The sequence below is a fragment of the Cornus florida genome, unplaced genomic scaffold (assembly GCF_030987335.1).
Source record: "Cornus florida cultivar Cherokee Brave unplaced genomic scaffold, ASM3098733v1 CherokeeBrave_3.0.0_Hap2_Chr06, whole genome shotgun sequence".
NCBI classification, from domain to species: Eukaryota; Viridiplantae; Streptophyta; class Magnoliopsida; order Cornales; family Cornaceae; genus Cornus; species Cornus florida.
In genome coordinates this window covers 76,483,545-76,627,723 of record NW_026775576.1, presented here as the reverse complement: position 1 = coordinate 76,627,723, position 144,179 = coordinate 76,483,545, and the positions used below count along the sequence as shown (strand labels likewise).

Sequence of the window (144,179 nt, the reverse complement as noted above, 5' to 3'; positions counted from 1 at the left end):
CTTCACTTTTCTTCCGACACACCAAAAACAGGACAAGAAAGTTTAATGGTTAGAAGGACATTTTATTGCAAGACTATGATAAGTGACCTAGCGGTACTAAGCCCCTACTTCTCAAAGTGAGGTCTTCATGGTAGACTGTGGACTTGCTTTTTTTAAGGTGAATTGTTATTGTGAAACATGCAACAAGGAAACAAATAAAATTGGAGGAAGGTAATTTGAAAAAAAAAAAAAATTTAAATCTAATTCCTTAAATAGTAATTCTTCAAGCTGGATATTTATTAATTTTGGACTTATTTTATTTGTTTTTCTTTGGATAGCAGGAGAATTATATATTTTGAAATTATTATGCATGTTGAGACAAAATTAGACAAACAAGTTACTTTCTTCATTATACAAGAGTTATCATGAGAGTATTCTCACGTGAATTTGATATATAACAATGATAATGATATAAATGGCCTCCATGTTGTATATGTTCAACCCTAGATTCTGTGTTGATGTTATTAGATTCATTCAAACAGCATTTTCAATGTAAGGTCATACACCCTATGTAAATGTATATTTGCTTGCGTATCTCTCTCCAACCTAAAGAAGTGATTTTGACTTAGTTGAATCATATAGATGATGCCAAATATTTAACATCATGCACCTGTTGCAAAACAATTTAACAGTGTAGATGGATCAGAATGTTTTTGTTTTTTCGCAGCCGATGTCTATGTCACAAAGCATAAGCTGCAGTTGAGTTCCTTCATAGTCACAATGGTGATCGGCAAATAATTGATTCAGTAGATGTTACATGCGACATAAGCCTGGGAGAATATATTGCTCTTTTGTTGGATAGCTGAAAATTTTGAACACACACACATATATATATGTATATTTGTGAAATTTTGCAGTTGAACATGTACTGTTTGTTGATCTGGATGGCTTGAACACTTCTTGTATGTTGATGTTGGCAGGGTCATTTTTTGGATTTGGATGGGAAACAGTTGGTTAAGTTGGTTTTTAAGTTACAGTCATTGGAATGCTCTTTTAAATGACTAATTGATTATTTAGGTTCTGTGAATGTCTTTTATATGTGAATATGTTGCATTAAATTTACAGGTGTAACAAGCTTACAAAAGCAATATTTTCATTACATTGCAGTACAAAACAACATTGAGCAAGCAAATCACAAGTTCAACAAAATAAACTTCACTAAATTAGACATCACCGCCTACCAATAAAGAGAGGGAGAGAAGGGGAGTTTTTTTTTTCCTCCTGGGAGAGGAGAGGAGTGCACGACAGAATAAACACAGTAAAACGAGAGGGGGAGGGAGATGCAGAAAGTAGGTAAAAATTTTCAATATTTAGGTAATAACATGTGATGTGCATAAAAGTCTTTTTAAAGGGTAAAAGTGTACTTGAAATAATAGAGGGTAATTTTATTTTATCAATTTACAATTTTACAATATAACCCCTATAAATTTATAGCAATAAATTAATTAGAGGTTTCTAATGCGTCTTCTAAAATACTTTTTGAAACGGGTGGTTTTATAGTTTTTCTTTTAGGCTATGTTTGGTACGGTGGGTTTGAAGGGGGAGGATAATATTAGTTATGAGGGAAAGGGAAAGGGAAGGGAAGAATAATTTTAACCCCTTATCGTGTTTGGTTGGTTAATGAAAGAAAAGAAATGAAAGAATAATGATCATGTTTGGGAAAAGAAAGGAAAGGGAAGTATTTTAGTAAATTTACTATTATACTCTTTTATTTTTAAAAGAAAAATTTATAAATTTAAGTATGTAATATTTGCCAAAAAAAAAAAACAAAAAAAAAAACCCTATAACAAAACGTATGTAATATATATATAATATTTTTAGGACAAATCATTTTAGCCTCCCTACCTTTGTCTCTATTCTCGTCCTAACTCCGAACTTGCCCTTTCTCTCTCTCACTCTCTCTATCTGCAACTGCAAATACAAGAATCAGAAGTTCAAAACCCATTTCTTTTAGTTTATATATTTGTCTGCAAGAATCAAAACTACAAAACCCATATCGGCATCATTTCAGATTGTTCAAAAAATCAAAACCCAATTTCAACCATATCGATCCTTCAGTTTCCATCGCCCTTCCAATTCGGGTTCGCCGTTCGCAAGCTTCAGCCAGCCTTTTTTCTCTCAACTCTCAAGCTTGCCCCCCTCTCTCTCTGCAACTGCTAACTTGTACGTATGGGTTTTGTGTGCAATCAAAGGCAAATTTGGCATAAGAAAGCACTCACCAAACCTCTCCTTCCATTTTCTTCCATTTCCGTCCATTTTTGGAAGGTTAAAAAATATCCTGTAGAAACCTTGTCGCCCTCCAAACCCTTCCCTCTCCTTTCCTTTCCTTCCACCAATTTTACCCAAACATAATTTTTTAATCACCCTCTATCACCTTCCCTTTCCTCCCATTTCCACTCTACCAAACTGAGTCTTAAGGAATTGACCTGGTACATTTTAAACCTTTGATCTATTAAAGATTACACTTGTCATAATTGGGTGAATTCAACTTAAGATAATTTAGAAGCATTTTAACCTCTATAAATTTATAGTGTTTGTGACCACATTTCACTTTTTGCCCACACATCTAGGCTCGTACTCCTCCCCTCTTTTGTGATGATGTGAGATCATACTACAGGGTTAGATACCTTTGGTTGAAAAGTTATTGTTTATTTAGTACGCAATGCACCATATATACATATATATATATACGTGTGTATATATATATATATATATATATATATATATATATATATATATATTCTCAACACGGATGTTGGGAAGAGTTATAATATTATTATATTGTCGAACAAACTTAAAATTTGTTCTGAATAGAATCATGTGCAACCTGAAACCCCTCGGTTACTTGATGGGGTTTTTTTGACAAAAAAAAAATAAATAAAATAAATAAAATTAAAAAAAAAATAAGAAGAAGAAGAAGAAAAGAAAGAGAGAGAGAGATTTATTACAAAACACTTGAAGTCAAGGGAGTTGATGAAATTTATTCTTTATAATATTCAAGCTCTAAGAAAGTCTAGAATTGAACTTCTAACATTTTCTACCTTACAGAAATAATCTTTTTATAAAGTTGTATTGAAAAGACTGTTAAAATATATATATATATATATATATATATATATATATATAAAAGAGAGTTTGAGTTTTGATAAAGGACAATATTGTAAGTATTTACGCATTCATCTCAACTTTTACAAATCTCATGTCTTATCCTTTTTGCCTTGTTAATTTCACTATTCTTCACTTTTAAGGCCCAAGTAGTTGCAACACAAGCCCATTACCATAGGTTGGTAAATCATATTCCACCAACACCATCAATCTGATGGATTTACCACTGAAAGCCCATATATCAAAACTAGTCGTCCTTCAAACCCAAGATCAGATAACAACCGTCTGATCCTCTTCACTCTCTTCTATAAATTCAACAAAGCAGCATTTTCTCCGTCTACCTGCAACTCGGGTTTTCTCTCATTCAAACAGAGCCGAAATTTAGTCAGTAGAAGCTCTATATGAAACTCTAGTCATCTGAATCAATGGCACCTAAAGCATCAAAGGCAAGAAGATCGCGTACGATCAGAAGCTGTGCCAGATTCTAGATGAGTTCAACCAGATCCTGGTATCAGCTGCTGACAACGTTGGGTCGAACCAGTTGCAGAAGATGCGTCAGGGTCTTCGTGGTGACTCTGTGGTTCTGATGGGTAAGAACACCGTGATGAAGAGGTCCATCAAGATTCATGCTGAGAACACTGGCAACAAGGCATTTCTCAATATGACACCTCTACTTGTTGTAAGTTCCCTATTTCTTCATTTCTTTGAGCTTATATTTTCATTTTCCATTTGTTTGTTTGCTTTTCGAGAAAATAACTTTTTGTTTGAGAAGCATTGTATTTTCTTTTTGGTTGGAGTCCTGAATTTTATTGATTTGGAAATTAGGGTAATGTTGTGTTGATCTTTACCAAGGGTGATTTGAAAGAATTGAGCGAAGTGGTCAAAAATATTTGTCGTTTTGCAAGGATAGATCGATCTGAGTTCCATTCAGATCGATCTATGTTCGATCGACACCAAGTACAAGGTGAAGTGGTAAAAATATATATATATATATATTTTTTGTTGTTTTTGCTTGGTAAATAATAATGGTGAAGGAGGAGTCTTTTCTGAATTTTGATTTTTAAAAACTTTTCGACTTGTCAGCCTAATTAATGTGTAAGTAACTTGAGTACAAATTATGAAACCTTATTGCAACTAATTGATGTGTATGCAACATCAGTACAAATTATTTAAAATTGAATGAAGAAGGAAATGTGAATGAAGAAGGAAATGTGAATGTAAATGCAAGAAAATCTCCCTATTGATTTTGACAGGTTTTTGTTACATTTCCAAAAATAATCTCCCCTTTTTCCTTCTATTCTACCTCTATTTATAGGCAATTACAAGGGTTGTAACTAATTTCTTATGTTGGGCTATTAGCTTCGGGCCTACTTCCTTTTGGGCCTGACTTTGCTTGGTAAATCTCAGATGTTGGGCCCATTCTATTACTTTTTGGCTTGGGCTTGGATCTACTACTCAACCTGATGCTCCCCTCGCGGGTCAGATCCGGCCCACTCTATCTTCGGCATCCTCAACTATCCCCATAATTACTCCCTAATAAATTAGGGGGTAATTATTAACTACTGCTAATCATGACTTGACGGCTCAAGAAGATCTTATGGGAAAACGGATGGTTGGACCTTGAACCGATGCTTTGAGATACAAAAACGTCTCGTTTTCCTGACGCTTCGGCCTTCGGGCCCACTTTGTCTTTATAAGTCTCAAAGATGTTCCCTCAATCCTCTTTACCGTCTCTATCTTGCCTCGTTGTTAGTCAAATCCTTGCTTGTCCTTTTCGAATCAAATCAAATCTCCTCCGGCGAACTCTTGCAAAAGCTTCTTTCCCAGCAATCTTGCAGTGCTCTTTGCAGTTTCCAATCTTTGAGGTTAGTTTTGCTTCTATTTCTTCTTCTAGGGATTTGTTTTACTTCCCCATAATTTCTATTCACTTTCATCATGTCAATCAACCTAGACATTCTTCCTTTGAAACTTCAACTTTCTAGTGATGTACAAATCAGGGCATGTCTTAGAGACGTAAATATTAGAACTGGGGATGGCCTTCTTCCTGGCGAGGTTCTGTTTTCCCATCTTCAGCTGAACATCATTAGGTTCCCTCTGTACCGGTTCCCTCTGTACCCCTTCTTTAGTTATGTTTTTAATAGATTAGGGCTTTCCCCTCTGCAGGTAAACCCAAATTTCCTTAGAGTTTTATCCGTTCGGTTGCTCTTGATCCGTGACAGAGGTCTGGATCTTGACATCATAGATCTTCTCCTCTATTACAAGGTTAGTAAAATCTGGCTTGATGAACCATACTACCACTTCTACCTAATTGAAAAGAGATCCATATGTAAGGACAAACTCAATTTTGAGAAGGGTTGGAGAAAAAAATAATAGGGGTTAGGGGGCCTGGTCCTCTCCGGCTGCAAAGGATTATCCTATCCCGAGTGCTCTGTCTCTTCGTATAAAAAATTCAAAACACATAAAAATGATTGTCCCTGTGAAACTTGTATTCCTTGCTTTTGCACTTTCTTGTGCCGTTCCCTGGGCATTCCTTGTAATGACTTGAGTTACGGTGTTTGTAGGGATGGGGTTAATTACCTGAAGAAGTACGTTCTGAACAACATTCCTTCATGCTCAGATCTCCTTACTTCAGAAAACCTTTTTGCCCTTTCAGCCCTTGGCAGGACAATGAATCAACTCAAGATCCCTTCCTTCAGTAGGAAAAATGATCCCCCGAGGACCAATGCTGCTCCTGCGGCAACCTCCTCTCCAGCCTCAGCATCTTCTTCTGCCACCATCTCCGACACCACTCCTTCCATCAATCCGACTGTGGTTATTGCCAGCCCAGTCGCCAGCGTTCCGTCTACCAATCCAAACGCAACTTCTCCAGTCAGCAACCTTCATGCCTCCACCACTGTTGCTGCTCAAGAAAAAGAAAGAGGCAAAAGGATTCAACCTGACAGTGCATCCAGCCCAGACGACATCCCTCTGGCAAAAAGGATGCGGCCCTCTGGGCCAAGTGTGCCCGTGCCTCCGCCAACTAGACCTCCTGCCCCCTCTGGGTCTGCCTCAGCCACTGCTTCTGCCTCCGCAGTGGTGCCATGGACCCCTCGGGTTATCCGAACGGATGGCTCGACTGTAAAGCCGGATGAGACCATGTTCAGGGATGGTCCGACTGCTATGGCATATTACAGAAACATGTGAACTCCCAAAGATATTGAAGCGGCCAAAGGTCTGTCTCAAAAGGAGGTGTTTAGCCGCTTCCCCTTATCTGCCATGGAGGTAATGATGAGCACTGAAAAGTGCGTATTTAAACTGTTAAGCTTAGGTATACTAGTACATTTATCTATCTTACTTTATCGTTTTAGACTAATTTCGTGTTATTTACATTTTCAGGCACTTATCCCGAAAATACGCTAACTCAGCCAAATAAGAGCTTAAATGAAACAATTCTAGGATTGAACAAAGAAATGAGCAAAGTGGAGAAAGAAAGAAGCTAAAGGAGCAAATGGGTGAAATTCAGATTTTCGATCGATCCAAGATGAAGGTTCGATCGATCCAACATGGATCGATCTCAGCATTTCAAGATAGATCAAAACCTTGAACCCAAATCAGAAAGCCCAAAGTTCGATCGATCTAACACTATACTTCGATCGATCGAACACCTTTGTCTTTATTTAAATGATTGATCTTATCCACAACTGTACCACCTAACAACCACTTTTGTCCTTTTCCCCAAAATATCTCCAAAAATATCTAGGATTTGTTTTTTCCGAAAAAGCTCAACCAGTTGGATCGATCCAGCCTTAGTTCGATAGATTTCAGCCAAGTTCGATCGATCGAACTTTCCTCCAGTGCGAAAAAGTTAAAAAGTCAGCCCATTCAAGTTATCTTGTATCCAATCATTGGGGAATGTGTGTGCACGACCTCAGCTCATTTTGAGTGTCACTTGACCTACCCATAAATAGAATATGATACACTTTTTGAGGAAAAAAAGAAAAGGAGAGGAGAGATTAGCAATTGGGTAGAGGCAACTTTAGAGGCTATTCTTAATGTAGAAGAAAAGGAGGAGGAAACGAGAGACACCATTGGAGGCCTTTCATCTTCCAAGAAGCAGATTTCTTCCATAGAGCTTGCCCTTGAGGGTTGGAGGAGCATCACCATGAGTGGCTAGACATCCCCTTGGGACTAAAGTTAGCCCCAAGCATGCTTTCTATATCTGAATCTTGTGTATTATTGAGGGATTAGTGTTGTAATACATGTTTTGACAGTTTGATAAATATAGATCTTGTTTATTCAATGATTTGTATGGTTTAATGCTTTCAATTGATCGTTTCATTCTATCCATATGTCTATGTATGCTAGAATAGATGTTCATGTGCTTGTCTCTAGATTTTGTGTTGTTGATACATGTCTATGTGTATTGATGCTATAGATTTAGAGATTGTCAAAACATAGTGCTTAATGGAATGCTCTTATGATTTTCTTGATGGTTCATACTTATTTCTTGGTGGATTGTGCCTCTCCCTTAGTCTAAATCCATACTAGTAGTGTAGATGTAGTGTAGTTGTAGTGTAGTGTTAAATTGGAGGACAATCCATGCTCGTTGTTTGATGTTCCATGCTTTAGAATGCAAGTAGCATATTTCTCTAAACTTGGGGTGTATTAGGATTGTGAGCTTAATGAAAGGATTAATGACTTGTTTTGATCTATTGCGCCTTTCACATGTTGTTTAGACAATATATGTTTTATTGCTTGATATATTGTGCCTTTCACATGATGTTTAGATAATACTTGCTTAATTGGTCATCCTTGCTAATTGAACCAACTAATTACACACACACACCAATATTGCAACACACCTTACCCTTATTTAGTCACTTGTCAATGGTATAGAAATGCATTGCTTGATGGTGATCTCTAAACCCCAAGACCTCTCTCTCTCTCTCTTTTACTTACTCTTTATTGCATTCATACTTAGTTTAATTTAGTTGCTCTCTAGTTTAACCCACCAACAATCGTTTGATCACTCGACCTACGAACCCTAGTCGCGATTCCACAACACAATTCGACCTAGCATCATCCACAATCCTTTGGGACGATCCCTACTCGCCCTAGCTATATTTATAGTGAAGGTAGTAAAGGCTCTTATAAATGTAAAACTCTTAACCCTCGCCTTAATGCACATTTTCCAAGCTTGACGGTAGTGCGACGGACCGGTCAGTTTTTGGCGCCGTTGCCGTGGATTGATTGATTTGATTTGGCAACGTCAAAATTGTGGAATTCAATTAGGATTAGTACTCTTTTGATCGTGTCTTTACTTTATTTTTATTTTTCTGTTGATAACTCATTATGTTTGTTCTTGATTGACAAGGTACATTGAGTTGAAGAGAAGCCAAGCAAAGAACCAATCCAAGGAAAGCTAAGCAAAACAAATGAAAGAGCTAAAAATTGAAAAATTGCTAAGCTAAGCTATAAATTTGGAGTTGAAGTGCTAAAGGACCTTTGTGAAACTTTCTTGACTCAATCTCCTTAGTTAAATCGTGAGCCCACGTGGAGGCATTTCATTTTATTTTTCTTGTCATTGCATCATTGTTGTTTCAAACATGGGAATTGTGTTTGTGGAAGAAGTCTGATTGCATTGTTGTGAAGGCATAGTGTTTGTTCATTTGCTTTGCTTGTTTGTTTGTTATTGTGCATGCATGGTCGTTGTTCATTGAGACGCACTCTTGTCCCTTTAGATTTGCATCTTGAATCCATCGTTAGAAATCCTAGGGGAAGAGGAAGTTCAAATAGAACCAATCTATCAATGGATGACCATAATGATGATCATGTTGAGGACCTTGGTCACATAGACCAACAAGGCATTCTTCATCCTAATGTGCATCATGATAACATACAAGTACCATTAGGCATGCCTAGGCCATACATTCACCAACCTCAATAACAACAAGGCCAAGTTCCATTTGGAATACCAAGGCCAATGCATGCTCCATAACCTTCCATCATTAATTAAGGAATTCAAAATCAAGGTGTTCATGTTGCACCTCAAGTAGCTAACCCACTGCTTGCTTTAAGAGACCATTATGTGCCAAATGAGTATAATGCACCTACATGCATCCAATTGCCACCATTTAGAGCACACCACTATGAGATCAAAGTACAAACCATTCAAATGCTTCCTAACTTTCATGGATTTTTAGTGAAGAACCTTACAAGCATTTGGATGAGTTCCTTAAAGTTTGTTCTACCGTGAAATACACGGACATACCGGAAGAAGTCTTAAGGCTTAAACTTTTTCCATTCACCCTAAAGGACAAGGCAAAGTATTGGTTCAACAATCTTAGGCCTTTTTCAATCACTTCTTGGGCAGAAATGCAATAAGAATTTTTGAAGAAGTACAATCCGGTTTCAAAGACCAACGTTATGAGAACGTCCATTAGAGAGTTTACATATGGGGATGGGGAAACGTTTCATGAGGTATGGGAACGCTTTAATGAATTGCTTAGGAAGTGTCCACATCATGACATACCCAAATGGCAATTAGTTCAATATTTCTTTGAGAGCTTATCGGACAATTACAAGGGTATGGTTGATGCTTTCATGGGTGGTTCTTATATTGATAGGCATGAGAATGATGATGTGTGGCGTCTCTATGAGAGCATGAGTGAAAATTCACTACATAGAACATTATCCTCAAAGAATAGTAGAAATACACAAGATAGGAAGAATGTTGGCTTACATCAAGTCGACCATTCAAATGAAATAGCCGCTGAAATGAAATCTCTATCTCAAAGGTTTGATCAATTCTTGATCAACCAAAACTCAGCGAACCAAGTATCTTCCTACCCTAACCATTCTCATCGTGCATCCAATGAATCATGTATGACTTGTTCTAGTGTTCTTCATTCTACTTCTCATTGTCCTCATGGATAAGTGCAAAGTGAACTTAATGAACAAGTCAATGCAACTTTTGTGAATTAAGGAGGAAATCCTTATGGTACTCATTATAACCCAAGTTGGAGAAATCATCCAAACTTCTCTTGAAAAACCGAGGAGATGGCTCAAACCCTTCCCAAGGCGGTGTCCAAGGGAAGTACATTCCACCTCCACTTCAAAACCAAGGATCCCAAAGTTATAGACCATATCAATCACAAGGGAATCAATTTTTTAATTCTCATTTTCCCAACCAATCATATTCCTAAGGTAATGTTAGAAGTTCAGCCTTTGAAGAAAAAGTTTTGAATGCTTTAGGCACTCTTGAGGCAAACACACAATTGCTTCATTCTCACTCTCAATCTATTGCAAAGTTAGAAACCCAAGTATGGCAAATAGCTAGCACTCTTAATGCTAGAGAGAAGGGAAAGATGCCTATGAATGCCCCAATCAAGCAACAATGTGTTGTGGAAACCCAATCCTCATCGGAAGGGTGTACCATAAAATATGTCAATACAGTGACCACCTTGCAGAGTGGTAGAGTTATGGACAATCAAGTTGAAATGTCCAATGAAAAGAGTGAATCGGTGCAACCACAAATTGTCATCCGTCCCGTTTCACATTATATTCCTCCTTCATTGCATGTGCATGATCTTATGAATGAGAAATCTTCAAAATGTGATTTGAAAAGTGATCTTGAAAATGATTCATTAAAGAAAGTTTTGAAAAATGTGTTTGAAAGAGAAGTTTTGAAAAATGATTGTGAAAATGTTTTGTTGAAAAGTGAATTGAAACATGATTCGAAAACTTCTTGTGTTGAAGAGGCTTCGAAAGAAAATTCTGAAAAAGTATTTGAAAAAGCTCCATTTCCGGACGCCTTGAAAGGGTCCATTTTAAAAGAAAAGCAAAAAGTTAACCAATAAAATTTTGGAAATGTTTAGGCAAGTGAAAGTTAATCTCCCACTTTTGGATGCAATCAAGCAAATACCGGCTTATGCCAAGTTTTTAAAAGATCTTTGCACCCAAAAGAGGAAGAACAAAAGCCAAGCACCAAGGAAAGTGGTTTTGACCGAGCAAGTGAGCTCAATTTTGTAACACAACACTCTCCCAAAGTTTAAAGACCCTGGTTCACCCACTACATCATGCATCATTGGTGATCATATCATTAATCGGGCGCTTCTTGACTTAGGAGTAAGTGTTAACCTTCTTCCTTACTCGGTTTATGTCAAAGTAGGCTTAGGTGAATTAAAACCGACGTCGGTAGTTTTACAACTTGCCGACCGATCTATCAAAAAGCCTAGGGGTGTCATTGAGGATGCTTTGATTAAAATTGATAAATTCTTCTTCCCGATTGATTTCGTTGTCATAGACACGGAACCGGTTTCCAATTTCAAGAGCCAAATTCCCGTTATCCTTGGCCGTCCCTTCTTGGCAACCTCAAATGCCAACATCAATTGTAGGACGGAGGTAATGAAGATCTCTTTTGGCCACATGAAAGTGAAGTTGAATATATTCAATCCAACCCCTAACTCATTTGACAAGTATGAAGGAGAGGTTAATGTTGTAGAAAAATGTCTTGATCAACCATGTAAAGAAATTGAGCTTTTAAGTAAGACAAAAGTCTCAAAGGAACCATCTTCAACCCTGCATTCTCATAGCATTGTTTCAAATTCTCATTGTGAAAAGGTATGGAAGCCCAAAGATTGCATTGACAATGAATCAAAACCTTTTTTTGAGTTTGATCCAACAAGTTCTTCTAAGAACCATTTGTTGGGTAGAGCTCAAAATATCTATCACCCCAATAAGGAAGGGATGAACAACAAGATCTTTGATCCGGGCTAAAAGAGCCCAATGTCTTGCTAGAGACATTAAAAACTAGCAAAAATGTTCGTAAGGTGTCAAAACCCTATTCCTCATTTCTATCTTTCATTTCATTTCTTGCAAAGTCTAGATACTTATTTTTGGTTCTCATATGCATTAGAAGGAACTTTGGTGAGGATTGCATGAGCTTTCATGTCATTTTGAGCATTCTGCATGAATTCGATCGATCCAACTCTAGATTTCGATCAATCGAACTCCCATCTGTAGCCAACACTTAGAAAAATTTGGACCTGCATCCAAACCACCTCTCTGTCCTATCGATTCAAGAAACTCTGTATATTTCTGTTCTCTGTCAGATCGATCAGAGTACCTTCGATCGATCCAACTTCACAGTTCGATCAATCTTGAGTTTCAACACTTAGAATATTTTTGAGCCTGCAGAACCTGCATCCAAACCACTCTCTGTCAGATCGATCTAAAACATTTCAAGATCGATCTGAAGTTATTCGATCGACCCAACTTAGTAGTTCGATCAATCTCAAGTTCCAACACTTTGACCAAATTTTCTGAACCAAAAACCTGCATATTTTTGCTCTCTGTCTGATCGATTGAACTGTTGTTCAGATCGATCTCAGTTCTCCATTTCATTGTTTGACTTTGTTTTGACTTTTTCAATTTCTAAAATTCAAAAATATCTTATTTTATTTTCCAAAAATACCAAAAAGATTTTATTTCTATTATTTTTCAAAAATCCCAAAAATATTTTCTATTTTTCAATTTCAATTTTAATTTTTTAATTTTTAATTTTTAATTTTGTTTATTAAAAAAAAAAAAAATTCAAGTTCGATCGATCTCAGTTGAGGTTCGATCGATCGAACTCTGTCGAGAATGTTTTTTAAAATAAATCCAAGGGTTTTCAAGATCGATTTATTAGATCGATCCACCCTCTCTCAAACCCTAACCCTTTTCTCTCGTCGCCGCTGCACCAATCACTTCACCATCTCCGGCGAAGCTTTCCGGTGAGTTTCCAAGCGTGAATCTCTCTTTCCTCTTGTGTTCGCATCTCACCCTTCGCATCTCCACTTCTCTCATTCGTGTTGGGTAAGATCCGAACCTCACTAGTTGATTTTAAGCTTCAATGTTATGCATACATGTTTTAAATGTTTGATCTATGCTGTATACATAATTAAATCCTCCATTGTTGAAGCTTGAAGCATGTTTTGTATATATGTATATATATTTTTGTATTTTTGATATTTTGATTCGATTTAGGAGTATGGGCTATGTTTGGGTGTCGATTGTTGTTGATTTGTTGTGTAGATGGGCCCACGAATACGTTTGTGTGGGCCCCGTGCTTCTATTTTCTCAGATCTGAGACATTTCAGTTCTCATCTTCGCACAGTTCGATCGATCGAACTTTTATCTCAGATCGATCTGGAAAGATCGATCGAACTCATCATTTTTAATTTCTCAGATTAATCGAAGTTGTGAGATCGATCTCACTTACATTCGATCGATCTCACTTCTTTTTATGATCGATCGAACTTCACAGATCTCACATACACATTTCATTCATCATCTATTGTGTTCATGTTATCTTATTTATGCCCAATGCCTGTGATATTCTACATTGGATGCATTTCATACTTATATTGTTTAGCATGCTTCACATTTTATCACTTGCATAGATTTCTGTCATAACTGTTTTGTCTATCTTACTTGACATACATGTGTCTATATTGTGCTTTCAATTCTTTATTCTCACACTAACTTCTATTGTAAGTGTTTCTTTTTTTCCTTTTGCAGGCCATGGTTAAGCGAAAGACTGTTGCCAACAGGCAACACGGACCCCCAAGATTGCAGAAACGTGCCCGACATAGGCCAGCTCAGCCAGCCGAGCCCTCTCACACAGCTGAGGATGAGTATATACCTTCCATATCACAGGCTCAGGCTGCGTTTACACCGTCTCCATCTCCATCTCAGGATCCAACTGAGGCTGAGTTCACCCCATCACCATCTCCGCCATCTCAGCCAGTCCGCCAGCTTGACCGGCCATTGCCCAGATATACACAGATGACCGTGGCCCACGAGTCATTCTTTGACATAGATTTCTTTTTCCGATCGGTGCTGACTCGATCAGGGTATGATGACATTGTCAGGAGGGGCTTCACAGCTATTCTTGCCCCCGTTACTAAGCCCGTATATCCGAGGCTTGTCCAAGTGTTTTTCTAGAACCTTCGGCCATCCCCACGCACCACAGCAAAGATGGTCACTTCTATTGATGGCCACTAGATTACTATCACTGTGGACACACTTTCCAGATCATGTCATTGTCCACACAGATGCCCCCCAGAGCTTTAGGAGCTATATCCGAGGCTATACAGGCCTTCTTATGCAGAGATGGCAGTTGCTTTGACAGGTCACCATGCCGATGGCGAGACTTTCGCCACCCGCACATATCTTCCAGATAACCTGTGGTTTATTGATTCCATTCTCTTTCGGAACATTTATATGGCCGGCCACAAGATTCAGAGGCGAGGAGATTACTTGACAGCCCTCTACGCATTCTATACAGGGTGCTGGGTGTCCGTTCCCGCGCTCATCTGGACTGTGATGAGGCAGCTGTATGATACTTATATTAGCAAGGAGCGGCGTAAACGGGCTAAGTTCATCCCATTTAGCCACTTCATCACCCAGTTTTTGATTGACCAGCGCTACCCATTCCATCCACGGGAGCGCCCAGAGACAGGATCCTGTTCCTTTGAGAAGAAGGATTGGGACAAGAGCTATAATGCCATCATTGGACATCTTCAGGACCACGCTGTACAGGTAGTGGATGATTTAGAAGAAGAGGAGGCAGAGGCAGCCCCAGCAGCACCAGATCCAGCAACAGACGACGCACCAGTCGATTCGGCTGCCGAGCGTATGGATATAGATTTAGAGCGACCTGCAGATGAAGCATAGCAGCACTCTCCAGCTAGGTCACCCATTCCTGAGCAGGAGCACACTCAGGATTCTCAGTTTTTTGATTCTTCTATACCTGAGGCTCCAGATCAAACCCCTGGCTTTGGAGTACGCCTGCAGACTCTTGAGGATGCAGTTGTTGCTTTGCGAGCTGATCTTACGGCCCACAGAGCTGATTTTGCTACCTTCCGCACAGATGTCACGACTATGTTCCTAGATCTATCCAGAGATATCCGCGGAGCCCGACCTGCCTGTCCTACCTCATCATCTTGAGCTCACAGTTCTTTCTATCTTTTTATGATCCCTCTCTATCTTTGATACTCTATTTTTATTATATATATCATTTTTGCAGCCGGTCTGTCAGCTTAGATCTTTTGATGTACCAGTACTTTATTCATTTATCCATGATTTTATTATGGATGTCATATGATTATGTTCTTATATCTGAATGTTTGACTCCATCAGGTGCATCCCAGTAACTTCAGTGAGAGAGTGTTACCCGATTTTCAGGACCACCCTTATACCTCTCTCATTTCTTTATCTGTTTATCCCATTTATACTTGCAAGTTCACTGTGCATTGTTTATCCCCTTTTGTTATCTGATAAGTTTATCCAAGTGCCATCTTTTTAAAACTACAGTTAATCCCAAGTTTAGGGGGGCCATGCCACCCACTTTGGATACTTCAGTCCCGATCATTCTTGCTTAGTTGCACTGGTATACTCTTTCCTTTGTTCTCTTTGCACATTGAGGACATTGTGCCATTTAAGTTTGGGGGGAATGGTGCTTTACAGTGTTAGTTTTTAATTCAAAATTTTGAGCATGTTTTGTATATTTGAGGGATATTTCTATGATTAGTCCACATCTAGCCATGATTTTGATCTTTTGATGACTATATTGCTTAAAATTTAAAAATTGCTTGACTTGAGAGTCCAATACTCCTTGTATGCCTAGCGGATGCCATTTAGGAGTAAATTTTTCAAAAGATTGATATCTTGCTTGCACTTGTGGTCCACATCATCTTGATTTTATGATTGTTTTGAGATTCATTCTAGGATTCTACACTAGCACCGGCGCACACTAACATTCATTTGCGGGGTACATGCTTTGTTGATTATTGAATTAGTTATATCCCAATTGAGCTAGTAGTGCATTGAAAGCTTTCATTCTTGATAAAGGTGGATAACAACCCATTTTCACTAAGTAGCGGGGATTCTAGCCTCATCAAGCACTGAACTTCTCGCGCCGAAAGGTGAAGGGCCCAAACTCTAGGGTTTTAATACATCTAACTAGGGTTTTAATTACAGTATAAATTAGGGTTTTATATTATAGCCGTCGTAGGTTTCTATGTTAATTGGATGGACCGGTTAGGATTGTGAGTTGGACATAAATGAACCTAGGGTTTAGGAAAACTCTATAAGTATAAGGTAGACGTCTGTGTAGGGTTTTTTAAAACAAAGCACACGTTTTGTGGAAGTGGAGAAAGAAAAACGCAGTTTTTCACATTCTGCCAAGGTTTGATCAAAGCTCCGATCCCGCTTCGTCCGTGGTCCGATCGAGCTGAATTTTGGAGGAGAGGTTCACGACTCAGTGACGCACAATCTGAACGATGGAGATCAGATTTTGAGTTCGGGAATAGTGTTTCGTACCTGTGAACAGTAACCGGGTTTTGGAACTCGCCGGGATTTTTTTAGAAGACGACGTTGAAACTTTGAACAAAAGTTTCTGAGGCAAGATTCTATTCTTACTCTTTCCCTTAGGTTTTATACTCTTTGCACTCTTAAATGATTCCAGGATTAACGAAGATTAAACCAAACTAAAATGATATCTGTTTTGCTATGAAACTGGTAGTTACAGTAGTGTTGTATGCTTGTTCAACCTAGACTAAGCATGTTTGTGGATGCATTGTGGTTATGTGGTTCACGTTTGTCCTTACCACTGCTAGTATAAATTATTGGAAGGATGGGTCTAGATGATAGCTATCTTAACTTCTGTAATAGCAACTGTTGGAACTTAAATACTAGGAGGATTTGAGTTTAACACTAGATCGGTTTTGTGGAACACTATAATTTGAGCATGTCTACATACATACTGTGAATATTGTTTTGATGCTTACATTATCAGAGTTAGTATCAACTGTGGAGGTTAGGATTTTATGATACATACCCTACATATCTGTATGTCATTTGTAAGGTGTTAAATGGAAGTTTTAATTAATTCTGTCTTTATATCAGACTAAAGGGAACAACTTAAATTGGGCATGTATATGTTGTTGTTGTGACCCTGTTTATCAATGCTTGTTTTATCACTGCTAACATTGAATGTTGGATGTTGGAATTTAGTTGATATATACTTAATTTATTGGTATTATTGACTACTGGAGGATTGGAAAGTAGGCACCGGTATGGGACGGTGGCATACTAAGGATGGGTTTGATTTTTAAAACAATACCATTACCCACCTACTTGGAATAAGGATGGGATTAACTAAAAGTTAAGTCCGTGGATTTGTATTGTCATGGCAACTACTTGTTGAGCGGCAATACCAGGGATTTTGGATGGATTTTATATATGTACTGTTATGGTGCCTCAGTATGAGCTTGAGCCTCAGGACCGATGACTAGGGAGCGTATATGCATCGGGATGTGTAACTGGCTACGATGGTTGGAGGTGTACCCTGTTTAGGTATAGGTACATATGCCCACTTCATGTACGTTTTAACATGTTACTTCTATTCAGGTTGAGACCGGCCTGTAGTCCAGTGAGAGTCCTTTAGTGTGACTATATATATATTTACGGACTATTAGCTATTGTTGAATTGTTTAAGATGTACATGCGTATCGGGCCTCTGTTTGGATTGTAGTAGTATAGAACTTGCGCGTGGGCCTGACCCACTTCTATTTTTCAGGTACACGACAGTTCCAGGCTTAGACGTGTTCGTGCTGAGCAGAGGTCTCTATTCACTCTTCCGACGATGTAGGGCTCTCTCTATAGTTTTATTTCTGGACGTTTATTACATTTGTTCCATCTTCCATTTGGATGTTTAATAGGGGTCCACTAGAGATGGATTCCCAAGTTGTAAACTGATGGAGTTTTGGAGTTTGGATTTGATGGATTTTAATAATTATAATATTTTGCGGATTCTATTTTTAGTTCCTTCCAGCTTTAATTTCATTTCTTAATTTATTTTGTATTCCGTGTTCATTATAAAATATTAATTGTTTGATATTCCCTCAGGTTTGGGCCTGGGCCTGATCAACCTGTGTCTCAGATCCGAGGGGTATCACGGTTGGTATCAGAGCACTCCAGGTTCAAGTGTCTCTAGGATGTTTTCGTATTAAGTCTTCCGCGTAGCGTTTTCTCTTGAATAGAGCTTAAGTTAGGATTCATTGTATTCCTTATGGTTCGTATAGAAAGGATACTGACGTCTGTCTTTTCGTGTTAACAGATGGTTAACGCTAGAAATGGATAGAACATGCAAGGAACTAGGAAGGAAAGGAGAACGGCACGTAGGCAATAATATCTCCTACGGCGTCAGCAAATGGAGGAAGAGCAGCAAAGGCTTGGGTTTCAAGATGACATGGATCAGTTTCAGGAGGAACAGGAGAATGTTCAACAGACTCTGGACCAGGTCAGAGATCCAGAGATTCCTCCTCACCTCAATGACCTCGTTGCTCGGGCTATAGAGGCTGGGGTAACAGCTGCACTTCGGAATCAGCCTCAGGTACAACCGGCACCTGTACCAGCACCAGTGGTTCAGACGGATTCTTGGGGAAAGGCTAGGAGCTCTTTCACAAAAGGGAGTCCACCTGTGTTCTTAGGCTCAACTGATGTGAGAGCAGCTCACCAGTGGAAACAGGACATTGAGCGTCATCTTCGTTTGGTTCAGTGCACGAAGGTTCAAAAGCAGATGCTTGCTACTTTCAAGCTAGTTGGGGATGCACTACAGTGGTGGGAGTCAGTTACCACCTCAGAGGAGAGGATGACTTAGTCTTATGATGAGTTCAGTGCTCGCTTTGATGAGAAATATTTTCCCTATGCAGTCAGGGCAGCTATGAAGACCGAGTTTCTAAGTCTGCAGCAGGGAAACATGACAGTGGCGGAGTATGAGCAGCATTTCACACGCTTGTCTCTCTTTGCACCAGAGGAGGTGGATACAGAGGAGAAGAAGCGCAACAGTTTTGTCAAGGGACTGATGTGGTCTATCAAGAGAGCTATTACAGGTAGTCCAGCCTATACTACCTATGCTCAGGTGGTAGACGCCGCTCTACAACAGTATCAGTTGACTGTGGACATCAGACAGGCTCGTGGTGAGAAGCGGGGAGATAAAGACTCTACTAATCAGTCAGCTGAAAAGGGGAATGGCAATGGTCACCGGCAGAATGACAAAGATAAGTTCTGAGGACAACAGCCTTGGAAGAAGCACAAATCAGATGCTCACTGGAATGGGGCACCTATTCAGAGGCAACAGAATGGGGGACCACAGGCAAGACAGGGTCAGCCACAGGCTAACCGACAGAGGAGGCCATTTGGTACTTTCCAGGGTAGTTGTTACACTTGTGGAGAGTATGGTCATACCACCAGGCAGTGTCCTAAAGCAGGACAAGGACAGGGACAGAGACAGTATGTGCAGCAAGGACAGAGGGCGCCAGTGCCTCTACCAGCTCCACAGGTTCCACGGATTCAGGGACAGACACATTTGGCTTTACCGGCACCGCCGCAGACTCAGGGACAGACACCACAGCACCCCATGCCACAGGATGTTCAGGCACCTCAGACTATTGAGGGTAAGTTTCTTATTCATGGTTTGTATGGACGTGTTTTATTTGATACGGGTGCTACACACTCATTTGTAGCTAGGACTTTTGTTGCTTTGTCTGGGATGAGGACAAGGGTATGCACTAGACCTCAGGGTATTTCTACACCATTGGGTGATACAGCTATTATACATGAGAGTGATGGGCCTGTGACACTAGATATTGGCAGACTCAGATTTCTAGCCAATCTATTGGTCCTGGACATGCACACTTATGATGTGATACTTGGGATGGATTGGTTGTCTCACTACCATGCCCAAGTTGTTTGTTTTGATAGATCTATTATTTTTACCATACCTGGTCAGAATATGTATGTAGTAGCTATGCCACGTTCTAAAGGGGGCAGTAGCACCTATTTGTTCCATGTGGAGGAAGAAAATGAGGAGGGGATTGTTGTGTCATTGGATAACATACCGATTGTACAGGATTTCCCGGATGTATTTCAGGAGATTCTAGGGTTGCCACCTAGTCGCGAGATCGATTTTGTGATAGACTTAGCTCCAGGCACTGCGCCTATTGCTAGGGCACCCTATAGGATGGCACCGGTAAAGATGAGAGAGCTGAGGGATCAGATTCAACAGTTACTCAGCCAGGGTTTTATTCGTAGGAGTACATCACCTTGGGGAGCACCGGTTCTATTTATAAAGAAGAAGGATGGTTCGCTTTGTCTGTGTATAGATTACAGGGAGTTGAACAAGGTTACGATTCGTAACAAGTATCCTTTACCCAGGATTGATGACTTGTTTGATCAGTTAAGGGGAGCCACATATTTCTCCAAGATTGATCTGCGTTCTGGGTATCATCAGCTGAGGGTCAGGGAGCAGGATGTTCCTAAGACAGCATTTCTCACGCGATATGGATCTTATGAGTTTCGAGTTATGCCGTTTGGGACGACTAAGTCACCTGCAGTATTCATGGACTTAATGAATAGAGTCTTCCGGGCTTATTTGGATCAGTTTGTTATTGTCTTTATTGATGACATCTTGATCTATTCTCGGTCGGAGGACGATCATGCTAGACATCTTCGCATAATCTTGCAGACGCTTCGTGAGCACCAGTTATATGCCAAGTTCGAGAAGTGTGAATTTTGGCAGCAGGAGGTGAAATTTCTAGGTCACGTGGTGTCAGAAAAGGGGATAACAGTAGATCCGGCCAAGGTTTCAGCGGTGGTTGAGTGGGGACAGCCTACATCACCTACTGAGATTCGGAGTTTTCTCGGTCTGGCAGGATATTACAAGAGATTCATCCAGGGGTTCTCCAAGATAGCAGGACCACTTACTCATTTGACCAAGAAGGGTGTACAGTTCGTGTGGGATGAACACTGTCAGCGAGCTTTTGATGAGCTGAAAAGGAAGCTGACTTTTGCACCGATTCTGGCTACTCCGCAGGGCGGGATAGAGTATCTTGTTTACACAGATGCTTCGTTGCAGGGTCTTGGATGTGTATTGATGCAAGAGGAGCGACCGATTTCTTATGGATCTCGGAAACTTAAGCCTCATGAGCTTAATTATCCAACACATGATTTGGAGTTGGCAGCAGTGGTCTTTGCCTTGCGTATTTGGAGGCATTATCTATTGGGTGAGTCCTTTAGATTATTCAGTGATCACAAGAGTCTGCAGTACTTGTTCACTCAGCGGGAGCTAAATATGAGACAGCGCAGGTGGTTGGAGTTTGTAAAAGACTATCATTTTTCTATACAGTACCATCCAGGGAAAGCGAATGTAGTGGCGGATGCACTCAGTCGCCGACCTGTTGGTAGTCTTTCTGCTCTATTCACTACTGAGTGGAATGCTTTAAAGAGTGTGGATGAGTTATCGGATGCTTTTATGGCTTGCATGGTAGTTACACCTTCCATCATTCGCAAGGTTTTACAAGCACAACTCACCGATCAGCAGTGTGTCGACAAGGTCGCAGAGATAGCTTCCGGAGAGGTTCCATTCTACTATGTTGGGGCTGATAGAGGTTTAAGGTACAAGGGACGGTTAGTGGTACCTTCTGCTGATAATTTGAGGAAGGATGTGATGACTGAGACTCATCACTCTGAGTTCTCTGTTCATCCAGGAGGCGATAAGATGTATCAAGATATGAAGCGGCAGTTTTGGTGGGCAGGTATGAAGAGGGACATTGCTCTTTTTGTTTCTCAATGTAGTACTTGTCAGATGGTTAAAATTGATCATCAGAGGCCGCTAGGAGCTCTACAGCCACTACCAATTTCGGAGTGGAAATGGGAGAGCATATCTATGGATTTTGTGGAAGGGTTGCCAAATTCTTTCAAGGGGCATAATTCCATATGGGTCATTATGGATAGGTTGACCAAGTCAGCTCATTTCTTGCCTATTTGCACTGACTACACTTCGGAGCAGTTAGCGAGGCTTTACATTTCAGAGATTGTGAAGCTACATGGCATTCCATTGTCTATTATATCGGACAGGGATTCGAGCTTTGTATCTGGATTTTGGAAGAGTTTTCAGCAGGCTTTAGGTACGGAGTTACACCTTAGTACTGCTTATCATCCTCAGACTGACGGACAGACTGAGAGGGTGAATCAGATTATGGAAGATATGCTTCGATCGTGTGTTCTGGATTTCAAGGGCCACTGGGAGGAATATTTGCCACTTGTGGAGTTTGCTTGTAATAATAGTTTCCAGAAGACTATTGGTATGGCACCATTTGAGGCATTGTACGGTCGACCGTGTCGGTCACCTGTTTGTTGGATGGAGGTTGGAGAGAATCGATTCTTAGGTCCTGAGTTCATCAAGGATACCTCTGAAAAGATTGCTCTTATTCGAGATCGCATGCGTACTGCCCAAAGTAGGTAGAAGAGCTATGCTGATCGTTGTACTCGGGCTTTGGAGTTTCAGGTTGGGGATCAGGTTCTACTCAAAGTGTCTCCTATGAAGGGTGTTATGCGCTTTGGGAAGAAAGGGAAGTTGTCACCGCGATTTGTTGGTCCATTCATGATTACGGATCGCATTGGAGCTGTTGCTTATCGGTTGGCACTTCCAGATACTTTGGATCGCGTCCACAACGTGTTTCATGTTTCCATGTTGCGAAAATTTCTTCGAGATGAGGATCGGTATCAGCATATCGATGTTGGGGAGATTGCGTTGCAGCCGGATGCAACTTATTTAGAGCCACCGTGTCGTATTGTTGACCAACGAGATCAGATTCTTCGTAATAAGGTTATTCCTTTGGTTCGTGTTCAGTGGAGTCATCACAATGAGTCTGAGTCCACTTGGGAACGAGAGGATGTCATTCGCTCACGGTTTCCTGAAATATTGGAAGAAGGTAAGAGTGAATTCCGAGGACGGAATTCCTTTTGTTAGGGGGGAAGAATGTAATACCCCTAATTTTAAAAAGGATATTCCTGGTATTTAATGGTATTTAATTTATTATTTAAGTGCATTTTATTTAATTATGTGTCATTATTTTTTTATTAGGTGCTTAATTGTTTTCTTTTATGGTGATTTAATTTATTTAAATGATATTTATTTTTAGTTATTTGATTGGAATTACTTGTTAGTGTTTTAATTATTTAATTGGCATTAATGGTTTAAGTGTAATTGGTTTAGTTATTTGATTGGAATTACTTGTTAGTGTTTTAATTATTTCATTGGCATTAATGGTTTAAGTGTACTTGGTTTAATTATTTTATGTGTGTCTTATTTGGTTTAATTGGGTTTACTAATTATTATTTTGTTCAATTAGATTATTTGTTAAGTATTTAATGGTGAATAGGGTAATTAGGTAAGTACATCTAACTATGGTTTTAATTACAGTATAAATTAGGGTTTTATATTATAGCCGTCGTAGGTTTCTATGTTAATTGGATGGACCGGTTAGGATTGTGAGTTGGACTTAAATGAACCTAGGGTTTAGAAAAATTCTATAAGTATAAGGTAGACGTCTGTGTAGGGTTTTTTTAAACAAAGCACACGTTTTGTGGAAGTGAAGAAGAAAAAACGCAGTTTTTCACATTCTGCCAAGGTTTGATCAAAGCTCCGATCCCGCTTCGTCCGTGGTCCGATCGAGCTGAATTTTGGAGGAGAGGTTCACGACTCAGTGATGCACAATCTGAACGGTGGAGATCAGATTTTGAGTTCGGGAATAGTGTTTCGTACCCGTGAACAGTAACCGGGTTTTGGAACTCGCCGGGATTTTTTTAGAAGACGACGTTGAAACTTTGAACAAAAGTTTCTGAGGCAAGATTCTATCCTTACTCTTTCCCTTAGGTTTTATACTCTTTGCACTCTTAAATGATTCCAGGATTAACGAAGATTAAACCAAACTAAAATGATATCTGTTTTGCTATGAAACTGGTAGTTACAGTAGTGTTGTATGCTTGTTCAACCTAGACTAAGCATGTTTGTGGATGCATTGTGGTTATGTGGTTCACGTTTTTCCTTACCACTACTAGTATAAATTATTGGAAGGATGGGTCTAGATGATAGCTATCTTAACTTCTGTAATAGCAACTGTTGGAACTTAAATACTAGGAGGATTTGAGTTTAACACTAGATCGGTTTTGTGGAACACTATAATTTGAGCATGTCTACATACATACTGTGAATATTGTTTTGATGCTTACATTATCAGAGTTAGTATCAACTGTGGAGGTTAGGATTTTATGATACATACCCTACATATCTGTATGTCATTTGTAAGGTGTTAAATGGAAGTTTTAATTAATTCTGTCTTTATATCAGACTAAAGGGAACAACTTAAATTGGGCATGTATATGTTGTTGTTGTGACCCTGTTTATCAATGCTTGTTTTATCACTGCTAACATTGAATGTTGGATGTTGGAATTTAGTTGATATATACTTGATTTATTGGTATTATTGACTACTGGAGGATTGGAAAGTAGGCACCGGTATGGGACGGTGGTATACTAAGGATGGGTTTGGTTTTTAAAACAATACCATTACCCACCTACTTGGAATAAGGATGGGATTAACTAAAAGTTAAGTCCGTGGATTTGTATTGTCATGGCAACTACTTGTTGAGCGGCAATACCAGGGATTTTGGATGGATTTTATATATGTACTGTTATGGTGCCTCGGTATGAGCTTGAGCCTAAGGACCGATGACTAGGGAGCGTATATGCATCGGGATGTGTAACTGGCTACAATGGTTGGAGGTGTACCCTGTTTAGGTATAGGTACATATGCCCACTTCGTGTGCGTTTTAGCATGTTACCTCTATTCAGGTTGAGACCGGCCTGTAGTCCAGTGAGAGTCCTTTAGTGTGACTATATATATATATACGGACTATTAGCTATTGTTGAATTGTTTAGGATGTACATGCGTATCGGGCCTCTGTTTAGATTGTAGTAATATAGAACTTGCGCGTGGGCCTGACCCACTTCTATTTTTCAGGTACACGACAGTTCCAGGCTTAGACGTGTTCGTGCTGAGCAGAGGTCTTTATTCACTCTTCTGACGATGTAGGGCTCTCTCTATAGTTTTATTTCTGGACGTTTATTACATTTGTTCCATCTTCCGTTTGGATGTTTAATAAGGGTCCACTAGAGATGGATTCCCAAGTTGTAAACTGATGGAGTTTTGGAGTTTGGGTTTGATGGATTTTAATAATTATAATATTTTGCGGATTCTATTTTTAGTTCCTTCCACCTTTAATTTCATTTCTTAATTTATTTTGTATTCCGTGTTCATTATAAAATATTAATTGTTTGATATTCCCTCGGGTTTGGGCCTAGGCCTGATCAACATGTGTCTCGGTTCCGAGGAGTATCACAGTATGCAAGTCCACAAAATTCAAAAACGGTGCATAACCGGTCCCTCTGACAACTTTTTACAAAAAAAATAAGGGTAAAATACAAAGAGACCCCCTAAGGTTTGAGAAAAGGACAGACAGATGAAAGTTGGCTTGTTTTTGGACAAACACACCCCCTTGTGAAATTTGCCCTCCAAACAGAGCCTTAAATCAAGTGAAAAGTCCATTTTCCCCTTCACTATTTTATTAATTTTAATTATAAATATTTAAAACTTAAATGGCCAAAATACCCTTTTCATATATACTTATATATACACACACACACCAACAACCAGTCACCACCGCCCCCAATCTTCACCAACCCCCAACCTCCATAATCACCACCCACTAAAGAAGACGCCAAAAAGGAGCTCTGCCACTGCCACCTCCTCGACCTCGCCGGAGCTGAGCCTCGGTTCAGGTGGCAAACTCGGCCTTGGACAAGCCGGGTTTGACCGAGATTGACAGAGACGTTCCCCACGCCGGCGTCTTTCATTCTTGACGGCGGTAGAGAGTTGATGTTTGAGCCTGCAGGGAAGATTTGAGGATGAGATCGGTGCCGCCGCCACCACCACCCTCTTCCCCTCTCTCATACACACGCACACACACACACACATATATATCACCCCCTCATCTGTGCACATCACCATCCCCAATTCTCACCTTCGCACGGAAAAGGGCTCTAATTGGACTCAAAACGGACGGCAGAAGCGATGGCCACTTCAGCCTCCTCGGCCTTGCAGGTGACGGTCGCCGGATTGTGCTTATCTGAACCTTATCGTCATCGGAGCTTGGTCCTCGCCGGATTGTTTTTGCTCGTCGATCTCTTGTTGCTCGGTTTCTAAACTTCGCCACACTATTCAGTCCGTGGCCGCATCGTCATCGGAGCTTGGTCCTCGCCGGCAATTTCAGGGTTTCGCCGATGCTTCTGGGTTTCGCCACCACTGTCACAGTCATCGCCGCCACCCCCACTGTCGCAGTCATTGCCGATGCTTCTTCCTCTCTCTCCTCTTCACCTCATCTCTTCAACTATGGCCGCCCCTCTCTTCCCCCTCTCTCTACACCCACCACCGCGGCCACAACCACCATCCATCTGATCTCCCTTCTCTCTCCTCTGGTGAACTGTATAATATATGCAGGCGGGTTCGGGTTCGGGTTTGGTTTCAGGTTTGGGTTTAATCAAAGGGTATTTAAGTCAATTAAAATGTTAATTTTATTTGAAAGGGTAATAAGGTCAATTCACCATCTTCAGGGTCTCTTTGTCCATTTTTCAAACTTGAAGGGGTGTCATTGTCCAAAAACATGCTAACTTTCCTCTGCTTGTCCTTTCCCCAAACCTCGGGGGGTGTCAATGTACTTTACCCAAAAAATAAAATTTTAAACCCCATTTTACCTTTTGTTTCCCATTTTGCCCTTCACAATTTGTGCATAAAAGAACCCAATTTCAGTGAGCTTTCGACAGACCAGTTCTGTGTGCCGTAGTTGAGTGGGGAGCCATGAAAAACTGTTCCAGTGAGATTTCGACAGACCCAACCGCGACGATTTGTAGTGGCGGCAATCTGTGACATCGACGATCGTGGGCGCAATATGCGGCGACGGTGTTTGGACGGAATCTGTGCAGCGATGGAGTATTGCAAGACTTTTCAAGCGTGCACTATCAAAGTTATTTCCCAAATAACAGGTCACCATGTAGTGTTTTCTTGGAAGGAAATTAATAAATCAATTAAAAGTGTGAAAAACAATAAGAGGCAACTCCGGCAACCATGATGCCGGCGATCAAAAGCTGACATATTTGAAGCTTGATAAACCCAGAAACTTCAATGAGAAAAAACCGACAAGAACCAGCGAGCTCCACCTTGTATCTTTCCGGCGAGCTGCATGAACAAGTCTGACGAGTTTCATTCTGCATCAACAGTTCTGGTCAGCTTGATTCAAAGACTGAACAACTTCGGTGTGATTTATTTAAGGGCAACAAATGCTCCAGTACTTCTCATCACCTCAACATATATTTGAGGGAAATTAAAAGAAGCTTGACCAGAATCTTAAAAGAAGCGTGACAAGAATATAAAAAAAACGGCGAACCCAAACTGGAACAACGGCTGAAGCTTGCGAACGGCGAACGACGAACCCGAACTGGAACAGCAGGCGATGGAAATCGCCATCGACCATCATCAGAGAGTCAAAATTAACGTTACTGAAGTCACCATCGACCTTCAATATACCGAAATTGAAGGTGAACTTGTCACCGCCGTTGGCAAGTGTCGCCGTCGCCGGCATTGCTTGAAGCTTCGGCATTCACGATATCAAAGACCCTAGAACATTCATAAAGTTCCAAGTTTTAAATTATTTTAATCACGTACAGTATATAAATGCACCTTGAATATTTCTCTGCCTTGACAGCTCGTTGCTTTTCGACTTCTTTGTAATATTCATCTTCTAACTCTTCCATTTCATCATCCTCCATATCCCCATTGACCCCAAGAGCGCCAGGCTCAGCTAAACTATCATCAACAGATTTGATTCCAGCTCCTGCCAAAACCCGAAGTTCATGCTTCCTTCGCCTTTCTTCTATATCATCCCGGTTTGGCAAATCACCATCACCAGAAAAAACCTGAAAAAAAAAAAAAAAAAAAAGTCACATGCAAAGGTTAATGTGCGTATGATCTGGTCAAATATATACAGATATGCGTTTACCATGATACTTTAGATGAATATGCCAGAAAATGTTCTCTCTACCAGAGTTCCCCTAGAACCTAAAGAAATGCAAAGTGAATTGTCAACAAGAAAAACAAATGAACTGTAGCATTCCAGTCTCCACCATGGACATAGAACCTTCAAAATCAATGATAGTAGACGGGTGCAATACTTAAAACTTTAATAGAAGCAAAATATATAGGAAGAGCAGCAAATTTTTTTATTTTTATTTTTTTCATTTCCAGAAATCATAGTGCTGTTTGAAATTGAAAACAAGGTGAAAAATAGGGCCTCATACAGGAATCCTTGAGAAAGTGGGATTACAATCCTAGATGTTGAATGCTACTAAATGGCTCAAAGCGAGAAATAAATTGTCAGGAATCTGAAAATTTTGTCAACTCTAACATCAAGAGTAAAGCATGTAGTATCAAAACCTCCAGAAGCTTGAAAGATATCTTAAACCAATCTTGCCAGGGAAATATATAAAAAATTAAACAAGATATTCCTTCGGATTTGCACAATGATGGAGTTGAAAACAAGATCAATCCATGAAAAGTACGAAAATTTCAAGTAGCTAAATAGCCAGGGGCTAAAGGTTGCGCAAAATTGAATGTAAATCAGATTGTCTACGTTGATTTCAACTCAAAAACTACTGAAATGTGGACAAAATCATATCAAGATCGATACCTTGGGCTTTTTCAACTGAGGAGTCACAAGTTGGGATAATTTACTTGAATGCAATGAACTTGCTTGTCCATTAATCATGCGATGAGTGGCGCCACCCACATCTATGGTGTCATCATCAAATGTCTCAAGTTGTCTGTTAAATTGCAAGTTGCATAAGTTGGTCCCCACAGAATGAATCATGAAACTAGGTGCATCTTAGGCAGAGTACTACCCATTCACTGGTTGCAAATGTTTTTGAGACCTATCACGCTTCGGTGCAATGGAACTAAATATTCCCTTCTGCTTCAATTTTTCCTCCAGAGCTGCTCTTACTTTTAATATTTCCATGCTCTGCAGACCAACTTGATCATTCTGTCATGTTTTATGAATTCAAGATCAGTCTAGTTACAACTTATGCTGTACAACAAATGAAACAAAATGTGGGGAAGTAGTAATAGCAGTAGTAGTAACAACAATAATTACAAAGAGAGTATGAAAGAATTTGAGAAAGTGGGGGTTAGACCTAAGACTTCAATTGTTGTTTGCCACCGTTCAACATTTGTTAAATCACTAACCTGATGCTTGTGTTGCCCTCTTTTGTTATCAATATTCTTCAAAGAATCCACCTTGACCAACTTAATTGGCTGCTTCATAAGACTACATTTTTATTGGAAACTTATAGGTCAACCTATAGGATTATCACAAAAAATAAAAATAATCAACAAGAATTTTATTGACCTGACAAGTTTAAGGTAGTAACTACCACTGCTGCCGCTTGTGCTTCAGCTGAGACCAGAGAGTGCTTGTGATCTTTGGAGAAGAACTCTCTGTAAAAACACACACACATATGTATATGTGAAGTCAGCGGAAAAAGCTCCAATGACCGGAGAAGATGAAGAGAGATGGTCGGGGAAGTTGTGGAGAGAGAAGTTTAAGGGCATGTTTGATTTTAGATTTAATTATATTCAGTTTTAGGTTATCCTTATTTTATACAATTTGAGGTTTATATTATCCTTTTGCCAAACAAATCCCATTTTATACAAATTTAGACAAAAAAAGTCATTTTACATGACCGGTATTATAATCATTAATTTATTCAACTGAAGTGAGGGTATTATCGTCATTTTATACCACCAGGGACGCCAGGGACATTTTGCATCACAGATTTGTGCAACATATGGATTTGTTTTTATTTTTTTCTTAGTTTGAAGAAGATTTTAGAACTTAATTTTTGTTTGGCTTAATTAGAATTAATTAGAATTGGTGGTGGTGTTTTATCACGGATGTGTTTGTATTTGAACTTCATATGGAGTGTGAGATACTTAATGTAGAGTGGGTTCGGCCCGGTACTCTAACTTGGCCGAACAGTGTAACCAGAAGGCTTTTAAATTTTAAATTTTAAAATTTGTTCACCTTGTTTATTCTCCTCATTGTGTTGGCTGAATCTACAGTTGTGTGCCACATATGTTTTTTTAGCGTTGTTTATGCTGCAATTTGATGATATTGAATAGAAAATTTTAGTACTTGCTTTATTGTACACTTTGTTGAAAAGAGTTTTCTTTTTTTTTTTTCTTTGGAAAAATTAGAGTTTGTTATTGTTGTAAAAGGGATCCTATATGTGTACTTGGAGATTTACAATTTTTCGTTAACACTTGGTTTATTCTATATTAGATGAATTGGATATTGTAAAAGTATCCATGCTTTTGGGTGGGAACTCAAATCACACAATTGGACGCCCAATGTAGATACAAATTACTCTTAAAGAAAAATGTCAAATTTGTCCCAAAATAATTATCACTTTTTTTATTTTAAATAATATATTTTACATCTTTTCATATATATTTTTGGAGTTTAAAATTTCAAATTTGAATGTTCAAAAAAGCAAATTAGTAACTTTTCAGGGAGACAAAGCATGTCCCCCTTAAAAAAAATTTACTCCCCAAAAGCAACATCTAAATTAAGACAAAGAGTATATAAAAATAATAGTTATTGCTTGGACAATGTTATATTATGTCTAACTTAGTAAAAATGAGTGAATTGCATGTGGTAAAATATTTGTAACTAGTTCTCAAGCTACAAATATAAAAATATTTTACAAGCATATATCTTGTCTTCAAAGATTTATAGTGATATTTAGCATTTAATTAAGCATGTAAAAGTATCTATTATTATGTATGAGTACTAATTACGGTCACAATTGTCCATTTGTTTTTTTTATTTTTTCTTTTCAGTGTCTATAGTTGGATCACATGGTTCTCACTACGATAGACTATAGAGTTTTTATATTTCTTTGTTTCTCTCGGTGGTCTCTAGACACACAGCTTTCGATAAAAAATAAAAAATAAAAAATAAAAAGAATTATTCTTTTTGTCTTAAAATAAGTGTCGCTTTTAGTAACAATAAGAGCATCCGGGACAGAAGGAGTTTTATGGGGACAGTGTGTCAGTGTAGAGAGAAAGAGGGGCGGTATGCATAAAGAAGTAGAGTGTTTTTTTTGTGGGCCCTACAATGACTATTTATTGGTTTGTCTATAGATAGAGTATGCTTTGGAGAATACTCTACAATTTTTTTTCTTTGTGTAATTGGCTACGACTGTTGTCTTTAATTGATACAAATTAAAACACAGAAAATAGCTCCTGCAACACTAATTTTAAACGAGTATATTTTTTTCACTATAAATACTAAATTTTATATTCAATAATTCTCTCTCTCAATATTTTTTTTATCATTTATCTTTATGGATCCTCAACATCCTTTCTATCACCCCCATCTCAACCAATCTCATAATTCCGAATTATCACCACAATTTAATTATAATTTGGATTCTTTAATTTATTTTCAATCCGAAAATTCATCTCAACCCTAATACTCTTCAAATTATTAAATTCAAATTCAAATTTTTTTATTTTATTTTTAAATTAAATTAATAAAATAATAAATAAATAATGAGATAATTAGGTTCCACACCATAAAACATATAGATAAAAAAAAATAAAGTACCACATCATCACTTTTTAACTTATGTGGCAATCTACTTTTCAAAAAGTAGATAGATAAGCTTGTATGCCCACACCACTTGCTCTAACTATTGTTAGTGTCTGACTAACTCATATTTCACGGCTATTAAAAACACTACCTATTTCTCACCTACTCACTCAACATATATGTTATTGGCGTGTGTATCCCATCATACATGTCATATTCATTTATGACCCACTGAACAATAAGTCAGATGTCACACTTTATCACTCACTCTACACTAGTTGTCACATTCATAGCTGTCACACTACACTAAACTGCTTCATTATACATGTCATGTTCATTTATAACCCACTAAACAATAAGTCACATCTCACACTCTTGCACTTACTGTACACTAGTTCTCACATTTATAGTTCTCACTCTACTCTAAACTACTCCATGGCACTTATGGCATGTTTGGAAAGTATTGTGTGGTGTAGTGTAATGCTCTAACCTAGAACAGAACAAGTGTTTTGTAGTGTGGTGTTCTGTAATAAGAACAAAACATATTTGGCGATGAAAATTTGCTTGAAAATTTTCTTGAAAAATTTTAGCTTGATAAGGACTTGAATTCTCATTCCACATTGGAACATATGCACTTGAATAAGGGTGAGCAAATGTAGCATTGACTTGTTCAAAGTGTTCATTAATGACATGTCCATGGGGACAATTGGAAGTAGTATGTAAAACACTTGAACATGTCATGCAAGGCTTACAAAGATGAGAATTATGATGAAAAGTGGATGACTTGATAGCCGGTTTTTGACTTAACAAGAATTGGTCAAGTTTTTGAGAAAGAGTTTTAACCTCGGCTACAATTTCCCTTGAACCTTCAATTTAACACACTTTTATATTTTTTTCTCCTTTTTATTAAAACCATGATCAATCCGAGAAGTGTAATATTTGTGTAAAGATTTTTCACTCATTTTCTAAAAAATGTGCCAAATGTCATCTTCATGTTTTCCAAAATATGAACCCCCACATGAGGTATCGACTATGTCCTTATCCATATTGGATAGGCTTTCATAGAAATATTGGACAACTTACCATTTTGGAATACCATTATGTGGACATTTTCTTAGCAAGTCATTTAATCTCTCCCAAGCCTCATGCAATAACTCTCCATCCCTTTGAGAAAATTCTCTAATTGAAGCACACATTACAGTGGTCAAGCTTACGGGGTAAAATTTCTTTAAAAACTCATTTTGCATTTGCGCCCAAGATATTATTGAATTCACCCCCAAAGTGTTGAACCAATGCTTTGCTTTGTTTTTAAGTGTGAAAGAGAAGAGAAGTAGTTTAAGAACCTCCTCAAGAATATCCGTGTACCTCACGGTGGAACATATTTCAAAGAATTCATTAAGATGTTTATATGGCTCTTCATCATCTAAGCCATAGAAAAGTGGACACATTTGAATAGTTTCGGGCTTGATTTCATAGTAATTGACCTCAAAATTAGGCAACACAATACAAGTAGGTGCATGGTATGCATGAAGATTATAATGATCACGAAGGACCATTGGAGGAATTGGAGCTTAAACTCCGGGACCATGTTGATTAAGAGGGGGGTGTGCATGAAACGTGGGTCTAAGTAGCCAAAATTATCCTCTAGATTTTCCATGGGAATGCCTAAAATGAATGATATAGCAAGGACTACACAAGACTTCAAGCAACACATGAATCACAACAAAACAAGTAAACACTCCTCCTTCACAATAAGTCAAAAATCAACAAACTTCCTCCACATACAATGATCTCATACTCTCATACTTTAACAACAATGCAAAGAACAATAAAATGCCTCCACGCGGGCTCATGATTTATTTAGGAATTAAAAAACAAGCTTCCACGCAGGCCGACGATTTAACTAGAGATTGAGTAAGAAAAAGCTCACAAAGGATCCTTTAGCACTTCAAATATTTTTCAGTTTTTAGCCTTGCAATTTTTTTTAGAATTTCAACCTTTTTCCTTTGCTTTGCTTAGTTCCTTTACTTGGATACTCCTTTACTCACCTTCCTAGCCCAATGCTCATAGTTAAACAAGAACCAACACAATGAGTAACCAAAATTGAAATGAAAATAGAGTAAAAACAAGATCAAAGGAGTACTAATTCCTAATTAATTCCACAAATACGACGTTGTCTTCAATCAATTCCCGGCAACAACGCCAAAAACTATGGCGGTCGTCGTGTTCACATAGCTTAGAAGAGTGCATTAAAGTGAGGGCTAAGTTTTACATTTATAAAAGTCACTACTACATTTCACTAAAAATATAGTTAGGGCAAGTAGGGATCGTCCTAAGGGATTGGTGGGTTGTATTAGGTTATGGAATCGAGATTAGGGTTAGTAGGTTGAATGATAAAAAGAGTGATTAGTGATTGAATTACACTAAAGAGCAAATTAAACTAAAGTAAACAATAATGCAATAGAGAGAGAATAAAATAGAGAGATATCTTAGGATTTAGAGATCACCACTAAGCATAAATTTTCTACACCTTTGATGAATGATTAATGAGGGGAAAACATGTGTTGCAACATTTGTGTGTGTGTGTGTGTGTTTGGTTGTTTCAATTAGTAAGAATGACCAATTAAGCATATATTGTCTAAACAACATAATGAAAATCACAATATATCAAACTAAGTCATTAATCATTTCATTAAGCTCACAATCCACACGCATCACAAGGTTAAAGACATATGCTACTCGCATTCAAAAGCATAGAATATCAAACAACAAGCATGAATTGTCCTCCCATTTAACAACTAAGGCAACTACACTACAACTACACTACAACTAAGCTAATGACATGAAATTAAACTAATTAAACTAAGGGAGAGGCACAATCCATTAAGAAATGAGTATGAACCATCAAGTAAATCATAAAAGCATTCCATTAAACACTATGTTTCGACAATCTCTAAATCCATAGCATCAACACACATAGACATGCATCAATAACACAAAATCTAGAGACAAGCACATGAACATCTATTCTAGCATACATAGACATATGGATAGAATAAAATGATCAATTGAAAGCATTAAACCACACAAATCATTAAATAAATAAAATCTATGTATATATAAATGTCAAAACATGTATTACAACACAAATCCCCTAAAAAATACATAAATCAAGACATAGAAAGCATGCTTAGGGCTAACTCTAGCCCCAAGAGGATGTCTAGCCACTAATGGATGTGCTCCTCCAACCCTCAAGGGCAAGCTCTATGGAAGAAATTTGCTCCTCTCCTTGGTTGATGAAGATCTCTAATGGTGTCTCTAGCCTCCTCTCTTCTTTTCTTCCTCACTAAGAATTCTAAAAGATGATATCTCTCAATGTGTAGCAAGATATGTGTAGCCCCCTCTAAAAGGTAGCCCCAATCCTTATATAGGTAGGTCAAATGTCACCCAAATGAGCTGGGGTCGTACACCAATATTCCCCCAATGATTAGATAAGAGACAACTTTTTATGAGCTGAAAAATGAACTTTTTAGTACTGGAGGAAGTTCGATCGATCGAACCTTAACTTAGATCGATCGAACATGGCTGAGATCTATCGAACTTAGGCTAAATCGATCCACCTTGGCGGCACCTTTTTGGATAAAGACAAATCTGTGATATTTTGGGAGATATTTTTGGGGAAAAAGACAAAAGTGATTAGTGGGGTGGCACAACTGGATAAGGTCAAAAATGTGGATAAGGTCAAGAATGTTCGATCGATCGAAGAATTTGTTGGATCGATCGAACTTTGGGATCTTTGTATAAGAACACAAATGGCTTGGATCTATCTTAAAGTGCTGAGATCGATTAAAGTTGGATCGATCAAACATTTCTTAAGATCGATCGAAATTGCTGAAATTCCACCATTTTTTCATTTTGATTCCTTTTGTTCTTTTCTTTGGTTCATTTCAAAATTGCTTCATTTCTGCTCTTATTTGGCTGAGTTAGCTTATTTTGGGGATAAGTGCTTGAAAACGGAAATAAAACAAAATCAATCTGATGAGCACTGAATACTGCGTATTTAAACCCCTTAAGTTTAGGTATTCTAGGACCTTTATCTATCTTACTTTACCGTTTTAGATTGATTTCGTGTTATTTCTATTTTCAGGCACTTATCCCGAAAATAAGCTAACTCAGCCAAATAAGAGCTTATTTGAAGCAATTCTGATATTAAATAAAGAAAGGAGTAAAGTGGATAAAGAGAGGAACAAATGAAGCAAAAGGGTGACAAGCAGCAAAGTTCGATCGATCCAACTTCAAGGTTCGATCGATCCAACATTGATCGATCTCAGCACTTCAAGATAGATCCAAACCTTGACCCCAAAGCAGAAAGCCCAAAGTTTGATCGATCTAACTTTCATCTTCAATCAATCGAACATCTTGTCCTTATCCAAATGATTGATCTTATCCACAGCTGTACTACCCCACTAACCACTTTTGTCCTATTACCCAAAATATCTTCAAAAATATCTCGGATTTGTCTTTTCCCAAAAAGCTCAACCAGTTGGATCGATCTAGCCTCAGTTCAATCGATCTCACTTATCTTCGATTGATCCAAGTCTAAGGTTCAATCGATTGAACTTCCTCCAGTGCAGAAAAGTTAAAATTCCAGCTCACTAAAGTTGTCCTCTATCCAATCATTGGGGAATATCCTTTACACGACCCCAGCTCATTTTGTGTGTCACTTAACCTACCTATAAAAGGAATATGATACACTTTTTGAGAGAGACTTGATACCTAATTCTAGAGGCAATTCTTAGTGAGGAAGCAAGAAAGGAAGAGGCTAGAGACACTATTAGGGAGTTCTTCACAAACAAGGAGCAGATTTCATCCATAGAGTAAGCCCTTGAGGGTTGGAGCAACACCACCATGAGTGGCTAGACATCCTCTTGGGGCTAGAGTTAGCCCCAAGCATGCTTTCTATATCTTAATCTTGTGTATCATTGAGGGATTAGTGTTGTAATACATGTTTTGACTATGATTCATATATAGATCTTGTTTATTTAATGATTTATATTGTTTAATGCTTCCAATTGATCATTTCATTCTATCCATATGTCTATGTATGCTAGAATAGATGTTCATGTGTTTGTCTCTAGATTTGATGTTCTTGATGCATGTCTATGTGTATTGATGCCTTTAATCTATAGATTGTCAAAATATGAAGTGCTTAATGGAATGCTCTTGTGATTTTCTTGATGGTTTATACTTATTCCTTGATGGATTGTGCCTCTCTCTTAGTTTATTTTCATGCTAGTATTGTAGATGTAGTGTAATTATAGTGTAGTGTTAAATGGGAGGACAATCCATGCTTATTGTTTGATGCCATACTTTTGAATACAAGTAGCATATGTCTCTAACCTTGTGGTGTATTTGGATTGTGAACTTAATGAAAGGATTAATGACTTGTTTTAATCTATTGTGCTTTCACATGTTGTTTAGACAATATATACTTCATTACTTAGATATATTGTGTCTTTCACATGTTGTTTAGACATTATATGCTTAATTAGTCATCCTTGCTTATTGAATCAACCAATTACACACACACACCAATATTGCAACACACTTTACCCTCATTAGTCACTTATTAATTGTATAGAAATGCATTGCTTGGTGGTGATAACTACACCCCAAGATCTCTCTCTCTCTTACTTATTCTTTATTGCATTGCATTGTTTTTACTTTAGTTTACATTGCCCTAGTTTAATCAACCAACTAACCAATTTGTTTGATCATTCGACCTACTACCCTAATTGTGATTCCACAACCATAATACGACTCCACAATCCCTTGGGACGATCCCTACTCGCCTTAGCTATATTTTTAGCAAAGGTAGTAGTGGCTTTTATAAATGTAAAACTCTTGACCCTCGCCTTAATGCACACTCTTACAAACTTGATGGTAGGACGACGAAGCCCATCAGTTTTTTTTTTGGCGCCGTTGCCGAAGATGTGATTTAGGCAACGTCGTATTTGTGGAATTCATTTAGGATTAGTACTCCTTTGATCGTATCTTTACTTTGATTTTATTTTTCTTTTTGGTTACTTATTGTGTTTGTTCTTTCTTGATAAGGTGCATCGAGCAAGGAGGCAAGCAAAGGAGCATCCAAGCTAAGGAGCTAAGCAAAGCAAAGGAAACAAAAAGCTAAAATAAAAATTCTGAAAAATTGCTAAGCTAAGCTAAAAATTTGGAGTTAAAGCGCTATAGGACCTTTGTGAGCTTTTCTTTACTCAATCTCCTAGTTAAATCGTTGGCCCGCGTGGAGGCATTATTTTCCATTTGTAGATAAATCGTGAGCCCGCGTGGAGGCATTTAATTGTTTATTGCATTATTGTCAAAGCATGGGAGTATTGGAACATTGTATGTGGAGGAAGTTAGTTGATCATTGACTTGTTGTGAAGGAGAAGTACTTGTTTTGTTGTGATTAGTGTGTCATTTGTAGTTTTGTGTAGACCATGTCATATTATTCATTCTAGGCATTTTCATGGAAAATCTAGAGGGTAATCTTGGCTACTTAAACCCACGTTTTATGTAAAAAAAAAACCCCTTAAAATCAAAATTGGCCCCGGAGTTCAAGCTCTAATTTCTCCAATGGTCCTTCGAGATCATTATAATCTTCATGCATACCAAGCACCTACTTGCATTGTGTTGCCTAATTTTGAGGTAAATCAATATGAAATCAAGCCCGAGACCATTCAAACGTGTCCACTCTTTTATGGCTTAGATGATGAGGAGCACTATAAGCATCTTAATGAATTCTTTGAAAAATGTTCCACCGTGAGATATATGGATGTCCCGGAAGAAGTACTTAGGCTACCTCTCTTCCCTTTCACTCTTAAAAACAAAGCAAAGCATTGGTTCAATACTTTGGGGGCTAATTCAATAACATCTTGGGCACAAATGTAAAATAAATTTTTGAAAAAATTTTACCCCGTAAGTTTGACTAATGCAATGCGTGCTTCAATTAGGGAATTTTCACAAGGGGAAGGGGAGTGGTTACATGAGACTTGGGAAAGATTGAATGACTTGCTTAGCAAATGCCCTCATCATGGCATTCCAAAATGGCAAATGATTCAATATTTCTACAAGAGCCTATCCGACATTCATAAGGACATTGTTGATACATCATGTGGAGGTTCATATTTTGAAAAACATGAAGATGACATTTGGCAACTCTTTAAGAAAATGAGTGAAAACTCTTTGCAAAAATATTATACTTCTCGATTTGACTATAGTTCAAAGGAAAAGAAGAGAGACTTGCAAATGTGTCAAATAGAGAGTCCATTTGAGATTGTAGCCGAGGTTAAGACTCTTTCTCAAAAACTTGATCAATTCTTGATGAGTCAAAAACCGGTTATAAAATCACCTTCTTTTCATCATAATTCTCATCTTTGTGAGCCTTGCATGACATGTTTTAGTGTTCTACATTTCACTTCTAATTGTCCACATGGACATGCATTCAATGAATACTTCGAACAAGTTAATGCTACATTTGTTCACCTGTATTCAAGTGCATATGTTCCAAGGTGGAATGAATATTCAAGTCCTTATCAAGATCAAAATCTTCAAAGTAAGTACATTCCACCTCATAAGAGGAATGAAAGTTCTCAAGGATTTGTTTCTTCTTCCCATCACCAAATAATGAATAACTTCTCGCATCCTCAAATGTATGATTCCGAAGTTGGATATCATTATCCTCATGCACTTTTTAGCAATCCTACATTTGAAGATAAAGTTTTGGCAGCCTTGGGTAGCTTAGAAAAGAACACCAATTTGTTGCATTCGCACTCTCAATCTATATCAAAGCTTGAATCCCAAATTGGGACTATGGCCAATGCATTGAATGCAAAAGAAGTTGGTAAATTACCGAGTCAACCATAGAGGAACCCAAAAGCTCAATTTTATGTGGAAGCAAACCCTACTTCGGGGTGTTCTTCCCAAGCTCAAGTTCAAGCCATTACCACTTTGAGAAGTGATAAACAGGTGGATAATAGGGTCGAACTACCAAAGGAAGATAGTGAACCGGTGCAACCAAAAGTTATCACCCATCCAATTTCCTTTCATACTCCTATCTCCTTAGATGAAAGTGTTCCAAATAGGAATTCGCAATCTTCTTCATCGTTACCTCAAGTTGTAAAGTCTCATGAGCCAAAAGTTCCCTTCCCTTATGCTTTGAGAGAAACTTCGCCTCATGGGAGGCAAGAAGGGAAAATACATGACATAATGGATGTTTTCAAGCAAGTAAACATCAATCTTCCTCTCTTGGATGCAATCAGGCAAATTTCGCCTTATGCAAAATTCTTGAAAGATCTTTGCACACAAAAGAGGAAGAGCAAGGGACAAAGCCCTAGAAAAGTGCTCCTCACGGAGCAAGTAAGTTCCATTCTTCAACAAAGCACTCCACTTAAGTTCAAGGATCCCGGTGCTCCGACTATCTCTTGTGTAATTGGAAACCATGAAATTTGTAGAGCTCTTCTTGACTTAGGTACGAGTGTTAATTTGATTCCTTACTACGTATATGTCCAATTACGGTTGAATGATTTGAAGCCAACCTCAGTGGTACTTCAAATGGCTGATAGATTCATCAAAACACCTAGGGGCATGGTTGAGGACATCCTTGTCAAAGTGAATAAATTCTACTTCCCGGTTGACTTTGTAGTTCTTGATACCGAACCAGTTGCTAATCCCACCAATCACATCCCAATCATCTTGGGAAGGCCATTCCTTACCACCGCAAATGCAACAATTAATTATAGATCCGGGGTTATGGACCTTTCCTTTGGCAATATGATGGTCAAGCTTAATATTTTCAATGCAAGTCGACATCCCATAGATGAAGACGAGTGTTGTCTTGTTGATGTGTTGGATGAGGTCGTTGAGGAATCTATTCCCACCATGATAATGAAACAACCATTTGAGGATAATTTTTCATCTCTTTTATCCGATGATCCTCTTGCTTCTTGAAATGTATGAAAGTTGCGGGTTTGATGGTAAAAATTCAATGAATGAAGTAAACAATCTCATGGAATCCGTTGCAAGCTTGGATTTTCCACCTTGGAAAACTCCAATTGAGTATCTTCCTCCACTTTCTAGCACTCCACCGGTTCCATCATTGGTCTCTCTACCAACTCTTGAGCTCAAAACTCTACCTTCTAATCTTAAGTATGCATTTCTAGGTCCGCAAGACACACTCCCGGTTATCATCTCTTCAAGTCTTGAAAAGGACCAAGAAAATGCTCTCTTAAATGTGCTTAAAGAAAACAAAGAAGCCATAGGGTAGAGTGTGGCGGACCTTAAGGGAATTAACCCTTCTATTTGTATGCATCGTATACTTATGGAAGAAGATGCAAAACCCTTTAGGGATGCCCAAATGAGACTTAATCCAAACATGAAGGAGGTAGTTAAAAAGGAAGTAGTCAAGCTCTTAGATGCCGGGATCATTTATCTAATCTCAGATGGTAAATGGGTGAGTCCTACTCAAGTAGTTCCCAAGAAATCGGGGATTACCATGGTTAAGAATGCAAAGGGTGATGAAATCTCTAAGCGTACCGCCAATTCATGGCGCGTATGCATCGATTACCGCAAATTGAATGTCGCCACTAGAAAGGATCACTTCCCTTTGCTATTTATTGATCAAATTCTCGAGAGATTGGCCGGGCAAGAATACTATTGCTTCCTTGATGGCTATTCGGGTTATAACCAAGTAGCCCTTGACCCCTTGGACCAAGAGAAAACCACCTTTACTTGTCCATTCGGCACATTTGCTTATAGACGGATGAATTTTGGTTTATGCAATGCCCCCACCACATTTCAAAGGTGTATGATGTCTATCTTTTCGGACATGGTGGAAGAGTATCATGAAGTTTTCATGGATGATTTTTCTATTTTTGGGTCTTCATTTAATGCATACCTCAAGAATTTAGATTTAGTGCTTAAGAGATACCATGAAACAAACCTTGTTCTTAGTTGGGAAAAGAGCCATTTCATGGTTCAAGAGGGAATTGTTTTGGGTCATATCATTTTAAGAAGGGGAATTGAGGTTGATAAGGCGAAAGTTGAGCTCATTTCTGAATTGCCTCCACCTTCAACGGTGAGAGAGGTTCATTCCTTTCTAGGACATGCCGGCTTTTATCACCGCTTCATCAAAGACTTTAGTAAAATTGCTCGACCTTTGTGCAATCTCCTTGCCAAGGAAACACCTTTTGTCTTTGATCAAGCATGCCTAGATGCCTTCCATAAATTGCGTGCATTATTGTCATCAGCTCCTATCATGCAACCTTCCAATTGGTCATTACCTTTTAAAATTATGTGCGATGCTTCTGATTATGCCATGGGAGTCGTTTTGGGCCAAAGAGTAGGTAAGCTTCCATGCGCCATATACTATGCAAGTAAAACTTTCTCGGGAGCTCAATTGAATTACTCCACTACCGAGAAGGAATTACTTGCAGTAGTATATGCTCTTGACAAATTTCGGTCCTATCTTTTAGGTTCTAAGGTTGTTGTTTACTCTGATCATGCTGCATCGAGACATCTTTTGACAAAGAGGGAAACAAAACCTAGGTTGATTAGATGGATTTTGCTTCTCCAGGAATTTGATTTCGAAATCAAGGACAAGAAAGGCCCCGAAAATGTGGTTGCCGATCATCTCTCTAGGTGTCAATAGAGCCATTCCTTAGTCCACCAATTCATGATTCTTTTCTGGATGAGCAGCTTTTTCAAGTCTCTAATGGAAAAATGCCTTGGTTTGCCGACATTGTGAATTATTTGGCAATAGGCAAGCTTCCAACCTCTTGGTTAAAGAACGACAAAAATCGTTTCTTTGCCAATATCTGGAAATACTATTGGGAAGATCCTATCTTATACTGTTATTGTCCGGATCAAATTGTGAGAAGATGTATTCCGGAAAGTGAAATTCCAAGCGTCCTTGTGTTTTATCACACTCTTGCATGTGGTGGGCATTTTAGTGCAAAGAAGACCGCCTTAAAGGTCCTTCAAAGTGGGCTCTTTTGGCCCACTATTCATAGAGATGCCTACAATTTTTACAAGTCATGTGAGAGGTGTCAAAAGATAGGTTCAATGTCTAGGAGAGATATGATGCCCTTGACCAATATACTTGTTGTAGAAATCTTCGACATTTGGGGCATCAATTTTATGGGTCCATTTCATATGTCCTATGGTTTTCAATACATTCTTCTTGCCGTTGATTATGTCTCTAAATGGGTGGATGTTTGTGCTACCAAAACAAATGACCACTCCGTGGTTATTCAATTCATCAAATCCAATATCTTTACTCATTTTGGTATGCCGAGAGCTATAATTAGTGATAGAGGAAAGCATTTTTGTAATCAATTCATAAAGCACTTATTTCTTAAGTACTCCGTCACTCATAAAGTAGCCACTCCCTACCATCCTCAAACAAGTGGGCAAGTTAAAGTGTTTATCCGGGGAAATCAAGCATATCCTTGAGAAAACGGTTAACACCACTCAGAAAGATTGGTCACGGAAGCTAAATGATGCTTTGTGGGCTTACCGGACGGCATACAAAACTCCCATTGGCATGTCTCCTTATAGACTTGTTTATGAAAAACCTTGCCATCTTCCGGTTGAGCTAGAACATAAAGCATTTTGGGCGGTTAAAAAGCTCAATCTTGACCTTGACAAAGCCGGAAAGAATAGACTTCTTCAATTGAGTGAGTTAGAAGAGTTGAGACACAATGCTTATGACAATGCCAAGCTCTACAAAGAAAGAACCAAAGCTTTTCATGATAAGCATATTGTGAAAAATTCTTTGGAACTCGGTCAAAAAGCTTGGCTCTTCAACTCTAGACTAAAACTCTTTCCTGGGAAGTTGAGAACTAAATGGGAGGGTCCTTACGAAATCATCTCTATTGCACCCCATGGGGCGGTTGAGATCAAAAGCTTAAAGAAAGGAAACATCTTTAAAGTGAATGGACAGATATTGAAACCTTACATAGAGGGTCAAGTCTTTCAAAGACATTTAGAAGCTGCACATCTAATTGACCTGGTGTATGAAGTTATAGAAGTTTGCATTGACAAGGGATCAAAACCTTCTTTTGAGTTTACACCAACAAGTTCTTCACGGAACCATTTGTTGGGTGGAACTCAAAGTATCTATCACCCCAACAAGGAGGGGATGCATAACAAGATCTTTGATCCGGGCTAAAAGAGCCCTAAGTCTTGTAAGAGACGGTAAAGACTAGCAAAAGCATTCGTAGAGTGTCAAAACCCTATTTCTCCCTCATTTCTATCTTTAATTTCATTTCTTGCGAAGTCTAGATACTGTTTTATGGTTCACATGCATTGTAAGGAATTGTGGTGAGGATTGCATGAGCATTTATGTTGAAATTGAAAATTTTGCATGAGTTCGATCGATCCAACTCTGGATTTTGATCGATCGAACTCCCATTTGCATCCAACACTTAGAAAATTTTTTGACTCTGCATCCAATCCAAAAGTGCATGCTCTCGGGATCTCCAAAAATTTTGCATCTCAGATCGATCGAAGTTGTTTTCAGATCGATCAGAGTACCTTCGATCGATCCAACTTCACAGTTCGATCAATCTTGTGTTTCAATACTTAGAAAAATTTTGAGCCTTTCTCCAAATCAAAAATGCATGCTCTCGGGATCTCCAAGTTTTTCACAGTTAGATCGATCGAAAATTCAGTTCGATCGATCTCATGTTCCCACACTTAGCTAATTTTCTGAACCATGAACCTGCATATTCTTGCTCTTTCAGATCGATCGAACCTTTGTTCAACTCAATCGAAATTCTTCTTTGCATTATTCTGACTTTATTTTGACTTTTCAAAATTTTGAAATCCAAAAATATTTTTATTTTGTTTTATTTTATTTTTCAAAAAGTTTTCAAATTTCAAAAAAAATTTAATTTATTTTCCCAAAAATCCAAAAATATTTTTCATTTTTCATTTTTAAATTTATTTTATTTTATTTCAATTCTATTTAAAAAAAAAAAAAAGTAATCAGATTCGATCGATCTCAATTGTGGTTCGATCGATCGAACTTTGTCGAGGATGTTTTTAAAAAATAAAACCGAGGGTTTCAAGATCGACTACACAGATCGATCCAACCCTCGCACTCACAACCCCAACCCCTCTTCTCGCCGTGAACCCCAATCATCTTCCCCATCTCCGGCGAACCTCCGGCAGCATCAAGCTCACCTCGAATCACTCTTTCTCTCTTCGTCGCATCTCGGATTTCATCTTTCCCTCTTCGTATCCACTTCTCTCCTTCGGTTGAGGTAAGATCCGAGGCACCATACTTAATTTCAGCTTAGATCTCATGTTTACATACTGTATATGTCGAATCCATGTCATTTATATGATCAAATCTCTATTGTTGACCTTCGAAACACTGTGTTTACATGTATATATATATGTGTATATATGTTTATATATTTTTTATTTTTTATTTGATTCATGGGAGTATGGGCCTTGTTTGTGATGGATTTTTATTGATTTGTTGTGTAGATGGGCCCACGAAACCATTCGTGTGGGCCCCGTGCTTCTAAAGTCACAGATCTGTGACTGTTTACATTCATCGCACAGTTCGATCGATCGAACTTGTATCTCAAATCAATCGAAGTTGTGAGATCGATCTCACTTACTTTCGATCGATCTAACTTTTATGATCAATCTCACATCCTTTTCTGATCGATCGAACTTCATAGATCTCATATATGCACTTCATTTATCATGTATTATGTTCATGCTATCTTATATATGTCCAATGCCTGTGATATTCCACATTAGATGATTTCATACTTATATTACTTAGCATGTTCACATCCTGTCACTTGCATAGATCCATGTCATATATATATTTTGTCTATCTTATTTGACATACATGTTTCTATTGTGCTTTAAATTATTTATTCCAGCACTAACTCCCATTTCAAGATTTCCTTTTTTGCAGACCATGGCTAAGAATGACAGTTCTTCTGCTTCAACCACACCTGAGGCTCATGATCGGATATCTCGCTTCGAAAAGTAACTACAGAGTATAGAGGACATGCTGGTTGCCCTGAGAGCTGACCTTGCTACCTCCGTCTAAATATGTTGGCTGCCATTTGAGCTGACATAACTTGCCTCCGTACGGAGATCATGACTGCCATTGATGGCCTAGCCAGAGACATCCGCGCAGTTCGTCCTACTCGTCATGCCCCTTCTACTTGAGACTCTCAGTCTTTATCTTTTTATGCTTTCTATCTATGATATGTGTCTGCTACATTTGTGATACTACTATTTTTGCAGCCGGGTCTGTCTGCTTTGACACTGGATGTATTGCACTTTACGGTTGTTTTTATCTATGATGGGTGTCGTGTGTTTTTATTGATACATTTTTCCATTTGACTCCATCAGGTGCATCGCAATGACCCAAGTGACAGAATACTACCCGATTTTTCAGGACCATCCTTATACCTCTCTCACTTCTTTATCTGTTTATCCCATTTACACTTGCATATCCACTGCGAACTAATTATCCCTTTTTGTTATCTGATAAGTTTATCCAAGTGTCATCTTTCCAAAACCACAGTTAATCCTAAGTTTGGGGGGGGGCCATACCACCCACTTTGGATACTTCAGTCCCAATCATTCTTTGCTTAGTTGCACTGGTATACTCTTTCCTTTGTTCTCTTTACACATTGAGGACAATGTGCAATTTAAGTTTGGGGGTAACGGTGTATTTTGCAGTGTTTGTTTAAAATTTAAAATTTTAAGCGTGCTTTGTGTATTTGAGGGATATTTCTATGATTGGTCCATATCTATCTATAATTTTGATCTTTTAAGGACTATATTGCTTAAAATTTAAAAATTGTTTGACTCGATAATCCAATACTCCTTATATGCCTTTTGAATGCCATTTAAGAGTAAATTTTTTGAAAGATTGATATCTTGCTTGCACTTGTGGTCCACATCATCTTGATTTTGTGATTGTTTTGAGATTCATTCTAAGATTCTACACTAGCACCAGCGCACAATAGAATTCATTTATGGGGTACATGCTTTGTTGATTATTGAATTGGTTATATCCCAATTGAGCTAGTAATGCATTGAAAGCTTTCATTCTTGATAAAGGTGGATAACAACCCATTTTCATTAAGTAACCGGGATTCTAGCCTCATCAAGCATTGAACTTCTCGCGCCGAAAGGTGGAGGGCCCAAACTCTAGGTTAATAATTTTATTCAATGAAAAAAAAAAAAGTTGCAAAAGCAATAAAAAGTGAGAACTTCTCCCAAAAAGGTGAGAAGTGGGAAATGATTAGATGGTTGTTATCTTGATTTGTAGCCTAGTTGATTTGATCTGGTAAGTCCGTAGGGGTATTTAAATGCCTAATGCCCTAAAGCCGTCTGGTTTGGGAGTTATTGACCTAACGCTCGCCTTCATGAATCACTAGAAAGCTTAAGAGATCAATTCATTACACCATACTTCCATCTTTGATCTTATAAAAAATAAATAATAATAATAAAAATTAATAATAATAAAATAAAATTTAATAAAAAAAAAAGAGAAAGAAAAGAGTGAAAAGAATAAGCGCACCTAGAATAATAAACTTTAATAAAAGGTCTACCCTTTTGTCTTGATGATCGGTACTAGATTTGTGTGCTAGTTTGAGGGTAATGATGTGATTAATTCTTTAGTTGGCCAAGTTAGCAACACATTTGATGCCGGTCCACTCAAAAGGATTCTAGACTTGTTTTGATTTGCATGATCATTTTCTTGATGTGTGAAAGACCATACTTGCTTGCTTGATGTTAAGATTTTGGGAGATTGCTTGAAAATGTTTGAAAATTTGCATACTTGAGGTAGTTTTCTCCCAATACTTGTTTGCAATATTGGTACCTCTTTAGAAAAAATGAGCTTAATGTTTGTGGGTATCATTTCTGGAAACCCTCACGAGACTTCACTCGTCCACTAGGGGTAACCTAGGGGTTTAAAAGGCTTGTTGCATATGCTAAGTGCAATCGTGTTCCCTACGAAAGTGGTGTTATCATTTTATTGCTTTCTAGTTTATACTTGTATAGTTGTTCATTTTATTCCTTTACTTTCTAGTTCATTGCTATGGACTAGCAATATTTAAGTTTGGAGGTGTGATGAGCACTGAAAAGTGCGTATTTAAACCCCTTAAGCTTAGGTATTCTAGGACCTTACCGTTTTAGATTGATTTCGTGTTATTTCCATTTTCAAGCACTTATCCCGAAAATAAGCTAACTCAGCCAAATAAGAGCTTATTTGAAGCAATTCTGAGATTGAACAAAGAAATGAGCAAAGTGGAGAAAGAGAGGAGCAAATGAAGCAAAAGGGTGACAAGCAGCAAAGTTCGATCGATCCAACTTCAAGATTCGATCGATCCAACATTGATCGATCTCAGCACTTCAAGATAGATCCAAACCTTTACCCTAAAGCAGAAAGCCCAAAGTGCGATCGATCCAACTTCCATCTTCGATCGATCGAACATCTTGTCCTTATCCAAATGATTGATCTTATCCACAGCTGTATCACCACACTAACCACTTTTGTCCTATTACCCAAAATATCTTCAAAAATATCTTGGATTTGTCTTTTCCCAAAAAGCTCAACCAATTGGATCGATCCAGCCTCAGTTCGATCGATCTCACTTATCTTCGATCGATCCAAGTCCAAGGTTCGATCGATCGAACTTCCTCCAGTGCAGAAAAAGTTAAAATTCCAACTCACTAAAGTTGTCCTTTATCCAATCATTAGGGAATATCCTTTACACGACCCCAGCTCATTTTGTGTGTCACTTGACCTACCTATAAAAGGAATATGATACACTTTTTGAGAGAGACTTGATACCTAATTCTAGAGGCAATTCTTAGTAAGGAAGAAAGGAATGAAGAGGCTAGAGACACCATTAGGGAGTTCTTCACCAACAAGGAGCAGATTTCATCCATGGAGTTAGCCCTTGAAGGTTGGAGCAACACCACCATGAGTGGCTAGACATTCTCTTGGGGCTAGAGTTAGCCCCAAGCATGCTTTCTATATCTTAATCTTGTGTATTATTGAAGGATTGGTGTTGTAATACATGTTTTGACTATGATTCATATATATATCTTGTTTATTCAATGATTAATGTTGTTTAATGCTTCCAATTGATCATTTCATTCTATCCATATATCTATGTATGCTAGAATAGATGTTCATGTGTTTGTCTCTAGATTTGATGTTGTTGATGCATGTCTATGTGTATTGATGCCTTTAATCTAGAGATTGTCAAAATATGAAGTGCTTAATAGAATGCTTTTGTGATTTTCTTGATGGTTCATACTTATTCCTTGATGGATTGTGCATCTCTCTTAGTTTATTTTCATGCTAGTAGTGTAGATGTAATGTAGTTGTAGTGTAGTGTTAAATGGGAGGACAATCTATGCTTGTTGTTTGATGTTTCATACTTTTGAATGCAAGTAGCATATGTCTCTAACCTTGTGGTGTATTTGGATTGTGAGCTTAATGAAAGGATTAATGACTTATTTTGATCTATTGTGCTTTCACATGTTGTTTAGACAATATATACTTCATTGCTTAGATATATTGTGCCTTTCACATGTAGTTTAGACATGATATGCTTAACTAGTCATCCTTGCTTATTAAATCAACCAATTACACACACACACACCAATATTGCAACACACTTTACCCTCATTAGTCACTTGTTAATGGTATAGAAATACGTTGCTTGGTGGTGATCTCTACACCCCAAGATCTCTCTCTCTCTCTCTCTTACTTACTGTTTATTACATTGCATTGTTTTTACTTTAGTTTACATTGCCCTAGTTTAATCAACCAACCAACCAATTTGTTTGATCATTCAACCTACTACCCTAATTGCGATTCCACAACTATAATACGACTCCACAATCCCTTGGGACGATCCCTACTCGCCCTAACTTTATTTTTAGCAAAGGTAGTAGTGGCTTTTATAAATGTAAAACTCTTGGCCCTCGCCTTAATGCACACTCTTACAAACTTGATGGTAGGACGACGAAGTCCATCAGTTTTTTTTGTAAAGCGGAAAAATAAGATAGATAAAGGTCGTAGAATACCTAACCTTAAAGGGTTTAAATGCGCACTTTTCAGCGCTCATCATCATACTAGGAATCAAGATTTCTAGAACATCAGATGGTCTAGTATTATCTCAATCTCACTATACATTTAATAAGAAAGACAGTAATCTTGTAAAGACTCTTGTTGATGTAAATCTTCATTTATCAAAAAATACTGGTCCTAACATATCACAACTTGAGTATTCTCGCATTATAAAAAACTTAATGTATTTGATGAATTGCATACGACCAGACATAGCATACTCAGTTAATTAATTGAGTAGATATACAAGTAATCCAGGAAAGAACCACTAGACTGCAATAATCAGGGTTCTAAGGTATTTAAGATATACCATAAGTTATGGATTACATTATTCTAGATATCCAGCAGTACTTAAAGGATACAATGATGCTAATTGGATATCAGATATGAAGGATTATAAATCCACAAGTGGCTATGTCTTTATTATTGGAGGAGGTGTCATATCTTAGAAATCTTCAAAACAAACTTGTATTGCCAGATCCACTATGGAATCTGAATTTATTACTTTGGATAAAGCTGGTGAAGAAGCTGAGTGGCTTCATAATTTCTTAGAAGATATTCCAAATTGGCCTAAACATGTGCCCGCTATATGTATACATTGCGATAGTCAATTAGCAATTGGAAGGGCACAAAGTAATATGTACAACGGTAAGTCTTGACATATACGCCTACGACATAATACCGTTAGACAATTACTCTCAAGTGGGATAATCTCAATAGATTATATTAGGTCAAAAGATAATTTAGCAGATCCATTTACAAAACGTTTGACAAGAGAGCAAGTGTATAGTTCATCGAGGGGAATGGGATTAATGCCGAAAGCTAATGAGTCATCTTAATGGAAACCTAACTTAGTTGACTGGAGATCCCAAGATCTAGGTTCAAAGGGACAACAGAAATTCTAAATGGCTCACCAGAAGCACTAGGAAGATTTAATCTTCTACTCATTTCTATGATGAGACAATGCTACCTACATCGATGAGTAGGATAAGCTATGCTTTTAATGACTCTTATACCTTGAAAATTCAAGTAGAGTATGTAGGATACTCTTAATAAGAAGTCACCTATAAGAGTGTGAAGTGGGGCCGCTTCTATGAGAACTTCTAAGGCTAAGTTTTCTAGAGCGCTCATGAAATACCAAGAGTTGTTCAGGGCCATATGAACACAACCGTGAGAACCGACTTTGTGTGGGAATGAACTGTGTGTTTGTTATTGTCTTGGTTTACATTAACGGCTGAACAGTTCAAGACATCATGTTCACTGGTTAGCCAGTAAATCCGATAGTAATACACTAGGGAATGTTCAAGGCCAAAAACTACCTATCCCGATGTAGTAAAGTTCCAATAGTACTCTCTCTAGTGTCTGTATCTTCTTCATTTGCATTTTACGCAAATTTTTATTCATGTGGGGGATTGTTGGAAACGGGGGCATTAAAAACATAAACTTTGGATAAGATTTGGAATAGATTCTGTTAAGAATTTTTTGTGGACCTCTAGACGAACGCGTTTCTCTCCACAAGGAGATGAATATGGTATATTTACTTTCTCAAATCCGTTTCCGAATTAATAAGAAATTAGCTCCAAAGTGTGGTGTTTTAATAAGCCTAAATTGGTATGCAAAATGTGGGAAGTGTTTGTCCTACATGGAAAATATGTTGAAACCAAATGAAATTTAAATAAGCCAAATTTGGGATTTGGGCTTAGGCTTGGGCTTTGGCTTGAGCTTGGGCTTGGACCTAATTGTAAAGTCTAGATTATTCTTTTTATTAAATGAAATTTTGGATTAGGCATATTTTTGAGTTGGGCTTATTTAAATGGGTTTCACAAATAGGTAGGTTTTTTGAGTGGTTGGTTTTTTTGAATTTAAATTAAAAAAACCACTTTTTAGTTTTTTCCAAAGGGTTACACCTTTTACCGAACCATCATAACCCATGGTTGCACCCACCCGAAAAGGCACTTTGGATCATTTGCAAATCACACCAAATTTAGAGAATTCTTCTCTTTTTCTGAATTTTCTTCTTCCTTCTTCTCTCTTTACTCTGTGGGTTCGAGCCTTAGTATTTGGGTTAGAACCTTAGTCAGTCACTCCGAGTTCGAGTTCGAGTCAAAGAGTACTACACCGAGCCGGTTTGCCTATTCCTTTGGTTTGCAGTGCTACTATCGATGGAAGACAAGTCGTTGTATTCTGGGAAATAGACGCCACTGAGTCCGTTAGTACCACAGCTAGGGGTACACACGGTTCGGTTCGGTCGATTGATCTCAATGATTCCTTAAAAATGGAACCGGAACCGTTGAGATCTGGAATCGGACCAAACCGAACTGGCATTCATGGTTCGGTTCCGATTCGGTTCTAAGGAACCGTTGATTGTCGTTGACTGCTGCAATGGAAACCTAAATTTTTTAGGAACTTTGCAAATCTCCGGCCACCCCTCTTCCATCTAAGGCTTGATATGAAAAGTCATTTTGGTACGCAAAAAAAAAAAAAAAGAAAAAAAAAAAAAAGAGAATATGATTTAGTTTGCAAAACAAGAATTACAGTCTTACAGACCTTGATTAATTGATTTAGAAAAAATAATAATAATAAAACAAAACCCATACATATAAGTTAGCAGTTGCAGAGAAAGAGGGTGGCAAGCTTGGGAGTTGTGAGACAGCGACTGAAGCTTGTGAACGGCGAACACGAACTGGAACAGTGGGCGATGGAAACTAAAAGATATGGGTTTTGATTTTTTGAACAATCTGAAATGATATGTCGATATGGGTTTTGAACTTTTGATTCTTGCAGACAGATAGATAAAATGAAATATATAGGTTTTGAACCTCTGATTCTTGTAAATTTTATAGTTTGTAGTTGGAGAGAGAGAGAGGGAGAGAAAAGTTCAAAGTCGATAATGAGAATAGAGATAGAGGTGATTGGGGAGGCTAAAGTGATTTGCCCTAAAAATATGAATAGAGATGAAGGCAATTAGGGAGGCTGGAATAATTTGCCCTAAAAATATTTTGTTTTTTTGGTTTAGAATTACTAATAATATAATCAAATATATATATATATATTATGGTTCGGTTCTGCCGTGAGATCGGAACTGGAACCGGAACCAAACCGAATCTCAACGGTTCCTTATTTTAGGAACCAGAACCATTCCGATTCTCACTGTTCCGGTTTCACAGTTCTTTTGTGCACCCCTAATTATAACAGTTTTCTAGCAGCTTAAATGTTAGATTTATAAAGAGAGCTTCATTTATATTGTTTATGCTTATTATTATTGAAAATTACTGGTTTGAAAATAGTGTCAACTCTGTGGAGAAGCTTTATAAAATCTCTCATGTTTTAGATTTAAGTGTCTAAACGCTACCCTAATCTCCACATAACTTTCATTTCAAATTGCATTTTACTCATTCACAATCAAATTTTTGCTGACATAAACAACCATTCTTTGAATTTTCACTACCCAAAATCAAACTTACTTCTATATTTTGCCACACAGCATTCTACACATTTCACTAGAACTTTCATTTCATCCAAACAATAAATAGTAAAGTCACCTTCAAAAGGAAAGGCCTTCAATTACAGAATCAACATTTTATTGAAATCTCATTCATAAGATCAATGAATGTACATCACTCCCCTAACCAAAGTAAGTTTAGTCAACTTGCTCTACAAAATCAAATGTTCACAGAATTTTCCCTCTAATTGAATCAAAACATCACTGTAAATGTACACCAAAACTTGAAATCATATGCTAACAGTGATAAGAATCAATCTATACTAGGGATGGCAACGGGGCGGGGTGGGGCGGGGATTCCATTCCCCATCCCCATCCCCGATGCATTTTTCATTCCCCATCCCTGCCCCCATCCCCGCTTAAAATTTTACCATAATCCCCACACCCGCCCCCGCCCCCGACACCTTTTCCCCGTCCTCGTCCCACCCCGCCCCGCCCCGTCCCGGGCCCCGCCCTCATAATTTTTTAATTAAAAAAAACACATTTTTTCTTATTTTTATAAATATAATAAATCTAATTTAGTAATAAATTATTATATGTAAGGGTATATTAATAACTTCACATTTAATCGGGGCGGGTTTACCCCATCCCCGCCCCCAGCCCCAACCCCAGCAGGAATTCAAAATTTGCCCCCATCCCCATCCCCGTTTAGCTAAAAGGATCCCCATCCCAGTTATAAACGAGGGGGGGCCCCAACGGGCATGGGGAATTTGCCATCCCGAATCTCTACCCCAAAAATAGAACACTAGTAAGCATCAAGAAATTGTATTTTTAATATATAATTGAACTTGTATTTTTTTATTTTCCTGTGTAACTCGTTTACCAAAAACCTTAAACTGTTGGGTAGTGTTGCATACCTACCCATTTATACCCCCAATTACTTTCCCATCCGGATCTAATGTGGGACAAATGACCCTTATTACATTCTCCCCCATCCAAACTCGTAACGCCCTCGTTGCGGCTCAATCCACCCTGCGTACTCGGACTGCAAACCCGTTGCCCTCCGGACCAGACGTTTGACGTGACACCGGTTCAAGGACTGTGTCTGGCTCTCATACCAACTGTAATGAGTGAGCGCTTGCCTATTTACCTAAAATCTCAAACTGTTGTGTAATGTTGCATACCCACCCATTTATACTCAATCATTTTTCCATCCGAATCTAATGTGAGACAAATGACCCTTGTTATATACACCCACTTTGCTCTTTTGAAGTCTTGAACCTTCATCATCTAATTTGGGAGCTAGAGGAGATAACATAAGGCCCTTGGTGATATCTCTTTATTAACTTATCATCCAGAAGTAGATGTATGCATTCCCTGTTTGGATTAAGAAATTCCGACTTAAATATGATCAAATCATGAATCCTTGTTGCAACTAATTGATGGTTGAGTAACTTTGAGTACAAATTATTTAGAATCAAATGAACGATGGCATGATAGAAATTGCAAACTTTTTTTAAAAAAAATTAAAATTAAAAAGAAAAATAAAATAAAATAAAATAGATTGGGGTAAAAGTGATATGGAGTTTGTGGTGTTGGAGGCCTCTGAACTCGAAGTTTTTGCCTTCAAGAGTAGACCCTGTAAAAGAATCATCGTCATTGATATTAAGTGACAGAAAATGAACATTTAGTGAAAGAATCGGTATCTTCTTATGTTTAATATGAAGTCTGAACATTTAACCAGTAAATAAAATAAAGTAGTGTTATTAGACCCGATTTGAAAAAACCAACTTACTTTGAACATGTGTGGGTAAAAAGAAAAAAAGATAAAGGAATTCATTTACCCAGTCTTAATTTATTTTGAATAATAAAATCTCACTTGTTTACCGATAAATAATAATATAATAAAAAATATAAAGCATCTATTCGTCTATTCTTAATCCAAGTAAGCAGGAACACAAAAAGGGTAAAATAATAGAAAAACAAAAATCATCAATGCAAGTAGCAATCTATGGTACATTGCATTTAGACGAAGTTGCCAAAATCTTTTGGCACTCAATTCACCAAACTGCATTGATATAATAATGATGTATGTGAATATGAGTTTATATAAACAAATATATAGTCATAATAGGGTTAAAAAAAAACACGCCAAATTTCTTGTTGATATATCCCTATAAGTTAGACTTAAAAGTAATAGAAGTTGGTAAATACACAAACTTTCCATTTTGGTTCAGGAGAATGCAACCGGTTTGAGCTCACATTGGATCGAGTTAGATTTATCTTAAAACGGGATTTTGCAAAGAAAAAGCAACTTGTTCGAGAGTAAAGTCGGTTGGATTGCTGAAAAACCGTAAAAATGCTTTATCATTTATTTTTATATAGAGAGGAACAACACTTGAAAGATTAATTGTCATTTATGTTTTTTTAAGAAAAAAAACAATAAAATTAGTGCATTTGATTAAAAATGGAGTATACTTGTATAATGGTGTTCTAAAAAAAAAAATTTTATATATATAGTCGTGACAGTTTGATTTAGATAACTATGATAAAAAAAAAATGAGGGCAGTTTAGGTTAATTAACATTTTCTTGTAATTATGCTATCCAAATTATGAAATTGTATTTTTTTAACTATATTTTTTATAATTTTTTCATATTGGTCAATATGTATTTATTTTTTTATTCACTTCATTTTTTTTTTTACTTTTATTTTTTTACTATTAATTATTTATTTAACCAAAAAGATAGAAAATAAACAATAAATCATCCAAACTCACCAAACTTCCCTTGACTTTGGATTAATATACTGTAAATAATTTTTTTTCAAAATCAATGTGAAATCACTGTCAGAGTTTGTTGTTGGTTCAACAGGTTTAAAAAAATTGGAAGAAGTTATGTACCTACTCTTAATTACAAAAGCAACATAACTTTTACGTCCTGTTACCTTTCATTTATAGCTAACCATTATCAACTCTTATTATTATTATTATTTTAAACTCTCGTCGAAATTTCTCTGTAAAAACTCTCATTTTAAACAATACATTTTACATATTTTCATAAAATATTCCTACATTTTTTAAAAAAAATTCAAACTTAATTATATGTATGTTCAAACTTGAAAGAATAACTTAATAATTTTTAAAATAGATAATGTAATACTTATGTCCCTTTAAAAAATTATAATTCTTCTCACAAGTGACGTCTAATATTGAACAAAGGAGTATATGTTTTTTCTCTCTCATTCTCAATAACATGTAAAAAATTTATCGACAAAAAATAAACATGAAATTGAACTTCACTTTAATTCAAACGCAACCTCTTTTTAACTCAAACTCCTTAATTGCTTACATTTAAAATTTGTTATATCTTAAATGTTAACCATATATAATTTCCAACAATAGATAGTTCACACATGATACCTAGTTTACAGGTGTTCTCCAATCAAATTGAGATCCTACTCACTAAAAATTGTATAATTTACTGGTGCAGAGTGCTTCACGTTTTGTTTTAACTCAAACAAAATAAGTGTTTTGTTGTAAAGTGTTTTAAATAATAATAGAAAGCATGTTAGGTAACGTCTATTTGTTTTAATATTTTTGAAAGCAAAAATATTAAAAAATATTTGGTAAAAATGTGTTGCAAGTTTTAAAAATGTTTGGTAAAAATGTATTAGTTTTTTGATTTTTTACCATTATTCACGAAACATTTTGATACTATGCAAAACAAAACATATTTTACCAAATACGGTTTTTCCACGATTCACAACAAAAACAAAAACACTGAATTATTAAAAATGGCCACTTTTAAGTACTACTTCACTCACCAAACAAGTAACAACTTTTCCTTTTCTAAAAAATAATATAAAAAAAAACAACTAATTTTTAACAACAGATAAATTATAAACCAATCTTTAACAACATGATAAATTATGATATGGTCAGAATTAGGTGGTGTCGACTAATCATTGTTGATGGTAGCACTTGATGATGTAAGGAGATCATTCCATATCTGTCGGGGGTGCTGAGATCAGAGGTTGAGTGGAGCTGCAAGCTGGCACAAAGGATTCTCCGTAGAGGAGATTAAGAGAGAGAATGCAGATTTGTTTAACACCTAGGGTAGCTCGAGTCCTATAAGACCATTCTCTGTGGTTATGGTTGAGGTGGTGTATATGTATTTCAACCAGTTAAATGATGAGAGTTTAGTCCTATTTATACTACTTCATTCCGGATAATGCCCCCCAGTCGCGTGGGGGACCTCCCCTTGACCGTTGGTCGCAAGGGGTAACCTTCAATTGACCATTGGGCTAGAGGGGCCTCATCCTAACTGATGGGACGTCAGGAGGGTGGCCCGACGCAACGTGTCCCTTGGTCCATGTGATGTAATGATAATTCTGTGCCGCAAGTCATTTTAGTGCATTTAATGAGCCAAGTGACTCCTACCCTTCCGGACTTTGCTTGCAAGTACTACTGGGCATCTCCTCCCCTTGGTGTAGGCTTTAGGATAAGGAAAGAGGGAGAGGGGTAGGTCCTATCAGTCAATCAATTGTATATTTAATGCATTATGTGATTTCTATTTCTCGAGCTCAGCTATTGGGTATTAAACATTCTTTCCCCCTTGTGTAGACCTCGAGGTGAGGTGAAACCTTGGAACTCAGCCATCTAACCACTGATTCTTATTCCTGCAAAGTAGGAGGAGATAGGAGAATTGCTTTAGACTTACCTTCTTTGGTTCCAAGCTTCCGCACATCCTCTAAGCTCCCGAGCTCCTATGCAGGGGGAGCTCGAGGTGAATAATTAAGTTTGAAGCTCCCAAGCTCCTATGCAAGGGAAGGTCAAGGTGAATAATTAAGTTTAAAGCTCCTCAAGCTTCCCACAACATGTGGCTCGGGGAGAACAGTCAGTAGAACCCTCGGGCCCCTATCCCGAGTACTGCGGGAAATAAGGGGCTTTTGAGTTATGACAGGGCCAATCCGACTGGAGCGGGGCGCCACCAAACCAGGAGAGTGAGGGTAGCGACCCCCTCTTCTTATGAGCCCAGTGCTCACATACCATGCCCTAATAGCTCGAGGTTATTAGGGCTTCCAAAGCAAAGTCAGGTGGGACCCAGTATGGCCTATTCAGTGCTGACTAGTCATGCAATATTATTATTCAGTAGGGACACGTGGCGTCTCTTGTGACAGTGACTATCTACAATCATATACAGTCTTTTATAAAACTATATAAGTTCTTTTTTTTTCTTTTTCTTTTTCTTTTTTTCTTTTTTTTCTTTTTTCTTTTTAACTTATATGGCATCATATGATCCTGTCCTAACATCAGTAGCCCGGGGAACATAACATAAATAAGATATTTTTCTTGTAATCTTTATGTTTTCAGTAAATGAACTTGTGCGATTCTCTTCATTGTCTTTCAAAGCCATCACAAGATGTTTGGTTTCAAATTGTCAATATGATTTTTGTTCTATATTTCTATTACGATTTTTCATTGACAATAGCATATTATATACAGTCAATGTGATTCCAACAACTAATCAAATGTATCGTTTGGTTAAATTGAAACTACATAAGCATAATGTATAATGATATGTGTATTGAAGTAGGACAAATAGTTAATTTACAAATAAAATATAAATATATAATTGTAGTAACCAACTAATTGCATTTTTTTATTCTTTATTATTATTATTTTTTGTAGTATCAACTCGATTGAGATATCATATACTCCGTACAATGTAAAGACATTGCACGCCATTCCATTAAATCAGAGAGATTGGGAGTTGGACTTTTAATATTCAAAGATCACAGCATGATAAGTCTTTGCCAATTTTGCTCAACTGAAAGCTATGTGGTTTTATTTGCATCTGATCATCTTATTTGCTTTAGACTTTCATTCAGATTGACAAAGGCAAATTCAACGGTCAAACTAACCGCAATGTCATAGATTGTCCAATATTTAAATAAAATTATGACAAATACACATTGGTTTTATTATTATTATTATTATTATTATTATTATTATTATATAAAATAAATAAAAAAAGACAAGTAAACATTGGTTCAAGTAGTGCTTTTCTTGATTATATCGAACAATTTGGACCGTAATTCTTAGTTTTGATTGATTTATCTATTTATAAATTCTTGAGGTATAAAACTAGGAATTTTTTAAAAAAATTATATTTGTACCATTAGTTTTGGCCCCAACTGTAATTATTTAAAATATAGGAAAGTTAAATGTAATAATTTTTTTTATAAAGAGAAGATGAGTGTAATTTACCCTTGTGATCCTCACAAGAGAGATTGTTGGTAGGCCATACAATCAAGGTAGAGATGCAAAGAGTGCAAGAACAAGAGAGATGGTAGTGACCGTGAAGATTGAAATTTTCAATATACATGGGTATAGGTGCAAATATTTGTACATATAAAAACGGAACAAACTCACACCAATTACACTCCATAATAGAGCCAAAGTCTCTTCTATTTTTACTTAGGCTAACCCTTTTGAATACAATAACAATAATACAATATCTCAATTTTCCACTATTTTTATTTTTTTGCATATTACTTTTCTCATGGTTCATGTGAGGTTTGGGAGTCATCTTTTGTTTAACTTGGTCTCTCAAGTACCTTCCTTTTATATTTTGACCACGTGTATCGTTTTCGTTAATGTATGTGCCACGTGTCATGTGTTAATGTGCTATTCCTTAGAGTTTCTAGTCTTTCAACGTCCACGTGATGACAAGATTTAGCATGCAAAGCTAACAGACTCAAGCATGAGCAACCCTATTACATTATCTTCTCACCCAACGCAAATATAAATGTTGATATATTTTGTAGAAGGTAGTCCGTGTCAACCTTGATCACAACAATGGAATCCTTGTTGAAGACCTCCCCCGTCCACCGGACTGACTTCAAAACGGCACCGTTGCTGTACGAGGTCACCGGACTGAATTGTTGGCCTCCATTAACTGTTGTTGCCGTTACTGGTAGTTATTTCTAGTTTTGGGTTTGGAATTGTTTTCCAAGTTGGGCCTGTATACGCAGCCTTGTTGAAGCTTTGGGCTTGTCTTCTATTTACTTTTAGGCTGAGGCCTCTTGTAAATTTTTATTATCAATGAAAATTACTTTAATTTTCGAAAAAAAATATAAAAAATGGAATCCTTGTGAGCAGACATACCAAAAAGTTCCTAGCAGTCACCCTCAGTTACCGTCTCTGGTAAGCCCCAATGGACAACCCATTTAAGGTGTTGATGATAGCTTGAAAAAAAATAAAAATAAAAACAAGTGATTTTTAATTTTTGTCACTATTACTTATAAAATAAAAATAATAAATTTAGTTCATTTTTTATTAATCAACAAAACATACTGAAAATTAACAATATCATCCTCATTTTTTTTTTTAACTAAAAATTTTACATTAATTTCTCCTTGGTCTTTTAAGATATGGCTGGGCTCCTTCAAACTGACATGTGGGGAAGACACTGGGCTATGATGTGAAGTTGGGCTTGGGTAAAGAGGGACCTGAGATGGAGGGCCTTTAATCTGAACAGATGGGTGATCCGGTTGCATGGGCCTTTGAGAAGAGGGCCCAATCCACTCATTGAGGGAGCCTTATGGGCTTGAGTAGCAGCACAAGGTGGGTCAGGGGTATCACAACCATCATAGTGCAGCGAAGTATTCTCCAAAGCGGTAGGATTAGATACGATTTTATTGCACATATCCATGGAATTGACAGATGGAAGAAGTGGTTGGGAAGTGGTACTTACAATGGTCATTCGATGTCCGGTCCACATGGGCTCGGAGATTGAGGGAAGTGACTGGTAGGATGAAAGAGTCCGTAGATTGATGGTGGTAGTCCCTACTTCTGTGTCTCACGATAATGCCTGCCTCGTCCCGCCTAAGCCACCTTTCCCCTACTACCCACATATATAAAATATATATATCTATATAAATATCTGAAATCCTAGTTCGTGTTTTCTTTAATTTTGCCCTTGTTGAATTAGATTTGTCAAAAATTATCCACCAATATTAACTTTCAATTAAATAATAAAACGTGCACAGAGCTATAAAGTTTGATAAGATATATTAATAAAAAAGTTGAGTTGGAGATAAATTAAAATGTTAATTATAATGACATTCTCTGAAATTTGTTGTAATGACAGTTATATACAAGTTAGACTTTTTTGTACAATAACACTTCATAGTTTGGATAAAGTTAACAAAAACACCACAATTGAGCTTTGCAACATCTGATATATAATAAAATAACATTTTTGCCCTTTGACTCTTGTGTTGACTTATTTAAATAATAAAATTACATTTTTAACCCTAATATAATATTTATATAATAATAATAAATAAATAAAATATCAAAACCAAAAAAAATATCAAACCCCTTAAAAATGGGTATGAATCTTATACCAATAATTTTGTGTGTGTATATGTGTATATATATATATCATCACCCACCATCACTACCATTTCACCAAGTTTAAAATCCAAATCAATATATATATAATTATATAGATATATAGTTACCCAACATCACTATCAATTCACCGAGTTCGAAACCCAAATCAATATATATATATATATATATATATATATATATATAAAGGCCCGTTTGGCATGCGTTTTACTTTAGGCGTTTTGTTTTTGGCTAAAACAGAAATAGCTTTTTTACTATTGGAGTGTTTTGGCAAAAATCGGAAGCACGTTTGGGAACGATCTTTTACTGTAGAAATGTCGAAAATAAAAACATGCAAAACATGTTTGGTAAATCATGCGTTTCAAGAATTTTAAAAACAAAACATGTTTGGTAGCTCCAACTGTTGTAAACAAAATAAAACAGAAACAAAAAACATGTTTGGTTATCATTGTTTTTAATTTATTTTTATAAATTTTAAATTTATTTATAAATTTATTTCTATATAAATAGTCTATATATTTTTAATAAATATATTAAAATTTGAACACACAAACACACACACACACACACACACACACACAGAGCATATTATCTTGATCTGAAACTACACTTTAAGTTATTTGAAATTTCCTGGTATAGTTTGTTCCTTTGGTGATGATTGTCCATAGGTTTGTGTTTCATTCATTTTGCTCATTTTTCGCATTAGCGAAAGAAGAAGAAAAAATACTACACAGTTCTGATAATAATTTTCGACTCTTATAAGTCTGCATTGGTGGGAATTTAACTCCAAAATACAGATTCTTGCCTTCTCTTTTGTAAAAAAATGTAAACCCCCACCAAATTATATATATATTAATTTTTGTAATAACCTATTTACAAGTTATTTGTAATAACCTACTTCAATTTTATTATCATTATACATGTATAGTCCAACTCAATATTAAAAATAAATAATCTCTAGTCACATTTTACTATACTACATGAGAGTCAACATTTGTAAAAAAAATTGCAATAACCTATTTACAAGTTCTTTACAATAACCTGCTTCAATTTTATTATGATTATACCTGTATAGTCCAACTCAACATTAAAAATAAATAATCTCTAGTCACATTTTACAATACTACATGAGAGTCAATATTTGTAAAAAAAAAATTGTAATAACCTATTTACAAGTTCTTTGCAATAACCTGCTTCAATTTTATTATCCTGATACCTGTATAGTCCAACACAACATTAAAATAAAAACAAACTCAATTGAAAGCATAATTGAAAAAGAGTGTATAACATTTACAAGTCCTTAAATATTCAACCAACAAATTAAACAAGTTTAAGTTGTACATAAAATGTTTGGAACAAAGCATTAACAATACATAGTTGTCACTAAAAATTGATAAGAAGTTCATAAAGTGGATGACAATGGCAACGACACATCATCTTCATAACAGCACATGTGGCCTTCAAGAGAGCATCAACACACTTCATATCTGCAATAATAGCATTTAAGTTGAATTATATATCTGTAAAAAAGATTTATATTACATATATATATTGCAAGCTCACAATAGCAACAAATATATTACATATAAAAGAAAAAATATACCATCACTTTCAGAAGGATCAAGAGTGCTGAAGAGAATTCCAAATTTGATCAGCAATAGTATTACGTAACTGATCCATTTCTCGAAGCTGAGCTGAAGGCATATGCTCAACAATCTCATCATCTTCACCATCACTTTGAGGAGGATCATTACCATCAAATATGTCATCAGGCTGATGCTGATTTTTGATGAAATTATGTAATGTGCAACAAGCCATTACAATCAATACTTGTGTTGAAAACTTATAAGGAGGCATTGCCCTCAAAATAGCGAATCTCATCTTCAATAACCCAAAGTATCGCTCAATTATATTTCTCAAAGATGAATGCCTATGATTGAATACTTCCTCCCTACCACGAGGTTGTCTAGTCCTACGGTATTCCTGAAAGTGGTAAGTATGACCTCGAAATGGGGCCAAATAACCAGGCTTATTGGTATACCCCGAGTCTACCAAATAATACTTACCTGCCATGTTTAGAATACATAAAGATATATACAGTATGATAAACTAACCATATATTAAGTGAATTTGTAAAATAATATTACCTGCTGGTGGAGCTGGAAAGTTCATTGCCTCATTTTCAGTACACTCATTTAGGATTCTCGAATCATTAGCTGAGCCTTCCCACCCAGCTAGCACATATGTGAACCTCATGTCAAAGTCACATACAGCCATTACATTTTGTGTAGTATAACCCTTTCTACCACGAAATGGAAGTTGTGTATTTGCTGGCAGAGTTGCCGGAATGTAGGTTCCATCTATAGCTCCCACACAATGCCTGAAGTAAGGGTAAAACCTAGAAGACTCTCTAATCTTATTCGGAATCACAGAAAAATTAGGAGGGGCAATGATATGGGTGCCCAACTGACATACTGCATGCAACACAGCATAGAAGTGTCTAGAAATGGTTTCAGTGGAGTGTTGAAATCTCTCTGCTACAACACGATTCCTTTGATTATGAGATAAAGTCAGCAAAAAGATTGCCACTTGTTCATAAACAGTTAAAAATTTAGAATCCTTCAGCCATATACCTTTCAGGGTACTACACAATGTTCTGAAAACTTCAGGGTACATCCTAAAATTTTCATAACATCTTTCTCTATGGCCGTTTAAAATCTCCATAACATATGTTTCCCCTTGTAAAATGGAATCCCTACAACGCCTCTTTTGATAGAAGTTCTGCTCTTCTAAAAGAGCAGCAAATATTAAGACACTCTCATTGTCCTCCTCATCGTCATATAATTGAATTATTCTTCTTATATTGTTCCACATATCCATTACCCTATTTAAAGATTTAATACAAGCAAAACATTTAAGTTAATAAGCAAATCAATTAAATAATAAACAAAACATTTAAATAATAAAACAAACATTTAAATAATGGTATTAAAGTATTTGAGTACTAACAGGCATCCAAGAAATAAAATTATTTAAGTTATTATAGCCATCCAAATGTGAGATAATAAAAGTATTTAAGTTATTACAGCAATCTAGATGTGAGATAATAAAAATATTTAAGTTATTACAGTCATCCAAATGTGAGATAATAAAAGTATTTAAGTTATTACAGTCATCCAGATGTGAGATAATAAAAATATTTAAGTTATTACAGTCATCCAAATGTGAGATAATAAAAGTATTTAAGTTATTACAATCATCCAAATGTGAGATAGTAATAAGTTAAACGATGACACAAAACACAATCATCCATAAAGAAAAACTCAAACATTCAATGCCCAACCAATTCTTACATCCTCAGGTGCCGAAAGAAAAAATTTCTGCCACTTCTCAGAATCATGTAATAACTTCGATACCTTAGCGAATTGGGCCATCTCAATTCTAGGTATTTTTTGTAAAAGGAACATGGAGGCATCAAACATTTCATAATCTCTATCATTTTTTGAGGGAGAGAGAGCTTCATCATCTCCTTTCTCACATGAAGATACACGAGTAGAAGTAGAAGATGATTTAGCTGCTTTCTCTATTGCGGCTTCCATTCTCTCAGCTCTCCTCTCAGAATTCTCATTTATGTTTGACAAGAGTGCAGCTGTACCAGGAGATAAAGCATCTCTTTTGGCTTTCTTACTTTTACGTAAAGGTGGGGGACTGACCTCACAACCCTCTTTCTCATCATCGTCATCATTGGGAGTGGGCAAAATGATTGTGGGTGGTGCTGTAGTGGATGGGTGGGCATGCATCCCTTTTGCATATGTGTCCCCAAATATAGTCGACATCTTGTCAAAATGCTTACATCCATACTTTTTATACTTATTTGCATTCGTAACAACTTACAAATTTTGTTATAATATTAACCACATAACCAATAATATACAAGATTTTATTATTTATTTAGGACTAATAATTAAATTACTAACCTTGCACAACCTGTCCCATCTCTCTTCCTCAACTATAACCATGCCCGTCTCATTGTTATATCCCACGCCAGTCTCCGATAATAATTTCTTAAACTCAGTATAAATTTTTCTCAAACCATTAAACTTATTCCGAAGTTGGGTTAAACCAAATTTTCTCCCCGTTTGAACATTCATTTGTTTGACTAAATTACTTCAACCACTTTTACTAAATGTTGTGTCACTACGATTATTAGCTTTAACTTCTTCCACCATAATATTCACGAATTTTTCAATAAGTGACTCATCCCATAACAATTTTCCATCGTTCGTAACTTCAACCACTTCTTCAATTGTGAGAGAATCACCGTATTGTTCCACATTTTCAACATTCATATCCATCTAACATATTAATAACAACACTATAATTAATAACAAAATAATAATAATTTTAAACTAGGAAAAACTATTGATGGTATTAAAGTTACTCTATCACAACTACTAATTCATGAATGTTTATATTATTACAATATGTTTATTCCCCTTTTATACATTTGCTAGAAAGAGCTTATGATTTTAGGTTTTACTTAGTTCCTAGGAAACGTACATATAGTTAATATGGCATAAGTGCTGGAAAGCCCTACGAGAAGTTCACACATTTAATAAAGAATACTGAATCAAAATATAAAAAATAAAAAACAAGAAGAGAAAGGAGAAATTGGTGATAAATGTTATAATATTAGGTATTTTACTAAAGGGAAATATGGTCATTTCATTGTAATAGCAATTGTATATATATACACATATGTGATAGGAGAAGGGAAGCACTCTTACTCACAAAATTTCACTAATAATTGTGTTTTCTTATTCTATAAATCCTAAATTTAATAAGAGTAAAAGATGCAGATATTCTTCTGAACTTATGCATGTATATTTAAAAGTAGGGGAAATGACATAATGATAAAGACTGAACCAGAAAAGGTGGGTGTGCATAAGAAGCTTACCTCTTTTTGGTGCTGTGAATCTAATGAGAAGAAAAGCTACCAAATCAACAAGAGATATCAAACTCCAGTCCAGTAAAGCAGATACAAGAAGGAAGGGTGGAAGAGGTAAAAACAATTATTATTCCAGTTAAAAAAAAATGATAAAAATGTAACTAAATATTTAAAAATATATCTATAATGCATTGATTATGTATTAAATGTCTAAACTCTGTTGACACATAATGATAAATTTTAATACATATATATATTACCACACTACAACAAAAGTGACTTTTTGTGACAAAATTTCAGAGACAAAATTTATTTCGTCCTTAAAAGCAGCCATTTAGAGACAAAATACTAGTTCATCACTATTTGTTATATGTTTTAGTGACGAATTGGATAATTCATCCAATTTTACAGTACCGCCTTATCTCTATCCTAATTTTTTATACATTGGCACCCGTGTTTTGTATTATGAAATAACCTAATGAGGTAAAAATGAGGTCGTTCCGGTACTTCTTTCCCCCCTACAATCTCGCATCAGTTCTCACCAGCGCCCTTTTCTCTCCTAATGTTGATCAAACTCCAACTACCCCCACATAAAGATGCTATTTTCCCCATTTTTTCTCACAATATGCTGCACTATTCTGTCCCAATGCCGCCAGAAGACTTTCTGCTCCTTCAACAATTGAATGTCCCTTAAAGAGAGAGAGAGAACTTGAGTTATCTCTGAATCACACAAAAGCTCTCAAATCTCTGTAAGTTTCAATCTCAAACTGACATCTCTTAATCAATTTTATTCCTTTAACAATATTTTGTTCTTTAACTACTACTAGTCCAAGTACTACCACTAAACCTTTCTTAGTTATCAAAAAGAGAAGGCCTTGTCCATATATGTTTCGTATGTGTGTGTGTTTTTGTATTTATCTTAGAGAGAGAAATTAAAATTCTCTATTGCATGTTTTGTATTTATTTACGTACACAAATAGCCCAAAAAAATTTTAAAAGGTAAAGTATAAAGTTGTTCTCTGGTTCTAAATTTTAATGTACAAGTTATTATACTTTACCTTGTTTCAACATTTTCTGTAGAATCTAGAACCATTATGCCATTGGTTATTAATTACAAAAAATTTAATTGAAAGAAATTATTATTTCTTGTTAATTCTTTATGCAGGGGCTACAGAAGGTTGCACATTTAAGTGTAACAACCACTACTTAATTGTAAGAAAGGTGTCCAAAATGAAAATAAGGGTGAGACAACTACATAAATTTGTCAATTGCTGATCAATATATGCTACTCAACTAGTTATATATGCTGATCAAAATGAAGGTGCATTGGCAGTGTTATAATTTGAACATAGCTTCAGCAAACAACAAAATTTAATGAAAACAAGCCTTTCCTTAACTTTCAATAATCACCATGCATGTCCAGGAGAGTCAAGAGATGATACAAATTAAACAAAAATATGAAGGCATGTAACATGGATTTATCATTTATTTTTCCCCATGTGAATTACTTAGGTATATATATATAGAGAGAGAGGGGTGTTCATATGTGAGTGGCAATACTTTAGTTACCTGTATTTTCTCCGGTGGGTGATCCTTAAGATTTCTGGTGTCCCATTGATGGTTTCGATTTGTTTATATGAGTGTTAATTAATTATTTTTTGCCATTAGTAAGTACACCATTTACTATATAAAAGTAAGGACACAACCCGAATGCAAAACGGAGAATATTGACACTCCATGTGTAGTACTGTAGTCTTATCCATGTGACATGTCTATATTGTGGACAAATATTTGATGACAATATAAAAGGGCAAGCGGCAAGTTGATGAATGGTGAAACAATTACATAGTAAAGAGGTAACCTACCAGCCACAATTTACAAATACGAATTATTAAATCTATGTTAAAATTCAAGGAATGATGTAAATGTGTGATTGGCTCTAGCTCAAAGGGTGCTAATAAATTGGATGATTACCATAAATGTCCATGCAGACTCATCCTTGTCGATCAAAATTACCCATGGTTTACGAGAAATATGTGCGCTATACATGATAGATTCACACAGCTTCCAGAAATAAGTAAAAGTTTATCAATGGTGGTGTGAACATAAAATCTATACAAGTATCTATAAGTGATTAAATATGTCCACACCCCTTCAGCTTCCTTTAACCATGGTGAAATGTAATTAATATCAATCATGTGGACCAATAAATGCTCAATCAATGAAAACTCTATCTATCGAATTAAATGCCACAATACTACAGTATAGTCAAGGTTCAATAAATTTTTTCTTCAAGCTAGCAAATCCAGTGACCAACCGATAAAAATATTTTTATCTATTCAGGCCATTTGTTGATGATTTTTTAAAACTAATTTGCCACATTTTTTAAAACTTTTAGGAAGTTTATGGCAATGGTGCTGTCATGTGGAATTGAACAGAACCCCTCTAGGGATCAAAATGCAACCTTTGTGCAGAAGCAGAAACTCTCCTGCATGGCCATAGTTTTGCTTGATACAAATGACAATCCCTCTTGATGACATCATTAAGCCAAACTCTCCAGCAATCTGGACCAAGTGGAGCATAATCATCTGATAGTGCATTGGTCCAGATTTTCACTTTTTTTTTTCTAATGCTTAAATGTCCGTTTTATGAAGTTAATAAATTTTTTACCATGACTCTCTTGCTGTCATAGTTTAAACAATATCAAGATTAACAATAAAAAAAATAAATTTAAAAATCAATTATGCCAGCCAATCTTTTGTAGTTGAACATTATTTTTTATGTTTTTTTCTGGTCAGTGAAGTAACAAATGAGTATAATAGTGATACGAGGTTGCCAAAGGATTAAAACTAATAGACATACTATGTAATGCAGGAATGTCACTGATGAATGCATTAACATCTATGAATGTAACTGGAGAATGGGGCATGAGAAATAAACAAAGTGTAAGAATCAAACAATTAAAGCAAAAGAGCTAGAAATAAAAAATTCAGAACTAATTTTCTATTTGCGCAACACAACTATCAGCATAGATAGAAAAAAATTCCCTGTTCTACAACTTAAAGCTTGGCCATGTAGAGTAGCAGAATGCCCATAATGAATTTTCATTGGAGAGAACAGGCCGCGAGAAGGAAGATCGGTGGGAAATTTGGAGGCTCCGCCGTCCGGTTGGTTTGAAATCCACGGCGGAGCAGAAGAACCTTCCATGGCGCCCAAAAGCACAGACCCTCGACAATTTTGATACCAGAGAGAGAAAGAGAGAGAGAGTCAAAAGAAATTCGTCTTTATGACTATATGAGAGTATACGTATAGATTTTTTTTACACAGGTCGCTTATTGAGATGGATTTCCAGGTTGGTTGTAAAATTGATTGATTCTTTGGAATAGAATGGCTTCGTGTCCTGTGTGGGGGAAAAGAAAATCAAGAGAAAATCCTGCTCTCTAAGTCACTCGTTGAACAAACCAAAGCAGAATCAAATCTGAGCTTTACGACTTCGTGTTTGCAGATTTGGAAAGCAACATCAAAGGAAACAACAAAGGAAAGGGAAATAGAAGACAGTACTCACAGTATATCGCGATTTCTTTTTGTCGCCTCCCAAATCGCTTCTCTAGGGTTTCAGAGGAGAGAGAAAACATCGGGCCAAAATGTTGCAAATCCGTTTTAAGGCTACTTCATCCGCTACAGTGTTAGGCCAACTTACTTCATCCGCTACAGTACTTTTTATTGGGTTACAGTACTGAAACAACCAAAAACACCATTTTGGTGTTTCACTTTTGGGCCCAAATTCAGCACTGTTTAAAACAATATTTTTGTACTGTTTAAAACAAAACAAGTGTCACCAAACATGTTTTTGGACCTGAAATGGAGCCCTGTAACAAAAACACCAAAGTAAAACACATAACAAACAGGCCCTAAGCCTTCAAGATTGTCCAGCCAAGAACTTCAACGCTGGCCGCGGCATGTATTGATGGTGTTTAATTGGTTTAGGTACGGCGGCGATGGCTCTGCGGTCGGTGGAAAATCAAAGGTCGGCGAGGCATCAAGATTTGTGATGATCGATCGGCGATTCATCAAGATCTCTTTCAACGTAGATGAGGTGAGAGGAGAGTGTGTTTGGTGAGGTGTACCCTTGGTTATAAGGCAAAATTGTCATTTAAGAGTTTTAATATTTTATATTTTAATTTAATAAAATATTGAAAGGCAATCTTGACTTTCAACGCTGGCAGCAACATGTATTGATGGTGTTTTATTGGTTTAGGTACAGCGGCGATGGCTCTGCGGTCGGTGGAGAATCAACGGTCGGCAAGGCATCAAGATTTGTGATGATCGATCGGCGATTCACCAAGATCTCTTTCGACGTAGATGAGGTGAGAGGAGAGTGTGTTTGGTGAGGTGTACCCTTGGCTATAAGGCAAAATTGTCATTTAAGAGTTTTAATATTTAATATTTTAATTTAATAAAATATTGAAAGGCAATCTTGACTTTTCACCTCTTTTAAAGGATTGTTTGGACTAACTTTCTGACAGGGGTGTCATTATTAAAAAAAAATACATAATTATTATTATGACAAATTTCAGGGTGTCATTGTAATTAACCCTAAAATAAAATAGCCTATCCTTATGCACACACCATAAAGAAAGCAACTAAGCAGTATACAATATTAAGAATTACAACTTACAGTAAGTAATAACTGATTGATATATTGAAGTAGTCATTTTTCATAAAGTTGATTAATTATAACCATTTTAACACATTGAATGAGTTACCATTACTTATAAAATAAAAATAATAAATTTTTAATTTTTTATTAATCAACAAAACATACTTAAAATTAACATTATCATCCTGATTTTTTTTTACTAAAAATTTTACATTAATTTAACTCAACCTCTTATTGAAGTAGAAAGGTTCTAAAATTTTTAGTACAAATTATAATCTATATTCGTTGGATACAGATTATCCGTTGATTCTATATGCATTTTTTTTATATCTGGTTCATAATTAAAGTAAAAATATATAATTATAATAAATAATACTCCGTATACAGTTAATTTTATTAGATTTATGGGATAAAGTGAAAGAAAAAAAAAAAATCGTTATCATTGAATTGATTTGTAAACTTTAATGAAATGGGTAGATATATAATTTTATTTTAAACCTGTTGTGTTTTGTTTTATTAGGCTTCGTTTGGATACACATGAGAGAAAAGAAAGGGAATGATTATATGAGAAAAGAAAAGAAAAGAAAGGAAAGGAAGGGATAGAGATAATAATATTCATGTTTGGATGGATAGGAAAGAAAAGAAAGGAATGGGTAATATTTTTGTTTGGATGAATGGAAAAGAAAAGAAAGAAAATAATAATTTACCATCTTACCCCTTTTTCTCTTTCCCTTTGTAAACCCTAATTTCATCTTACCTGAATAGGGCAAATCATTTCAACCTCCCCCAATAGCCTCCATCTCTATTCTCGTTCTCAGCCCCTCTCTCTCTCTCTCTCTCTCTCTCTCTCTCTAAATGGATGTTCAATCTTCCAAATGTGTTTTTCTATTATTATTATTATTAGATATATATCACAAGATATTAAAAGAAAATTCGTTAACTCAAGCCCTATATCAGAAGAAGAAAATTCAGAAGTCACAACACTCCTACTTGAACCAATCGAAATTCAAAAGATAGAGAGAGAGAGAGTAGAAACAATGGAAATATCTCACGTCAATTCATGGAGCTCCGAAGCGAATTGGACAATTACTCATGGCTCTCTGGATTCTTCTATCACCTTCGACTCTTCAGATTCTCCGATCGACTCCGAAACCACCGTCAATTCCACGCTCAAATCTCCCCTTATCTTGAAGCCTTCGTCGCCCGATTGTGGCCCTTGCAAGATCAAGATTGAGTTTAGTTCCATTCATCGCTGTTTCAATTCAGTATTGAATATATGTGTTGAATTTCAGGTGTTTTTATATTTTTTCAACGATTGATTGAAATGATACATATATATATATATATATATATATATATATATATATATATATATATTCACTTCGGTCGCCGTTCCAGTTCAGTCGCCGTTCTTAAGCTTCAGCCGGCCCCTTTCTCTCAACTCTCCTCAAGCTCTCTCTCTCAAGGCTATTTTTGTCAGTAGAACCATTTCTCTCCAAATCCCTCCAAATCTAGTCAATTTTGGAGGGATTTGGTTTCACACTGTTGAAGGGATTTGGAGGGATAGCCTATCCCTCCAAATCTTTTCCAATCATTTCTTTTCTTCTCAATTCTCTCCACCCAAACACACTAAACTCTATCCTTCCCTTTCTTTTCTCTCCAAATCTCTCCAATTCTCTCAATCCAAACGAGGCCTTAATGTTTTGATTCAGACTTCTAATTTAAAAGAGTTCTTATAATTTAAAACAGTTTTCACACATTGCATGGGCGAGAGACCCAACCTTGCCCAAAGATCTATTTTCATTCCAAAGATCTTTTTTCTTTCATTGGATTCCTCTGCAGACTGCATTACTCCATTTTTTTCTCACTCCATTACATCATTGGATTCCTCTGCATTATCTTTCCCTCTCTACTCCATCATTCATTTGTTTAAAATCTCATTTCACAGTCCACAGACTGCCACACCTTTCTTTGTTCCTCTCTTACCTTCTTCCTCTTTCTCCCTTAAGACCCAAATAACACATTCCTCTTTCTTCCTCTTTTTCCTCTTTCTAGTCATCTGAATCAATGGCACCTAAAGCATCAAAGGCCGACAAGAAGATCGGGTACGATCAGAAGCTGTGCCAACTTCTAGATGAGTTCAACCAGATCTTGGTAGCAGCTGCTGACAACGTTGGGTCGAAACAGTTGCAGCAGATACGTCAGGGTCTTCGTGGTGATTCTGTGGTTCCGATGGGTAAGAACACCATGATGAAGAGGTCCATCAGGATTCATGCTGAGAACACTGGCAACATGACATTTCTCAATCTGATCCCTCTACTTGGTGTACCTTCCCTGATTTCTTCATTTCTTTGAGCTTATATTTTCATTTTCCATCTGTTTGGTTTCCGAGAAAATAACTTTGGTATGATATGTATTGTATTTTCATGTTCGTAGTACTGAATTTTATTGATTGTTATTGTTTTGGAAATTAGGGCAATGTTGGGTTGATCTTTACCAAGGGCGATTTGAAGGAAGTGAGGGAAGAGGTCGCCAAGTACAAGGTGAAGTGGTCAAAACACTCTTTTTTGTCAATTGAAGTAGATGTGTAGTGGTTAAAAATCATGTTTTTTTTATTATTTATTTTTTATGAGATTATGTCTCTCTTGTATGAAATGAGTGGTATTATTATTATAATTAATTTATATTTTTATGCATACATTTCTTGCTCAAAAATGGTACTTTGCATACTTATATGTAATTTCATGCCACCATTTCTTTTTATATTTGGTTATTGTGTTACATTAAATATTTGAAGTTCTGCTTCTTGATATACAATGATATATATAGAGGTATAACTTGTAATGACTCGCTGATGATTATTATGGTTCGGTTTAGTGAATTTGACATAGTAATTGTTGAGCTTCGCTGAAAATTTTATATGATAGTAAATTTAAAATTAAAATTTTCTGATTGAACCTATTCCGATAAGGGGTAGTTGATAAATATGTGTGGAGAGAGAAAGTAATCTGTTTTAGACTTTGTAAAATTGATTTTCAAGCATTTGATGAAGTGTTTGGCCTTTCGGAATTTATGGAAATTAACAGTGATTTATTCAATGGAAATTTCGGAATTTGTAAGCTGCAAATTCCTATTGACTAATTGATGTGTAAGTAACTTGAGTACAAATTATTTAAAATCGAATGAAAGATGGCATGATAGTAAATGTGAACTTTAAAAAAAAAAAACAATGGAAAAAGAAAAAGAAAAAGAAAAAGGGAAACTAAAATCATAGATTGTGGTAAAAGTGATATGGACTATGGAGTTTCTGGTGTTGGAGGCCTCTTTTGACCTTTTTGCCTAAAGGAGTGGGCCTTGTAATAGAATCATCATGATTGGTGTGGAGGGAAAAAACTCCCTCCAATAAGAAGCGTACACGTCATTACTACACATATTTACATTCCAAGGACATATAAGGCCCATCATACTCAAGCCCAAATTGAGGGTATTTTTAGCCCAAGACCATTGTTATTTGTCTTCCAACCTCCATCAAGGCCGAATCAAGAGGTCATTAGCCCAACTTGTTAATATTTAACATCCGGTCCGTTACTTAAGCCCAGCCGGATCAAAGTATGTTCAGCCCAGTTATTCAAGAATGCACAAGTCCTACCGGTTGAAGGATTTACCGTAGAAGGAAAATTCTGATATAGGAAGTTCTGTACAAGGCAAGTTCTATGTATGAAAAATTAGACAATGGAAAGAATTCTATTAGTAAAGAATGTTTATATAGAAAGAATTGGAGGACAAGTAACGCGAGTCCTACCATAATTTTACAATCTTTTGTATATAAATAGAGGCTTAGACCTCCAATAAAGGGATCAAGCAATTCTACGCTTCGACATATATTGTTCTTGTTTATTTTTACTATTGATTGAGTGAGTTGTTTTATTTTTCTTAATCATTATTGGTTGAGCGAAATTTTGCACCTACACTTTGGCACCGTCTGTGGGAATCGTATAAAAATATACTCCCACTTGTTCTTCAAATCAAATCCTTAGTCGTATCTGGAATGTCAAACGGAGAGTCAGCAATGAATCAACAGATAGAATTGATGCAAAAGATGCGAGGGGAGTTCTTGCACCAATTTGAGACACTCCGGCAAGCAAACGATACGAGTGTCGCCTAGATAGCTGCGCTTCAGCAGCAAACTCATACGCTGCACACGGCAATGGCCAGGCTAATGCCACAACCACCACCAGGCGATGCTGCAGCACCACCCCCCACCCAGAATTTACCTCCAGTTCACGAGCCTCCGGCCAACGGGACACCACCCAACGGGGCTCGACCTAATGAGGTTCAGCAACAGTAAGGGACGAGGTCCGAGGCGGTTGCTTCGGATAATCTCCCGCGTCGCACACAGGACGAACAGGCCAAGTCCAGCCATAGGCTTACGGTATGGTCCAATGGCGTTCCAGATGGCGCACGCGTACAAGATGCCTTCGACGAAAAGAAGCTATTAAGAGTTCAGACACCAGCCGAGATGGCTAGAGAGCACAAGAACTCCTTGGTCAAGACCCCCTTTACTGACGATGTGTACCTTGTGAAGAGACCAAGGAAGTTCACTATGCCATCCTTCACCCAGTTCGATGGGGCAGGAGACCCCTCTCGGCATCTCGATCATTATGCGCAAAAGATGGCACTGGAAGATCATAACGATCCGTGGATGTGTAAAGTTTTTCCTACCAGTTTAACCGGAGCAGCGTTAGAATGGTTCAGGAATAGGCCACACAAGTCTATCCCTGATTATGAGACCTTGTGCACTATGTTTTTAGCCCAGTATTGCGGAAATAAGAAGCAGAAGAAAAGTATTGCCAGCCTTTTCACCATAAGGCAAAGGAAGGGGAAACTCTGCAAGATTTCTTATCCAGGTTTAACATGGAAGCCTCGGAGATAGCAGATTGCCACCCTGCCACGGCAATCGAAACATTTAAGTTGGCAATGATCCAGGGAACCAAGTTTCACACATCCTTGATCAAATATTCCCCCCCGGATATGCAGACTTTGAACGCTAGGGCACAAATCTACATTCGGTTGGAGGAAAACGTAGCCCACCGCGCACAGCACGCTACCCTCGTCACAGTGGAAAACAAGTCTCGAGAGAAAGCTGCAAGCACAAGGATGCAGAAGGTTCCTCATGCCGCCACATAAGTCACCCAAGCGCCTGAGAAGAGGCAAAGGACAGAGGACAGGCTTACCCCTCTCCGTACTACCTTAGCGCGCCTATTCCAAGAGAATAAGACGAGGTTCGCAACTCCTCAGCCCATGAAACAACCCTTGGAGCAGAGGGACAAAAGCAAACATTGTGCCTACCATAGAGACTATGGGCATACCACCAATGACTGCAGGTCCCTTCAGTGACAGGTAGAAAGCATAATAGTGAAAGGAGAGTTGGTGGAGTATCTCGCCACGAAGGAGTACGTAAAACCTCGGGAGGTTAACCCTCGACTGGTAGAGGGTGGTCAGGTAAAGGTTATCCATGCCATGCACGGAAGGTCAGAGGATGATGAAGAGTCTGAAGAGTTGTACAGATCCAGGCTGAGAGAGGTTCATAAGTTACGAAGATTGTCTTCGGTAAACACGGTTGCACCAGGCAGCATCAACATTGGATTTGGTAACAATGATCTGTCTAGAGTCCAGCGCCCGCATGAGGACCCCTTGGTCATTAGCCTTCTAGTAGCGAATTATATGATCAGGAGGGTGCTGATAGATCCGGGAAGTAGCGCCAACATCATTACAAAAGCAGCCTTCGATCAGCTGGGGGTTTCACCATCGTCCATCAGGCCAACTTCCAGCCCCCTAATGGGGTTTGATGGTACTAAGGTGAATCCGCTTGGGGTGATCGATCTATCCGTTACTGCAGCAAAGAGGACTCTGAAGGAGAACTTTGTCGTGACGGAGATTCATCCATCTTATAACCTCATTATGGGGAGAGGTTGGATCCATCGTATAAACGGAGTCCCCTCTACCCTTCATCAAGTAATGAGGTGTTTATCCCCAGATGGCAGGGAGGTCATCGACCTCTGGGGAGACCAGGTTGCTGCAAAAGAATGTTACATGCTAACGCTATATGAAGCAAAGAAGGCGTCGAAATCACCTCAGTTAGAGGCGAATCCCAAAGACGTAATCAAATAGCAGTTACAGTATCCTTTGCCCAAGTATCTCAAGGCAGAGGAAGAAGCCGAGGCTGAAGCACCTACCGAGGAGTCCCTCGAAGCTATAGAGGTAGTCCTTGGAGATCCTCAGAAGGTGATAAGCGCCGAATATTGTATATTCAAGCGCCCTAAATTACATTAACAAAGTCCAGTTATTAATTATTTTATGTAGATTAACTCCATTTGCATGTTTTTATGCATTTTCAGGTTCATTGGCCAAAATGGAACAAGAATAAGGCCTTGTGGAATCTTGAGCAACAAAAGGTGCCAATACTGAATTCTGGCAGCAGTAGAGCCTGGACTTTGCTTGCCATTTTGACCTTCCAAACTCGAGAACTGGACTTCCCTCATAACATGAAAGATTTAGAGCTCTGAATCAGCTTTCCAAATCTTCAAGTGGTTCATCATTCGGAGTTCGGAGCAGAGAGTTATGATCTTCACAACAGAGGTGCGCAGAACTGCCTAGCAGCACTGATGTACTGCCTTTCTCCCCATTTTCGACCAACCAGACTTGAGAATTGGGTCTTCATCAAAACATGAAGTTTTTAAAGCACTGAATCAGCTCTCCAAATCTTCAAACAGATCGTCATTCGGAGTTCGGGGCACAAAGTTATAGCAGTTTTCCCAAAATAGGTCAGCGCTGAGCAAGAGGAGCATGTTGCACATTGCACTAAGTTAGAGTGCTCGAGATCACCAAGCGTGTGCTCGAAAATCAGGCAGAATGCCCTTCGGAAATGGCTCATTTCAGCCCACTTGCACATTGGTTTCCTCAATGCCATCTTCCTTCTTTATGAAGTGGTTGGAGGTGTTCCTTGGAGGAGAGAGGGTATTGTTGGAGCATAAAAGGCTACCCAAAGGCCACATATATCATCAAGCTTCATCTTTAGCAAGATAGAGGAGAGAGAAGAGAGCAAGGAGAAGGGTGTTCTTGAGTGCTACAGTAGGAGCTCGAACATGGAGATGAGGATGATGCTTCTTCCTTCTTCTAGCTCACCAATGGGCAACTAAACCTCATCTAGGGAGGTGATGAAACCCCTCCCTTGTAAGCATGTGTTAGTATAGTTTATTTTTGGGGATTACAATGTATTTTTGATAGTCTTTCCATGGTCAAGAGCCTCATTTTTGTTGTAATGAATGTTGAATGTTTTAAATGATTATTGTGAGTTATTCATCTTGTCTTGGATGGTTGCTTTTCTTAATCATATTGCTTGCACTTCCATGGTGACAATGGAAGTTAGATCATGGAATGGTTTTAATGGCATGGAGTTGGAGAACCTAGATAGTTCATGGCTTAGGGTTTCCCTTTGATGGGCTATACTTGATTCTTAGCTTTATGTGCATTCACCATTTAAATTAGGGCTTGATAATCCTTGGCTTAGTAAGCATGTTCTAAGCTACATTTTAGTTTAGGTAGTTGATCATGTGAACCTTTGATGGTTTAGTCTTGCCTTTCTAATTAAATGAACTTCTTAAGGATATTATAGCAACCTAGTATTGTTATGTATCATGACTATCATATATGTTGTTTTCCCCTTAAATTAATCTTAACCTAGCATGTGTATAGGGATGGAGGTGGATTCATTTCCCTAGCCTTCTTTACTTGTACTTCACTCCCTTGAATTCTTGCAATTTATTGTTTTATGCACTTTTAATTTCCTAGCTTAAGTGACATCCAACAAAACCTCTATACACCCTTCATCATTCTAAGAATGATTCTAGACATTTAGGTTGTATTAGACTAGCACAGTCCCTGTGGTTCGACTTACCCGACCAATAGCCCTATTTTACAATGATTCGTGCTATTGCGAAGGTTGATGTTAATTGACCAACCGATCAATTTTTGGCGCCGTTGCCGGGGACTGCAAACGGTTTAGCGACCAAAGTTCTAGGGTTAAATTTAGTTTGATTGTGAATACTGTGTTTTGTGAATATTTCTTGTGTGGTTTAACCATTTTTGTGTTGTAAGATTCTAGGGACTCGAAGCTCGCCGTGGGAATGCTAGCAAATTGTAAGTCTAGAGGACCCCAGGTAAGTCTCGTAACTTCTAGTTTCGAGTTGTGAATATTGTGCATGTGTTAAATTTAGTTTTAGTTTAGTTGTGAAGCCCTTGTTGAGGCTCTTATCCTGTTTAAATTTTGTGTTAAAGCATTAGTCCTTGTCGTGGCCATTTACATTTTCCGTCTTGATAATTGAGGAGAAAGGGAACATCGTATGTGGAGTTGTGGTTGATGAATTGCTTTGTTGAGTATATGCTTTGTTGTTGATGTTCGGTCGTAGGTCACTTTCCTTACCCACAATCGATTCGCCCATTGATATCAATTCTCTTGAAAGAACTCTTAGACGGAACCTTAGGGAACCCACTCTTACAAGGGACCTTGAAACTGAATTCAATATAATGGGGGATAACGTAGGAAATCCGGGGAATGAAAGGGCTGAAATTCCTAATATCGAGCCAATGACTCTTAGAGATCATTTCATCCCTACCACCTATGCTTCTCCATCTTGCATAGTGATGCCAAACATCGATGCAGCTCAATATGAGATCAAGTCTAGTACCATTCAAATGCTTCCATCATTTCATGGCTTTGATAATGAAGATCCATATAAGCATCTTGATGAGTTCCTCGAAATCTGTTCGACCATCCGGTTGAGAGGTTTTCCGGACAATGCACTTCATCTCCATCTTTTCCCATTCTCCCTAAAGGATAGGGCAAAATATTGGTTGAACTCCCTCGCTCCCAACTCTATTACTTCTTGGGCTCAATTGCAACAAGAATTTCTTAAGAAGTATTATCCGGTGAGTAAAACCAACCAAATGAGGCGTTCCATTCTAAGCTTTTCTCAAGTTGATGGAGAACAACTCCACGAGACTTGGGAAAGGTTACAAGATCTTCTTCGGAAGTGTCCTCATCATTTGATCCCAAAATGGCAATTAGTGCAAGCTTTCTATGTTGGCTTGACCGAAACCCATAGATTCATGGTTGATTCTTCTTGTGATGGGATGTTCATGTCCAAGAATGCGGATGAGGCTTGGACCTTACTTGAGAATTTGAGTGAAAATTCACTTCAACACAATTCTCGTAGGGCTCTGACCGCAACCACTCCAAACAACACCAACCCTTGTCAACCAAAGTCAATAAGGGAGGAATCATCTCAAGTGGATGCCATCGCTCATAAATTCTATCAATTGATGGCACCACATCTTCCTCCTTCATTGTCTCAAAATTCGGCAAGTTCAGTTTGTGCTTCATGTACTAGTCCATTCCATCTCTCGGAAGATTGCCCCACACCGGAGCAATTTCCTAGTCCCAACCAAGAGCAAGCTAATGCCATGTTCTCGCGGCCCGGGAACAATCCATATTCCAACACCTACAATCCGGGTTGGCGAGATCATCCGAATTTCTCGTGGCGGCAACAAGCCCCACAGAATTCCTAATTCCAAAACCAAGGGCGGCAAAATCAGCCCTCTTCTCAATATCAAGGTAGACCTTTCCAAGCCTCTTCAAGCTACCGTCCTCCTTACAATCCAAATGTCTCCAATCAACCTCCTGTGTGTCCAACTGACGAGATAGTAGCTGCAAACAAGCAAATGATGGAATCATTAAATAAGCAAATAATGGATGCCAACAAGCAACTCTTGACATCCTTGCAGCCTACTCTCCAAATGGTTCACTCTCATACTCAATCCATAGCTAATCTCGAAAATCAAGTGGGCCAAATAGCTAACTCGGTGAATCAATTGCTTCAAAAGGACAAGGGCAAGCTTCCCTCTCAACCTTTTGAAAATCCTAGAGGAATGCATGTGATTGACGAAACCCCTCCTCCGAGTGGGCCGACTCATGAACAAGTTCAAGCTATCACCACCCTTCGGAGCGGTAGAGTGGTGGACAACAAGGTCGATGGAGACAAAAGTGAGGAAGTTTCGCCGTTGAAAAATCCAAATTCAAGCTCTTCTAATCCAAATTCTTGTCCCAATACCATTCACGGATATCCCACACATGTCTCCCCAAATGTGGAAACTACTTATGAGCCAAAAGCTCCGTTTCCTCAACGTCTTCAAGAGTCGACACATTTTGGGAACAAGAATTGTAAAATTCAAGACATGTGGGAAGTTTTCAAGCAAGTGAAGATTAACTTGCCCCTGTTGGATGCTATCAAGCAAATCCCTCCCTATGCAAAATTTCTCAAAGATTTGTGCACTCAAAAGCGCACTTCTAAAAATCATTTGCCAAAAAAAGTGAGGTTGACTGAAAATGTTAGTGCTATTATTCAGCACAGCACTCCCCCGAAGTATAAGGATCCGGGTGCCCCCACAATCTCGTGCGTCATTGGTGACAGCAAAATCGAGAGGGCCCTCCTTGACTTAGGAGCTAGTGTGAATTTAATTCCATACTCGGTTTACCTACAACTTGGTTTGGGCGATCTTAAGTCGACTTCCGTGGTTTTGCAACTTGCCGATAGATCGGTCAAGCATCCACGAGGTATTCTTGAGGACGTCATCATCAAAGTGGACAAATTCTACTTCCCGGTAGATTTTGTGGTTCTTGATACGGAACCAGTCCATGACCCAAAAAAGCACATTCCCGTGATCCTTGGTAGGCCATTTTTAGCTACGGCTAATGCATCAATTAATTGCCGAACCAGGGTGATGGACATTGCTTTTGGAAACATGCAAGTCAAACTCCACATCTTTCATGTAACTCAACATCCCTCCAATGAGGATGATTGTTTTCTTGTGGATGTCATTGATGAAGTGGTCGAAGAATCTCTCCCCTTCATCCTAAGCAAAGATTCCCTTGAAACTTGCATGTCTCATTTTGACTTCCCAAACTTTGATGTTGATCAAGCCATTCAAGAAGTCAATTCCTTGCTTGATATTAATGCTATCATTGATGTACCTCCTTGGAAAATTCCAAAAGAACCACTTCCCCAACTTTCCACCACTCCTCCGGTCCCATCATTGTTATCTCCGCCACAACTTGAGCTTAAGCCGCTCCCGGCCCATCTCAAGTATGTGTTCCTTGGTCCAAAGCAAACCCTTCCGGTCATTATTGCCTCGGACCTTCAAAAAGACCAAGAGACCAACCTTTTAGCGGTGCTCCAAGAGCATAAAGAAGCTATTGGTTGGACAGTGGCAGATTTGAAAGGAATTGACCCCTCCATTTGTATGCACCGCATTCATATGGAGGATGACGCAAAGCCTACTAGAGAGGTCCAGCGCCGGTTAAATCCAAACATGAAGGAAGTGGTCATGAAAGAGGTGATCAAATTGCTAGATGTGGGAATCATCTATCCTATCTCTGATAGCAAGTGGGTGAGCCCCACACAAGTTGTCCCCAAGAAATCCGGGCTCACCGTTGTTGAAAATTCAGCGGGCGAGCTCGTGCCACAACGAACCACCACCGGGTGGCGTGTGTGCATTGACTATCGTAAACTCAACTCATCAACTAGGAAGGATCATTTCCCACTCCCATTTATTGATCAAATCCTAGAAAGGTTAGCCGGCCAAAGCTTCTATTGTTTTCTTGATGGTTATTCTGGCTATAACCAAGTGGCCATCGCCCCCCAAGATCAAGAGAAAACAACATTCACATGTCCCTTTGGTACTTTTGCCTATCGACGCATGCCTTTTGGTCTATGCAATGCACCGGCAACGTTCCAAAGGTGCATGATGTCCATATTCTCCGATATGGTTGAAAGGTTCTTGGAAGTTTTCATGGATGACTTTTCCGTATTTGGCTCCTCCTTTGACTCGTGTCTCAAAAATTTATCTCTTGTGCTCCAAAGATGCAAAGAGACGAATCTCATTCTAAGTTGGGAGAAAAGCCACTTTATGGTCCAAGAAGGCATTGTTTTAGGACATGTCATTTCTAAGCGGGGAATCGAGGTAGACAAGGCAAAAGTTGAGTTAATCTCTAATCTTCCTCCTCCGAATTCCGTCCGTCAAATCCGTTCTTTTCTTGGCCATGCCGGATTCTATCGTCGCTTCATCAAAGATTTTAGCAAAATCTCACGGCCCTTGTGTAATCTCTTAGCCAAGGATGTTCCGTTCAATTTTGATGACGCTTGCATGGAAGCTTTCATCAAACTTCGCATTCTCCTCTCCTCTGCCCCGATCATGAAACCCCCTAATTGGTCTCTTCCCTTTGAGATCATGTGTGATGCATCCGACTATGCATTAGGGGCGGTTTTGGGCCAACGTGTGGATAAACTTCCGCATGTCATTTATTATGCTAGCAAAACTCTCTGCGATGCCCAATTGAACTACACCACCACTGAAAAAGAATTGCTAGCTGTGGTGTACGCCTTGGATAAATTTCGCTCCTATCTTCTTGGCTCCAAGGTCATTGTCTTTTCAGATCATGCCGCTCTTAGGCATTTGTTAGCGAAAAAAGCGACAAAACCCCGCTTAATTCGATGGATCCTCTTACTTCAAGAGTTTGACATCGACATCCGGGACAAAAAAGGGACCGACAATGTTGTCGCCGATCATCTCTCTCGCTTACTTATTGAGAAATCTTCAGAATTTGCAGCCATCCGTGATTCCTTTCCGGATGAGCAACTTCTTCAAGTTTCACATTCTACTCTTCCGTGGTTTGCGGATATTGTCAATTATCTTGCGGTTGGCAAAATTCCAGCTCATTGGTCCAAACAAGAGAGGGACCGGTTTTTCTCCTAAGTCAAGCATTTCTTTTGGGAAGATCCGGAATTATTCAAGTATTGCCCGGACCAAATCATCCGGCGATGTATTCCTGAAACCGAGGCCACAAGCATTTTAAATTTTTGCCATACTCTTGCTTGTGGAGGCCATTTTAGTGCCAAAAAGACCGCTAACAAAATCCTTCAAAGCGGATTCTTTTGGCCTACCTTGTTCCGGGATGCATACAATTTTTGCAAATCGTGTGAACGATGTCAAAAACTTGGATCCATGTCCCGAAGAGACATGATGCCCCTCACCAACATTTTAATTGTTGAAATTTTTGATGTGTGGGGGATTGACTTCATGGGACCATTTCCATCTTCTTATGGCTATGAGTACATCCTTGTAGCGGTGGATTATGTGTCTAAATGGGTTGAAGCCGCGGCTACCAAAACCGATGATCATAAAGTCGTGATCCATTTCATTCAATCTCACATCTTTAGTCGTTTTGGTACACCCCGAGCAATCATTAGTGATGGCGGATCTCATTTCCGAAATCGTTATCTCAAATCCGTCCTTGCTAAGTATTCAGTCATTCATAAGGTTGCTACACCTTACCACCCTCAAACGAGTGGTCAAGTAGAGATTTCTAACCGGGAGATTAAGCACATTTTAGAAAAAACGGTTAGACCGGACCGCAAAGATTGGTCATTACGGCTAAACGATGCATTTTGGGCTTACCGGACAGCTTATAAGACACCCATTGGCATGTCACCATATCGACTTGTCTTTGGCAAAGCATGTCATCTCCCGGTAGAATTAGAGCACCGTGCTTATTGGGCCGTAAAAAGGTTCAATTTTGATCTCAAACAAGCCGGCTCTAATCGTGCGTTGCAATTAAATGAACTTGAGGAATTGCGTAATGACGCGTATGAAAATGCAAAAATTTACAAGGCAAAGACTAAAGCTTTTCATGACAAACACATCGTCAAAAAGTCTTTTGCCCCGGGACAAAAGGTCTGGCTTTTCAATTCCCGCTTGAAACTCTTCCCCGGTAAACTCCGGTCAAGATGGGATGGTCCATACATTGTCACTACCGTCTTTCCTCATGGAGCAATCGAACTTCATGATCCTGCAAGTGGATCACTCTTCAAGGTAAATGGCCAAAGGCTTAAGCCTTGCATTGACAGCACAATTCTAACCCGAAAAGTTGAGGAAGTCCCCTTGACGGATCCCATTTATGAGGAGTAGTGCCTGCTCTAGCTTGGTCTAGCTATCGACATTAAATTTAGCAAAGCAAGGGAATAAATTCTTTCGATGTTCCAAGCTTCCTTCTCTTTGAAATTGCTCGTGCCTTAAAAAAAAAATTTTTTTTTTCTGGGAAACGGTTTAGAAAAGCCCAAAATTTGATTTTTCTTAGACCTTCTCAACTCTCATTTTCATTCCCGGAATTCCCCATCGCTTTCTAGCAATTTCATTAGATTTTTCAAATGCGACTCATGTGCATATGTTCTCATTTTTACTAAAAAGTTTGAAATTTTTCTCAAAATTCTTCATGCATTTGAGATGTTTAAACAATTGACAAATTGCAAGGTTTCAAAACAAAACCTTCAAAATTTCCCATGCATTGGAATGGAATGAATTTGCAAGTTTTAAAAAATTTTTTCTCCAGAAATTTCATTCATGCATTTGGTGATGTTGCCAAGGTTTGAAAATTCTCTTACATCCACCCATGCTTTGGGTGATGTTGCAAAAAAAAAAAAAGGGGAGAGAGATTGTTGCACCGTTTGACTGCGAGGATGTTGCACCGTTTTAATTTTTCCCATACATTGGCTTGAATCCATCAACATTGCATGCATAGGAATTTCATGCTTCTCAAAAATTTTATCCGGCTCCGCAAAGTTCCTTGCTTGCATGCATTTCTATATTTCATGCATTGTTGCATGCATTTCTCTGATGCATGCATTCCTTTCTATCCAAGCCCACTGCTCAACTTCTTTATGCTTCCATATTTTACTCATCTCTTTCCTTGAACCATCCATGCAAGCTCATGCATGGCCATGCAACAGCATTCAAGCTCCATTCAAGGTTCAAGCACCAAAAATCCCGAGCCTGCTGCCTTCATTTAGAGCATTCTAGCTTCTAGTTGGAGTGCTCTAAACTTTTTAGCCCAACTTCCGCAGCTGCATGCTACTGCCTCAGAATCGAGCACTCGTAGCCCAAGCTTCGAGTGCTCGAAGCTTCACCATTTGCTTGGCCAACTCACTGCTCTCATTTCGAGCACTCGAGCTTCCTCTTCCGAGTGCTCGAACTCCCCATACAACCCACCCGAGCCTGCTGTCTCCATGCAGAGCACTTGCCCTCCCCCTTGCGAGTGCTCGAAGACCCTCACCACTCCACCTCTCTCTCACACCACTCAGCAAACCTCTCTACCACCATCCACCCTCTCGGCCATGCAACACATCACCACCCTGCATGCATGCATGCACGCCCATGCATGCATGCACGCCCATGCATGCATGCCACACCTCTCAACCTCCATCACCCTCTCTAACACCATCCACCCTCTCGGCCATGCAACACATCACCACCCTGCATGCATGCATGCACGCCCTTGCATGCATGCCAAACCCAACTCCCTCACCACCCAACTCCATCAACCCTCCTGCATGCATGCATGCACGCCCTTGCATGCATGCCAAACCCAACTCCCTCACCACCCATCTCATCACCCTCCTACCAACCCTCTCAATCCAACCTTCCTATCTCTCGGCAACCTCAACCACAAACCACCCAACCCAAACCATGCAACCCCAACTCTCGGTTTCTCTCTCTTCCATACACCAACCATAACCAACTTCCATGCAACACCATCCCCACCCTGCTTGCATGCATGCACGCCCCTGCATGCATGCCAAACCCACCTCCCTCACCACCCAGCCCACCACCCTCCTACCAACCCTCACAACCAACCTCACCACCCCTCCACCTCCATCAACCCTCACCATGCCATGCACCTCAACCAACTCACACCCAGCTTCTCTCGGCAACTCATACCATGCCACTGCTCAAATTTCGAGCACTCGAAGACCAAGCTTCGAGTGCTCGAACTCCTCATACCCACACCCTATGCCAAACCCAACTCTCTGCCCCAATTTCGAGCACTCGAAGTGGGACTTCGAGTGCTCGAACCAAGCTCTCTTCTCTCTTTTAAAACCCCTTCTCTCCCTCGCAGCTCCCTCCCTCTCTTTCTTTTACACCACCAACCCCTCTTCCACCTCACTCCACCTCTCTCTCTCTCGGCTCCTCACCTTCCCCAAACCAACCAACCAACCTCCCCACTCCATCTCCCTCTCAACCCACAAAACTACCACACCCTCACCCCATCACACCACCTTTCTCTCGGCACCCTCCAACCAACCCATCCATGCACCACATGCATGCACCCACTTTCTCTCTCTACCCAAAACACCCAATCCAACTCTCATCCACCCCCAGCCCACCCACATTGCCACCACCCCTACATCTCTGCAGTTCCCATTTCATATTCTGTCCCAAGGTATGTGAGCTTCCTTTTATTCTCCTTTCCTTGTCTTTATTTCATCATAAGGAGGATGGGATTGCATGTCGGTGCTTTTGTTGATGCTTGGGTTGCTTGTTGTTGATGTTGCTCTATGCTAGAGCTTGTTATCTTGCCAAATTTTTTTGGGTTTGCTCCTCCATCCCACTCACTTTCATCTTCTCCTTTTTGTGGTGCACGCCAGGTGTTCGCTGAAATTCCTCAACCAAGTCCACCTCTCTAAATGTCTCGTGCCGGTCCTTCTCGCCCTCCTCGACCCTCTTCAGGTGCCCGTGCTGTCACTCGTGAGCGACCACGTGATCCTTGGGATCGCAAACAACTCAACTACGAACTCTCATTTCCGCTCACGGATGCCTTTGACATTCTACCCACAACTTCGTGGGCTGTAGCCGAATTGACTAACCGGCGTCTGCAACACATTTGCGCACCCCTTGCCAGGGTTGCCTACCCCCGTGTAGTGCGCCTCTTCTACCAGAATCAACAGTGCCCTGAAGAGCCACCCATTTCTCTCACTACATCCATTAATGGCACCGCCTATGCTTTCACTATGACCGACATCATTCAGGTTTCTGGTTGCCCCATTGAGTGCCCCGATGACATTGTCAATCGTGAGAATCTCCCTTTATATGAGGAGCCGGATACATTAACTGTGGCGCAGATTGCCGCTGCCATTTGCACTATTGACGATCCTACTCGGCCCCGGTCTTTTATCCGCAAAACCAATCTTCCGGAACGCCTATGGTTCATTGACACTGTCTTCAAGCACAATGTTTGCCCTTTGGTGCATAGCACCGAGCGTCGGGGCCTCTTTCTGCAAGCCTTATATGCCATGGACCAAGGCAAATGGTTCTCCATCCCCGAGCTCATTTGGTCCACCTTTATGAAGTTTTGGCATGATGCTCATAATGCACGGGCTCCGCGAGTTGAAAATCGGAAATTGCCTTTGCCGTTTTTCACCACTCGGCTCCTTCAGCACAAGGGTTTCGTTGTTCCTCCCCATGAACCAAAAGGCGACAAAATTAAAATTTTTACCCAGCGCCGGTGGATCAATGTTCTGAGCCATTCTAGTGCCCCTCCGCCTCCTGCCCCCCTGTTCATCCACGCTCCACCTCCTCCTCCTTCCGCGGCAGTTTCCACCGCCGCAGCCACTGCGAGGGTAGAACCTTCGGTCGACTCTCCCCAGGACCAGGTTTTCATCCGGGCTTCCATTGCCGGTATTCATGAGCGACTAGATCGTTTTGAGCATTCTTTGACCGCGTGCACTCAGGCTCTGTGTGAGTCTTCTTCACGTGCTGAAGAAGATCGTCGTCTTGCTGCTGAAGACCGCCGTGTCGCTGCTGAGGACCGTCGTTTGGCTTCCGCTGAACGACGTAAGACTCACTCTCTCCTCCATTCCATCCTCGCCCGTTTACCTTTTGGCCAGTAGCTTGTTGCGAGTGTGGACCTTTTCTTTTTGTTTCATCTGTAACTATTTCTCTTGTATATTTTGTTTTCCTTTTCAACTGTAAGAATTTGCTATGTATAGGTTGCTCTGGTCGACATGATCCCTGTACAGCTCTTTTTGTCATCATGTACACTCTTTTTGCAATGCAAATTCTTTATGTTCTGTTAACTTTCGATACATTCGTTTTCTGTCTTTATGCTTGTGCTATTAATGCTGTTTGTGGTTGTTTCTTTTGGTTCTTCATGTTGCTTTCCAGGTTGCGCGGTCCAGTTCAAGTTTGGGGGTTTTTGTCTCAAAATGCCATTCCCTCCCCCTGGGTATTGTTGTTCCTTTTATGCTCTTTGTCATTTTTGTCTCTAACTTGCATCCATGTCCCACATTGAGGACACTGTGTCGTTTAAGTTTGGGGGTGCATCAAAGCATTCTTGGCATATTTTTGGCATATTTTTGGTTCCATAATTTTTGCTAAGCAATGATAGTATAACTTGACACTTGTCGGAGATGAAACATATGTCTAATACCTTGTGTATAGAAGCAATTGAAATTTTTGAAAATAAAGAAAAATTTGAGTTGAAAGGATCATGTAGATTCAAACTAGTCTGTATAAATGTTTCAATTAGATTTTTGCTGGATTTACACTCTTATAAGCTTCACAATGCACAGATGCACATTGGAAACTTAACTGTGAGGCATGCAACTTGATTGACCTTTACCTTGCCCTAGTTAATCTGATTTGATGAACCTAATGGATGAATACTTTTGGCATGAATCTAAAAAAAAAAAAAAAAATAAAAAAAAAAAAAAAAAATAAAAAAAAAAAATAAAATTGAGAAAGAAAGAAAAAAATGACCAGTTGACGTTCGTAGCCTTTCCAACTCGAGCTATTAAGCCCTAGGAGTGTCTCTACACTTAGCACCCTAAAGCCATCTGGTTTGGGAGTTGTTGGCCTAACGCTTGCTACAAGGGTTGGTTAGAAAGCTTAAGGGACTTAAACATTGCACGGTCATTCAAAAAAAATTAAACTAGTAATAAACATGGTTCGTTGGAGTTCGTAGCCTTTCCAACTTGAGCTATTAAGCCCTATGGAGTGTCTCTACACTTAACACCCTAAAGCCATCTGGTTTGGGAGTTGTTGGCCTAACGCTTGCTACATAAGTTGGTTAGAAAGCTTAATGGACTTCAGCATTGCACAACCATTCTATGTTTCGCTTATGTGTTGAAATAAATTGTTAACAAGCAACAAAAGTTGTCTTGAAAATAAAATCATGCCTTAGGAACTTCATGTAAAAGGGAATTCATTGATTTGAAAACTTGTGCCTTGGAATTGGACAAGAAAGTAAAAGCCGCATGTGAGAATCCAATTCACTTTCACTGGAGTTTGAGTTATTTCCATTTAAGAGATGACAATTGAATTATTTATATGGACTATGATGTTGATGCATGCATGTTGAAATGGTTTTTCTCATTTTTTGTATCAATGCTTCATATATGCAAGGTAGTTTTCCCAATGACCCCATCTCCAGTTTTTGTCTGTTTCAAGTTGTATTTGAGCTATGTTTCTATCTCATTTTACCATGGATGATATTTTTGTAGTAGCATGCCCATGGTTGTCTTTTCTTTATGTTTTTCATTGTAGTTTTGCTAAGGGACTAGCAAAATGTAAGTTTGGGGGTATGATAAGCGCCAAATATTGTATATTCAAGCGCCCTAAATTACATTAACAAAGTCCAGTTATTAATTATTTTATGTAGATTAACTCCATTTGCATGTTTTTATGCATTTTCAGGTTCATTGGCCAAAATGGAAAAAGAATAAGGCCTTGTGGAATCTTGAGCAACAAAAGGTGCCAATGCTGAATTCTGGCAGCAGTAGAGCCTGGACTTTGCTTGCCATTTTGACCTTCCAAACTCGAGAACTGGACTTCCCTCTTAACATGAAAGATTTAGAGCTCTGAATCAGCTTTCCAAATCTTCAAGTGGTTCATCATTCGGAGTTCGGAGCAGAGAGTTATGATCTTCACAACAGAGGTGCGCAGAACTGCCTAGCAGCACTGATGTACTGCCTTTCTCCCCATTTTCGACCAACCAGACTTGAGAATTGGGTCTTCATCAAAACATGAAGTTTTTAAAGCACTGAATCAGCTCTCCAAATCTTCAAACAGATCGTCATTCGGAGTTCGGGGCACAAAGTTATAGCAGTTTTCCCAAAATAGGTCAGCGCTGAGCAAGAGGAGCATGTTGCACATTGCACTAAGTTAGAGTGCTCGAGATCACCAAGCGTGTGCTCGAAAATCAGGCAGAATGCCCTTCGGAAATGGCTCATTTCAGCCCACTTGCACATTGGTTTCCTCAATGCCATCTTCCTTCTTTATGAAGTGGTTGGAGGTGTTCCTTGGAGGAGAGAGGGTATTGTTGGAGCATAAAAGGCTACCCAAAGGCCACATATATCATCAAGCTTCATCTTTAGCAAGATAGAGGAGAGAGAAGAGAGCAAGGAGAAGGGTGTTCTTGAGTGCTACAGTAGGAGCTCGAACATGGAGATGAGGATGATGCTTCTTCCTTCTTCTAGCTCACCAATGGGCAACTAAACCTCATCTAGGGAGGTGATGAAACCCCTCCCTTGTAAGCATGTGTTAGTATAGTTTATTTTTGGGGATTACAATGTATTTTTGATAGTCTTTCCATGGTCAAGAGCCTCATTTTTGTTGTAATGAATGTTGAATGTTTTAAATGATTATTGTGAGTTATTCATCTTGTCTTGGATGGTTGCTTTTCTTAATCATATTGCTTGCACTTCCATGGTGACAATGGAAGTTAGATCATGGAATGGTTTTAATGGCATGGAGTTGGAGAACCTAGATAGTTCATGGCTTAGGGTTTCCCTTTGATGGGCTATACTTGATTCTTAGCTTTATGTGCATTCACCATTTAAATTAGGGCTTGATAATCCTTGGCTTAGTAAGCATGTTCTAAGCTACATTTTAGTTTAGGTAGTTGATCATGTGAACCTTTGATGGTTTAGTCTTGCCTTTCTAATTAAATGAACTTCTTAAGGATATTATAGCAACCTAGTATTGTTATGTATCATGACTATCATATATGTTGTTTTCCCCTTAAATTAATCTTAACCTAGCATGTGTATAGGGATGGAGGTGGATTCATTTCCCTAGCCTTCTTTACTTGTACTTCACTCCCTTGAATTCTTGCAATTTATTGTTTTATGCACTTTTAATTTCCTAGCTTAAGTGACATCCAACAAAACCTCTATACACCCTTCATCATTCTAAGAATGATTCTAGACATTTAGGTTGTATTAGACTAGCACAGTCCCTGTGGTTCGACTTACCCGACCAATAGCCCTATTTTACAATGATTCGTGCTATTGCGAAGGTTGATGTTAATTGACCAACCGATCAGAAGGTCACCTACATTGGCTCATCTTGCACAGCCGAAGAGAAGGAAGCATTGATCAGGGTCATTCGGTGCAATTCGGATGTCTTTGCCTGGGATCACTCGGACATGGTAGGGATCGATCCTACGGTCTCATGCCATAGTTTGAGGGTTAACCCAGAATTTAGGCCAGTCAAGCAGAGGCACTGACGGTTCGCACCTGAACGGAATCGCATAATAGCCGAGGAAGTAAATAAACTATTACAAGCAGGATTCATTCGAGAGGTGCAATACCCACAATGGCTCTCAAATGTAGTAGTCGTTCAAAAGAAGAATGGGAAATGGCTCTCAAATGTAGTAGTCGTTCAAAAGAAGAATGGGAAATGGAGGGTATGCGTAGATTATACCAACCTTAACAAAGCTTGCCCAAAAGATAGCTTCCCTCTGCCCAAGATTGATCAAATGGTGGATGTTACGACAGGTTATGAGAGGCTCACATTCCTCGATGCATACTCCGGCTATAATTAGATTCCCATGAATCCTGAAGATGAGGAGAAAACCGCTTTCATCACAGAGACGGGCACTTACTGCTACAGAGTGATGCCCTTCGGTCTAAAGAATGCCGGAGCCACCTACCAGCGACTTGTCAATAAAATTTTCAATAATCTACTGGGGAATACAGTTGAAGCCTATATCGATGACATGGTGGTCAAAAGTATACGGAAAGAGGATCACCCGAAGCACCTCCAGGAGGTCTTTGATACTCTCAAGAGGTACAATATGAAGCTGAACCCCACCAAGTGCTCCTTCGCCGTCTCTTCAGGACAGTTCCTCGGGCACATTGTAAATAAAAGAGAAATAGAAGTAAGCCCAGCTCAGGCAAAGGCACTCATACAGAACCAAGAGCCAAAAACCCGCAGGGAAGTGCAAGTTCTAACTGGCCGAGTTGCGGCCCGCAGCCGGTTCATATCCCGATTACCTGATAAGTATAAACCTTTCTTTGACGCTATTCGATCCAAAAACAAAGATATGTGGGGACCTCAGCAGTAGGAAGCTCTCAATCAATTGAAAAGCTACATGACAAAACCCCCAATCCTTTCTGCTCCAACGCTCGGAGACACTCTCATCCTGTACTTGGCAGTATCAGCTGTAGCAACAAGCGCAGTGTTGATCAAAGAAGGAGGCAAGGTTCAGCACCCAATCTTTTACACAAGCAAAACGATGACGGATGTCGAGACACGGTACAGCAAGACGGAAAAGATAATCCTGGCGTTAATTTATGCCAAGAGGAAACTTCGACATTACTTCGAATCTCACAGCATAGTGGTACTTACAAATCACCCTATACGGGCTATCCTAGCTAAACCAGACTTGTCTGGTCGAATTACAAAATGGGCTATTGAACTTAGCTCTTTTAATATCACCTATGCACCAAAGGTATCTCACAAGGGGCAGTCAGTAGTAGATTTCCTACTAGAGTATGAAGATCAATCTGAGGAGCCGACACTTCAAGAGCCGTACTGGGAGTTACGGGTTGATGGCTCTTCCAACCAGAAAAGGGCAGGGGCCGGGATTGACATCACAACACCCGAGGGTACCAAGCTGCAGCAGTCAATTTGGCTAGATTTCCCAGCTACTAATAACGAGGCCGAGTATGAGGCGTTGCTTGTCGGACTTCGGCTAGCTAAACAGCTACAGGTACGGTGTTTAAAAGTTTTTAGTGACTCACAGCTTGTGATCAATCAAGTGATAGGGCACTATTATCCCAAGGAGGAACGTATGAAGTCATACAAAGATGCTGTAGAGAGTGCCATCCGGGAGTTCGATCAAATCGAATTCCATCAGGTACCACGAGATGAAAATGCCGAAGCAGATCGATTGGCCGCAGCCGCATCATCTTCAGACGAAGAGTTGATTCGGCTTGTTCCAATCGATGTCCTCGAAGAACCTAGCATTAATCCCCGGCAAGAGGTGATGGTGATCCCGGAAGTTCCACGCGAGCCATGCTGGATTGATCCAATCGAGGCCTACCTCAAGGAAGGAGTTCTCCCAAATCAAAAAGCTGAGGCAAGGAAGTTTAGGCTTACCGCGACTAAGTACTCAATCATCAATAACCAGTTATACCGAAGGTCATTCTCCGGTCCTTATCTCAAGTGTTTAACCCCTACTGAGGCTCTCACAATTCTAAAACAAATTCATGAAGGAGATTGTGGAAATCACTCGGGAGGAAGATCCCTTGCACACAAAATTCTAACCCAAGGTTATTTTTGGCCATACTTGGCTCGGAATGCCGAAGAATACTCAAGAAGATGTGACAAGTGTCAGCGCCATGGTCCAATAAAGCATCAACCTGCGGAAGGTTTGCACGCCATGGCTAATCCATGGCCGTTCGCCCAATGGGGGATTGATGTAGTAGGACCGTTACCCAAAACCGTGGCAAAAAAGGAGCATGTGCTTCTGGCTACGGATTACTTCACCAAGTGGGTGGAAGCTGAAGCCTTCTCTAGCGTCACCCACGAAGAAGTAAAGCATTTCATTTGGAGCAACATTATTTGCCGGTTTGGGGTACCAAAAGTCATCGTAATGGACAATGGTAAGAACCTCAATAACAGAAGTAAAAAGAAAGTTCTTTAACGAACATGGAATCCTGCAAAAATTGGCTGCAGTTAGTCATCCACAGTGCAATGGGCAAGCTGAAATAACTAATCGCACGATATTTGGGTGCTTAAAGAAAAAATTGGAGAAATTGAAGACAAAATGGTACGAGAATCTCCCTCAAGTGCTCTGGGCTTATCGAACCACTCCAAGACGACCCACGGGAGAAAGCCCATTTGCTATGGCATATGGATCCGAAGCTGTCATTCCTACCGAGTCCATTATCCCAACCCTTTAGACATCCTTGGTACTGGAAGGGAACAATGAGCAACAACTCGAACATAGCCTTGATCTTGTGGACGAAAGGAGAGATGCAGCAGCGATTCGGCTCGCGGCATACCAACAGCAGGTGTGTAACAGTTATAACAAACGCGTCAGATTCAGGAGCTTTGTGGTGGGCGATTGGGTTTTGAAGCAAGAGACAGCTCATGTAAAGAAACTGGAACCTAATTGGACCGGACCCTACAGGGTTACCGAAGTAGTGGGGAAATGAGCATATCGTTTGGCCGAAGCTGACGGACGTCCCATTGCGCGTCCTTGGAACGCAATACACCTTAAAAGGTATTTCCATTAGATAAGTTTGTCAATTTTGCTACAAATTCTTCACAAATAAGGCTGAGTATGTCCACAGTCAGCCAAACTTTTCTTTATTTTGCTTCTATATTCAGTACAATTCTACTCTATTTATTTCTTTCTATAAAAATGGGGGCCATACTACTCTATGATTATACAACTTTTATGCATGCAACTTTTATGCATGCGTCGCATTAGGCAATTTTTATGCATGCCAAGTCGCACTATGCAAAGCAATGTTAGAAGCAAGCTGTTAAAAAGCATTCGTCACAATGATTTTTAAAGGAAAAAAACATGAGTTATGGCCTATGGTTAAAACTTTCTATCCCACATCGGCAAAAAAGTATGTGCTACATTCTGTTATATATGGGAATATTCAAATAGTTAATTGCGGTGTAAGGAGGGCCCACTGGTATTTAAGGCTATCAAGCTCAATACCAGAGGCATTCCTTACACCGACCTTTTTGACAAAATTTAGTCTATATCCCACATCGGATAGAAATAGAAAAAAAATGCGGTTAATATATGCGTAGTCCACTACATTTGGTTACCAAGAAGGGAGTATCAATGGAGGAGGAAAGTCTCCAAAGTCAACAAATAGGAAACTTCACAACCACTGTTACTCGCTTTCTTGGCCTCTTATCATTTTTGAATCCTCGGCCTCATGATAAGTTGTTTGAGAAAAAATATAAACAAACTTCCCCTCAGGCTCAGTGCCGGGGAGTAGTTCATTCGCCTCGGACCCTAAGTGTCCGGCTCGGCAAAAATCTCGCCTCGGACCCTAAGTGTCCGGCTCGGCAAAACCTCCCCTCAGGCTCAGCGGCGGGGAGTAATTCATTTAACCTCGGACCCTAAGTGTCCGGCTCGGCAAAAATCTCGCCTTGGATCCTAAGTGTCCGGCTCGGTAAAGCCTCCCCTCAGGCTCAGCGCCGGGGAGTAGTTAATTCGCCTCGGATCCTAAGTGTTCGAGACAGCTTCGGACCCTAAGTGTCCTATTTAGCAATATTCCTCCACGACTCAGTGCCGAGGAACAATACGCCTCGGATCCTAAGTGTCCGAGACAGCTTTGGACCCTAAGTGTCCTATTCAGCAATATACCTCCACGACTCAGTGCCGAGGAACAATTCGCCTTGGATCTTAAGTGTACGAGATAGCTTTGGACCCTAAGTGTCCTATTCAGCAATATTCCTCCACACTCAGTGCCGAGGAACAATTCGCTTCAGACCTCTGGTGGCCGGATCAGAACTTTTTCCTCCGGACTCCAAGTGTTTAATACCCTGTGGATGTGGATATATCATAAGTTCATCATGATCCACCCCACATCAGGAACACACGAGAAAGAAAGAGTATGTATACGTCTACTGCAGGCAAGTCAAAGGCAAGAAGAGTTCACTTAACAGTTAGATCATTGTCCATATGAATCATCCTGAGATATCAATTAAACTGTTAAAAGGATCTCCTTCTTCCCATCATCCTTGCTTTTTCTTGGATAGCATAAATCCGAAGCATAAAGACAATGTGTTTTGTTTGTCATAAAAACATTACCAGTCAGAAAAGTATGAACAATATCAAAAGCATACAGCAAAAACAAATCAGGTATTGAAAGCCTAAAACAAAAATTATATTTATTATACCAAACATACTGTCAATAAAAAAGAAGTACATGGTTCTACTTCCTCTTCGGATCGAAGGGAGTAGATTCAAAAGCATCCACTACAGTAGGACTTGGGGTAGGAGGAATTGAAGCCGCAGGGGCAGAAGAGCTAGGAGTACCCTTCAGGTGCGCCTTCACCATCTCGGCAAAGCGGATTTCAGCTTCCAAAGCCTGTGGCCCTTCATCATATGGGAAGTGCATCCCTACCTGCTTGTCAAAAGCGTCCGGATCCATCGTCCTAGGGCCTGAGCCCTGATTATAGCCAGACCGGAACGCTTTAGCACTAGCCAGGTGTGCCAGACAGGAGTAGCGCCCCTGCATTTGCTTCCCCGCCTTGAAGCAAGTAGTAAGAGCCTCGGTCAGGCGTTGAATTTCGGCCTGAAGAGAATCCACCTTAGCCTCAGAGGCAGCCAACTGCCTCTTATACACATCCTTCGCTTCAGTAGCTATCTTCAGATTGGTAGAGGCAGTGGTGGCTCTCTTCTCTGCATTGTCAAGATCCTTCTCTAGCTTCTTGATGGAGAGGGATTGGGCTTCAGCAGTGGCGCAGAGGGCCATGGTGTGGTATAGACTCTGTATAACAGAGGAACAAATATGAGCATAAATGGAAACATAAGTAGGCAAGAGTAACATAATTCTGAAGGAGCAATACGAACCTCTATGGCCCGGACCGGGGCAGAGGGGAGTAGTTGTTCCAACCCCATTTGGCTGATGGCTTCCTCGTCCTTTGGGAGCCACATCCCTCGGGCCACAGCCAGTGCAGCTGAAGGGTCTGTGATCACAGAATCCCCTGAATGCAGGACTGACTTGTCAGCCCTGGTGAAGGAAGGAGTCCAAGGAGCCCCAGTTTCAGCCAGAACAAATGCCCTGACTTCATCTTCAGGTTCGGCCTCTCCAGCCTTTTTCCCTCTGCTTTTAGAAGGGACCTTGCCCTTGCCAGAGGATGGGGGGTTGAGGCGAGATTTCTTCATTGGTGATTCCTCAGCCTCCACCTCACCCTCAGTAGACCTAATAACGACCAAGGGTTGGGCATCTTCGGCTTTCTTTTTTAAAGCCTCAGCCCTCCGTATCTCCTCCTCAGTCATGGAGAAACTATCAAAGGATGGTAGAGACAGATCCATGAGGTCTGCAGCAACAGCACTGGAGGCAATATCCTTGAGGTTTGAAGAAGTTAGCAGGTCCTCGATAGGCGAGGGGTCACTCCAGACTTGTTCCTCAAGAAAAGAAAGTCTGTTCCTAGCTGCTGAGGATGGGAATGTAGTTGAAAAAACACCAAGAAACTCATAAGTACGGCGAAACATTAAGACTTGGCAAGGAAAACAGCCAGAACACTTGGTATGAAGGGAGGTTAAGTATTCTATACCTAACTTCCCGAATTTGCGCGGGATGGGGAGCGTAATTGATTGGGGCACGAACCATTTTCCTTTAACTATAACCATCCTTTCTTTCCACTTCTTCTCGGATGAAGGAAGGTTCGTGCATATCCTCTGATGAAGGGGAGAGGTAAAAAAGAAGCGGCCAGGCTCGGTCCCATGCTTAGATATATTATAAGTAAGCAGAAGGTCGGCAAAGGTCAAATCCAGAGCCTCTAATTTCCGGCGCACCAACAGTGCCGAAAGGATGCGAAAGAAATTAGGATTTACCTGAAGGGGGGCAAGACCTAACTTGTTGAAAACTAAATTATAGAAGGGGTGAAGAGGGAACCGGAGGGCGCTAAGATGCCCTACCGAAAGAAGCAACTCACTCTCTTCAATTCCCTCGCCGGAGGTAAAATCGGCACCCTCGGGATATTCTGCAATTTCTACTCCCTCAGGAATATCAAATTCTTCCATTACCGAAGCAATAGAGAACTTGATGCGGCGAATAGAGATGATTGCTTTCCTCTCTTCATGAGTAAGAACATTATCAGAGCCTGAGGTGGATGTCTCGGCTGGAAGGGGGGAAGTACCTAATTGATTCAACGAAAGACGATCTGTAGAAACCCTAGGAGGGGGAGCCCTAATGCGAACGGGGGAAGATGAAGGTGTGAATTTAGAATCCCCAATGTCTATACGTTCGGGAGTAGATGAAGTACTCATAATGAAAGATTGAAGAGAAAGATGCGATAAAAACTAACCTGACAAGGCGATGGAATGAAGAACGCAGGAGTGCAGCTAGGGCGAATGTAACTCTTGCAGAATCTTGTACGACGGAGTAATAATGAAAGTCCTCGAACCGTCTCTGAAGCAAAGTAAAAAACTGGTTTCAATTCCCTCTTTAATGGGAGCCGTCACTCAATTAAAAATGAAATTTGCGGTAAAGTGTGGAGGGAAAAAAACTCCCTCCAATAAGAAGCGTACACGTCATCACTACACATATCTACATTCCAAGGACATATAAGGGCCATCATGCTCAAGTCCAAATTGAGGGTATTTTTAGCCCAAGACCATTGTTATTTGTCTTCCAACCTCCATCAAGGCCGAATCAAGAGGTCATCTGCCCAACTTGTTAATATTTAACATCCGGTCCGTTACTCAAGCCCAGCCGAATCAAAGTATGTTCAGCCCAGTTATTCAAGAATGCACAAGTCCTACCAGTTGAAGGATTTACCGTAGAAGGAAAATTCTGAGATAGGAAGTTCTGTACAAGGCAAGTTCTATGTATGGAAAATTAGACAATGGAAAGAACTCTATTAGTAAAGAATGTTTATATAGAAAGAATTGGAGGACAAGTAACGCGAGTCCTACCATAATTTTACAATCTTTTGTATATAAATAGAGGCTTAGACCTCCAATAAAGGGATCAAGCAATTCTACGCTTCGACATATATTGTTCTTGTTTATTTTTACTATTGATTGAGTGAGTTGTTTTATTTTTCTTAATCATTATTGGTTGAGCGAAATTTTGCACCTACATTTGGTTTTTAAAGTGTCAAGGGTTTTTTAAGCGAATTTTATATGCTTTTTAGCTGCTCAAAACATTTACATTAATTTAATAATGATTTCAAGTATTACATGTTCAAGTTCAAAAAAATGTATAGGAGTTCAGTGACATATTTTACTTTTTTCATTTTTAATCCTACGATTACAGGTATACCTGTTGGGGAGAAGAAAGTTCAGTGAAATGAGTAGAATCGGAAAATATTTTTTGCATTTTGTGCTTGAAGCCAGGATAGCAAAAATGGTGCCACAGCACAGATTGAGAAATAATAATCGATCTGTTTGATCAATGGGTGAACTCCTTGTTCCCCGGATTCGTTTTTGTGCTGTAAATTGCCCAGCACCCCTTTAAGAAAAAGGGGAGTAATGTTGCAGAAGTGATGCATTTTGTCAAAAATGGTAAGGGCTTATTTACTTGTTTTTGTGTTAGTTGTAGAAAATAGTTTATGTTATTTTGTCAATCTAGACTTTATCTCCCAACTCCAAACGTTATCCCCACAAACTATGGAAGAAGACATTGAATGGCTCCTAGTCCTACAAAATCATAATCATTCTCCCACACGTCAACTTTTTCATTTACTACAACAGAAGGTGGCTTTTGGGACGCCACTCTTTTCCGACGCCCAAAATTTAGTCGAAAAAACCCCTTTTTAGTGACTCTAAATTTTTGGTGTCGGAAATAAGGGGGTCAATTCCGACGCCCACTAATAGGGGTCGGAAATACACCTTTCCCTCCTTTTTTATTCACCTCCCCGCGTTTTTTTGGGGCCCCGCCTTTTTTTTTTTGGGACAAAACAGCAGTGTATGGGTAAAATTGGTTTTTTCCGACACTAAGGGAGGTTGGAAAAACCTAAACGACATCGTATATAGGATCTATTATTACTTATTATTACTTTTTAATTTTTTTTCAGATAATTTGTTGGACGCTTTAGGGTCGCCGATAATCACACCATGCATTTTCCCCAAAATTCTTTTACTCCAGTTCAGCTCGAATTGCAATTTGTTCATCGTCAATCGTTTGCCTTCTGATCATCAAGCATTTCATCAACGATCCTGTGCACTCTTCGTCCTCGAGTTTGTACGGTGAGTTTGTTATTGTTTGAGATTTGGAGAACAGAATAAGCATTTCATCTGTATGGTTTTCAAATCGTAAAAATCAGAAGAGTGTGATTTTTTTTGCTTCAATTTTGGTCTTCAATTTTGCTCCTCTAGCACGATCTCTGTTGAAAAGGCGCACTCGATTGGAAGTGTGTGTGTGAGAGAGAGATAAATATAAATAGTGAAGTGTGTGTGAGAGATACATATATAAACTTGCATCATCGGAGGCGTAAATATATACCAATAATCGTATTTCCCTATTCCTAGTAAAGCTCTAAGTAATCAATCTCTCCTTCTGTTCCCACGAGGGTTCTTTCTTAAATCACTTTGTTAAACGTCTTATATCCATCATCATCGAATCATCGATAACGTATCACTACTCTCATTCTTGCTCTCTGTGACCTTTGACAATGGACTTTGCGATTTCTGGACCAACTCTTCCAATTGAGTACGCCTTTTCCTTTTCTTCTCTCTACTTTTTATTTTCACAGTTTATTGATTATCATTACAATTTCATCGAATTGCTCTTCATCTGAATATTAATTCACTTTTGCCTTTTAATTTTGTGAATATGTAGTTCGATCATCATATATCTGTTGTCTTTGGGATTATCGATCATCATATATCTGCTGTCTTTGGGATTATTTTAAAGTGCTTTTATTTGAACTTCTTCACTTGAATTTTAGAAATGAAACTTCAATACACACACACACACACACACACGCACACATATAGATATATATTCGTATAAATTTGAATGCTTAGGTAGACTAGAGAAAATGCTGATTAGCTTATATAAAATTCAAAAATATTATTGAAGAATCCCCAACATCAAATTGAAATTTGAACCAACTGATTGTAGTTTTAATGATGTGAATCTGCACATCAAATTGAGTTTGTGATTTTTTTCCAAATGGTTGCTTGATAATACCTTTGAAGCACAGAGCGTTGCGACCATATCCAACACTGGTTGCCAAAGATAAAATTGAAATAAGTTTTATTTAATTAAGCACAGAGTTTTAAATTAATAAATTTATTTATTTATTTTTTTCTCTTTTAACCTGAAATAAGGTTGCCAAAGATAAAACTGGCATCAATCTGATAAAATATTAGTTCTTGTATAAACACTTCCAATATGTCTCTATAATCATTTCACAAAAGAAAGGGATTGGGACAGAGCTCAGTTCTTTTTTCACTGAAATTAGTACACACACTTAGCCAGTTTTAAATCTTCCCAAGCAAACACATTTTGAGGCAATTTGTTTGTTGTTTTATGTCTTGATTAATTAATAAATTGTTCTATGTGTATTTAGATGGATGAGAGTTGGATGCAAATTCCAACTGGGGTTCATCCATTCTATTTTCAAGGAATAGAAGATTTCATTCAGTTTGCGAGTGGTCATGTAGATGGTTTAAATAGAGTGCACTGTCCATGTCGTAGTTGTAAAAACAAGCTAGTAAGGCAACTAAAAGAAGTGGAGGATCATTTATACAAGTATGGAACGTACAAAGAATACACGACTTGGATATATCATGGAGAGAGTGTTCAAAACTCAAATAATGATCAAGTCGAGTTTGGTGTTAGTGATATAGAAGACCAAAGTGGAAATGCTGATGAGGTGCATGAATACTTGGAAGACATACGGATTGGAGAATACATGTGACCGGTCCTTTACAAGGGTCGCGATACCAAGTCAAGCTTGAGAGTTGTGTGTGTTTAGGAGGTGGCCAAGTTTTACATTTATAAAAAGCCACTACTACCTTTCTCTATATAAAATATAGATAGGGCGAGTAGGGATCGTCCCAAGGGATTTGATGGTGTATCGAATTGTGAAACTATGGTAATTAGGGTTAGTAGGTCAAGTGATCACACAATTGGTTGGTTGGTTGATTAAGCTAAATTGAATTCAACTAAATAAAATAATATGAGGTAAACAAGAGAGAGAGGTCTTGGGGTGTAGAGATCACCACCAAGTAATACTTTTCTATACTACTAACAAGTGATCAATTGAGGGTAATGGATGTGTTGCAATATGATAAGGGTGTGTGTGCATTAGGTTGATTCAATTGGCAAGGATGACAAATCAAGCAAGTATTGTCTAAACATCATGTGAAGAGCACAATATATCTAAGCAATAGAGCATATATTGTCTAGACAACATGGGGATAGCACAATAGATCAAAACAAGTCATTAATCCTTCATTAAGCTCACAATCCACATGCAACACAATATTAGAGGAATATGCCATTTGGACTCACAAGCATGGAACATCAAACATCAAGAGTAGATTGTCCTCCCATCTAACATTATACTACCACTACACTAAATCTACACTACTAGCATGAAAATAAAGCTATCTAGACTAGGGGAGAGGCACAAACCATCAAGAATAGGCATAAACCATCAAATGAACCAAAATAGCATTCATTAAGCATATCATCTTGATAATCTCTAGATCTATAGCATCAATACACATAGACATGCATCAAAAACACTAAATCTAGAGATAAGCACATGAATATCCTACTCTAGCATACATAGACATATGGGTAGAATAGAATAGTCAATTGGAAGCATTAAACCATACAAATCATGAAATAATCAAGATTTATATATACATGAATATCAAGATGTATCATACAACACTAATCCTTCAATAAAACACAAGATTAGAGTATAGAAAGCATGCTTGGGGCTAACTCTAGCCCCAAGAAGATGTCTAGCCACTCATGGTAGTGATGATCCAACCCTCAAGGGCTAACTCCATGGCTGCTCCTTGTAGATGAAGATCTCCTCCAATGGTTGCTCTAGCTTCCTCCCTTCTTCCTCTCCAAGAATAGCCTCCAAGATGATTTTCAATGTGTGACAAGAGACTCTAGGCTCTTCTCCAAAAAGTGTATCATATTCCTTATATAGGTAGGTCAAATACACCCTATGAGGAGCTGTGGTCGTGCAAGGCATATTCTCCAATGATTGGGTGAAGGACGGAATAAATGAGCTGGACTTTAACTTTTTCTCGCTGGAGGAAGTTCGATCGATCGAACTTTAACTTGGATCGATCGAAGATGGGTTCGATCGATCGAACTGCATCTTGGATCGATCGAAGTGGTCTGACTCCTCCGGATAAGGATAAGGCTGAGATATTTCGAAGATATTTATGGGGAAAAGGACAAAAGTGGTTGGTAGGCGTACAGCTGTGGATAAGATCAATCATTTGAATAGGACAAAATAGGGTTCGATCGATCGAAGGTGATGTTGGATCGATCGAACTTGGAATTTCAGCAAAGGCCAAGGTTGGATCTATCGAGAAGTACTGTGATCGATCATAGATGTTCGATCGATTGAACTCTAAGTTGGATCGATCGAACTTTTTAGCTGCACAACTTTGATTCCTTTTTGCTCCTTGCTTTCTCCACTTTGCTCCCTCCTTTGGTTTATCTCAGGATTGCTTCAATTAAGCTCTTATTTGGCTGAGTTAGCTCAATTTTGGGATTAGTGCCTGAAAATATAAATAACACGTAATAAGTCTAAAACGGCAAAGTAAGATAGATAAAGGTACTAGAATGCTTAAGCTTAACGGGTTTAAATGCGCACTTTTCAGTGCTCATCACACCCCCAAACTTAAATATTGCTAGTCCCTAGCAATGAACTAAGAAGTAAAAGAATGAAATGAACAACTAAACAAGTATAAACTGGAAAGCAAGTAAAATGATAGCGCCACTTTCGTAGGGAACACGATTGCATTTAGTATATGCAACAAGCCTTTTAAACCCCTAGGTTACCCCTAGTGGACGAGTAAAATCTCGTGAGGGTTTCCAGAAATGGTACCCACAAACATTAAGCTCATTCTTTCAAAAGAGGCACCAATATTGCAAACAAGCATTGGAAGAAAACTACCTCAAGTATGCAATTTTTCAACCGTTTCTAAGCAATCTCCCAAAATTTCAATATCAAGCAAGCAAGCATGGTCCTCCACACATCAAGAAAATGATCATGAAATCGAAACAAGTCTAGAATCCATGTGAGAGGTCCGGCATCAAGTGTGTTGCTATCTTAGCCAACTAGAGAAGTAATCACATCCTTACCCTCAAACTAGCACACAAATCTAGTACCGATCATCAAGATAAGAGAGTGGACCTTTTATTAAAGCTTTATTGTTCTAGGTGCGCTTATTCTTTTCACTCTATTTTTTTTATTTTTATTTTTTATTTTTTATTTTTTATTGAGGATCAAAGATGGAAGTATTGTGCAATGTGTTGATCTCTTAAGCTTTCTAGAAGATTCATGTAGCGAGCTTTAGGTCAATGACTCCCAAACCAGATGGCTTTAGGGCATTAGGTGTCAAGACACCCCTACGGACTTCCAAACTCAAATCAACTAGGCTACAAATCAAGACAACAACCATCTAATCATTTCCCACTTCTCACCTTTTGGGAAAAGTCCTCACTTTTATTTCTTTTGCAACTTTTTATTTTTTTTATTTTTTATTTTAACCATTCAATTATTAACCTAGGGTTTGGGCCCTCCACCTTTCGGCGCGAGAAGTTCACTGCTTAATGAGGCAAGAATCCCGGCTACTCAATGAAAAGGGGTTGTTATTCACCTTTATCAAGAATGAAAGCTTTCAATGCACTACTAGCCCAATTGGGATATAACCAATTCAATAATCAACAAAGCATGTACCCCACAATTGAATGCTAGCGTGCGCCGGTGCTAGTGTAGAATCCTAGAATGAATCTCAAAACAATCACAAATTCAGGATGATGTGGACCACAAATGCAAGCAAGATATCAATCTTTTGAAAAAATTACTCCTAAATGGCATCCTCAAGGCATACAAGGAGTATTGGACTCTCAAGTCAAGCAATTTTTAAATTTTAAGCAATATAGTCCTCAAAAGATCAAAATTATAGCTAGAAATGGACCAAGTATAGAAATATCCCTCAAATACACAAGACATGCTCAAAATTTGAATTTTAAAGTAACACTGAAACATACACTAATACCCCCAAACTTAAACTGCACATTGTCCTCAATGTGTGAAGAGAACAAAGGAAAGAGTATACCAGTGCTTTAGACATGAATGATTGGGACAGAAGTATCCAAAGTGGGTGGCATGGCCCCCCCAAACTTGGGATAAACTGTGGTCCTGAAAAGTTTGCACTCGGATAAACTCATTAGATAACAAGATAGGATAATTAGTGCACAGTGGACATGCAAGTGTAAGATGGGATAAATAGAGAATAGAGAGAGGTGTAAGAGTGGTCCTGAAAAATTAGGCAGCACTCTCTCACTGAAGTCACTGTGGTGTACCTGATGGAGTCAAACATACGAATATGAGATACTAAGAGACATCCATAATCAAAAAGCAATATATAGAGAATATAAAGTGCATGTGTGAATATGTATACCATAATCATGAAATTGATGCTTCAAAATGGATGATTAATACACATACAACATAAATCAATATAGAAAATCATGAATCATGCATTGATTAAACTTTTAAATCAAGAAATGGCTTGCGATTTACCTCAAAACCGAGAGGGATGAGATGAGAGAGAGGGTGCGAAGCCGCAGTGAAAATAAGGCTTTACCTTGCCGGAAATGGCTCGCTGGAGGTGGGGAAGATGATTGGAATGGAGGTTGGTGGCCGGATTGAGATGAGATTGAGAGAAGAGGGAGACTAGGGTTTGGTTTCTTTGTGAAGTTGGATCGATCCAAAGTGATCGATCCAACTCGGTTATATTTTTAAAAACACGATATGCAGAGTTCGATCGATCGAACTTAGGTCTCCACTCTTAATGGCATTTTTTTTTTTTTTGATGAGATGCAAATTTCGATCGATCGAAGAAAGATTTCGATCGATCGAAGAGGATAAAGAATGTACAAGTTTAAGGGTTCAAGAGTTGATATGTGCTGGAACCTTGGATCGATCGAGCTTAGAATTCGATCGATCGAACATGAAAAATTTTGAAAAGTCCCGAGAGCATGCATTTTGGAATTTGGATGAAGGTCCAAAATTTTTCTAAGTGTTGGGACTCATGATCGATCGAACCACATGTTGGATCGATCGAAAGGTAGTTCGATCGATCGAAATGGTTTACGATCGATCGAACTTTTGAGAATTTGGAGATCCCGAGAGCATGCATTTTGGAGGTTGGATGCAGGTCCAAAATTTTTCTAAGTGTTGGGTGCAAAATGAGAGCTGGATCGATCGAGTCCATAGTTGGATCGATCGAACCAAGACTTGGATCGATCGAAATTATGTCTAAATGCTCAAAATGACTTGAATGCTCATGCAATCCTTTACTCAGTTCCTTCCAATGTATATGAACCACAAAAACAGTATCTAGACTTCGCAAGAATCAAAATGCAAGATAGAAATGAGGGAGGAATAGGGTTTTGACATCCTACGAATTTCGGTGCTAGTCTTTAACGTCTCTAGCAAGACCTTGGGCTCTTTTAGCCCGGATCAAAGATCTTGCAATGCATCCCCTCCTTTTTGGGATGAGAGATGTTTCGAGTCACTCCCAACAAATGGTTCTTAGAAGAACTTGTTGGGGTAAACTCAAAAGACGTCTTGAGTTCTTTGTCAAAACCTTCCTTGGGCTTCCACGCCCTTTCACAACAAGAGTTCGAAATCACTTTTCTGGCATACAATGCTGAAGATGAAGATGAAGGCTTTGAAACATTGTTCATGCACAAAAGCTCATTTCTTTCACAAGCAAGATCATGATATTCCTCTACCACATTAACCTCTTCTTCATATTTGTCAAATGGATTGGGTGTGGGGTTAAAGATGTTCAACTTCACTCTCATGTGCCCAAAAGAAATCTTCATTATCCCCGTCTTACAATTTATGTTGGCATTTGAGGTTGCCAAGAAAGGACGGCCAAGGATAACCGGAATTTGGTTCTTTGGATTGGGCACCGGTTCCGTGTCAATGACGACAAAGTCAACCGGGAAGAAGAACTTATCAATCTTAATCAACACATCCTCAATTATCCCCCTAGGCTTCTTAATGGATCGGTCGGCAAGTTGTAAAACCACCGACGTCGGTTTCAATTCACTTAGGCCCAATTTGACATAAACCGAATAGCCCCTAAGTCAAGAAGTGCCCGGTTGATGACATGTTCACCAATGACACAAGATGTTGTAGGTGCACCGGGGTCCTTAAACTTTGGCAAAGTGTTGTGTTGTAGAATGGAACTCACTTGTTCGGTTAAGACCACCTTTTTTGATGTTTGGCTCTTGTTCTTCCGCTTTTGGGTGCATAAGTCCTTTAAGAATTTGGCATAAGCCGGAATTTGCTTAATTGCATCCAAAAGTGGAAGATTAACTGTGACTTGCCTAAACATATCCATTATTTCATTGTTCTTGGTCTTTTGCCTTTCTTTTGAAATGGACCCTTTCAAGGCGTCCGGAAATGGAGCTTTTTCAAAAACTCTTTCAGCATTTTCTTTCAAAGAATTTTCAGCATTGGACTTGTTCGATTCATTGGATTTCAAATCACTTTTCAAAGAAGAATCATGAATAACATTTTTCAAAGAACTTTTCTTAAATACATTTTTCAACACTGTTTTCAATGAATCTCTTTGGAAATCATCTTTCAACTCACAATTTGAGGGCTTCTCATTCTCAAGATCATGCCCATGCAATGAAGGAGGAATAGTGTGTGGAACGGGACGGGTGACAACTTGAGGTTGTACCAGTTCACTCTCTTCATTAGGCATTTTAACTTGATTGTCTACTACCCTACCACTTCTCAAGGTTGTTACCGCATTGACATGCCCAACATTATGCCCTTCCAATGAGGATTTGGTTTCTACAACACATTGTTGTTTGATTGGGGCATTCACGTGCATCTTTCCCTTCTCTCTAGCATTAAGTGTTTCAGCTATTTGCCCTACATGGGTTTCTAGCTTGGCAATTGACTGAGAATGAGAATGCAACAATTGAGTATTTGCTTCTAGAGTGCCCAAAGCATTTAAAACCTTTTCCTCAAAAGCGGAACCTCTAGAATTTCCTTGAGAATATGATTGGTTAGGAAAATGAGAATTAGCAAATTGATTTCCTTGTGAGTTATATGGTCTTGAACCTTGGGATCCTTGGTTTTGAAGTGGAGGTGGAATGTATTTCCCTTGAAAACCGCCTTAGGAAGAGTTTGAGCCCTCCCCTTGGTTTTTCCAAGAAAAATTAGGATGATTCCTCCAACCGGGATTGTAATGATTACCATAAGGATTGTTCCCTTGGTTCACAAATGTTGCATTAACTTGCTCAATGGGTTCATTTTGAATTTGTCCATGAGGACAATTAGAAGTAGAATGAAGAACACTAGAATAAGTCATGCATGATTCATTTTGAGCTCTAGGAGAATGATTAGGAAAGGAAGACACTTGATTTGCCGAGTTTTGATTGATCAATTTATCAAACTTTTGAGATAAAGACTTCATCTCGGCGGTTATATCATTTGAGTGGTCAACTTGATGTAAGCCAACACTCTTCCTACCTTGAGAATTTCTACCATTCCTAGATGACAATGTTCTATGCAAAGAGTTTTCACTCATACTCTCATAAAGACGCCACACGTCTTCCTCTTGCCGGTCTATATAAGAACCTCCCATTGAAGCATCAACCATGCCTTTATAATTGTCCGATAAGCTTTCAAAGAAGAATTGGACCAATTGCCATTTAGGCATGTCATGGTGAGGACACTTCCTAAGCAATTCATTGAAGCGTTCCCATGCCTCGTGGAAAGTTTCTCCCTCCCCATGTGTGAATTCCCTAATTGCGGTTCTCATAGCATTGGTCTTCGAAACCGGATAGTACTTTTTCAAAAATTCTTGTTGCATTTCTGCCCAAGAAGTTATAGAAAAAGGCCTAAGGTTGTTGAACCAATACTTCGCCTTATCTTTAAGGGTGAATGGAAAAAGTTTCAGCCTTAAAACTTCTTCTGGCATGTCCGTGTATCGAACGGTAGAACAAACTTCAAGAAACTCATCCAAATGCTTGTAAGGTTCTTCACTAGGAAGTCCATGAAAGTTAGGTAGCATTTGGATAGTTTGTGCTTTAATCTCATAATGGTGTGCTCTAAATGGTGGCAATTGAATGCATGTGGGTGTATTATACTCATTAGGCACATAGTGATCTCTCAATGCGAGTGGTGGATTAGCAACTTGAGGTGCAACATGGACACCTTGGTTATATTGAGCTTGATTAATGATGGGGGGTTGTGGTGCATACATTGGCCTTGGAATTCCCATTGGAATTTGGCCTTGTTGTTGAGGAGGTTGATGAATGTATGGCCTAGGCATGCCTAATGGAACTTGCATATTATCATTTTGCACATTAGGGTGAAGGATGCCTTGTTGGTCTATGTGACCAAGGTCTTCAACATGATCATCATTGAGAGCATCCATTGGTAGATTGGTTCTATGTGAACTTCCTCTTCCCCTTGGATTCCTAATAGTGGATTCTAAATGCAAATCAAGAGGGACAAGAGTAGGTCTCAATGAACGATGACCATGCATGCACAATGCAACACGAATAAGCAACTTTCTCAACAATGCAATTAAACTTCACAACCACAATTTTCAAATGCAATGTATGTCAAATAAATGCCTCCACGTGGGCCCCCGATTTAACTAAGGAGATTGAGTAAGAAGGTCTCACAATAGTCCTTTAGCACTTCAACTCCAAATTTAAAAGCTTAGCTTAGCAAAAAAAAATTTTTAGCAACTCTTCATTTTAAGCATTTTTTTCCTTTGCTTTGCTTTGCTCCTTAGCTTGGAAGTTCTTTGCTAGCTCCTTGCTCAATGCACCTTGTTAATGAAGAACAAACTTAATAAGTAATCAAAAACAGAAAATAAAAAGAAAGTAAAAACACGATCAAAAGAGTACTAATCCTAATTGAATTTCACAATTCGACGTTGCCAATTTAAAATCCCCGGCAACGGCGCCAAAAACTGACCGGTCCTTTACAAGGGTCGCGATACCAAGTCAAGCTTGAGAGTTGTGTGTGTTTAGGAGGTGGCCAAGTTTTACATTTATAAAAAGCCACTACTACCTTTCTCTATATAAAATATAGATAGGGCGAGTAGGGATCGTCCCAAGGGATTTGATGGTGTATCGAATTGTGAAACTATGGTAATTAGGGTTAGTAGGTCAAGTGATCACACAATTGGTTGGTTGGTTGATTAAGCTAAATTGAATTCAACTAAAGAAAATAATATGAGGTAAACAAGAGAGAGAGGTCTTGGGGTGTAGAGATCACCACCAAGCAATACTTTTCTATACTACTAACAAGTGATCAATTGAGGGTAATGGATGTGTTGCAATATGATAAGGGTGTGTGTGCATTAGGTTGATTCAATTGGCAAGGATGACAAATCAAGCAAGTATTGTCTAAACATCATGTGAAGAGCACAATATATCTAAGCAATAGAGCATATATTGTCTAGACAACATGGGGATAGCACAATAGATCAAAACAAGTCATTAATCCTTCATTAAGCTCACAATCCACATGCAACACAATATTAGAGGAATATGCCATTTGGACTCACAAGCATGGAACATCAAACATCAAGAGTAGATTGTCCTCCCATCTAACATTATACTACCACTACACTAAATCTACACTACTAGCATGAAAATAAAGCTATCTAGACTAGGGGAGAGGCACAAACCATCAAGAATAGGCATAAACCATCAAATGAACCAAAATAGCATTCATTAAGCATATCATCTTGATAATCTCTAGATCTATAGCATCAATACATATAGACATGCATCAAAAACACTAAATCTAGAGATAAGCACATGAATATCCTACTCTAGCATACATAGACATATGGGTAGAATAGAATAGTCAATTGGAAGCATTAAACCATACAAATCATGAAATAATCAAGATTTATATATACATGAATATCAAGATGTATCATACAACACTAATCCCTCAATAATACACAAGATTAGAGTATAGAAAGCATGCTTGGGGCTAACTCTAGCCCCAAGAAGATGTCTAGCCACTCATGGTAGTGATGATCCAACCCTCAAGGGCTAACTCCATGGCTGCTCCTTGTAGATGAAGATCTCCTCCAATGGTTGCTCTAGCTTCCTCCCTTTTTCCTCTCCAAGAATAGCCTCCAAGATGATTTTCAATGTGTGACAAGAGACTCTAGGCTCTTCTCCAAAAAGTGTATCATATTCCTTATATAGGTAGGTCAAATACACCCTATGATGAGCTGTGGTCGTGCAAGGCATATTCTCCAATGATTGGGTGAAGGACGGAATAAATGAGCTGGACTTTAACTTTTTCTCGCTGGAGGAAGTTCGATCGATCGAACTTTAACTTGGATCGATCGAAGATGGGTTCGATCGATCGAACTGCATCTTGGATCGATCGAAGTGGTCTGACTCCTCCGGATAAGGATAAGGCTGAGATATTTCGAAGATATTTATGGGGAAAAGGACAAAAGTGGTTGGTAGGCGTACAGCTGTGGATAAGATCAATCATTTGAATAGGACAAAATAGGGTTCGATCGATCGAAGGTGATGTTGGATCGATCGAACTTGGAATTTCAGCAAAGGCCAAGGTTGGATCTATCGAGAAGTACTGTGATCGATCATAGATGTTCGATCGATCGAACTCTAAGTTGGATCGATCGAACTTTTCAGCTGCACAACTTTGATTCCTTTTTGTTCCTTGCTTTCTCCACTTTGCTCCCTCCTTTGGTTTATCTCAGGATTGCTTCAATTAAGCTCTTATTTGGCTGAGTTAGCTCAATTTTGGGATTAGTGCCTGAAAATATAAATAACACGTAATAAGTCTAAAACGGCAAAGTAAGATAGATAAAGGTACTAGAATGCTTAAGCTTAACGGGTTTAAATGCGCACTTTTCAGTGCTCATCAACATGAATATTGAACAAGAAGATATTCAACATAACAATAGTCCACTTAATATCCCTGAGGGTGAGGGGGAAGGGGGTGCAGATAGGTTTGCGAGATTGTTGCAAGATTCACAATGTGAGGTGTGTCCAGGTTGTCAGAAATTCACAAAGTTGTCTTGTATTCTTAGGTTACTCCATCTAAAAGTTATGAATCGATGGACTAACAAGTCGCTCACTATGTTACTTGAGTTTCTTAAAGAGTTGTTGCCAAAAGATGAAACATTGCCAAAATCCCATTACGAGCTTAAAAGAATATTGCGTGATTTGGGACTTGGCTATGAGACGATTCATGCCTGTAAACATGATTGTGTACTCTTTTGGAAGGAATATGAGCATAATGAGGAGTGTCCTAAATGTGGTGCATCTCGGTATAAATTCCATGAAGCCAAAAGGAAAAAAGTTCCTCAGAAGGTTCTTCGATATTTTCCCTTGAAACCAAGGTTTCAAAGATTGTATATGTCAAGAAAGACTGTGAAAGATACGAGGTGGCATAAGGAAAAGCGTGTTAAGGAGATGAATGTTTTAAAACATTCAGCAGATTTTAGAGCTTGGGAGGAATTTGATAATCAACATGGTTGGTTTGCAAAAGACCCTCGAAACATTTGATTAGGGTTAGGAGCTGATGGATTTAATCCATTTGGTAACATGAACAATGCATATAGCGTGTGGCCTGTCTTTATTGTAGCATACAATGCGACACCTTGGAAATTGATGAGGGATCCATATGTGTTCATGCCGTTGCTTATTCTCGGTCCAAAATCACCTGGAAAGGACATTGACGTGTATTTGAGACCGTTGATAGATGAGTTAAAAGAATTGTGGGTGGATGGTGTCTCAACTTATGATGCATGTACCAGAAGAAAATTTAAATTACATGCGGCATGTCTATGGACTTTAAATGACCTTCCTGCTTTGGCGGATTTGTCCGGTTGGTGTACGAAGGGGTATATGGCATGTCCAAGGTGTATGGACAACACAGAATCAGTGTGGTTGAAGAATGGTAAAAAGATTAGTTATCGTGGTCATCGACGCTGGTTGGATTTGGATCACGATTGGCGGAATCGTTCGAAGCAATTCGATGGTTATAAGGAGCATAGATTACCACCCAAGGAGTTGTCTGGGGATGAGATTCTAGAAAAATTAGAACAATTAGATCATATAAGGGATGTCAATTTCGGGTAGGTACCAAATATTAAAAAGAGGAAACGTACTACAATCGAGCTTAATTGGACAAAAACGAGCATTTTTTTTGAATTATCATATTGGAGATTGCTCAAGTTGCGGCACAACCTTGATATCATGCACATCGAGAAAAATATCTGTGACAATGTGTTGGGGACCTTGATGAATATTGAAGGGAAAACAAAAGATAGTTTGAAGGCTCGTCTAGATTTACAAGAGATGGGAATAAGAAAAGAATTGCATCTTATCTCTACTGGTGCAAAATATGTAATGCAACCTGCACGTTACACACTGTCAACAAAAGAAAAAAAGGAGTTTTGTGAATGGTTGAAGACGATTAAATTTCCAGATGGATATGCATCTAACATATCTCGGTGTGTTAATGTTGCAGAATGCAAAATATACTGGCTGAAAAGTCATGACTCGCATGTTCTTCTGCAGCGACTCTTACCAGTCGGCATTCGTGGTTGCTTAGATCATGATATTTGCAATGCATTGGTTGAACTTGGCATTTTCTTTAAAGAGTTGTGTTGTAGGACGTTAAAGGTTGAAGTGCTAGAAGCTCTTGAAAGGGATATTGCTCTTATACTTTGCAAGTTAGAGATGATCTTCCCTCCAGCATTTTTTGATATCATGGTTCATCTTGCTGTGCATTTACCCGGGAGGCGCTCGTAGCTGGTCCTGTACAATATCGATGGATGTACCCTATTGAAAGATTTTTGTGCCCTCTTAAGTCATATGTTCGCAACAAAGCACGCCCGGAGGGTTCAATTGCTGAAGCTTACGTGGATAATGAATGCATAACTTTTTGTTCTTTGTATCTTAGTGGAGTTGAGACACGGTTTAACCATGAGGAACGGAATTATGAGGGAGATCAAACTGTGCAAGGAGCTTCCTTGTATGTATTTAGACAAGTCCTTTGTCTATTAGGTTCCTCAAGTTATGATACATTGGATTTGATGGACATTGATAGGGCTCATTTATATGTTTTGAACAACTGCGATGAAATCCAGCTGATATTGAGGTTAGTTAATTTTATTTTATTTTTCGTTTTCAATAATTTTACATCTTCATATATTTTTTATAAACAGTTGCGTGTAACATTTTCAAATATACATGTATGTAGAGAATATATGGAATTTTTACCACGACCAGCACAATCCACGGTAGAACGAAGGCATGCACTGAAATTTCCAATTTGGTTTGAACAACGTGCAAGTGTTTATTGCTTTTCTCTATTGTTTCTAATTATATAATTTATTGTATTTGGAAGTAATTATTTGTTAATATGTGTTGTGTTTATAGATAAAGCAAATGAGGCAACTAAAGGACTCATCAATAAATGATGATATTTTTTCATTGGCATGTGGACCTGAACAACGAGTCAAACGATACACTGGTTGCATTGTAAATGGATCAAGATGTCACACAAAGGATAGGGAGCAAAATCGAAAAACTCAAAATAGTGGTATATCTGTTAAATGTGAAGGCGTTGAATATTATGGTGTTTTAACAAAGCTGGGTATACACAAAGATACCCACTTCAATAGCGTTAATGTATCACGTCGATCGTACGAGGATCAGCCGTTTGTTCTACCTCAACAAGTCCAACAAGTCTTTTATGTGAAGGACACCAAATTACGGGGTTCATGGGAGGGGTGGTTCAGAAAATAACTTGTAGAAGAATATTTGATGTTTCAGTGGTGGAAGATGGAAAGGGAGAGGAAGAGGAAGATGAAAGTAACACTGAGAATGATGCATATCAAGAGTCTGAGCCTTGCATTGTTGATCGGGTTGTACAAGATTGCCCAAATATAGATCAATTGTCGTTGAATAGGGATGACACCCAGTGATCAGATTGATGTAGAAGTTGTTCACAAGTGTAGGCAAGACACCCATGTGGTTGACAATGAAGATGTAGAACTATCTGATTCCTCCACTGATGAGGAATATACTTTGCTTACTGATGATGATACTGATGAGAGTGATTGGGAAGAGGGATAGTTTTTCAATATGCACGACTTTTTTTACAATCTGTTTAAGCCAAATTTGGTTTACTTTTTCCTTGGAATTGAATTAACAAATGATAACATGTTTTATTTTATTGTTTTCCTTTATTGAGTTTACTTTTTCCTTGGAATTGATTTTTTTTAATTTTGCTTCTTTTTGTTTTTCCCTCTATTCACTTTTTGAAGGATATCTAAAAAGAGTTAGATCTGCTAACAAGTGCTACTGGATCAGTTATCCTACAATTTTTTGTTTTCCTTCAAATAAATCATGAGGTCTGTATTCCTTATCACCGTTTTTTCAAATATCTAGCCCATGCAGCTTTGCTGTAATATGTTTAGATTTTTTATTTTTTATTTTTTTTAATTTAATCTCTCTTTTAATATTTCCTGTTATTGGTATTCTTAGCTCAATTGGTCTCTGGCCATAGGGCAAGACCATGTAGTTTCTATGTATTCATTTTGATTCCTTATCTAACAGGGTCACAGTATAGGTCCATCACACAACCTCGATAGGAGCAATCTTATTGCAAATATGGCTTCAACCAATGGTTCATCAGGTATCTTTATTTTTTGAAATTAAATATTATTTTACCTGTTCCATCAATTTTCTTTCTAAAAACTGCTTTGCATGTAGATCATTAACACTTTTTGAATATTATTTTACCTGTCTGAGGAATGAGATCAGTACTAAATTTAGTCTCCAATTTGAAGCAATTCTCTGTTGTTTGCTTTGTTGACTTTGTCGTACCTGTTATTAAGCCCCATTGTGCTGGATTAAGAGTTTCTACATTTAATTTTTGCTTTCAACAGAACAACTAGTTTAGTTTTCTTTGCCTCTTGGGAAAACAGTTGCACTTAACAGTTGGACTGTCCCAGGCCCAGCTTTGGAGAACCTTATGTGAATGCTCATTGGATGCACCTCTCTCTCTCTCTCTCACACACACACACACACACATACAATCTTCCGAAGAAATCTATAGAAACCAAGCCAGAATATGGAAGCCTTATTATAAATTCTTTTTGGCGAGTGGGGTACCCTATATTTTTCTTTCACGTGAACTCACACATCTTCACATCACTCAATTCAAGCTACTTATTGATAAATGGTGTTTCAAAGTCGTATTACATAGTTCAGGTGTGTTTCATAGCCAGCTACAGTTCATGTTTTTTTCCCTTCATTTTTTGGTGTGTGCGCGTGGACTTCAATCTCTATGACTAAAATTTTCTTTTCTTTATGAAAAACAAATATGTCTAATAAATAGATGGCCAGAGAATGTAATATTCCTGATACCATTAAGGATTGATTTATAAGTTGAGAACTTATTTAATAAGTCACTAGTTAGTGCTCTTCATTGTTATCGAACTGAATCAACTGGGCAAGGCAAAATGCGAAACAATTGTCCAAAGTTAAAGGGAATGTGCATTTTTGCTGTGGACTTGGGGTCTTTGAGATCTTGCAGGGAACATGTTAGTCATAAATTCATGGATTTGAAATTGTAACAGTGTGCTGGAAAAAAGAAGAAGCATATAATTTAGTCTGAGCAGGTCCAGAAGGGAGGAGAAGTACTGATGATATATATACGTATTTTTTTTCTTAATTCTATTTTATTTGACTATGTAAGAATTAAGTTTGGGGAAATATAAAGCTCCAATGTAGGCCAGTTCTTAGAAACCCAATGTCAGGGCTTTACTCTCGCCAATAAAAATCCAAAGTAGCCTAATTCTTAGAGCCTATTGAGGATACATTGTTTTTCCATATTAAGGAACCTGTTTGCGGTCCGTGTTCTGAAAATAATTAGTGAACTTTGGTAGTTGAAGAACTTCTAAGTTCAATAAAGGATGTCTAAAAAACACTAATTTAATCATTGTGGCATAAGTGGTTTACATTGCCTTGAGATAAGGGGTTTACTGATTATTGCCTTGAGATGCTGTTGCTGTGTCAGTAAGGCTGCTTTTGGATACTGTTATCCTTTTTTGCCTTAGCATCTGCATTATATGCTCATATATTTTTTATTGACTGTTGTACCAATCATGTGCAGCTTAGACTAGGGTGAAACGACATGGAATTGCAAAAAATGAGAAGCTGCAACTTAAAGATTTTTACGGAGGACCTATTCCAGTTGAAATCAAACCAGAATACATGAAGGTCACTGGGGATAATGCAGGTGTATTTACAGCTGAACACGGCATTATAGTTCGTGGTAGTGGAAAACTCTTAATTTATGAATCGTGGCTTGATGTTCCAGAAATTGAAAAACAAATTATGTATAATGAAATAAAGGTGAAGTATAAGTGTTACAGTTATTTACTTGTGACTTGTTTACTTTTTAAATTGAAGTTCGTTTTCTAAAGTTAGATGTATTATAGCAACATTTTCAAGTTGATTTCAACGATCCACACCACAAAGAAGTTGTGGATTTGCAACTTCATACCCGACTCAAGGATTACCGACATGAGGTAAAAAGTCATTGGAATTTGTTTGACCCTGATGAGGCACCTCGAAATCCATATAAAAGTGTTCGGTCTGAAGTTTGGTCAGTATTGTGCAATCGTTTCATGTCAGAAAAGCATAAGGTAATCTCACATTCCACTTCAAATAATAGGCTGATTGTACCTTCTTTAGTTGAAGATTTTGCTATTATTTAGAGCAACAGTAGTAGCATAATTAACCATAAACTTTCATGATTTGATACATTCTTTGTGTAGGAAATTAGTGAGGAAAATCAACGGAACTGGGCTGCACTACAAGTTCACCATTGTGGCGGAAGCAAGTCCTTTGTGCGGTATATTGAGGAGAAGGTAATAGTTATTGAACCAAATATTCTTTTTACACACTTGCTTTTATATGTTTCTACAATTGACATATAATAATTCCTTGAACTTTGCAGAAAACGTCTCAGAATGGAGTTCAACCTAGCTTGGTTGATGTTTATGAAGAAACACATCACCATCCAGAAAAGGGTTGGACATGTGAGAAAGCTCGGGAATTGCATGTAAGAATACCCTTCCTCTTCTCCTTGCATAATTCATGAACAGCTATGAATTAACATGTTTAGTGTTGGATAAACGACAAGTAGAAGTTTAGTGTTGTCAATATCATTAGTTAATTCATAACATTTTTCTTCAATTCTTTGTATTCAGTTCTTAATGTTGCCCTTGACACATGGCTACTGCCCTCCTTCGATTGTTCCAACGAAGGTTTAAGGTTACTACCACCTATATGCCCCAGGAAACGACTTTAGTGACTCAACTGTCACCACATATTCATTTGCCCGTTGGTGTCCTCAGCAGTAATTGCTATGTGATTGACCCAATCAATCTTAGATCCTCTTGACATTTATTTTCTGATCAACTTTATTGTAATACTTTTTTGTCTTTAGAAAAAGAAAAGGAAAGAAATACCAAGTCTGACATCTTTATGCATGCACTTATTAATCATGAATGAAAATGTTGCATAGCTATTCTATATGAAGAATTCTCACATAAACAAAAAGAAACTACTCTTGGTTATGGCCTTATGAAATCATTGTTGCACTAATTGATGATTGGCCTTGTTTACTTTACAAAGCAGGTAACGCTCATTGATATTATGAAATATCTAGTACCTTTTCTCTCTTTGAATACCAAATGTCTTAAGAGGTATACTGATGTCCACTTAAGTCCGATGCTTGAACCACCTCCATGCCATATCTATGCCACATGAACGTTGGTTTCCTTAAACCACTATGAGATATTCACAGCAGGATAAGTAAAAAATTGTGAGGATAACAGTTTATCTTAAAGTACACTGCTCCGCAAAATTAAGAGTAGGTTTAGCTCTTTCCTATAATCCAGATGGTTCCATATCCCATCACCAAAGAAAATTCAGGATCTTCCCTTGCACATTGATACCCTGACCTGATGGTTAAAATGTCCACAGGGGTACCTATGCTTTTCCACTTGGGTTAAGGTCATGATCAGATCTTTCCCTTTTTGAATTTAATCCTGACATTGTGGAGGTCACAGGTAGGTGAACAAGATGTGTAATGGAGTTATTATAGTATTTTAAAGTCAAAAGTTGACACCAACTTGCACTCCTAACATAGACCATTAAGTAACAGTTGGTATAGTTTTTGCTATTAATTTTAGGGATATGAACAGAATTACAGGAGCTGCTGAGAGATTCGGATGGATACAGCTTCCCCATCAGCTTCATCTCTCATGGCATGGTATTTTACGTGAAGGCCTGCTTCAAAAATGAAAGAAAAATAACGAAATAGTGATTTATAATATAAAATTTCACAATTGCATTTAGAAAAAAATAAAATTCACAATTGAGCTTCATTGCAGAGTTGCAGACTGATTTATAACCCATTTAAAGACAATTCAGGGAAGTGCCAAATATCTGAATGCTCAATACTAGTAGAACTGTAGAAAGTGATTCATATAAGATTTTCAGGGTGATGGGCGAGAGGATATAAAGGATGCAAGTACTGAGGAGGTGTTTTTTTACCTTCATTTTCCTGCAAATTGGTATTGACGGCTACTGCATGGAGTGATATCATAGCTTTCGGCTGCCAGTCTTTGGGTTTCCCTACCCATGACTTGAGATCAAATACCTCTGCCATACCATTTGGAAATTAGATGATCATTTCATATCTTAAATATCAGGAAGCAACCAAACATTTCACTAACATATCTCTTGCCACTGTAGGAAAGTGAATGGGTGATCAATAGTAAATCAGATCCCTTCAATATTTTTTAATTCATCAATTCTTATGTGTGACAGTTGCATACCAATTGATTGCAATCTCTTTTCATCATGCATATATTTCTGGCTTTCAGATCATAATGCTGGACAATCACATTCAGTTTACATTTCAGATCATAATGCAGGAACTTTTGGCTATCTGCTGGAATTCTTAATTATGGAGTTCAATGTTAAGGTCTTGCTCCTATATATTTGTTTCCTATGCAGGGGAGCTGGTTGCAACAGTACAGGATTTAGATCCTACAGATGAAGATAAACTTGAAAAGGAGAAGCAAGCCTTCATCAAAGTTCTTGGGAAGAGGCCCAAATATATTTGTGGCTTGGGGTATGGAGTGAAACCCCCACCAGCCCGTCCTAATGCGGAGCTAGAGAATGAAGAAGACTTAGGATTGCAGCTGAAAAGAAATACGCTAATGCTGTTGAAGTAATCAAGGATATGGAGACCAATATGGAGCAAAGATTAGAAGCTAAGATGAGTATGATTCTAAAAGGGGTTGCTCTCTCAAAGCAATATTCCACCACCAAGCTCTCCATAGGAAACAATATTTGTGGCTTGGGTGATCATGTATTTTTGTTGAACAATGTGTTGATTATAAGCTTTGGTGATCATTTGAACGTATGCTAGTGAATTGTGATTGATATTGAACATATGCTACTAAATTGTATTTTTGTTATAAGTATCGGTTTGGTGATGATCCATTTTTGTTGGTATTGAATTACAGGGACCAATTTTTGTTGCATTGTGACTGATAGATTTTTGTTGCATTGTGACTGATATGGTTAATATGCTACTGCTTTGCATGTAAATCATTTTAAAAATAATTTTTGCCCTTTTGTGACTCCAAAGAGGGTCGGTAATTAGTTGAGGCTTTTATGACTCCATTTTAGGAGTCGCAAATAAGAAGCTATTTTCGATGCCCTGTTGGGTCGTAAATACCAACATATTAGCGACGCCAATTCGGCGTCAGTAGTAGGGTTATTGCCGACCCCAAAAAGGGGTCGGAAATTGATATAGGTTTTCCAACGCCAATTCGGCTTCAGTAATGAGGTTATTTCCGACCCCAAAAAGGGGTTGGAAATTCACCCTAGCTTTTCCGACCAACCCTTATTTGGGGTCGTTAATACCCTTTTCCGGCACTATTTTTTGGTTTTTACGACGCCTTTTGGGGCCGGAAATAACACCATTTGTTGTAGTGATTCCCCCATTCCCAATTTTTGCCTAGCACCGCATTGTGTATGGTTCAAGCATCACATTCCAATGGATAACATCATTATTACATGGTTATGCCACTGAGTTTACCTCAATAAGAGTCCTATATGCTAGATGATATATAGTACTTTTACATTAATATATTTGTAACTATCTTCAACAGCAGTTATATTGTTTGTTTTGCTAATTGCAAAAATTGGAAGTGGTTATATGAAGTCAGAAGTCCTATATGCTAGATAATATATAGTGTACTTTTAGATCAATATATTTGTAACTATCTTCAATAGCAATTTATGTTTGTTTGTTTTGCTAATTGCAGAAATGGGAAGTGGTTACATGGAGTCAGGAATGGTGGTCTTATGGAAGGACTCATAGTAACACGAGTTACTATTTAATTTGAGCCTTTAGGAAAAAGTGTTTTTGTGCTCTGCACATCTTATGTCTTATCAAAAGTTGTATCAGAGCCCGTTATGCATCCATTAAGCTAAAGAGTGGTGCTGAGATGAGAAATTTTACGACTGTGAGGGTTTTTTTCTTTCTCATGAACAATCCTGGTTCCTAATTGATTGGTCTTTACTTTTGTTGTGATGATGAGTCTGGTTTTGATGTACAGACCTTATTATTATGGTAATGGTAAATACTCTTTTACTGAGAGATCATCATTATAAGATGATGATTACTATTACTGCTAGAATTGCTATTATTATTATTTTATTATTATTATTTTTTTTTTATGTTGGTGCATGGCTGTTGCTATTAGATACATAAAGGAAGGTGAATCTCTAAGAGTCCGCGTTACATGTATTCTCAATGAGGTTTAGTTTGATATTTGATCTTAAGATACATATTCATCTTTTACATTCTTCTTGTGATTTTGTAAATTCTCCTAAACATATTCATCTTTTTCATGACATTTGAAGTGTACAATTTCAGTGGATGAAGAAGTCTAGTAAAATGGTAGAGGTGGTATTTTTGCAAGTAAAACCGGTGATAGTTGCATGGTGGGGTTTTTATCGAGTTTAAAGTTTAAGGGAGAAAAAAAGAAAAGAAAAAAATGTATAGTTGAATGGAGATTAATTTTTCAATCATGAATTATGAAGATGCTAGAAAGTAGTAGTTTTTCCTAATTATATGAACTTTCGGTTGTTGATATGGTCATGTTCCTCCCGTTGGTTAAATAGCCAAAATTAAATTGGTTACTTGGGTTTACTAGTGAGATCAATAATGACATAACTATATATTTATATTTTAATTAATTTCTGAAATAGTTTTTGATCCATTGATTTATTTTATATTACTTAATTTTAACTTAGAACATAAGAATAGTTAATTTAGCTAATCCATAATTAATTCAATTTGTTAATGTGGCTCAATCAAATCGCAACAAATATTAAAATTAAATATAAAATTAAATTAGGTATTGCCTGACTTTTGCCTTTGATATGTATTTTAAATCATAATTTTTGTTTTTAAACATTTGTTTAAGATTTATTGGATCGCATTCAACCTGAGTGGGACCCAAGCATTGATTTATTTTTTACCTCTCCATGTGAAACAACGGCACCTTGAAACTTTAAGAAGAACGCCGACAAGAAACGCCATTTCTGTCATGTGTAAATGATGTTAATGTAAAAACATAAGATTGCCGGCCATTCAAATCCCGCCAAAACCAATCCTGTGTAAATGATGTTAATTTAAAAACTTAAGATTGCCAGCCATTCAAATGTCACCAAAACCAAGGCATATCTCTCTTTGTATGTGAAACGATAGTACTAGAAACTTTAGAAAACCCTAACAAAAAACATCATCTCTGTCATGTGTAATGATGTGTAATGTTAACACATGGGATTGCTAGCCACTCAAATCTCACCAAAACCAAGGCATATCTCTCTTGTATGTGAAACAACAATACTAGAAATTTAGAAAACCTTAACAAGAAACGACATCTCTGTCGTGTAATGTTAAAACATGAGATTGCTAGCCACTCAAATCTCGCCAAAACCAAGGCATATCTCTCTCTGTATGTGAAAGGACAGTACTAGAAGCTTTAGAAAACCCTAACAAGAACGCCTCTGTGACATTGTGTAATGTTAAAACATGAGATTGCTAGTCACTCAAATCTCACTAAAACCGAGGCATATCGTTCTCTCTATGTGAGACGATGGTACTAGAAACTTCAAAAAACTCTCACAAGAAAACTCCCCTCTGCAACTATTCAGTCTCCATGTTCCCATCTTTGAAACTCTGCTATTCATCTCCGAAACCATAAGAAGACCACGATGACTCCATCTCTCCCTCTACAAATCTTAGAAACCCTAAAAAGGCCATGACTCCATCTCTTTCTAACCCTACCATCGTCTCAAACCCTAACAAGAAACGCTAGTCTCTCATTGCATGTGACATTTCTGATAAAACTAAGCCATTTGAAACCATCATCGTTCTAAAACCCTAAAAGGTTGACATATTTTTTTAACTTAAAAAAATATAAAACATGAGTTATAGTCATTTTTTAAGTTTAAATCCGACAAATATATATATGTATCTCACTCACATGGTCATCCATATTATTCCAAATTCTAATATTTCCTACCAGTCCTTCACTTTTTAAAATAATAAAAATTCTTTTAATTCTGAAATAGTTTCATGCAGTTTTTTAAAATCATATAAACCAAAAACAAAACACATGTAAGCATTGAGAAAAGCCCAAGTACCATACTTTATGTATTTAAGAAACTTAAAAATAGAATACACATGTTTAGTCATGTGATTGACAAAGTCAATAAATAAACACATATAGCAGTGGTCCAAAATTAATCCACTAACAATGAAAAGTTATTAAAAACCTTTCAATCCAATTAACATTCCATCATGAACGAAAATAAATAGAAAAAAGAACAAGCACATGAATAGGATCATCTTATTTGTCTTATTATAGATGTATGTACATGTATCAGTAACTGTAAAGCCATTCTAATCAGGTTCGTAAAATATTGTAAAAAAAACAAAATTAATATATTAAACTTGATCTAAACACGCTCACGCAAAAACTGATCAAATACGTTAATATATTAAACTTGATCTAAACACATTCACGCAAAAACTGATCAAATACGTACATACCCATGGTACCGATATAAAATCACATTAATTATGCAACGGTAAAGGAGAATAATAAGTTCCTAGACCATAAGTTCTGATACCACATATTAACTTTAATTTATTTGTGCAAACTATTCATCACAAATAAACATGAATCCCAAATCTTAGATCTTTAATATTCTCACATACCTATAATGCATAAATAAATATAGTTAGATATAAATACCTTGATCTGTGATTGCAAATATCGTAGAGATCAAGTTCAACGTCGAGATCTTTTCTGCGGAACGAACAACATGCTAAACAGCAATAGCCAAAGCATGGAAACCGATTTCTCTCTCCTGACCTTTTGCACACATAAATATTATACGTGTTATTTTCATTAGCGTACATAATTGATGGGATATATGCACTTTTATAAAGATAGTGAGAGATGACCAGTTTTCCTTTTTAGTAACCTTAATTCCACTTTCCATCAAAGTAAGGAATAAATAGAAAAACACTTCTTCAATAATTAATTACTATAAAGATAATTTATAAGTTAACCAAATAATATAATATTAATCGGATACCTATTTACTTAACCACTAATTAATGAAATATATCACATGTTCAAAACATGTGGGCCATAAATAAAAGAAAATATTTTACATATAGTTCATTTATGATAAAATACTCATATTTTATTGAATTATTAAATATATCTTTTTTTAAGCCCCTCGAAGAAACATTAAATTGCAACTCTAGGATAAAAATTGTCATGCAAAAGTAACATATTTTATAATTCATGCATAATAATTTTATGATTCATGCATAATTTATCAGTCCCCTTCCACATTTTTTATGAATATGAACCACTCCTATACAAATTTTTCTTTGCAAAAATCACATAGTATATTGATTTCTATCCATGTGAAATTGTTATGTCATATAAATAGTATGATAACTCAAATTAATCTCTTTTCATATTTCTATTGAGATATTGATAAAAATTAAAAGTTATATTATTTAATATTCTACCATTCAACTCTTAATTTATTTCTAAAAAATTTTAGGTAACGACCTATTGGATATAATCAAATTATGTGTCCCAATATATAATAGTTGTTGGAATATTTTCTAAGTCTAAATTTAATAACCACTGTTATGTGAAACAACTGGGCATAATAGCAAATTCGAAAATAAAGTGACAGTTTTGTGCGAGAAAGTAAACTTTCTTGTGTTTTATGCGGGGAAATATTTTGGGAAAATTTATCAATGCGGGAATCCCACTTTCTCAAAAATTTTCCCTTTACAGGTAACCAAACTCCCAAAAATTAATTTTCTTTTTCGTTTCTTTTCCTTTCTACCTATTTCACTCTAACCAAACGAACCCTAATGGATTCTAATAGATTATCAGTCAATTGACAGTTGTGTAATTTGTGCTCCAAAAAGCATACAGAGGACTTGTTTGTTGGGAAAATTCTTAGATAGTCTTACTTTTGAGTTGGAAGATAATCAAGTCTTAAATATATATTTTTTAGGACAAACAAGTCCTATTTTTGTAATTTATTTCCAAATCAGTTCAAATTAATAATTTTTTCCAACATTACCCTTGCTTTTTCAATTTTTTTTCCCTCCAAGTCTTTCTATTCTCCAACGAGCTCAGAATCCAATGGAACTGTTCTTCTTGCATGACTCCGGCAATGCCTCGACGGCCTTTTTGGACCAAGCAACACCTCCAATGCACCCGTAGTACGACACAAAATAGAAGCCCTCAACAATTCAAAGATTGCCCTCGCCCTTCTTCCTTTTCGACTTCGAGAAACCCCCCCTCTTTTCGCAAAAGGTGTTCAATTAAGATCGCAAGTGAGGAGCTTGGGTAAATGTAAAGAGCAGCTACTTGGGCAATTGCTAGTTCTCCGGCCCAAACCCATACCTTACAGACGCATCACCATCATTTTTCGTGCTCGTTGGCTTCGTGTTGTCGTCATCGTCTTTGTCCATCGAGGTTCAAATCGCCCCCAATGTAAATAGCTCTCCGGTTCTATTGCACTGACCAAGAAAAAGGTTTGTCTGCTGACCTGAACCTCAGCCCAAACTTTCAGAAACTATTTAGGATCATCTTTTTGACAGCAAAAATCAAAACGAAAATCAAATAAGGGATTCGAAAATATGGAAAAGTCTTGGTAGTGATGAGGACAAGGTTTATGCTGGAAGCACAATGTCACATCATCTACCATGTGTATTTGGAAGCACAATGGCTATTTTATGGCTTATATGGCGTGAGAGGAGAGAAGAGAGAGCCGAAAAATAGAGAAAGCAAGCAAAACCAAGGCTAATGTTGGAAAAAAAAAAAAAAAGAAAAAAAAAAGATTGTTTTGAACTTATTTGAAAATAAATTGTAAAACTAGGACTTATTTGTCCAAAGATAAAATTTAAGATTTAATTGTCTTCCAGCTTTAGGACTATGTTAGAATTTTCCCTTTGTTTCTTTTGCAGTGGTTCAAGATTTAATTGTCTTTCGCTTGGATTTTTCTAATTTGGTTGTGAATTCCGTTGAGTCTTCCTTCTCTTGCTTCTGGCCATATGGAGCGCACTTCTTTGATGAGTTTGGTTTCCTTTTGCTGTTGGTTTTTATGGAAATCTTGAAATTTTGAGGGTGCTCTCTAGCATCCTTCATTTGTGGCCTACAAGGCGGTTCAAAGCTTCTGGGAGTTTTTTGATGTACAGAAGTGTTGTTTGAATGTGCATTTGTCACCTAACCCTTCAATTTCCCCTCTTTCTTGGTCTCCTCCCCCTTTCGGCAAAATCAAGTGCAATGTTGATGCATCTTTTTTCCATTCAACTGGGCTTGGGGGAGGGGGAGCTATTTTCAGAAATTCAGACGACTTGGTTCTTCAAGCAGTAGTTTTTCAACAGTTTTCAGCTTCATCTGTATTGGTGGCTGAAGCTTTGGCTTTTAGAGTTGTTGTCATGTGGGCTCGGGTTTTTGATTTTCAGCGCACGTCTGGTTTGAAAATGATGCTAAAAATCTTGTGGAAGCTTTGCAAGTAAGTTCTTGGTGCCCTTTTATCATTGCCTCATGTATTTATGATATTCGCACTGACCTGGACCTCTTCTCGTGTGTTAAGGTGTCTCATGTGCAGCGGCAAGATAATCGAGCAGCCCATGCCCTTGCATCACTCTTTTTTTCGTGCTTGTGTGCTGATTCTATCATCTCTCATCTTCCGGCGGAGGTGCTTCAGTTGGTGGAGTTGGACTGTCGTCCTATTTTCTGTTAGTTTTCTTTTGTTTGCAAGAGAGAGAGAGAGAGAGAGAAAAAAAAAAAAAAAAAAAAACCCTACTATATTTGTGGTTATAAAATTTCTCAAATGCCCAATGAAATCTAAATTGAGGATGTCTGATACTGTTTGAGGCCCAAAGCAAAATTTCTAATTGGCCTTCTCATATTTAATATATATTAATTTTTTTATTCAAGAAAATATAAAAAACATTATTTGTATTTTTAGCTTTAGAAATAGAGATTTAATTTTTTAGGCCATTGATGTGGGAGTGTCCTAAAGAAATATAATGTTGAACAATTATGGACACTTAATAGACTTAGTGATCTCATTTTGTAGGCAATTGATGTGTGTGAGAGAATTCAAAAAAAAAAAATAATGTTGAATAATTATTGACATGTAGTACATTTGGTAGGTAATTGATGTGTTTGAGTTCAAAAAAATTTAATGTTGAATAATTATTGATATATGCAAGACAATTTAAAAATTATAAGAAGCCGTGTAAAATTTATTGAGATAAAAAAAAAAAGAAAGTAATGATAGAAATAAAAATTTATGATTAAAGAAACTTGTATTGATCAATATAATAAGAGTTGTAATTATTTAGTAATTAATATATTGAACGAAACATAATTAATACATTAAAAATTTTTTGGAACCTCTCGTAGAGCCGTATTGATTAATATAATAGAAGTTGTATTTATTTGGTAATAAATACATTAAAATAAAATATGGGGCTTTTTTTTTTTTTTTTTTCCTGTCATTGGCAAGAAATTCACATTTACTTTGTTCATTTGGAAACTCAAACCCTCACCATTCACTTTGGAAAGTAGAAAAAATACCACTAGGCCACAAGGCCCTTAGTTTTGAGTCACCTTAATTGCCTTACGGTCTGGTGAAGGTATAATATGGTCAAGTTTTTGTGTGACATATGTAATTGATATGGAGGTACACATATTAGAGAAATGGTAATAACAGTTGGTGATTGTGGATTGTGTGATTATAGGGTAGGGGTGTTAAAAAAATCGGGCAAATCGAAAAATCGAACCGGACCGTACTGAATTGGGCTATTTGGGCTAGTTGTATAGCGGTTTGGTCCGATCCTGGGCCCAAAATTATGGAAATGTAATTTTTCGGTCCGGTCCTGGTTTAGGGTCGTGCTAGACCGAACCAGCCTGGACCGAACCGTTACTATGTTATATGATATATGTATATATATATATATATATATATATATATATATATATATCATATCCTAAACCTAAATCATGTAAAGTTCTCACGTGACCCCTTTCTTTCTTTTGTTCTTTAAATTTTTTTTTAAAAAAGTCAAATTTCCCTTTTCAAATATATCTCATTTTTTTTTCATTTCCTTTCAAATAAATCTCAATTTTCTTTCCTTTTTTTCTTCTTAATTTTTTTTTTTTTTTTTTTTGCGTGTTATATCAATGTTAGTTAATTTTTTTTTTTTTTTTTTAACTTTTCCCCCCCTAAATTAAATAAAATAAAAAGGAAATCAAACAAACCGAACCAAACCAGTTTTTCGCGGTTTGGTTTGGTTTGGTTCCATGGACATTATCCATGTGTACCCCTACTATAGGGTCGTATATGTTTATAATAGTGTATATTTTCGTGGACTTAATATTATTATAAAATACAAATTACTACTTTGAATAAGATATATGGTTTTGAAAATCTTAATTTTCATCTTTTTTTACAATTATTTTACATGAAATCTCTTATTATTAACATATGTTGATTAAAAAAGATAAGAAAACAAGATTTTCTAATTATAAAATAAATTGAAAGTACTTTTCTGTATCTATTTTAATTAAGTTCTATCTTGGTCTGGGTGGGGATAGCATTTATCTTCTGCATGTCCATAGATCATGCAATCAAAAGAATTGATCTTATTGAGAAATCGATGTCTTACTCCATAACTTTGAGGAAAGGTGTCTATAACTTCCCCACCAAGACCTACCCCCAACCTAGAGTAGCTAGATGGGGAAGTAAAATTAATCATTGTTCATACATAGGCTTCTCTAGTACACGGCTCGATAGAGAATTTGATAAGCCAATGATTTTTTTCCGTGTTTCAGAATACAGTTAACCAACATGTTATCTATAGTATTTTTGCCTTGGTGGATTTCTCTCTCATTTAATAAAAGTCAAGGGTGCGTTCACTAACGTATTCGTTTTCTATTTTTGCAGTCTTAGAAGGAGAAGTATGATTTTACTTTCTTGAGTGAAAATAGAAATACATGTATATAAATACACGTATATGCATAATGTATACATTTATTATGTGATATATAATATATTTAGCATATGATAATTTATTATGAATAAAAAAATTAAATAATATATCTTATATGTAATAAAATATATATTGCGTTATAATATTGTAAATTAATTATAATTTAATATTTACATATAATATAATATAGATATGATATATAATAATACAAAATATATACTGCTTAGTAATTTAATAACATTATATTCTATATCAAAAATTATTTTGTCACAAAAATAATTTACATTATTATTTAATATATTACATATCAAAATATATTTTTATCAAATAAAAAATAATATACAATATTTAATATATTTTATATTAAAATATATTTTTTTATTAACATTTAATATGTAACTTAGTATATAACACAAATAATATGAATTTTTTTTTAAATGAATAGTACTTGTGTAGTAAGATTAGTTAAAACGTTTCTGCGCTACAGTACCGAAAACATAGGAAACATCTTTTTTTATGTTTCTTCTTTTCTTCACCAAAACATTTTCTGTTATAAAAAAACAAAAACATTTTATTAAACACAATTTTTATTTTCGTTTTACCTTTTTGGAAGTTGACAACAAAAAAATAAGAAACATTTATTGTTACTAAATGCACCCTTGATTACCACAATTGCTTCCTTACCATGCAAAAAGCAAAGGTAATATTGATAGGGTGAAAATCACCTCCAATCAAATAGTGTGCGATTTCCACTATTTTGGAATAAGTGAAGGAGAATTGGCCACATCAATTAAAAAAATTGGGTAACTAAATTTTCACCACCCTTGTATTTCATACATAAAAGCTTTAAATATTGTATTCTATATATATAAACACATTTAAATATTGTATCCAAAATACGTTTGTCTTCTTCCAAAATATCATCTTCTTCTTTTCTCTCTCTAAAAGCTTCATCAGCTTCCATTAATGGATTCTTCAAGGACTCACAGTAACTTTTGAACCTCAAAGCTTTACTTCAAAATCCAAACACATTCCAAAAACCCATGTAATTTCACTGGAGTATTATGCAGAAACTCCAGAGCATTATCCATAGATCTAAGCTTTGTTCATGTAAATCTCGATTTTTAGTCTGTTTTTTCTTATATGATTAAAGAGCACAAACATCACTGGTTCGTACTCTTTTTAGTAGAATTTTGTTAGGATTTTACGTATAACATAAGTATGAAATAAAGTACGTACTGTTTGAGATACAAAATATGTATTGCTTGGGATGTTAAGCAGGAATATGTTGGGATGTTACGTACAATTTATACTAACTTAAATTATAAACTATTGGGATGTTATGTACAAATAATCTATTAGGATTATGTTGCGTACAACTTATATTGACTTAAATTACAAACTGTTTGGGATGTTATGCAATACACAAATAATTAAACAAAAAAATCGTGTCAGTCCAGATGTTCCAATATTGCTATGTTAATTTGGAATAAAATGACCTAGTATACAAAGAAAGAAAAATAAAAATTTATGAAAACAAATGAATGGAAAAATAGATCTTATGAAAACAAAGAACTTGAGAAATAGATGTGTGATTTGTTTGTGATTCATTTTGGAAACAAATCAAAAAGAATTATCGAGATTTAAAAAAGAAGAAGAAGAAAATAAGTAAAAAACGATCTCTTTCTCTCTCAGAAACATCTGTAAAACCTTTGGGCAAATCTAAGCAAGGTGGGATTTGGGTTGATTGAAATATTATCAATGGTCCTTCTCTTGTTCCAAATCTCCACGCAAACTGCAAAATCTGGGTTGTTGAAATATTTTGGAAAGAACCAATATTTTGGAAAGAAATCAAAATCTGGGTTGCTGAAATGGCAGGATTTTAGAAAGAAATCAAAATCAATATTTTGGGAGAAAAGAAAATGACAGGATTTGGGTTGCTGAAAATAAAGGAGGGAACGAGAAATAGTATTTGTGAACAGTGTGTGTGTGTGTATAAATTGTGTATAAAACATTTTTACCACCTTAGTAATTACTGTTCATTAACACAAAAAGGAAGAAATAGGCTACTATTAGACCGGAGGTGATCATGATATAATTTAGTTTCGAATTTCAATTTCATAGAATCCTGATTTGTAAAAAAAAAAAAAAAAATTAAATAATAGTGCACTGTGCACTGCCTTCTCAATGTGTGTGAACTGGACTCCGCCTTCCCAATTACACCACATTTTAGCATCAACAACAAGCATATCACTCAATTAGTCAATCTTGTAATTCTTTGACAAAATATCTAGGATTTAAAATAATATTAATAAAAAGGTATTTGCCCAAAACAAGGTATCACTGAATCATCAGGTAAACGTAGAGAATAGAGAATCAACGGTGGTTAAAAAAAGGGAAAAGAAAAAGAAAAACATATTCAAATTTGTATTTCTTTCTTTCTGTAACTTTTTTTTGATTCATATCCAAATCGTTTCCAACCCTCAAATCTTCATCTCCTAAAACATGCCACTGCATTATCTCAAGCTTTTCTTTCTTGTGTATCTGAACCACAGGTATTTGTAACAATTTGTTAGTTCAAGGGACTTAGTTGCAAAACTCTAATACTTCAGGGGAATTTTTTGCACTTTTCCCTGTATTATATTGATGAATATTATATATATATATATATATATATATATATTGCCATTTCAAGGCTGCCGCTTGAGATTCACTTTGGGCCAGCACTTCCTCGTGGCTTGAAACTTCGAAAGCATACTCACTTGCGGATTCGATCCAGCCGGGTTTCCAGTTACCGGCTAACATCAGCAAAATAAATAAATCGATAGAGAAGTAATAGTGATGTTTTATAATAACATTTGGTGCCAATTGGGAGAAGTATAGTATGAAGGGAACAAATGCCAGTAAAAACTCTTGTTTAATTGCTCTACTAATATTTGAAAACTAAGAAAATCAAGTATGTAACTATATATTGTGCAATATATGTTTTAGTATATTAAGATCTTTTATGGAAAATGGAAGAAATCAGTTTATGAAAAAAAATGAGTCAAATGAGGTTGGCTGCGTCACAAAAGTTCCATGAAGGCACTTTGTTAATCAATATTCAGAACCATATATATTTATATATATATATAGTTTTGGGAAAGTAACCATGTTTTGCTGTAAATATTACTATTAAATATTAAGCACCGTTAAATATTTGCACACATTCTATCCTAATAGAACTAGAACTTTAAGTCCAAATCCTTCAGAGGCAGTGAATTAATGGTGTTTTTTTTAATACTTAATTCTTCTTTGTTAGATTATCAATTGGAATTTTTGGTGTTTATAGTGTTGGATATATATATATATATATTTTAATACGAATTTTATATGCTTTTTTGAATCATCTTGAGCACCTCCAACTATTTTAGCTACTCAAAAAATTAACATTAATTTAATAATGATTTCAAGTTTTACATGTTCAAGTTCAAAAATGTATAGGAGTTCAGCGACATATTTAACTTTTTCCATTTTTAATCCTACAATTGCAGGTATACATATTGGGGAGAGGAAAGTTCACTGAATCGAGTGGTATCGGAAAATATATTGGTAACTTCCTTACACACATCTTCACTTATTTTCTTAGTGTATAATGTTGGATTTTAATAAATTAAATCCATGTAGAAATCAAAATATACTGTAATTAATTAAAGAGTAATTTAAACTCGTACTTGATTGATGATTAACTTTAGATACTTTTGACAATTTCTTATCGCTCTTTGAGAGATCTGAAAAATAGAGCGCTTTACTCTCTTCTGAAAGTTGTCGATACGATAGGACTGAATAAGGGTTTTAAAACCCTTATTTATAACAACAATAGGGGGGGAACGGCTTCTCTAAAAACAAGTATATCTAAGTCGCCCTTCTTATCATGGAAACTTAGATATCAATGGTTATAATTAAATCACACCAAATAAGTTGGAAAACCACAATCCAACGGTATAAAACCATACTCCTAATTAGACCACCAAATTAGAAAGTACAAATCCAATCCATCAAGTATTAATAATCACATTGCAATCCTATTTTAGAGAACGTAGTGCATAGGACCATAAAATAATATTTATTATTTAAATATATATATAAAAATTCCAACAATCTCCCACTTGGTCCATGCAGTCTAAATTTTATAAAATGACACTATGGATTGCAACACACTTTATAAAAGTCGAGTAGCCGCTCATTTTTATTTAGAAAACACAATTATCGAAATTGATAGATTAAAACTTTAAAACACTCTCCTCCATAAATTTCCTCAATAGTGGATCATGAATGCGTAGACAAGTAATATATTAGTCTAAACAGTTCCATGGTCTCAAAATCGATTCTATCTAGGATTCAAGCAAATATAGTGGTTTTTACTGTATTTCATGAGATATGCAAACTGCATGTAGTCTAAACACACACCTCACTATCTTTCCTGCTTCATACCATCGCGGTATATCACCTGAACATATTATAGCAAACCGCCAACCTTCTTTTCAGTGTGAGGGTTTACCGATATGGAGCCAATTCAATATCTAGCCCAAGCTATCCTCATAGAGCGTTAACACTCCCACAGGCAAACTTTAGTAGTTATGTTTGGATTTACCAACGTGGTGCCAATTTCACATCTAGCCCAAACAACTTCATGAGTGCAATAGAACTCTCAAGCAACAAGAATAACACGTGCACATATTATATACAACAATGTAATAATAATAATAATAATGATGCATCATAACTTTATTTTTATGCAAACAACTGTCACCATAAGGTATAAATAAACTGAAAGAAAAACAACTGCAATGTAACATGATGTAATAGAGAAATCAGACATCATAACACAAGAACTCTTGAATACCCATCCGAATCACGTGCTCTTTAAATATTTTTGGCTGAAGGCCTTTAGTGAGAGGATCTGCAATCATCCTTGATGTATCTATATAGGGAACCTCAATAATACCTTATTTAACCTTTTCGCACACGTAAAGGTACTTCACATCTATGTGCATATTACGCTACTGCAGACGCATATGCGGTGATATCAATTTTACTTCTCTCAATCTCATTCTTAGGACATTGTTCCTCTGCAAAATTATCCCCACTAGGTGCATAATTTTTCATCCCAAAAGTTTTTAAATTTTTTTAATATATGCCTTTTGAGATAAACCAAGTGTGCCTGTCATGCGATCTCTATGGATCCTAATACCCAAGACAAACTCAGCATTGCCCATATCCTTCATATCAAAATGACTTGATAAAAAATTCTTCGTATCATGTATTGCATGAATGTCATTGCTAGCTAGTAAGATATCATCAACATATAAAACAAGAATAATAAAACGACTCCCACTAACCTTGAGATATATACATTTGTCTCCAACATTCTCCTTAAACCCATAGCTAGTAATCACTTCATCAAATTTCAAGTAGCACTGTCGTGAAGCTTGTTTAAGCCCATAAATTGATTTCTTTAACTTATACACTTGATGTTCATATCCCTTAACCACAAAACCTTCAGGTTGAGACATGTATATCTCTTCCTCAAGGTCTCCATTAAGGAATGCTGTCTTCACATCCATCTGATGCAATTCAAGATCATAATGTGCAACAATAGCAAGAATGACTCTTAAAGAATTCTTTGATGAAACTGGAGAGATAAAGTCTCAGAGAAATCAACACCTAGCTTCTGCTTAAAACCTTTAGCCACCAATCTAGCTTTATATCTATCAACATTTCCAAGTGAATCCCTCTTGGTCTTAAAGACCCATTTGCACTCCACCGCATTGCGATCTGTAGGTAAATCAGCAAGCTCCCACACCCCATTAACATCCAACTAGAAGATTCATGACTCTTCATGGCTTCATTAAATGTGGTTGGATCCTCATGCTCGCCAATGTCAACCTCACTAACATACACCTCAAAGTCATCAGGTATAGCGGATCTCCAAGTTCTAGAAGATCTTCTAAGTTGATCAGGCTCAGAAAGTGGATTAAAAGGTGAAGTAAGAGGCTGCATATGAGGAATAACTGAAGAGGTGGGATTGGGAGCTTTGAATGGAATCACTGAAATTGGAATTAAATCTGTAGTAAATGGAATGGATACAGAAGATTGCTCCCTTGTAAAAGAGAAAGTACGATGATCCAAACTCCCACTGGATTCGTCATTCTCAATAAATTTTGCATGACTGGTCTCAACAATCTCCATAGGTCTAGAAGGACAATAAAATCTGTAACCAAATGATCTCTCAAGATACCCAATGAAATGACAAGTAACAGTGCGAGGATCAAGCTTCTTAATATCAGGATTGTACAACTTTGCCTCTGCAAGACATCCCCACACATGCAAATGCCGAAGACTAGGTCTATGACCTGTCCAAAGCTTGTAAGGTATTTCAGGAGCTGTTTTACATGGCACCCTATTAAGAATATAAACTGCCGTTTTAAGAGCTTCTCCCCAAAAATTCTCAGGTAGTGAAGAATGGCTCATCATACTGCGAATAACATCTTGATAGGTGCGGTTTCTCCTCTCTGTAACTCCATTTTGTTCAGGAGAATCAGGTGTGGTATACTGTGGCACTATACCTTGCTCCTTGAGGTACGTGACGAAAGGACCATGATTCACACCCTCTTGGTCCATTCTCCCATAATACTCACCACCTCGGTCTGATCTTACAATTTTAATCTTTTTGCCTAACTGTTTTTTAACTTCAGTCTGATAGATCTTAAATATATTTAGTACATCGGACTTTTGATGTATTAGGTACAAATAAGCATACCTTGAGAAATCATCTATAAAGGTAATAAAATACCTTAGTCCTCCTCAAGAAGCGGTAGGAAACGGACCACAAATATCTGTGTGAATAAGGCCTAAAAGACTAGATGACCGACTAGCCTCAAAATTACGTTTCTTCTGCATCTTCCGCTTGACATAGTCAACACATAAATCAAAATCTAAAAAATTTAGTGGTCTTATAATTTCATCCTTGACCAAGTATTCAAGTCTCTTTCGAGAGACATGCCCCAATCTCCTATGCCACAACATAGATGAATCCTCTCTAATAAAAGCACGTTTTGATCCAGAAGGTATCGAATCCACAGAAAAACAAGAAGCAGGTATATGAGAATCATCCAACAATAACTGATATAAACTATCAATTAAACAACCATGTTTAACTATATTATTACCATAATGAATAGTAACTGATCCATCACCAAAAGAAAATCGAAAACCCAAAGCATTAAGTCTTGAAACTGAAAGTAAATTACGCCTAATAATAGGAACATAAAAAACATCCTGAAGTTCTAAGAAAAAACCAGAGTGTAACACTAGCGAAATCGTCCTAACAGTTGCAACATGAACTGCATCAGCATTACCCAACACCAATTCTCCTCAGCCCTAGGTTTTCTCTGGCTTCGAAGTCCCTGTGATGAACAAGAGATATGAATAGATGCACCAGTATCAATCCACCATGTATGATTAGGCGCATTTTCTAAGTTGGATTCAAAGATTACCATAGCAACTCTCATACCTGCTTTGTTTTTCTTTAACCAATTTTTGTAGCTGTAGCAGTCTTTCCTTTGATGTCCTTTCTTTTTACAGAACCAATATTCATCATTCGCATTTGCATACTTAATGCCTTTTCCTTTGTTGTCCTGCTTTCCATTTTTCTGAATTGCCTGATTCCCTTTCTTGCCGCCTTTCCACTTGAAGTTATTCCTGCTTTTACTGCTTATGGCAAGATGAGCTGACTCAAATTTAGCACCCTTGAGCCGCTCTTCCTCGGTCACACAAAGTGCCAATAGCTGATTAATGTCCCATTTTGTCTCTTGTGAATTATAATTTACCCTGAAAGCATCGAAAGATCTAGGCAGAGAGTAGATCACCATATGGACCAATAACTCATCATCAAATGTGATTCCCTGCTCCCTGAAATCATTAACCAATTTGCATATCTTATAGATATGTTCCCTCACTGAACCACTGCCATCATAACTGGTTGACATAAGTTGTGTCAAATAATAATACTGAAGTTACTTCTTGGTACCCATGAACTGCTTCTTAAGTAAATCAAGAAGCGCCTTGGCAGTATCAAATACAGGAATACCACCACGAATAGTCTCACCAATAGAAGCACGGATCAACCTGATGGCCATGGTATTAGCCTTAGTCCACTTAGCATGCAATAACTTTACTACTTCAGAAGACTCTTCAGTAATTGCAGCGGGTTTCTCTTCATAAAGTACGAACTCATAGTCCAAGAAACCCAACATAATATCAACACTTGTCCTCCAAGTAGTATAGTTCGAATCATTCAATGGTTCAATCCCTGTGAGCTGTCTTTGAATAGCGGAAACGTCCATAACTATAATACATGTTATATCAAATAACATAAAAATGAACATATAAAATAATATGTTACAGCTTTAGGGATTATTACTTTAATTCGTGCTTGGGGTTTTAAGCCGAATTTATCAGGGTGTTTTACTATATCCAAACTGTCCAACCTGCGGGAATATATAAAATGCCATCTAAAAACACCTTTTGGCAGAATTTTAGATTTTATTTTATCCCAGACTTGCGATCAAATCACACATAGACCTATTTGATTATACTTGAATTGTTGCTAAACACTTTCACTACCTTTTGGCAAAAGGGTTATTTAGTTATAATCCAAGCACTCTCAAATATTCTACTCACTTATCCTATATTAAGACATTGATCACCTTTTGGCAGAACAAATACCCTTATGTAGGTAAGTGCACTATGAGACCTCAATAAAACCAATGCTTTAAAATTTCAAAAAAATAATAACCTCTATGAGCGTGTCACTTTTTAGTAGGCATCACCCACTTTGACTATTTATTTTTTGAAATGGTCACTTTATCGGTCCTCATAAACCCCAATGAAAGACCTTATCTTTAGAAGTTTCATTTTAATCAGATTCAAATTTATTTATTTAATGTACATATATTGAACCAAAATATGGAACAAATACCATAAATTAATTATACAAAATTGGATAACACCATTAAAAATTATATATATCCCTCTCTATATACAATACACAATATAATTTTCTTACAATTAAATTTATTAATTTTATTTATGGTTCGGTGTGCACACAGCATAACAATATATAAAGAAAACAATATATATATATATGTATATATATAAAGCATTTGTTCCTTTTATAACATGGAATCACCATTGACTTTTCAAATCTAAATTGTAAATCACGTGGTCAAACTAAAGGTGCTCAAATCCAAACTTTAAGTGCTCAAATCAGAATACAAAATTGATAGTAAACTGATAACAAAATATCCCTCGCTCGGGTGCATGAATACCAACAACATTCAATTGATTCATGTATATAAAAATATCAAACTCATTGATGCTTAAAAGAAATCAAAACAAAGAGTTCTCCATATTTATATACTATTTTATATATGTGTGAAAGATATGCCTGGAAACCAACATCGATTTGCAATCATGTTACTTTAGTTTAAAAGAGACAACAATCATTAGATATATATATAAATCCATATTTGTGCATGCAAACAGAAATTACACAATTTCCATTGGCACGCAAATAACAGTGCTTACATTGGAGACTGATTAACATCAACAGTTGACACAATCAATGAAGAAATCAGTACCCAATCATGGATCGATGTATTTCAGAATAAAAGAATAATGAATCCAAAACAGCGATTCAAATATTATAATTTTTTTTTCTTTTGTATATATTAGATCTGAAATCAATTTTTATTATTTTGACTTCTACAAACTCTAATCAGGCTCTGATACCAATTGTTGGATTTTAATAAATTAAATTCATGTGAAAATCAAAATATACTGTAATTAATTAAAGAATAATTTAAACTCGTACTTAATTGATGATTAACTTTAGATACATTTGACAATTTCTTATCGTCCTTTAAGAGATCTGAAAAATAAAGCGTTTTACTCCTTTCTGAAAGTTGTCGATACGATAGGACTGAATAAGAGTTTTAAAACCCTTATTTATAATAACAATTGGGGGGACGGCTTCTCTATAAACAAGTATATATAAGTCTTCCTTCCTATCATACAAACTTAGATATCAATGGTTAGAATTAAATTACACCAAATAAATTAGAAACCACAATCCAACGGTATAAAACCATACTCCCAATTAGACCACCAAATTGGAAAGTACAAACCCAATCCATCAAGCATCAATAATCACATTGCAATCCTATTTTAGAGAACATAGTGCATAGGACCATAAAATAATTTTTATTATTTAAATATATATATATATATAAATTCCAACATATAACAGTTTCTATATTCAGTTTATGTGCTAGTTGGGATTATTTTGTTTTATATTCACGTTTTGTTTAAAAAAAAATTAGGAGAATGATTGAGGAACATGTTTTTTATATTGTTTGGTTTATGTTCATTTTATTGGATTGATTTGTTAGATTAGGGAAAATTGCAAGAAACCCCCCACGGAAAAAAAGTTGACATAAAACCTCCTAAATATCCAATTTGTTGCTAAGTATTTTTAAAATGACACAAATTTGTTGATTATTGGTCCGTTAATCAGTGTGATTTTTATTTCTTGAGCTTGTATGTGTTTTTTTTTGAACTTATTTGGTTGTTTCTTGATGTTCTAATATGTGATTTTGTCTGATTTTTTCTTGTTGAAACTTTGATTTTCAATTTGTGTTTTGGATTTCTTGTTTCATCAAGTTCTCGTCAATAACTGTGATTTCATTACACTTTTTAATTTAATTTAATTTTTTAGAATTTTTTTTTTTTTTTTTTAATTTTAAAGAGGTGCATCTAAGGATGTATGCACCTCTTGTGGAACCTCAAATTAAGCTGTCTTCTATAATGGAACATCAACACTATGTTGACTTGGTTCTCGGGTGACGGTTAACTAAGGAACATGTTGGCCTGAACAACAAGTGAGTGGATCTTTACAGGAAGGATTCATTGAAGACGATCTTGTAGAAAATGCCTGAATTCATGAATTCCACTCTTTCAAATCCACGATACCGCTCTTATAAATGTCATTTTCCTCATTTCTCAATTTGACCATTTTCTTCCACATTTTCTCAAAGATTTTTTTTTATTATTATTTTTTTATTAATTCTGGGAACCATACACCAAGCTTATAGTTACTGTTCCTTTGTACTAATGGAGCGAATCTTATTGTGTCAGAGACGGAGGGCATTTCTGAAGAAATGACTGTCGAAATTAAAGGCACCTCTTCACAAGGTTAGTGCTTTCAAATTTAGCCGCTCATCCTGCTGCTTGTGGTAGTAGTGAAATGGTTTTTGGCACTAGCATCACTTATTGTTATTGTTATTATACATTTCATTAGTATAAAAGGGATTAACCTGGATCATTATGATTATTATTTTGTAATTAGACATGGTACATGTGATAGCTTTCACCATTGTGATCCTAATCTGTCAACTCTTAGCCCCAGGGATTTCTTAAATGCATCAGATTAGGGTCCTTTATCCTTTAAAGCACTCCCTGGAAGTAGTGGTTTGTATTGTTAACATAAAATCTAGGTTAAAGTACACTAACACCTCATATAACGTTTGTAAAAAACATGCACAGATCAAACTTAGCCTAATTTTGGACAAAAAGATTCCCTTAAGTTTGATACAGTTCCAAAAACACCCCAATAGTAATGAATTGGCATTTTTGTCCTTTAACCTTTGTATTGACCAATTTAAAGGTTGAAATTACCTTTCTAACCTCTACTCACAAACTAGATCTTTCCTTCTCCCATCTTCTTCGTCTTAAACACATGATCTTTTTAAATAATATAATAAGTTTTGCAGCTTTTTATATATATCGCACTCCTCTCCACAGCCCGTCGCCCATCGCTGCCGTCACTCCATCTCAGCCGAACTCTCCGTTTCGAGCGAATCCGCAAGCTCACCGTCGTGAGTCATTCACGGCTGAGTCAACCGACTTCTCTACAGTCATACCGATCCCATCACCATCCCGCTGGCCGCCATCATCCGAAGCCGCAAGCTCAAGGCCGAACCTGGCCACCACCGCAGCTCATCACCACTGCAGCCACTTCACCGCCGAGCATAACCATTATAAGCACTACCGATTCGATTTCAAGCTTGCCGGCTGTTCCCCTCACCAGCCAACCTCTCCACAGCTGACCCCTCCATCGCTTGTTAGACCATCACGATCAAGTCCTGCAACAGTCGATCTCGCCGCTGCCATCACGCCGCGAACCACCCCATCGCGGCTGAGTTCACGCCACCATCCGAAGCCTCCTTGCTCGCCAGCCCATGTCGCCATCTCCATAACCGAACCATCCACAGCCAAGCTATTCACTGTCGTTCCTCACCGACCTAATCCTTGTGTCGCCATGAACTCTTGTTCTCTAGTTGTGGATCTGGTTGTGGATCAAGACAATACTTGGTATTTGGACATTGCAACAGATTTATGTATATATATATATAATAATTTTTGCCACCGTCGAGCAAAGCATCTCCACCATAGGTGGGTTCATCACCACCAAGCAAATCACCTCCACCGCTCCACCATGGGTGGTTTCATCACTACCTTGCGGAGCCTTGTCAGACAATTTCACGGTTGGGTGGGTTCATCACCACCAAGCAAATCACCTCCACCGCTCCACCATGGGTGGTTTCATCACTACCTAGCGGAGCCTTGTCAGACAATTTCACGGTTGGGAGTAATATATATATATATATATATATATATATATATATTTGCACAAATGGGTATAGAGATAGAAAGGAGAAGGATAATTAGGTCATTTAATTATTTTTTGATATTTTATTATTAAAAT

General features: G+C 37.6%; 3 protein-coding genes, 1 long non-coding RNA gene and 1 pseudogene across 4 annotated transcripts; 4 read left to right on the top strand and 1 right to left on the bottom strand.

Annotated features, from left to right (window-relative positions):
* The first annotated feature begins 3,332 nt into the window (after positions 1–3,332).
* LOC132312163 (uncharacterized) lies at positions 3,333–7,423 on the top strand. The gene is made up of 2 exons (XR_009483204.1): positions 3,333–3,823; positions 6,520–7,423. It is a non-coding gene; the product is annotated as an uncharacterized LOC132312163 (long non-coding RNA).
* Positions 7,424–63,452: 56,029 nt separating this feature from the next.
* On the bottom strand, positions 63,453–64,712 carry LOC132314379 (protein ALP1-like). Its single transcript, XM_059813252.1, has 2 exons — positions 63,980–64,712; positions 63,453–63,898 (listed from the first exon to the last, which is right to left on the bottom strand). Exons 1-2 carry the CDS (start codon positions 64,710–64,712, stop codon positions 63,453–63,455), a joined length of 1,179 nt encoding a protein of 392 aa, XP_059669235.1.
* An 8,505-nt stretch (positions 64,713–73,217) lies between these two features.
* LOC132312162 (large ribosomal subunit protein uL10-like) lies at positions 73,218–78,769 on the top strand. The gene is made up of 3 exons (XM_059810419.1): positions 73,218–73,765; positions 73,915–73,983; positions 77,839–78,769. The coding sequence occupies exons 1-3, from the start codon at positions 73,508–73,510 to the stop codon at positions 78,004–78,006; spliced, it is 495 nt and encodes a 164-aa protein (XP_059666402.1). The 5' UTR covers positions 73,218–73,507; the 3' UTR covers positions 78,007–78,769.
* Positions 78,770–110,283: 31,514 nt separating this feature from the next.
* LOC132315401 (small nucleolar RNA R71) lies at positions 110,284–110,382 on the top strand (annotated as a pseudogene).
* Positions 110,383–113,473: 3,091 nt separating this feature from the next.
* On the top strand, positions 113,474–122,219 carry LOC132312161 (uncharacterized). The gene is made up of 7 exons (XM_059810417.1): positions 113,474–117,005; positions 117,211–117,289; positions 118,772–119,013; positions 119,100–119,306; positions 119,439–119,531; positions 119,621–119,725; positions 121,690–122,219. Exons 3-7 carry the CDS (start codon positions 118,873–118,875, stop codon positions 121,717–121,719), a joined length of 576 nt encoding a protein of 191 aa, XP_059666400.1. The 5' UTR covers positions 113,474–117,005; positions 117,211–117,289; positions 118,772–118,872; the 3' UTR covers positions 121,720–122,219.
* The last annotated feature ends 21,960 nt before the right edge of the window (positions 122,220–144,179 follow it).

Excerpts from the sequence above, each read along its gene's own strand:
- LOC132314379 (XM_059813252.1), bottom strand. The coding sequence starts at position 64,712 with ATGGATATGTGGAACAATATAAGAAGAATAATTCAATTATATGACGAT. Across the intron at positions 63,899-63,979 it reads CTTTCCAGCTCCACCAGCAG|GTAAGTATTATTTGGTAGAC; the intron begins GTAATATTATTT and ends TAAACATGGCAG.
- LOC132312162 (XM_059810419.1), top strand. The coding sequence starts at position 73,508 with ATGGCACCTAAAGCATCAAAGGCCGACAAGAAGATCGGGTACGATCAG. Across the intron at positions 73,766-73,914 it reads ATCTGATCCCTCTACTTGGT|GGCAATGTTGGGTTGATCTT; the intron begins GTACCTTCCCTG and ends TTTGGAAATTAG. Across the intron at positions 73,984-77,838 it reads AAGAGGTCGCCAAGTACAAG|GTTCATTGGCCAAAATGGAA; the intron begins GTGAAGTGGTCA and ends ATGCATTTTCAG.
- LOC132312161 (XM_059810417.1), top strand. The coding sequence starts at position 118,873 with ATGAAGGTCACTGGGGATAATGCAGGTGTATTTACAGCTGAACACGGC. Across the intron at positions 119,307-119,438 it reads TCATGTCAGAAAAGCATAAG|GAAATTAGTGAGGAAAATCA; the intron begins GTAATCTCACAT and ends TTCTTTGTGTAG. Across the intron at positions 119,532-119,620 it reads TGCGGTATATTGAGGAGAAG|AAAACGTCTCAGAATGGAGT; the intron begins GTAATAGTTATT and ends TGAACTTTGCAG.